Consider the following 101,590-nt stretch of genomic DNA (forward strand, 5'->3'; position numbering starts at 1 on the left):
AGGTCCAGTATATTGTAGTCTGGCATGCATCCAAGGACTGTAACAGCAGGTGGTTTTCCTCCTGTGCAAGTTCTGTTACTTTCCTCCTTCCCCTTTTATTCATGACAGAGCTGGGACTTACTGAGTTTTAACCACCTTAGACAATTTCTTCTGATCCTTTTTGTATGTGACAATTCTCTCATAAGAGCAGGGCCTGTTCCTGTGGAGGAATTGGGCTCCAGCCCAAAGTACTGTCTCTTTCCAGGAAATCTGTGCTTCAACAACATTCTCTGCTCCTGGCCACCACAGGTGGTCAGGGGTTCAGGAGACAAATCTCTTACATGGCTGCCACTGCTGGAAGCTGCTCTTCCTCCCCAGGCAGCTCTAGCTTAGAAGGAGAAGACTTGTTGCTGGAGTCCTGTCTTCAAACGCTGAGCGCAATGCAGTGCGGTGGCTGCCGTCAAGCTTATGCTGGCTGCTCGTGCTGTGGTGTGAGTTAGCAGCAGCATCGCAAGGCTGTGGTGCCAGGTCCCTTCACCTGTGTCAGCCCGTGGGTGATTTCCTCGGCGGGTGCATCTGGTGTCAGGTTTGCCCGCGGACAGCTGAGCTCCTGGAAACCTCCAGTGGCGCTGGAAAGATGGAGCTGCCCTGCTGCGGCAGGCCAGGCCCTGTGACAGGCCTGGCGCCTTCCACCCCAATGGGTTTGGGCTGGGGCCATCCAGTCCCACAGCCACCGGTGGGTGGCAGCTGCACAGAGGGAGAAAAATGCATTTTGAGTATTGCAAGGGAGAGCACGTAAATGTTAGTACTAAAGGTTGGGAAAAGGGCCTTAGAATAATTGCAGTGAATACAGGCACTTGGAAGCCACTAGGTGGCAGCTGGAAAGCAGGGAGGGCCTGCACGTGCAGGGACAGGGAGGCTGGGACTGCCCTGAAGAGCTGACTTGATGCAGGAGGCTACAGCCATGCCCAGCTACCTGCCCTCTGTAAAGCTGTGGTGGTCTAAAAGTGGGGATGGTGCTGCAGAGCTGTGCAGTGAGCAGCTCCGGGACACCGAACCAAGATGGAGGCCCGCCCAAGGTAATGTTGCTGCTGGTCATCTGGTGACTTGGGAGGTCACACTGGCTTTAGGACTTGAAATATTGATGTAATTACTGAATTAACCCTTAGCCTGCAAGTCTGGTATGTTCCACAATCCATCTGTTCGTATGCAAGTAAATAATATCTGACTAACTCTGGTCATGTTGCCTAGTGTATACTGCTATCATAACTGATCGCAACGCTTTCAGCTAATGCTTCTGGAGGCTCCCAAGGACTATTTCTGCTCTGCAAAAGCCTTCCCACTCTGAAAACGACCTGTATCCAGATAAGTGCAGGCACTTTTTTGTATGGCATGTGGCTAGGTTGCTGTAACTCCAGGAGCTCTTTCCTGTGCACACCTAAATTGCCTTCTTGATCTTCAGAGCTGCAGGTTCTTGGTCTTGTCCTCCAGAGGGGCTCCTTGTGCTTCCCTCTGCTAGCCACGAAGCACTGTGCTGAGACTTCTCAGCCTGCTACCAGCGGGCTGGTTGACGCCTTCTTCCTCCTGCCCTTCATCAGCAAGCTGTTTCCATTAATATGATAAGGCAAATGTTATTTTAATTATTTTAAAACAGTGCTATTTTAAATCTTTGTCCTTATGTGTGCAGTTGTGCATATGTTCAGTACAAGACCTGAGTAACAACCCCTCTTGGATGATCTCCAGTTACTAATAACGTGCCCCATTTTGGGGCACTCAGGTTTGAAGATATTTGGATTAAGTCAAATAAAAAATGTGAACTGATTTGTGTGGCAAATCGCAGAAATTGTAAGGATGGGTAAGTAAAGCCATCACTTTGATTCCCATCTGTTCTCAAATAGGGATACTGAAGTAGCACCACCCCTAAAACATGTCCACATATTGCAGAATCTGGGAACAACATACATGTTTTTAAATTATGTGGATATATGTTTATATTTGTTTTTCAAAGCTTTTTGTTTGTTTGTCTTTTTTTTTGTTCTTTTTTTTTTCTTTTTTTTCTGTAAGCCAGCTGCATAAGGTGGTTACCATTCATGAACATTGTGCTTTTGTACCTTTCAAGGTTACATGCATATCTGGGATATGTGTGGTGAAGCTGGGACTTACTGAAAGCAGCAGCCCCTGTCCAGGACTGCAGGGACAACATGGGGCTGTGGCTGCATTTAACCTTTTTATTTATTTTTTAAGTAATCAGACCAATCTGATCTGCTGGGGTTGAAGCTCTTTGGTCTTGGACATGTACGTGCTGACAGGTAATCACCGCTGTGTTCTGACAAATGGACACTTTTTCCAAACCAATGCTTTTTGGTACTTGGAGTACATCACTGAATCACTGAATGGCAGAGGTTGGAAGGGACCTCTGAAGATCACTCAGTCCAATCCCCCTGCTGAGCAGGATCACCTAGAACGCATTGTGCAGGATGGCATCCAGGTGGGTTTTGAATATCTCCAGAGAAGGAGATTTCACAACTCTCTGGGCAACAAAGTGCTAAATAGCAATGTAAACTACACCCAGAATGCTTTCAGGGGCAGAAGGCTACAAACTGCATATATTTACCAAAAAGTACCCGGATGCTGACTTTGGGCTTGTTTCTCTGTCACAATATCATTCTAGCTTTCTAGTGCTAGTCCAGGAAAACTGCTGAAACTATATTATTATTATTTAGATGCAACTCTATCTTTAAAAATAATTAGCTGTGAAAGAAGGAAAACTGACGTTTTTTTGTGACTTTGGAGGCATGGGACCATGCAGCAGGAGGCTGTGAGGTGTGTGCTTGGGGGAAGCCAGGGGGTGTAAGGCAGTAAACACAAGTGCCCTGCACACGTGGAACAGATCCAGCTGTTCAGGTCACTCCCTTTCGATGACAGAAACGTTCGATTGAGCCATGTTTCCTACAGGGATGTTGCATTACCTCTTGTAGCGGTTATTCACACAAACTTTAGTTTTGTTGATTTGCTGTTCTTTGTTTACCAGTTTATTTAGGCTTTATGTAACCATTCCCGAGATGGAGTCCCATAAAAGCACATAAAATAGTCAACGTGCCTTTCTATTCTTCTTGTCTAGGCATCTTACAGCTCAAATTAGTCTGGAGGGGAAAGGACTTGTAAGAGACCGGTTGTACTGTGGCTTGGCTCCTGTGACAGGCCAGAAATGTGATCCAGGAAGCTGAAACATCTTGGTTTTGGACCACGGCTTTGAATGTGCTTCTGGGCAGCGTGCAGCTTTGCCTATGGGATCAGGAATTCACAGTTCCCTTTGGTGAGCAATCTAAACAGGCCATGAGAATTAATCTCCCCTGTCTTGGCACTTCTGTGATGGTTCCTCATCTCCTGGACAGGATTCGATCCTTTCCTGGTGAATAATTTGGTGTTGCAAAAGATGCCTGCTTAAACCATACCTACGGTGTCCTGGAAGTGCTGATGATGAGGATCAGGAGCAGACCGTTTTCCAAGGGCCTTATTCCAAGGCGATGACCTAACCGCCGCACGAAGGGCAGCACGCAGAGATGAGGCATCTTCCTGGCAGTAATATAACAGGTCTGTAGCAGAATCGGGCCAAGGCTGCAAGACTTGGGATTAGTGCCTGTCCTCTGTGTGCAGGCTGCTCTGCACTTGTCCAGGCACTGGGAGCAGGATCCTGTGTCCCACCTGCAGCCTCTGTGGTCTCTGGGGTTCACTCTTTTGGACTCATCTTTAAAGAGGAGGAGAACAAAGCTGAATCACTGCATTCCTTAGGCCAGGCAGCTCGAACATCCTGAAGGGTTGCGTGCCTTCATCCAGAAGGGAAAAAGATTCCTCAAATTCTTGCAACCTCATCTTGGAGGTGCAAGGGCTTAAAGTGTGTGATGTGCTGTCTGACTGCATCCCAGCTGTTGGCGGTCCTCCTCCTGAGAACCAGGCTGGAGCTGGAAATTACCATGTCCTCTCCTTCAGTAGGAGTCACTGCTCTGTCACTGAACGAGTTTGCAGAAACCTGAATGTGATGAAACCCCTGTTAGGAAAGCTGTAGATGTGCACTTTATTTTGGTGATGCAACTGGCTGCCTCTTTGTGTAAGTTCTGTCACAGTTACACGCCAAATTCTGTACACTACATGAGAGCAAAGAAGCATTTGTTGAGCCACGGTAGTAACAGTAAGAAAACAGAACTTTTTTATTATTATTTTTATTTTTAACCTCTGATTTTTAAGGAAAAAAAATCTGCTTCTATGATGTGGCAAATCCACAGCAGGAGACACCTGGCTCGAGCAAGGTGCATAACAGGGGTCTGCTGAACAGCTACTGTTGTAATAACTTTCTTCAGGTGGCAAAGGCAAGGGAATTTTAGCCACCAACCTGAAGAGGTTAGCGAAGGGTGAAATTGCTATTGAGGAAGCACCTCCTGGGACCGTTGCATTGATTCACATCCCCGCTGGCCTTAGGTATCACAGTTTTGTAGATCCACTGGAAATTCCTGACAGAAAGCTGCAGAACTATTAATGGCATCTCCTCTGTGCTCCTCCTGTGCGTGTCCCTGTGCCAGGAAGGGCTGCTGGGTTCCTCTGCAGCTGTGAGTGGATGCTGTGGGCTGGGGGCTGTGCTTAAACAGCAGATCCCAGGCATCGCTTCCTACCCCGTGCATGTCTCTGGGCAGCGATACCTCTGCTGCTGGCACAAACGGGGAAGTAATGTGCTTCAGACAGTAGTGTTCTTCAGCCAAAAACAAGCTGGCAGTACTAGAAAACGGTTTGTTGTTCTCCTCCCACACTTTTCACATCTGGCACGCTTTTAGTTTGAGAGATTTGCACTGTTTAGGTGCCTGTGCCACGAGCACACTTTGTAGGAAAAAGTTGTCTGTGTGAAAGAAGAACGCAAAAGGACTGGATTATCCAGACGAGGTTTTCCAGCTGACCGACTAGCACATCGTGGCATTGCTTCTTGGCTGCTTGGAGAAAAAAAATCTGGACTTTTATTTGATCAGAATAATTAAATAAAGCAATCTATATTTCGTGTTGCATTACAGTCTGTTCTCACAAAGCAGGCTGGCAGCTTTTCTCTAATCCATTTCCCAGCGTATGGGTCAGATCTCTACACCTGGTTCTCTAGAGGTCATGTTAGCTCCCCTCTTGCCATTTCTCTGCAACAAGCATTATTCTGTGAAGCACAGTGGCTGCCATGCCTTCCAGAAAGTGATGCTGCTTTTCACATTTCCTCTCTTTAGGCGGGATTTAGCACATCACATCCTTGCCTGCTGCATGGCCGGGGCTCTGCCTCACTGCACGCCCAGATACATGGCTCTAGCACGGGGCTGGCTGGAGGTAACAACCTGCACCAAGCTCCTCAGAGCTGCTGTTGTTGGAGGATGCTCACTGAGAAGGAAAGTCTGACTTCGCTGCTTGTGTGAGACAGAGGTGTTAAGAAGATGCTTTCTGTGAACGGCCTGCATTTCCTCCCTCGGGGGGAAGGATGCTCTGGGGCGTACAGTGGCACGGGACCCAAGCCTCCCTGCCCTGCACCTGAGCTTGCCACAGGCTCCCTGTGTGACCTTGGGCACCCAGGGAGGTGAGGCTTCATTAATAACCTTTATAATAACCTTTGAGGCACTGGAATGAAAATGCTACAAGTAGAAGTGAAAAAAACAGTCTTTACCATGGAAATTAAAGTTTTCTGAGAAAAAAAAAAAAAAAAGAAAAAGATGGTAACAGTGTCTGGGCTGAATAAATGCTACACAGCCAGTGGCTGATCTTCCCAGTCCTTCCTCACCTGGGGTTATGCTGTACATTGGTCGCAGCTGTGAGTAGCAGGAGAGATGTGGGAAGAAATTGCTCCTGGGGATAACGTGTTCTGCAGGGCGTAGGGGGATTTATGAAGGTTACCAGGGTGCCTAACAGTGACTTCACCTAGTGCTACACATGTGTAAACCTTTGTGAACACAGAACATATGCTAATTACTTAACTCATTTTTAACCTTCTGTGTTCATTAATAGCACTGCACAAAATTTCCCTCCATGTTAGACTTTCAGAGAGTTTTTTGATCGTTTACCCAGAGACATGGGGAATTCCCCGCTGCCCCAAGCAGCGAGCTGCCGCCCCCGTGAGCATCTGCTGCTTCCACTGTGGGTGGCTGCCGGGGCCCCAAAATGGGACCCTCTGTTCCCCGGCCCCACACACGGTGCCGAGTGCTTGCGGAGCCCTGTGGTGACCCTAGACCCCTGGATGGACGGGGTGGCACCTTCCAATTACAGCCAAGTAAATGCAATACACTGAATAATATTTCAGAAGAAACACGTCTGCGATGTAAGGGAAGACACAGCCTCAGTGTTGACCTTTTGCTGGGGTTTTCTGTAATCCTGGCGTTTATTACAAGAATGGAGATTTTGTTCTGCAGTCTTTGTACTCCCACTGAAAATAGGGAATTGTTGGAGGGAAGCCGGACGTTTTCCAGAGGTATGCAGGAGAGCAAAGGAAAAAAGAAGGGCTGTGAGCAACAGAACTCATCCAATGCAGCTTCCTATGGATTTCTCTCTTGACTGATTCTTCTAACTGAAGAGCACTAAGACTTCTGAAGTGTTACTTCAGCGTATGCCTACACAGGTTCCTCTGCTTTCCCTTTCAGTCCCCTTCCTGAAGGTAATTCAGTGACACCTCGAAAGAGCTGACGTCTCACAGCAGGACTCAACATGTGTCTGAGGTGAACCTGTAGTCGTAGAGCCCCACTTTCTTGTAACTCAAATGAAGTATTTTATGAAACTTGATTACTTAAGGATCTTAATTACTTTTGTAACCTCTCTCCCTCTGCCAGGTTTAACTCAAATAAGCTAACAAGTTAAAAAGTTACGGGGCCAAGGACCCGCCCAGGGGAGGGAGGGGATGCCCACAGAGGCTAGGTGCTGGCTGTGCCTCCGCATTAAATCAGGCTGAAATGGAAACACTTGGTTTAGAGGTGCTGACAGAAGAGCAGAGATGATGTACAGGATGTGAAAGCAATGGGCTATGCTTGAAGAGAACTTGAATGCACAGGGCAACTTAGTTCGTTATCATCACTCCATGCTAATGAGCATCCAGGAGCTGACTCCAAATGAATGCTGTACTGTGAGTTATTTGCCATTTGGTCATTATTGCTCTTGGCTGGATATTGGCCGTTTCTGTGGCCTCCAAGGTCACCACTGGGCTCTACCACAAGTTCCTTCTCTGATGGCTGCCATCACAGGGGGTCCCTCATCCTGTTGAAAAGCAGGAGGCCCTGTCCGTTTACCTCCAGGCTGAGGAATGCTCTCTGGTTCTGGTAAACTCCTTTATTTCTCGGCAATTTCTGTAAAGTCAGAGAATACCCCTTCTTCAATCCCTGCATGTTCAGTGCTGATGGCTGCCAGGTGCTGCTCAGGGACTGCCCCGTGTGGCTGGGTGCCTCAGGTGTGCACCTCGGGAGCTGCCGAGGCCCCAGAGTAAGCACCTGGGAGGGCTGCAGGCAGCTTGGTGCTGGCTTGTCTGCTGAGGCTGCACCTCCGGGGTGGAGGAGAGCCTGCTTGGAGCCTGGGCTCGTGGATAGAAGAGCCGAGGGGGTCTGGTTTGGGCTGGCCAGGTTTGGGTGTCTCGGGACTGACACCATCCATAACCCACACCCTGGTACAGAGGGGCTGGGGCTCCCAGCAAGATCACAGCTGGAACCCCCAGTGGGGAGGGGGCAGCTGAACTGCTGAGGTTTCCAGAGCAACCTTTCAGCCAGGCTCAATGCTGGCCTCGCCGCCCCACCTGCAGCTCGGCTGGGTCAGGAGGAGCAGACCTTTCCCTTCCCATCCTGAGCAGTGCTTCGGTGTCACTGCTGCTGGGGCGTGGAGCAGCTTGCTCCATCTGCCCTGATAATAGATGCAGAAGGGCTGGGTTTCCAGGAGGATCACAGCTGAATCACCCAACAAAAACGGCTTGCAGCTCCTAGGCAATGTTGCTTTGCTGTTGCTTTTCCCTCTCCCTTTGCCATTTTCAGGCAGGAGCTGGCAATGGAGGCACAGAGCGGGGCTTGTAGGGAGGACAAGGGGCAGGCAATGAGGCTGAGCAGCCAGGCCACCTCACCCCGCTCTATGACAGCGAAACAAAGGCAAAAAAAAAAAAAAAAAAAAAAAAAAAAAAAAAAACAAACACCTGCCTCTCGGGCCTGGTCTCTTCTGGCGTTTCTTAGCCCCAGCGGCCTCCTGTTTGGGCAGCAAAGCCCAAAAAACCCCACAACCCTTTGCTGCATGACCTTGACACCCCCAAACCACAAAGCACCGCAGGCAACTGAGCACAGGAAGCGCAGGACCTGAAGGGGTGGGGGGTGCGAGCAGTGCCAGCCGCCCACAGCTTCCCCCAAGGGGCGTTGAGCTGCGAGGGCAGCACCTCAGGGCCCGGGACCGCCAGCAGCGTGACAGCCCTGACGCCGGAGGCAGCTGCGGGGCCTCCAGGCAAACCCTCGGCCCTGGGCTGGCACTGACCCTGCTGAAATGGGGCCGGAGCAGGGCTCCCAGCCACCAGCAGCCAGGGGCTGGAAGCAGGATGTGCTCCTTGTGGGCTCAGCGAGCCGGGACAGGAAGGCTTTACGTAGAACAGAGGTTTCTGGCCTCCATGGCTTGTAATGCCTCGCTCGGGCCCTGTGGCTGTTGACTCAGGAGGGAGGCACAAGGCCAGAACAAGCCGGGATGCGTTCACCGCGCTGCTGGCAGCCAGGACATCTGCTCCGGCCAAACGTCTCCACCATCTGCGCCCACGGACGCTCCCACTCGTGCTCACGTCAGGGAAACACCGAGCCCGACCCACAACCCTAGTGGTTTTCCACCCCGGTGCTGCCGTGTGCCGGCCCGGCCCTCCCAGCCGGCACCGGGCCCGAGCTGAAAGCCAGCTGGGGCTTCGCTGCCACAAGAAAGGTCACCAAGAGACAGGCTTTATGCTAAACTTCTTTAACCATCGTCATTACAACCATGTAAAACACAGCATTGAATACTATGTACAGTCTGTTGGGATTGGAGTAAAAAGGAATGATTGACTTTTCTTTTCCCCCCCAAAAAAAACTTCCTTACAAAAAAAAAAGAAAAAAAAAAAAAAAGCACAGACATAAAAATAGTTTTTCAGTAATAATTATAATACATTAGGAGGAGTCGGGGAGGAGGAAGCGTTCGACGCTGTAAACAAGACTAGCAATCCAAATGGAAGCTGATGGTCAGGGGCTGGCAAAGTGCACGCAGGAGACCCCCCCCCCCCGGCCTCCAGCGCGGAGGCTGCCGGGGAAGGACGGCCCCGGCCCGGCCCTGGGTGCTGCTGCTCAAAGTGCTCGGTCAGGGGACAAAACGCAGCCCCCGGGTTTTTTGGTGGCAGCCATCCCGGGGCTAGCAGGGCAGGGAGCTGGGAGCCCTTTCCTGAGTTTGCCGGCAGCCCCACTGGCTTCGCTACGGGCTCGGGGCTGCTTTGGGAGTCGGGGCGGGGGCGAGGCGTTGGCACCACTGCTGCTGAGCAGGCTGGGGAAGAGCTGCCTCAGGGCAAGTGAGCCAGGCTGAGCCGAGCAGGGGATGTTGTGGGGACGGCCGCTGCTTGCCCCCTACCCCAAAGGTCCCCGGACCCCGCTGGTGGCTGCCCCGTGGCTCAGGGATGGCTGGAGGACCCGCTGCGAGGCTCTGGTACAGCCGGGGGGCTCGGAGGGCAGGGAAACCCCGGTGCTTGGTGGCTTGTGCAGTGCTACCGCGCAGTGCCAGCTCCCTAAAATCAACTTTTCAATGTGAATACTGCAAAAGGACACAGACGTGCACCAGGGCATGCACACCGCTGGGCGAGGGCTGTCAGAAATGAGGGGCTCAGGCCTTACCTGCACATAAGCTCACCTCAGCGCGCTCTGAGGACAGAAAGCGGCCTGGGGCAGCCCTCAGCTGCTTCTCCTTACTTCTCTTGCAGCTGCAGAGGCCAGCAGGGTACGGCTCCTAGCAAAAGGCAATGGGTTCCTATCCTGAAATACTGCCCAGGTATTGTAACACAGAGTAGGCTTCACTGCGGCACAGTTACTGAAGAGCATACTCTAGCTTAAAACCAGTTCAAGCACCTTTACCCTAAAAGTGACCCGTGGTGTCTCAAAGCCCAAGCACGGAGCATTTGCACAGCACTTCTCTTCAAAGCGCCTCCTGGACGTCCCCTGAAGAGCTTACCCCTCCCAGCACCCCTGCCAGGCAGCTCCAGGCTCATCCCGGCCCCCAGAGCGAGGGCAGGGGGCTTTGGAGACTCAGCCGGGAAGCAGCTGCTCCTACCTGCTGGCACAAACACACACAGAAACCTGATAACCGCCCCCAGAGGAATTCAGGGGGTGTTTTCTGCTGGGCTTCCAGGCAGGCTTTGGCTCAGGCTATGTTCTCGAAGCAGCCGAAAGGATGAAAACCAGGCTGCGAGGGCTGCTGAGACTTGGAGGGAGCTCGTGCCCGGGTTTGCAGGCCAGCGGTCCCAGCTGCTGCCCAGAAGGTGGCATCTGCAGGATGCCTTCAGGAAAGCAGCAAAGAACAAAGCATGTTGGGACTCGAGTTCACTGCCTGCTGCCTTCCTCCAGCCTCCTTCTTGCCTGGAGGGGTGAGGCAGCTGCTGAGGGCTGCAAACACGAGTTTGGCCCCGTTCCTTTGTAGGGTTAGCGCCCACAGCCCCCTGGGCAGGGAAGAGCTGCTGGGGAAGAGGAGCTGGAGGCAAGGATCGTCTTGGATCCTGAGTGCTCACGGGGAAGGGGAGGGGATGGCCAGCCCACCAGGACTTCTCCCTGCATGAAGAGCAAGTGGGGATTCTGGAGCATCATCTCCCCCTCTCCATGCCCAGGTTTTCCTTCCTCAGGCAGCAGTTTCTGGCTAGCCTAAACCAGCAGGGCTGACCCGAGGTTTCTGGGCAATGTGCTCGCCCATCCTAACTTCTACACCATTTCCACCCTGAAGCTTCACCCGCTTGGAGCAGCAGCAGGCTCCAGCTCGGGCACTGTGCCGAGCCACCAGCGCACAGCTCCAGCGGCTCACCAGGTTGAGTGGGGCAGCAGCAGCCCGTTCCCCTTCAGCTGGTTTCAGGCAGCGAGCCTGCTCGCCGCCCCGGACCCGCGAGGGAAAGGCCATGCACGCCTGGCTCACCCCTCCCCGCTGGCCTTGCCCCCTCAAAAACTTCAACCAGAACGGCCCCACCTGGCACCCGCTGCCAGGGGCGCTGCTTGGAGCCCTCCAGGCCCAGGGGCTCACCTGCCCCAGCTGCCAACGCCTCCCCTCCAGGAGAACATTGGCGGGGAGAGGCGGACAGGGACCCTCGCCAGGAGCGGCGGGGAATTGCATAGACGGCCAGAGGGCTGCTGCCTCCCGCGGGTCTGGAAAAAAGAACTGAAGGTCTATTGCTACAGGAATAGAAACGCCGTCGGCCAGACGGATGGGGCAGCTGGGAGGACAGCCTCTCTTGCTGAGTATTTCGGACTCTGCTGCCTTGTGGCCACAGACCCACCGCTGGAGCTCAGGAGACAGGCAGAGAGCAACAAAGCACACGAGTTCACCTCCCTGCACATCCCGGGGCTCGGCAAGTTCCAACGAGCGACCCGAAATTAAAGCACTTCTGTCCATAGAGAAGAAACCACGGGTGCAAACCCAGACGGAGTTTGTTGGCGGCTCCTGGAGCTCCGGCTGCCCCGGGCTCTCGTACCGAAGCACGGCTCCACGGGCACCGCGGGACCGGTGCCGCTCCATCCCCTCTCATCACCTCCCCACGCGCCCCGCTAAAACGTCACCGATTTGGGCAGCTTTGCTGGGGGAGGAGAGGCTGAGCTGAAGCTGTTCTCGGAGAGGGATTTGGCAACCTGTGGGGATAATTTTGGTTTGGGGCTGAGGGGCGGCCGCGGCGCTTTCAGTGCATTGAATACTTTCGGGGCGCCCTCCTGGGCAGCTGCTGCCCCCAGGACAGAGGCGGCAGGAGGCAGCAGGGAGGTGGCAGCCAGGGGCCGGCCGGCCTCGGGCAAGGGCATTGCCACCTGCTTTCTGTTCCACAAGTCTTGCTCCGTGGCGTGGGCCACGTGCAGGGGAGTGGTGGTTTTTACCACGGCATAGGGGCTGTTCCCCTCGGCTCCCTGCTGGAAGGGGCGCCCCGGGGTCTCCGCCAAGAGGGGGGCGCTGCCGCCCGACTGCCTGTGCGGGGCTGGGCCCAGTCCTTCCGCTGCGCCCGTGCCCTGCTGCAGGCTGGCGAGCTCGCCTGTGGACGCAGACTTGGGTACCAGGCTCCTCGAGTCTGTCTGGGTCAGCAGCGCCGCTCCACACGGCTGCTCGGCCTCGGGGAAGTCCAGGTGCAGAGCCGGCGGCGGAGGAGGAAAGGCAGCCAGTGCCTCCTCTTCCTCCCCGCGCGGGGAAGACGCCTGCTCTACCTCTGGTGGGCCACACGCAGCAGGATTCGGCCGCCTCGGTGAGCTGTCTGCGTTGGAAAGCTGCTCGGCTGCCAAAGCCTCCCTGGCTGGCGCAGTCCCGGACGAGATGCTGGGGTCATGCAAGTCCACGGAGCCGTGCGGGGAGGGAGCAGGGCCGGGCGACTCGCACTGGGGCGGAGGCTGCGGGCCTCCGGGCCGTGCCGGTGAGGCAGCTCTGCTCCTGTGGCCGGCGGCGAGCAGCACCGGGCTCTCCTCATGCTCCCCCCGAGGTCTCCGGGGGTTGCCGTGCGAGGCAGGCTCTCCGCTCACCGCAGCGGCCTCCTGGCTGGCAGGGAAGGCCGGAGCCTCGCTTCTTGGCGGAGGAGGCTGCTGCTGCTGCACGTCCTCGGGAGCCTTCACCTCACCGTAGCACCGGGGGGGATGTAAGTGTCTGGCGGCCGCTTCGGTGGCGTCGCTGCCCAGCTGGTCGGGAGTCCTGGCGGCCACGGCGGTGCCGGTGGGTGTCCCTCCTGGAGGCCCTCTGTGGGGTGGAGGCTGCGTGGCCTCCCTGTCTGGAGGCCGCTCGCCCAGCAGCCCGTTCTGGCCGTTGGCCGCCGCGTTGGCCTTCACGGCCACCGGGTTGAGGGAGAGCTCCAGGCCCAGGGGTTTGCGTGGGAACTCCTCAGGCTTCGCTGCGTGGGAGGGAGGGGAGACAGGGGGAAGAATAAATGACGTAAAAGAGGGATTAAAATAAAATAGAAGTTGGAATCAAATATGTATATTAACATCAAATGAGAAATATTAAAAATAAAGCAATAAACAAAAATGGAAAAGCAATAAAAAGTAAAAAATAAAACAGTAAAAATGAAAAAAAAAAAAGCATTAAATAAATAGAGAGCCCCCCAGCAGTGTCCCGCTCACTGACAGCAGCACCAGGAGGAGCACACGGGGGAGGACCAGGGCTAGGGAGAAGGCAGCGGCCGGGCCGAGCTGCCGGCCACCCCTCTCCTGGAAGGTTGCAGCCCCTGGAGGCTGTGGGGAGATGGCAGCAAGGGGTTGAGGGGCTGGGGGCTCTGCCCACCTGGTGGGGGGAGGTCAAACTTCATCTTGCGCAGCTCGCTCATCGACACCTGCAGCTGCTCGATGACAGCATCGTCCTCGTACTGCAGCGACGCGGCGATCTTCTCCTGCAGAAACTCCCGCAGGTCTTCCAGCGTCATCTTCAGCAAGCGCTCTGCGGAAGGGCACAAACCCCAGCCGGGTGAGAGCAGTGGCGCACCCCGGGGCTCTGTTTTGGGAAGCAGAGCAAGCTGCTGTGCTCTGGTTTGCCTAGGTCAGAAGTGAAACCCATCCAGCCAGGGGTTGTGCTGCCCTTCCTGTGCTGGGGTCTGAAGGTGCTGGCCCCTCTCCTGCTGCTGCTCGGGGCTGCGTGTGCTGCCCCCCTCTCACCCACCTTCCTGGCGGTGAGAACAGCACAACGCAGGGGCTGGCAGGTGATGGGGGAGGCCAGGACACAAGTTTGGGGCCGTTTCTAGAAGTTCTCACCAATGCCTCTAGGAGGAGGAAAAGCTCCACAAGACAGACCCCGACCCAACAGCTGCCTCCACCCATGCCCGCAGGCAGCGCTGCCGACCCGACCCACGCTGTCTTTGCAAACCAAGTCGATGCTTTCAGATTTCTTTCGGGGCAGTATGTTCCTAATTCAACGGAAGGAAGGGCAGGGTGGCTGTCTGCAGAAGCAGACTGTCTGCAGTCTGACTGCCTGTCTGCAGGCCCACGAGTCCCCAGTTCGCAGTATCGGCACCTCTCTGTCCCAGTTTTAGGATCTCACAACCTCTCAGGGCTGCAAAGCAAGGCCTGGGGGTAGGTGGGAGCACTTTCTGACTTTCTAGAGACGCTGGTCAGCTCACCTCAAAGTCCAAAAGGTATCGACAGAAATGTCACTACCTTGACATTACGTATGAAAACCAGGTTTTGGTCATTTTAGAAGTGTATCACCCTTCGTTTGACAACTCGATTCCACAACAAATAAGCAATAGCCAAGCTCAGCGTGCCTGCTTGCTTCCAAAAGTGATTTTGACAGTTGGACAGCAAGCTCAGGACCACGCGTTATAATCTGCTTTCTTTTGGGTGCTCCACGCCCACGCAGACTGCTGACAAAACAAGTTCAGGGTGAGCCACCCCCAGCAGCCCTCGCCTGGGTTTTGCTGCCAAAACTCAAGCTTTCTGAAGGCGGCGACTGCGCAGGAAGACGCTCCAGCTGGAGACAAAAAACTGCCTTTGGATGGCAGCACTGGCTTGGGCTAACCTGAGCTGAGCACCAAACCCTGTCCCCGGGCTGGTGGCTACGTGGCAGCTCATCCCCGTGCTGCCCAAGGGGCTCGCCGCCTCCCCACCGTGCCGGGCACTTACTTTTGTGCAGCTTGAGAATGGTGTAGGCCATGGCCGTCAGCACCCGCTCTCCTTCCAGGATGTAGATGTCCCAAAGCCGCAGGGTGAGGGTGAAGGGCGTCTGTTCAAACACAAACAAACCCAGCCCGTTAGCACCAAGGCAGCAGCACTCGGCTACGGGACTGCAACGCTGAGCTTAGCAGCATGGCTACGTCCCCTCGCACCAAACATGCACCCCGGTGAGGCAGCTGGAACTCGTCTATAATGCAAAAATGTATTGTATCATCTAAGGTTTTGATTTAAAGTTAAACTTCCTGGCTTGTGATGGTTGGACTTAGTGACCTGGAAGGTCTCTTCTAACCTTGGTGATTCCGTGATTTTAAGAAACTCGGGTGGCTGCAGTTTGTACAGCTTTCAGCGACAAGAAAGGCAGAGCACATCCATGCCTGAGCTCAATCCCAGGAGGAAGAGACTGCCCTCTGTTTTATGTGAGACAGGGAAGCAGAAAATTGAGACTGTGGATGCACAGATACACTAAATATTGGCCAGCCTCCATCTCATGCTCACGTGTGCCAGCATAAGGCTGCCCCTAAAAATAAGGCAGTCTTGTCTTGGGTTTGCCAAATTAGCCTTGGACAAATCAGGGTAATTTTCTCATGCTTTCATATGTCTCCAGTGCACAGCCTGCTCATTTGTGTGTTACTGCTGCAGTGCAATTTGTTTGGGTTTGTGCCTCCAGCTCTTCTTCTCCATACACGTGTCCAGAGCCAAAGTGAGGTTAATTGCCTCTGCACGGCCACAGCAGCACCAGCGGGCAGGAGAAGCAGCTCCCAGCAGGCAGGAGAAGCAGCTCTCTGAGCCGGGAGGCTCCCAGCACTGCTGCAGGCCCAGCTCCCAGCTGCTATTTGCAGTGGGGCTGTCGGAGTTTGCTTGTCATCCACCAGGAATGACAGGCGGTTATTCTTAGCTTCTCCCTCGCTGAATTTCCTGCCTTATGGGAGCGTGCATAACATCCCACCTTATATATTATTAAAACCATCTTAAAATTATGATACTTCCTCCCCATTCGCTAGTAGAAAAACCAAGCGGGTTCAGCGTGCAAGCAGGTGGCAGAGAAGGACACAGCCTGCGGGGTCCTCACCCGGTCAATGAAACACTGCAGGAACCACTTGGTCGTGTAAATCCCCGTTGTCATCTGCTCCTTGTCCTAGGACGAGACAGCAAACAGAGACCCGTGTTTCAGCAGGCAGGCTGCGGGCAGCTCGAGCGATTTGCGGGGCTTGCTGGGGGTGGGCTGGCTGATTTACTGACGCTGGGGTCTGGGTGCAGGTTCTGGCTGTGGCTTGTCAGGCTTCTTGCCTCCCACACAAAGGCCCCTGCTTTAAATGGCAGCATTGAAGCCCCGCTCTGGTTCTTTATTCACTGAGTAAAGTCTGCAGCCAGGCTTCAGCCATGCCACAGCCGTGGGGAGGGACGTCTAAGAGAAGCTTTCCTGGCCTAATCCCCACCCCAGGGATTTACAGAAACCTCACAGGAACCAAACCCATGAGATTACCAGTTGTGTTTCCATAGCAATTCCCAGCCCAGCCTCTCAGAGCACCACAGAAACGAGGACCCCCAGGCATCCCACCCACAAATCCACACCTGCACAGCCAAGCCATTGCTCGCTCCCCGCTGCCCCCACCTAGTAACTCCACTTCCCCGGCAGCTACACCTTCTGCCAGGGCAGAGGCACTGGAGAGGGAGCTGTGCCTCTTGTCAAGTGTTAAAAAAAAACAAACAAAATCAGCTGTAGACAGCTGTTTGTTAGGGGGAAATGCTTTCTAGGACTGCTACAGAGCACGCAGGCAAATCACCAGCATGGACACCCCCGGCAAGAAAATAGTTGTCCCACCTTAGAGGGCGCACACTAGGCCAGGAAACCACCACTACTGGCACCGACTGACTACCGGAGTCCCTTAATGAAGGCATTTTTGTGCTTGCTGGCTAGGGTTTGAGTTACTCCCATCCTCCCCCCTCTACCCCCAGTGGCTATAATGAAGTGAAAACCTGTCCTGGCTCCGTGTCGCTGACACGGCCAGGGCTGGCTCACTCGCAGCACTAAGCAGGAGCTGTTTCAGACGATGGCAATATAAACGGCTTTTCCTGGAGCCCTGCCACCGAGCCCCCTGGGAGCATAAGAAACCTTCAGCAGTCTGGCCACTGAATACCGAATGTCTAAAGCAAACGCAAAGGGGGAGGAGAGGGGGGAAAAAAGGGAGCAGGTGTTGCCAAGCAGTCACCCAGCCGTTGGACCGCAGTCGACGCGTCCTGCAGACACCCCTCCAGCCACCAGATGGGTTCGTGCCAGCTGCTGGAGAAACACAGCTGGACACGGCGAGCCATGGAAACACGCAGCACATCTCACGCTGCTCCAGAATCGGGAGGGATTCTCCTGCCTTTCAAGCAGCAAAGCAGGGCAGGGAAGCGTTAAATGAAAGCACTCGGGGCTAATAACTGCTCAAGTAAAACTCCAGACATTCCAGCATTGCACTTTGGGCTTCGCAGCCGGTCTAGTAAGGCGGTGTTGGCCTCACTGCTGAGCCACGGCTCCTCCTGCTGCAGTCTCTAAGCCCTCCTGCCTGGCTCTGCTCAGGAAGCCTTCCAATTTTAGCAGTCCCTGCGCTAATGATAAACAGCAAGCAAACGACAGCCACTCCCCTGAGCAAGATTCCTGGGAAAAACAACTTAATAAACGCTTGCCTCTGTGTGGCTGAAGCAGCCATATAGTTAGAAATATGCTTAGTTGTGCGTGTATTTGGCAAAACATTACACTAATTGCTTTGGCATTAAAATGCAGCATTAGTATGGGAAGACTGATAACAAAGAGCTACCATGTGCTTCTTCAGCTTCGGGAACAGTTTGCTTAAAATCTGCTCATGGTGAGCTTGAAATCTCTGCAGCTTCGGGAACCCGGGAATGAAAAAACCTACAGGAGAAAAGACAAGAGGAAAAAATCAGAAGAGCTCTGGGAGCAAGCGGTCGCAGGGGCAGCCTGGTTTTGCAGACATGCATTCCCTGCGTGTCTGTGCCAGTGTGGGTACAACACCAGCTTGCAATCTGGAAGAAGATGCACTTGACAAGCCCACAGTGCATGCGTTATCAAACCTCCAGCAGGCTATCCAGCCCTGAAATCCCAGGATCACAGATAAAGCAGTGCTTTAGTAAAGAGCATAAAAGCAAGGCCAGACCCGGAGCAGGCTCTGTCGGGGCTCCTTCACAGAAGCCATCCAGAGTTATCAAACCGTAAGGGCTAGCCCTCCACTTCTAAAATAATCCTCTGCACAGATGACTTCTAACCACAAGTAAGATCAAAGGAACTTTCATGTGGTTGAAGAAAAATAATACAGCCCATTTGGTGGAATTGCATCTTCATAAAAATATAACGGCACGTAGCTCATGGCGTACAAAAACCAGCATTATGTGCTGCTCTTGGATGTGCTTCTATTAGGCTTTTTAAAAACTTGTAAGCTTAAGTTAATGGATTGCCAAGGGCAAGGCGCTTTGGAGGGAAGATATCGCCTCTGCAGCAGCGTTAATTACTGAGTATTAGAGGCTGGTGCTGATAAACCGCGTTCTTTGATGAACCTGTCTGCCTGGAGTGGAGTTCAGCTCTGTACTCTGTTCACGACGGCATGTAATTAAGCTTTACCTGCTTTAAAACGAGTACCTAAGGAGAAGCAAGGCTCTCCTGACCAAATTAAACAGCAGCCTCCAGCCTCCTCTCAGCAAGCCTCCAAAGGGAGAGTTGCTGCCTGCATCCCTCTCATCCTTACCATGCATTGCGTGCTTCTGGTTGGTCAGCAGCTGTGCCAGCGCCCAAAACGCGTCCTCTTCATTCAAGTACATCAGCAGGATGGCTGCGATCTGACTCATCCCTTGGCAGTAGCTCACCTCCTGCAAGAGCCAAGGGGGCACACGTGCTCGCACGCCACTTGCGGTTCTCTGTGCAACCCCGTCAGACCCCAGTGATTCTGTTGCTGGCAAAAAGGTGCACACGAGGACCCAGGGGATGGGGCAGCACAGATCCTGGTCCCCTCCGGACCCGTGCTGCTGATGCTGCTATGCCAGGACGGCTGGGAGCAGCTCAGGTTGCCTGTGCCTCCCAGTCCTATTTCAAGGTCTGTCCCGTTTCCAGGTCTTTACTGTTTATTCTCAAGTTTACAGTTCCCATATGTCTGCAGAGTCTGCCATATGGTCTACAGCGTCCCACCTGCAAGGCTTTAAAATCTCCAGGCGCCTCCACACGATGGTTAAAACCAGCACGCAAAGCACTTCTCCCTCTTTCTCCCAGTCTAAGTCAAGAGCCAAGCTCTGACCCGGGCCTTTGAAAAGCCTTTTGGGTTTGCATCATCTGCTGAACAGCACCTTCCAAATGTTTATGCAAGACTTTAACGATGCCAAAGAGCCAAAGCTCAGGGGTAGGTTAGCAGGCGACTGCTTCTGCAGTGGACTGGACCCAGCTCACCCCACTGCCACCAGCCTCACCGGAGCCTAGTGGTGATGAAAAGAAATGGGCTTGAGCAGCCACAAGCCAACCCCTTAGTGGTGCCCACAGCTATTTCTGGGAATATGGGAGGGGATGCCCAACAGCACGTGGCTCCAATGCTACCTGGGACTCCTTCAGCCATGGAAGTACTGAAGTAGTTAAAAATTAAATCAATCCGGTAAGCTTTTATCCAGTCATCAGCACAAGGGAAGGCAGGGGCTTTGTTCCTTTGACTGCCACCCTGAGTCACCTGTGCCTCCTGGGGTAGCTGTGACCCCCTGTGGATGGAGGCAGTGCATTCAGCAGCTAATTTAGGGCTGTTCTGCCTATTGCTAAAAGTGGCTGGTTTGCTGTAACAAACCAGCATTTTCAACAAGGATGCTACTCAGCACATGACAAGTCAGGAACATGATGGGCAGACGAGCCCTCTGCCAGGAGGACGGCTTGTGGAAAGCCAAAGAGCAATTCCTTGTTTTGTGCTGGCACTTGCTCAAACCAAACCTGTGAGGCATCACTTTACCGGGTGAAAACACAAACAAGGGAATGAAACAGCTGGGTGAAGAAACCTGGGCTTATTCTGCCTGTGAGCCTTGCAGCAGTCTGTACAAACCAGCAGTAGGACTCCAGCTGGGCTTGCCACTGCCTGACATATACACACCTGCCAGATATGTATATATACACGGATCAGGACAGTGCTTTGCACTTTAACTGGACTAACTTACTACTTACGGTGTTATAAACAGAGTACGCCGACAAGACGTGGAACAGAGCCTGTTGCCTGGGGAGAAAGAAGAAGGACACTAAAATGAACTGCCCACACAAACAGTGCTCAACACACCCGTTCATCGGGTTTGGAGCATCAGTGCTGGCTTTTTAGTCGTCTGGAAGCCACTGAGGCAGCAAGTGTTTTACAGCTGAACTCAATGCCTGCAGCCCAAGCCTCACCTCATGCCCGTGTTTTTTGGGCAGAGGTGGTTCTGCTCTCCTGTGAGCTGCTCCCAGCCCCAGGGCTGGAGGCCATCCCAGCCAGATCTCAACCCAGCCCCACTGCAGCCAACTTACCAATCCCCAAAGAGGTGTCTGAAGCCTCAAAAGCGGTACTCACTTCACTCCGTAGCGGTCCCGAAACATGATGTGGTTTCGGAAGGTGCGGTTAACGTCCAGATCTATCTGCTTGATTTCCGAGGACAAGCTCTTCGCTTGTTCTTTCATTTGCTGGAAGGGAGAGGGGCAGAGGAGAAGAAGGAGTCATGCCTCGTGTAAGCCCACCACCTCCCGCTGGGCGGGAGACGAAACATCTCCCCACAGCAGAAGCAGCAGCCTGTGAGGTGCAGGGGGGCCGCAGCGCAGTCCGGACAGCGAGCGGTGATCTGCAGGCTGGGGGTGAAGGGATGGGGAGCAGCAACCACAACAGGCCGCAAGCTCACCTCCTCACCGAGGCAGAGCAGAGGCGGCCGAGCACGATGTGTGTCCGCACAGCGGGACGAGGGCCAGTATGTCTTGCCCGTCCCAAGGGACCCCTGAGGCATGGAGCTGGCACACCCCGCTCGCCCACCGCCACGGCCTGTGGTGATCGCACCGCAGTCACCACCCCTGCTGCCACAGCAGCTGGGCCCACACCAGCCCTCGCTCGTCTTCAGACACACACGAGGAGTTTTCAGAGCTGAAAACCCTTACAATTAAATTCCACTGGGAAATTAGATTTACTGGGATTACTGGCGCCCAGCCTGGCACTCTCTCTTGGGGCTATAGCGAAGCACCAAGAGCTGTCGGTGCTGAAGGATGGGTGCACACCTGTAGCCAGCACATGGACACACGCGTGCCCACAGCACCAAGTCCCTGAGCTCTTCAGGGGTTTGGTCACAATAAAGTCCAAAGTATTAAGACTTTGGTTTGTCTGGGAAGTGATCCCTACTTCCCCTGCAGAAGAGAATCCCACTGGGTTTAAGGAGTTCGTCCTGAATCCCAGAAAGGCAGTTCTGGGGTACTGCCTTGTGCTGGAGCAATTGCAAGGCACTGGCAGAGTACAGAAGAGGAGCTGAACTCAAAACTAAGGATCCCCACATTCCCCCCACGCCAGCTTATCATTTAAAGCAGTGCCACCTGGAGAAAGGACTGAAGCCCAATTAAAAAAAATAAAATAAAGAAATTTGTACCAAAGCTAGGCCCACCCGAACCATCCGTACACTCAGGAGTCCCAAAATTGGGCAGATGGAACTTAAGGAAAAATTTCTTTGGCGTGAGGGTGGTCAAAACACTGCAACAGGCTTCCTGGCAAGGCAGTTGATGCCCCATTCCGGTCAGTGTCGAAGAAGCATCTGAGTAACAGCCTCATCGTTATGCTTTAACTTTTGGCTAGCCCTGATGTGGTCAGGCAGTTTGACTCTGTGATCTCTGAAGGTCCCTTCCAGCTGAACTACTCTGCTCTGCGGTGCTCCATGGGTAAAGCCACCACAGGGTCCCCTCACAGCCTGCGTTTTGCTCCAAGCAGGCAGGCGAGGACCATTTTGGTACTGCTACGCAAGCCTTTAGGTACTGCTTGTGATCACACCCTCCTTCTTCAACATCCCCAGGGTTAGCTGCGTGAAAACACTACATTTTGTGACTGCTTTCAGGCAGCCTGAGATCCCCCAGCAGGATAGGGGCAGCGGAGGTGAGCAGCAAGCCCAGGGTCGGATCCCCTCCTCACTGGGGACTGAAGGTAACAGAGCTGCAGGGACGCTTCATCACCCGCTCGGAAGCTCCTTTGGATGCTTCCCAGCCTGCCACAAGGGGCCTGCAGGTTGCTGCTCACCTCCCGAGGTGGCCACACCAGCGCTGGGGACACCACAGCTTGTTAGCAGCTGGAGGCTGGGCAAAGGAAATGTAAGTCTGACCTTGAAAGCAACTGTGTATGGAGGGATTCTTTTGAATTACTGCCTGAACAAGACAAGGCAGGGTAAGAAACATGACAAGAGAATGAGGATCTGATAAATGCTATCATTTCCCTGCTTTAAATCCTGAGCTCTCTGCATCCCCCCTTGGCAGGGTGCGCACCCTGGGCCACCTGAGTTCAGAGTTCCCTGCTGAAGACCCTCATTTTCCCCACTAAAAGAGCACAGAAATCTCTCAAAGCCTGAAAAGAAAAAAAGAAAAAGAAAACACACCACCTGTATTTTGATATTCTCTTCTTTGAGCCTCCCCAGACTTGGCTTGAAAAAGCACCACACCTGCCTGGGAAAGCAAGCGTGTGCCGAGCCGCATGTGCATGTGAGCAGAGCTTCTTGGGCACGGCTGCCAAACGCAAAACCCAGCTACACTGAGAGGACCCTGATGAAGAGACGGAGAGCACCCACAGCTCCAAGGGCAGCTCCTGGGCCAGCTGCTTCCTAAAACGTTGCACTGAGGGGATCTTTCCCAGAGCCACCTGCAGCCAGCAGGACTCTGCTCTCCCCCAGCAATGGGTCTGCCCCAAGGGGCAGCAGTTACTTCGAGGCCATTTGGGATTTTTTTGTGCCCCAGCTTATCCCCAGGGAGATACGGCAGCCTTGGGGCCAGCCCCTACAGGACAAGGGGCTGAGACTGACTCTTGGTTCCTTCTGAAAGCAAAATCTCTCTTCCAGGAGGTGCCCCTGACCCTCTTCTGGAGCAAATTAATGGAGAGCTAATTGCTGGCGGCAGGTGGCACCAAAGAGGAGGAGGATTAAGAAGAGCTTTTGGGGGGCTGAGTCCAGCAAAGCTTATTAACCCTGAAGCTCCTGCTTATGGCAGACCCCCCTCTGGAGCACAGATAAACACTCCTCGTGACTTTCATTTGTTTGCTTTGCTTCGCTGCCTGCACGGCACAGCTTCCCGGGAGGGAGCGTGATAAGAACCTGCACGCTGGGAGAGCTTCGTTATCCCTGCTTGGGGCAGCGATCCCAGCCCCTGCTCCCCGAGCCCCCTCACGTGGCTCCATCCCAGCAGCACATGGCTATGAACATCCCCGCTTGACTAGCTACGCCGAATTAGCATCGCCCTGCTTATTAAGGAGCCGTTTCAGAAATGCCCACAACCTGCTGGACGCAGCACATAACCTCCTGCCTCCAAAGAGCGGGACAGCCTGCTCCTCGCCCCGCACGCGGCTCTGTCACACTCGGGGCTCTGTCACAAGAAACTCTGCTGCTCGGCCGCCCGGCTGGTGGTGCTGGAGGTGGTGCAGATGCGAGCAGCCAGCCAGCAGGGTGCTGTGGGCTGGTAGGGGTGCGCGGAGCTGTGCTCGGGGTGTGCGCGGCCCCCCGGGGAGCCTGCTTGGCCTCTGAGCTATGCTCACACAAGCTACGTCGTGAAACAGGCGAGGAAAAGAAGCTAGGCAGCGTAAAGCAGCCTAGACATCTGGAGTGAAAAATAATTTAAAAAAAATACAGCAAGCCCCATTACTTGAATTGCTGTTCAACACACGCCACAGAAATCGTTTGATACCAAGAAATCCATAGAAAAGTCTGCAGCATGAAGAGCTCTGGGAGGAAGCAGTGCAAGTAGGACTTTGCTCCTATCTGCGGAGGAAACAATGGAAATTGATTTTTAATAGAAACTTTCCAGATAGCACTCCTGTGATGACGTCTGAAGATAAAAGGCGACACACACCAGCTGCTTCAACCCAGGCTGTTTCAGTTCTTCCTATGCACTTCCAGCTGCACAGCTAAGTCATAAACTGCTCAAAAATCCCCCACGGGCTTTAAGATCTGCTCTCGCTCCGCTGTAATTGGCTTTCTCGACTACTGCCCCTTCGCAGGCTGGTTCAAGGCTTCTGACCTTGCTGAAAGCTTCACAACGCCCCAAGTGAAGTTTTAAAGCACACCGAGGGGCCCAGGGCACCCACATCTGGCACCCACCTGCTTCAAGGTGCTCGTGGCCACTCCACGTCCCTCCTTTTAGCTCGAGGAGCCACCACAAGCAGCACCTTTGCTTTCTGTCCCCTCTCGTTCCCTGAAGATGCAGTAACATCTCCAGCAGCTTCGCCAGCCGCTTCCAGCAGAAGAGGTGGAAGCAGCACGCTGAGGAAAGCAGCCGGCCAACAGATCCCTGCCTGACGTACGCGAGGATAAAGAGTTTATCCCCCTTTTGTCCTCAGCCCTCGCTGATTTGAAGCCTTTCCTTTCCAGAGGTCTCAGCGGTTGCTGCAGGGACTCAGCCCCGCCACCACCGCACACCACCTCGCTGCCTGCGAGTGAGGATGTGGGGGCTGGGTTCCCCCACCCCAAAAAGCTTCCCGCTGGGAATCCTCGCGTCCCTCCCACCCATCACAGATGGAGACGGAGATACCCACGTCCACCGTGAATCCCAACCTGCTCCCGTTGCCTGTGCTGGAGCCGTACCTCGTATTTTCCTTCGTTCTCCTTCTTCATCTTCTCGACATCCAGCAGGAGTGACCAGACCTGGCCTCGCACCTGGAGCGGGATGCCCTTGTACACTCGCCGACACATCTGCCAGGAGGAAAACACGTGTGTGAGCGTGCTGCAGCCTCCTGGCACGGCGAGGCTGAGCAGCTTGGCTCTGCAAGCCTTCGGTCTGAGCTGGCACGGCTCTCACCCTGAGCGAGGTAACAACGTGTGCGCTATCTCTGGAGCAAGCATGGGGATCAGGGATGAACATCTGAGTGTTCCCCTCCTGCCTCCGTGTGTGCCTTTCATGCATTTCACAGATGCCTCTTCTTTTTCTTGCCATAAGGCCTCCTCTTTCTCTGAATAGACCATTAAATTTCAATGGGAAACAGAAAAAAAGAGCTTTTGTTCCATCCCTGACTTCTCCCATTAAAAGAACACTTTAAAAACAAAAAGCGCCTTACATCTGAACATTTTCCACGCTTTCATTCATCCCACCCTCAAAATGCCCTGCAGCTGCACTGCAAAGCCAACTGCAGCATCCCTCCCGGCTCCTGGGGCCGTGGGGGTGCTGCAGGATGCGCTGCGTGTGCCCAGGCTCCAGCCACAGGGGCTCACATTAGGATAGGATCATTTCCTTGGGGCTGGGGGACCCCATAGGACCAGGCGTGCTCACGCAGGCAGAGCACAGCAGGTCCACGTCCCACCAAGTGATCAGTTCGTGCCACCTGGTTTAAACCTATCCGACCCCCTCCAAAATCCCTCTGCTTTTTCCAGGAGGCTGGTGCAAGAGAAGGGCTGGGACTCAAGGGAAAGCATCGAGGCGGGCAACGTCCGCAGCAGGTTTTCTGGTCGTGGTCCTGCAGCTCTGCCTTCCCCTCCATCTGCTGCTGCCACCTTTCCTTCCTGGTGCATCTCGCACAACCAGCTGCTTCTCTTCTCACCTGAATTTTTAGCACAGGCCTGGGCACAAGGTTAAAGACTCGCAGCTCTGCTCTGTCGCTGCCTGCACTGTGGCATGATGCTCACTGAGTTAGGGGCTGGGCAAAGCTCTTGGCCCAAAGAGCTAGTGTGGGATGAGGCAGGAGGCCTCATTTATTTTTTTATATTTATTTCCGAAGCATTAGGAGAGATCAGCTGACAGTTGCCAAGGTAGAGCGAGATGCTCAGCTCGTGGGAAGAAAATTATTTTGTTTTGCATTCTCTGAAGTGGTATTGTTGTACTGTAACGAGCACAGCCCGCGCTGGCGTGTAGCAAATGTCTCTAATGATTTTCTCTGCATGAGAGTGCAGCAGGAGCAAGGGAGTTACCAAACATGCTGCCATCGAACCAAGCCGAAATGCCTCTCTGTCATTTATCCGAGGGCTTGCCTCCTCCCCCAGCCTCCAAAAGTGCAAGTGATAAAACCTCAGTGCCGTGAGTCACGCGGAGTAAAAATGAGCAATTTTCCTCCTTCGGGAGACTTGAAGGAAAACAGGGAAGTTCTCAGTAAAAGAGGCAATGGTGCGGGGAAGGAAGAGCAGGTGATGGGAACCCCACTCCATGGGAAAAATGAAGAACCCTCAAGGTCACCACCTCTTGGCTCTAATAAGCTGCTCAGTGCTTGCAGCTGGGGAAGGAGGGCCAGGACTGTGACCCATGCAGACAAACCCCAGCTCAGGAGGAGGAGCGAACACCTTGGTGCTTTCCAACTGGAGATGCTGGTGGCTGAAGCGATGGCTCAAGGTGGGCACGTACATTTACCACAACAGCCACCTCTGGGAAAGAGGAAAGTGCTGCCTGCCTTCACTTACGTCAGCATAAGAGGGAGGAAGCCAGGAGTCCTTGTGAGGAAACCCGACACAGAAGTCCTCCCTTAGGAAGTGCCTGGGCTTCCCCTTGCTGCCAGGGCAGACGGAGCTGCTGGAGAAAGGAAGGTGAGAGCCTGAACCCCCCAAACAGCTCAAAATACATAATGCAGCAGGGAAATATTCTTTTTTTTTTTTAGCAAGTCCTCTGGTGAACCCCAGAGCTGGAGCCTTCTACCACCCCGCTGGACACGCAGCAAGGACGATGCAGCTGTGATGGCCACGGCACAGAGGCTTGCCCGCTAGCACAAGCCCTTTCCTTCCCTGGGCTATTCCTGCTGGCAGCACTGCAGCGGGGACAAAACCTGACTGGGACAGCCCCTGCCGTGTCAAACGTCACCAGGCTGTCCCCAGCAGGAGCAGACTGCTCCCTCCTGGGGGTCTGTGCCTGTCCCTACAGAGCCCCGATTCATCCCAAGCCGCCCAGCAGCCCAGTGACCTTTAGTAGAGACAAGGCCACGCCTGCGTGCAGAGGGCGGCTTTGTCTAAAAACCTGACGTCTCTGGCCAAAGCCATCCCTCTCCCAAGGTCCTGCTCCCTGCAGCCTGCGCACGGTGCAGACAGAGGTCACGGCCTCCCCTCAGCTCTCAGTCCTGCGGGACCGATGCTTCTGGCTGAAATCCCGTTACTCCAGAGCTACAAGGAGCGAGTTATCCTGCTGTCGGAGCACACCCAGCACGGTCTTTTTTCCCCTAAACTGTGCTGCCTTAACTGTGCATGCTTATGTAGCACTATCAGGGCGTTTCCTAGCATCCTAAACCCAGTCATATAGGTTAAAAGAGCAGGGGAGGGGACACATCACCTGGTGCTGCGCCCTGAGTTAGACGATTTAATACTTTGTCACAGGTCTGGCACACATCAGCGCTGCAGGGCCACGTGCTCTTTGCATGCACTTGGGCATTTTCTCATCCTTTCCCTTGTGGCAGCCAGGAGACAGCACGTAGCGCCAGGGAAGGGCAGCGTGACATCAGCCTGACATCCGTGCTAGGAACAGCCCTGGTGTCACTGTTTGTGCTGACATCGAATCCCACTGCTATAAAGCGTGGCTGGAACAGCTCTGCAGACAGCTCTGACAGGGTGAGAAGCACCAGGAGCCCCAGGGCATCGCTTTAATTACGGCAATCCGAGTTGTTGCTCATCTCCGAACAGGTTATACCAGGAGTGATGTTAGGTGTAGCCGTGCCCCACTGGGCCAGGCCATAGAGCAGGGCTTCTCCTGCCTTGTTCCCTAGCATCTGCGGCAGCCACGGCAGGCAGCCAGTGGCCAGCAGCACACGGGGCCATGCTGACACGCTGCTCAGGGAGCAAAACCCAGGCGTGCAGCCTTCCCCAGCCTGCAGCCACTGCTGAACCAATGCCCCCAGGCTGGGGGACGCGGGACATGCCTGGGGAGGGCACTGCCTTCATGGATGGGTGTCAGAGATGGGGGAAGGACAGGTCCACCACGGCCCTTCTCTCCCAGAGAAAACCTGCAGGTCCTCTTGGGGCAGCTTTTGGTCCACCCAAGAGCAGTTCAGCAGCTCACACCCCTCCCAGCTGTGCAGCACATGTTTCACAACAGGCAAGCCGAGGCAAGGACCTGAGCCCCACGCAAGTGCTGAGAGATGCTGCAGCACACACCCGCCTGCACGAGGAGCCCAGAGCCCCTCTGCACAGGCTCTATCAAAAGGAAGATCAAATATAAGGCTCCTGGCGTCAGCAAGAGGTTTTTTTCCCTAAGACAACATCCGAGCCTTTATTAAAATAGCAGGCAGACGGCGTCTTGTGACACTTGGGCTTCTGTCACAGCAGTGAAGTGCTGAAAACAAACGTGAAGACGAACAGCCACGCAGCTGACAGGCTGACTGCTCAGGGAAGGAACAAGCCCAACCTGCTGCTCACTGCAAAAAGCAGATCAAGAGCTCATCGTGCCTCCTTAGCTAGGAAAAAATGCAAAGTGTTTGACAGGCATTGCTGTGCTCCCAGCAGCAGGTTCTCCTTTTTCTGCTGTCCTTCCCAGTCCATTTATGAGCTGCAGGCAGCCGTCAGCTCGTGGCAACACGCATCTCCAAGCGGCCTCTCTGCTCCCACAGTGCTGTAGCATCTCTCCTTCAAAAATAAGGATGCAAACAGCGTAGCAGTCCACACAAAGGACAGACAGGGATGAAAAAGCGGCCAGGTGAAGGATGCAACCTGATTATTTTTTTTTAAAAGCACTTCTTGTGCTTCCTAGGGTCTTGCTCCCTCCCACCTGGCACTGAGCACGGGGCTGTGCAGCAGCTTGAGGCACTCGCTGGTGGCTACCAGCAGCAGCACAGGGTGGCCTGCGAGCAGTGCCACCGGGCTGCCAGGACCATCAGCACCGAGTCAAAGCTCCTTTATGCTCCCTCCGTCCGCTGAGGGGGCTGACGCCGGCTGCCAGGGCAGCCAGGCTCGAGTCCTCCAGGGGACAATGCCTCTTCTGTGTCCAGGAGTCATGAACCATTTAGAGGCTGGTATTAATAATAACGTCATTTATTCCATGACAAGAGCTCTGCGGTTTTCTGACACAAAGACCTGCAAGAGGCCTGCTGGTAGATGGCTGTCAGGCACCTCGCGAGCTGAACACCAAAAGCCAAGAAGCAGCTGGGTGGTGAAAATCCTGCTCGGCTCCTGGGGCCTCACGTGGGACCCCCGTCCCTCGGGACACCCCAAAGCGTGCCATGCAGGCAGCATTTAGGAAACCATTTTTAATAACACTCATCTGAACAAGACCTCCCCTCTACCGGTAAACCAGCCAGCTCAAGGAAAGATTGGAAATTTTCAAGACTGATGGGTAGAACTAGGCAATATTTTCCAGTGATCTCTGGTTCCTCTCTCAACGTTTTGAGAGCCTGGTTCAAAGGCTGCACCACCACATCCCGCCTCGCACACGCTCTTCTTTTCCACCTCACCTTGTCACTGTTTCTGTATTTGCCCCATTTCTTCAGCATCTTCAGCCACTTGTCCACACGTTCGATTTCCTGCTGTTTTTGCTGGTGTGAGGGGGAAGAAGACAAGACAAATGTAAGAAAAAAAGTCCCAGAACATGCTTCCCGAAAGAATAAAACTTCATTCTCTTTAGTTTGAAATTTCTCACAGCTGAACTTTGCATTCAACTACATGTAAACACCTTTTGCTGGGGCCAGGAATAATCCAGAGGTGTTTGCAGGAGCTGGCAATTTCAACCCACGGTCATTAAAAATGCAGCGTGTAAACAAGGAGAGGCACAGGCTTGGCAGACAGAAAGCATTTCCAAGAGGAGCATCCCTCGACAACAAAATCCTTCTGGGTTCAGCGAGCCTTGGACCATTCTGCATCACCTCTGCCAGAAGGCAGGTGGACATGACATGCTTTAGTCCCAGCTAGCAGAGTCCCAACGGAGAAGCCAAACATCCATAAACCAGACCCCAAACCAGTCCCTCGGAGGCAAGGTATTTTATTAGATGAACCAAAGCAAAGAGCTGTTACTGGCCACAAAAGCCCGCTCACAACCCAAGCTCCCACCGACACCTCTGCTTTCCAGGTGAGCTTTAACCTCCTGCAGCTGTGGCACGGTGCCCAGGGAGGCTCGGCTCTGTCTCAGAATAAAATGGCTTTCTTTCTGCAAGCAGCCCCGTGTCCCTGCAGGAGGATGTGCTGCCAGCTCGGGGCACAGGAGGATGGAGCAGGGTTACCCGCAACCTCTGTGGTCTTCCCCCGTGCCTTCAGTCCCTTTCTAAGCTGCAGCCATTCAGTGCCATACCGCAGCCCAATTGAGGGAAGCTTTTCCCAGGAGGAAAAAATGTGCAAAATGTGCTTCAAAGTGTGAGATTTCACTGCAGCATGGAGGAAAAGAGGTGCCTGACACTACAAATAAAAGCTCCAACAAGCAGTCCTGGAGCTGCAGCACGCACAGTCCCCCCCCCCGCTTGTTGCACTCTCACTTGCACATTCGTTTCCCTAAAAGCAGGCTGACAAGGATCTGAGAACCACATCAGCAAAGCCGACAGCTCTCACCTTCTCCTCCAAGGCGGTGCGGGTCGGCAGCTCCTGCTCGCTGGAAAAGCAAGGGGTGACAAGGTTAGCCCGGGGGCAAGCAGGGCAAAGAGCACAGCATGCTGCGGGTCCCTCTGCAGGGAGCCACGCGGCTCCAGGGCTTGATGCCTGTCCTGCAGCTGCCCCTCTGGGCCACAGCCCGCCCAAGGCACCAGCCAAAACTCCGTGGGAGCTGCTGGGGGGATATCAAGCACGGATACTGCTGGAAACCCTGTGCACACTTGGGCATCCATTAAAAAAAGCAGGGGAATTTTGAACAGCAAGTGCTTTGAATCCCCCCTGCTGCAGCCAGAACAGACACTGCTCTTACTTTTGTTGTACATCTGAAAGAAAAGTCGCTCTTTAGATGTTCTCCCCAGCCAAATGGTGTGCATTTAATCCCTTTGTGCCCTGCTTAGAGCAAGGATTTCCTCAGGGAAGGAAGAATGATCAGATATCTCGTCTCTTCTCTTCCTACATGGCCTGCAGCAGCAGGGGCGAACACAGGATGATCTCCTTCAAACAAATGCCACAGGCCTCCAAGGAGGTGCGTGAGCAGCAGCCTGAAGCTCCTGATACCAGGTGATGGGAAACCACTCTTCCCCAAAGAGGACTGCAAGGAAAAGGACATCAGGACATCCTGACACCCCCTGCCTTTAAAAAAAATAATAAAAAAATACCTTTCCTACTGAGTGGTTATCTCAAAACCTTTTGTTCTGTTTCGCTCATGAAGGTCCCCATGAGCATTTTGAGGCAGTTTTGGAGGGCTCTGAACGTTGCCTTGCAGCAGACTCAAAGCAGCGTGTTTCCCCCCCAGGGTGGCTGAGGGAGGAGATGCCCCCAGCCTCTCCTCCGGCATCTGGGGCTGCTGGAGCCAAGGCACAGAGCAGCCCGGAGCCAGGGCACCCCGCAGGAGCAAGCGCTGGGAGGGCAGGAGAGGAGCGCAGGACTTACTGCAGGAACCCAAAGCGGTCGGTGACTTTGTAGAGCGTGAAGTCGGCATCTTCCCATGGGTCAATCTCGGCTCCCTCCTGCCTGCCCTGGGAGCAGAAGGGATGCCCGTGAGCCACCCCCAGCAGCAGGAATACCCCGGTGCCCACACCCCGCTCCCCCCAGCCCCAACGCGAGCACAGAGCAACAGGCCCGGAGACTAAAACCTGCTCTAAGGAGGGAAACACAACGCAAACATGAGAAAAATCTGCACCACTCAGCTTCATGGGGGTGTACCTCGGTGCTGATGGGCACGGGGCAGCCTGGTTTTAGGGGGCACCAAAGCACTGGAAGCCCAGCACCTTTCAAACTATGGCCTGAGCCAGAGGATGGGATCCACGAGGAAGTCTGGGGACAATGTGAGAGGGGATGTGCGGGCAGGGAGAGACTGGTTATGGTGGAGATGCTTTGGTCACCCCTGCTTGACCACCCGATTCAATAGCTGCAGCCTTATTGCTGGGGAAAAGGACGAGCTTGGTACCTTCTCATACTTGGCGACGATCTCTGCTTTTTCCTGGGTTATTAAAGTGTCTATGTCTTTCTTCATGTCAGAAGCTGTAAGGCAGAGGGAAAAAAAAAAAAGAGGGGAGATAAGTAAATGTGTACACAGCATGGGAAATATTTTAGGCAAGTGCTAATAAGAAAAAGCTTTGCTGACAACTTCAGCTTCCAGCCCTATCCCAAAGCTAAAATTAGGCTGAGATTGAAAACCCTCCGTACAAAGCATGCGTGGAGCTTGCATGCACCCAGCACGCCTGCCAGCTCCTCGCTCCGCACGGGGAGCAACTGAATTTGAGCAAGTGGGAGCTTTGTCTGCAAAGCCGGCTGGAGGATAAGCCGCTGCGCCTTTGTTCCAGGCGCACACGTGCCTGTAGGAAAGGCACCAAGCTTTTAAAATTTTTACAATGGAGATGTGGGAGCCAGCCGTGCTTACCGCAGAGCCCCCGTGCCACGCGGTCGCACGCCAGCTGGGATGAGAGCAAAACGCCCAGCTCTTGCCCTCAGCCCTGGGTGTGAAGCCACCAGAGCGGTAGGGGCATCTGAAGGCTGACTCAACATCAAAGGCAGCGCTAAAAGGAGAAATGTTTGCCTGTGCTGGGTGATGTGTGCACACGATAAACCGGCCTCTGGGCCATCAGCACCCACACACATCCCTACGAGAAGGGCAACGGGGCAGCGAGGTGAGCACAGAGCCCTCACCTGCTTTGTGATCGACGTGGGGCTCAGTCGTCAAACACATCTCCTTGTACAGGCCCACGGGAGCATCCTCCCGCTGACCAAAGCTGAGCCTGGAGGAGAATGCAAGAGCAGCTCCACCTCATCCTCCTCCTCTTGTAAGAGCTCGGGAGCTGCCCCACTGCACGCAGCGCCGTGAACGGCCCAGCCAAGACGGCCACGTCACCTCCCCGAGCAGGCAAGGTGCCAGAACGCTGCAAGCAATGCCACCCACACCTTCAGGCTCCAGGAGCTACCCTGTCCCCGGGCAGGGAGGAGGCAGCGGGGACACCCCCAGCCCACGGGGGACACCCCCAGCCCACGGAGCACGTTCCCAACCACTTTGTAACCAGGCAAACTCCAGCCAGCCCCGGAGCTTTCCATCTGCTGGTAGCTTCCCCGTGCTCCCCTTCCCGCAGCGCTCAGTTCTTATCCCTTATTATTATTTTTTTCAAGTGCTCCCCATGTTTCTGCCGTGAGGCGTGAACCCTGCTCGCAGCGGGGGGACAAGCAGCGGGCAGTCACGTCGCGTTACCGCCTGCGTGGCCACGTCTCCACAGGTCCCAGATGGGAAGTTTGCGTTTCAAGAGGAGGGAGGGAACTCAGCTCTAACGGGGTTTTACAAATTGCTCAGAGTTTGGCCATTTCTGAACGCATATGAGGACAAAACCTCTTCGAATAGTTTGTTAGAAATCCAGGCTGCTTCTGCCTGCTCCGAGGAGACTTTGCCTGCTGTAAAAAGATTTGGCAGGGCTGGGGAAAAAACTGTTAAGAGCCACCACAACCTTAAACTATTTCCCCCGCTGCCACACAATGAATCATCCAGTGATTTACCCAGAACATCTGAAAGCTGAACGGCTTTAATAACACAGTCCAGAGATCTCTCGTAGGGCTTGAAGCACGGAGCTTCATGTGGGATCTGTTATGGGAAAACAGCACATAGTGAATCCTAACCAGCTGCAGGGTCGGAAGAAAAGCCCTACCCACCTCATTTTTACTGAGCAGATCAGTTAAAAACATCCTTTTCTATTTGCCCACGTTAATTTGAGGACACCCAGGGACCAATGGACAGCATTGAGGCTGATGAGCAACGTTTGAATTGGCCACTCAATGTCAGAAGCGCTATAAGTAAGAGGGAAGGCAAGTAGGAAAGATTGCTGCTTTCTGAAATGAAGACAGACCAGCTCACCTCTACAACCCCAAAGCAAATCCCGCTTGTTCACTCTAAGCTGTCACTGCAAATGAGCAGGAACCCTGGAGCTGCCCTGACCTCCCCTGAGGAAGCACCTCAGTCCCCTCTGGGTGTAGGACTGAGCTGGCTGAGGCTCTTCAAAGAGCAAACTCTTTCAATTCGCAGCAGGAAGGGAATTTCCCCGTTATTCACTCCCCAGCCAGAACAGAGCAAGGACAAATACATTAAACTGCACGTTGTTCTACTCTTCGGAGCCACGGATCTTACTTAAATTGCTCCCCTGGCTTTTGCTTAATGCGTGTTAGTTGTGGCTTCGTTTTTTCACGACGCAAGGTCTGAGTGGCAGCCTCACTGTGTCCTCTAACATATCTTCATCTTCTCCTTCCTGTGGCTTTCTTCTGAGAAGTTTAATCAGAGGCAAATTTGCTTTCCTGACCCCTCCTTACATCATTTTCCAATTGTTATGAGGCTGAAGAAATGAGACCCTTCAGGTGCTGCTAAAAATACAAACCTTCTGCAGGCCGGAGGGAAAAATAAACTGTGTCAAATTAAACATGCAAGGTGTTTACGAAGTGGAAATTATTCTGTCTCTAACCTCATGCTGTAAGAGAATAACCAGAGGAAGAGCTACTTGGTGACAACGGAGGGTTCCCACAGCAGAAGAACGCAGCAAGACCACATTTCTTTTGTCCTCAGCCTACGTGAAAGCCTCCCAGGAGCCCCAGACTAATGCAAAGTAGCCCGTTTTGCATCTCCTGCCTGGAACACGCGTGCTGGTTCTTTCTGCTGCTCGACAACCCAAATTTAGAAGACAACTCCAAGGCAGACGAGAAGGTTGATGGCAACGGGGCAAGGCAGAGCTGTGCTCGCTTTTGCTTGGCTGCCCATTCGTGCAGCCAGCACAGGGGGTGCTGGTGGACAAGGCCAGCTGCCACCCCCCGAAATCTCCATGGAAGAGCCAGCAGTGACTGCTTCGTTTGAAGGAAACCAGAACAAACATAGAAAATGCCCTCACATCACAGAAATGGCACTGGGGTAAGAGCTGGCTGCCTGGCTCCAAACCCCAACCAACAACACAGGTTCAATCAGCTCCAGCCCGTACTTATCTCGCTTCTCCGCTCACATGCACCAGGCTTAGGACTTCTTTTTTTCCCCTAAATACACAACTCCAGTGGCTCTCTCCAGCTGCCCAGTTTTCTCCTGTGGGCACTGTATTTTCCTTTTATTTTTTATTTTTTTGGTGACAATCCCACATTGCGGAGCAGCCATGAACAGGAACGGTAAGAATGCATCAACAGTTTGGGTATTAGATGATTCTGCTGTGATACGAGCAACAAAGCCTCAAGCCACGGAATTTAACTAACAAACAGAGTTCCCAAGTAGTTCCTTTTAAAAATAATGAGTAGAAGAAAAAACCCACAGTCTGCCATCGCCCACAAAATGTGCAGCTCCCGGTTTACGCTTTAAGGGATGAAGAACTAACCCCAGTAACAGCAAGCAAAAAGGATGCTCCGTGAAAATGCGCGGTACTGCCTGCCCACACCGAATACCTACCTAGCCGTGAGCAAATGCAAACTCTTCACAAAACATCGAGGTTTTCCCTAGATGAGAACAACTTTCCTGATACTAATTCACCGTGTGGGATTTCAAGTGTTGGCAGCAGCATGAAGGCGTCAGCAAACATCCACGACTGTGTGCAAACACTCATCTTTAAGTCAAGTTTACTCCCTAAGAAGTCACAGATTTAATTATTATTTTTTTTTGTCCCATAAAATCGTTATCATACGTAACAGTAAATACTTAGGGAAAGTGGGGTACCTGAATCCATGCTCTGCATTCCTTGCCTTTAAAGTAGCCCTTGAACCTCCATGGCGCTGCTGTAGGGCAGCACCAAACAAACTGGCCTGAGGGAAGCTGGCTTTTAGGATAGCGAGCCCTGTCACCTCAGCTCTTGCTCTTCAGCCTCCCAGCAGCCAAACCCCTCCTGAGCCACAGCTACTGACTTTTCAGTTTTCTCTCAGCCTTCTTACAAGGAAAATACCAGCTTTTTACAGACGTGCAGATTTTAAACTGCTGTGCTGCACCAGTGCGGGCTGTGCTCACCGTTGCCCTCACCCTTCTGCTGGACAGTAGGTCTGTAATAACCTGGCATGAGGGCTTTTGAGGGAACATGCCAGTAAATCCCCTTTTCAGTAAGCACAGCATCACATTCTCACCGCTGGACCGGACTTGCGGATGTTCTGCAAAGCAATTTGCCAATATTTCATCCTGCAGGGAAGCAGCCACTCAGCGCGCTCGAGATTACAGCCTCTGTGTTTTGGTTTCTTCTCTGTCTGCGCTGCGCCCACCAGTTACAGCAAATTAAAGGCAAGCACGACACAGGCACGCAGCCAAATTGCAAAATCTCCAGGTCCCTCCCCAAGCGGAGCCATCCCAGCCGCCTGCACCCCTCCTCAGCACACCCCAGGGCAAAGCTCTCAGAGCCTCCACGTTTGCTGCAGCTGTTGCAGAAGTGCAATTCAGCGCTGCCCAGCTGCACCCGAGCCCATGAGGACGGGGATTTTAAGGCTGGCTGCCTCTCTGAGCAGCAAGACACTGATAACTATTGCCCTGAAGAAGAAATGAGTTTGGGTTAAAGGTGTGTTGGAGCCCTGAATGTGCCCAAATAACCTCTACAGACTGCCATACGGGGAAAAAACGTTGTGAATCAAGCAAGTGTTGCCACACTGTGCTTAAATAATGTGCTAGCTTGCATCAGACTGAAGCTACCGTGGAATAAAGTCACCAAGGTACATACTGGCGACCACATCCACCGCCATCGAAACTAAGCACGCCTCTGTTCCTGTTTCGCCTTCTATTTTAAAAGCACACTTTAGCTACTTTAAACCTTTAGCTGCCTCCGGTACGAGCCAGGCCCTGCCATTTCCCTGCGGGGAACGTGCCTAGAGGAGCTGAGCTCCAGCTGTTTGTCCCAGGACACCTCCCAGAGCTGAGCCCCCGGTGTCCCCAGGCCGCAATGCCCCGGGCACAGCGGCCACAAGCAGTGCTGGCACTCGAGTGCAGCCCTGCAGGGCTGCCCCACAGCCCTGTGGAGGAGCAGCTCAGAAGAAACAGGCTACAGAGCGCTACAAATCCCCCAGGAGGGTTTATTCAAGCCCACGGACAGACTCAGTGTGCTTCAGAGCACTCGCAGCCAGCTGTAGGCACAGAGGGGGCAAGCAGCAGGAGCCCACAGCTCTCCCTGGCTGGGGCGGCTCGGCACGCTCCGGGCTGCACCCTGACATCCTCACTTGGCAGGACCCAGGTCCCTCTCTCTGCTCAACAACTGATGGTGACAACAGCGGATGTCGAGCTGTAGGACCTCCAGTCACAGCCGCCTGGTGGTTTCGCTAGAGATTTCAACCCAAACAAACCGTCCCGGTCCCCTACCCATGGTTTTAGGCAGCCTCAGCCCCTGGCTTTGATACTCACTCCAAAAGTGGCGCTCGGCTACAGACGGGCTGCAGGAAAGGAAATCAGACCTCCACTGACAGAGTGAATAACAGCTTCAGGAATTAAATTGCTAGCAGGCAGAACGAACCAACATCCAGCAGATCCCATGTGCATGTTTATTTCCTTGACTACGACAAACCCAAGAGTACGCAGACGTGCTTTTTTGTCTTAAATAGCATAAGGAGCACTAAACCAGCTGAACTGCAGGGTTAATGTTTCAACTGTCCCAAGGGTCCTTGGAAATGACTACCTACAGATTTTGCATGGCAGACATGTTACAGAACAGGCGTGGCAACGTGACCCGGTGCCCAGCAGCACGCCCTTACCTGAGCCTGCTATCAGGTGCCGAGATGCATCCGTTCAGCCGGAGCTGTGCTCTCCCCTTCGGGCATCTAACCGGCCGCGAGCCTTCCTCACCCGGAGCCGACGTCTCCGCCGTGGGGCGCAACAAATCCCGGGGCACGCCGGGTCCCTGGGCCTGGCTCAGGCCCCCCGCTCACTGCAGCTCTGTCCTTGGCGGCCCCGCGGTGCCGCAGCTCAGCGCCAGCAGCTGGGAGAAGAGGCAGGCCGGGAGGCTCTCCACACGCGGGCTCGCTCTTCCCACGAAGTCACTACGAAGGAAGCAAGGAGTCGGTGAGCTTTCTGTCCCCGGCACTCCTCAGAGCCCACGATAATTTTGCACCAGCAGACAGGCTGCCTGAGGCACAGCCAGCAGAGGATGCTCTGTGCCCTACCCCGGGCCTGGAGAGCCGGGGCTGGCTGAGCTCCGTCCCAGCACGTTCAGTTTCTACCCAACACATCCAAGCAGCTAACAGCAATTCAAAAGACGGTGCCCAACGTGGAGCTGTCGTGACAGCCTCAAGAACTGGCATTCCTTCCAAATTTTAGCAGCGACAAAGGGAAAACAAAGACACAAAGGCTATCTGCCTGTGCTCTGCGACGTGTGGGCACGTGCACGTTGTGCAAGTGACTTTGAGGGCCGTGAGCACATCCCGTGGCTTTGGATGCCGAAGCCGAGCGGTGTTTCAGCTGGTGAGAAGCCTTCCCAGGACAAAGCTGATGTCCTGCAGCAGATCAGCCTACGGAGTCCTGCGGCCACAGCTCCAACATCGCCTCTGCTGCGCCAGGATGGTCTGGGGAGGGGATTTTCCTCTCTCAAACAAATTTTTAATTCTCACCTCAAGCAGCCCACAGAAGTAACGCCCTGGTTGCACAAGTGTGACAGGAGACTTGGCTCCAATGTGTGATGCTGCTGTTAGAAACAAGCGGGGAACCACGCGTGTGTGCCCGCCAGGGGAAGCACGGCTCAATTCCACCCTGAGAAACTGCTTCGGCAGCATGGTCCCACCCGGCCTCACCCCGGAGCACTCGTGATGCACTTTCCCTCCTGTTCCTGTGCCACCACCCCCCAGCACAGCGCCTCAGAGCCCCCAGGGGCAGAAGGCTTCCCACGTGTTCCTTGCTGAGGCGGACACCGTGAGCACTGAGTAACCTGTAGCACAGACTATGGTACCTATACGTTGTCCTTGAGTACCCCATAACATCCTTGCACTCATTGTAATGCAAATTGCTCACATTTTCCTCCGTCCCCCCAATTTACATCGGGTTTGCAAAGCACAATGGAAAGCTGTGGGCATGAGGACGACACTTTGCTGCAAGTATCACCAGACTACGGCACGCGGTGAGACGCAAACATACGGGCCAAGCCTTTTCCTTACAGAAACACTTAAAGGTGAGGCTGCGTTTCCACGCTATCCACCCCCCTCAGGGCTAACACCCTGCGTGGCAGCAAGTGCAACCTCAGCCTCCTCCCCACCGTCCTCCTCGTGCTCCCAGCACTTACGTTTCGCTCTCATTTTCAGGCAAATTCACCGTGGCGTGCCCTGGGGCTCAGGTGGAGGCTTTCTGACCTGGGCTGAGGCAGGAGGGGAGAAGCAGGGAGGAGAAGGAGGGCTGGTGAGGAGGCTCTGACAGCAGCTCCTCCCTGCTCGCACTACAGCAGAGCGGCTTCGGTGCTTCTGCAAAGAGCAACCACTGTGATGCCAAAAGCCACAGCTTCAGATGTGAGCTGAAGCCCTCAAGCAGAACTGCAGGTCTGCAAACAATTCCTCGGCAGCTTCTATTTTTAGACCTCACAGGGAATAAAAAAACAATTTTAAAACAACAAAAAAATCTAAACATTTGCTTTAGGCTCTTTCTGCTAGGAACTCATCTTCTGCAGACGACAATAAAGGAAGATGAATGAATTATGGTTTTTGTTGTTGTTGTTGTTAAGCTTCACTATTTAAATGATTTCTCCTTGACCTCACTAAAAAAAAAAAGAAAAGAAAAAAAAAAAAAAAGAGAGAAGTAAACTGGGAAGTGCAAAAGTCCACATGCTGCTTTGGGAATTGAAGACTTATTTTCTCTCTACTCCGCGTTCCCCCCTTCCTCCATTCCAGTGTCTATAAAAAGGCGAGAAAGACGGAAAAAAAAAACAAAACTCTTTTGGATGATGCACGGTGCTGGAAAGGAACAGGATAAACACAGAGTTCAAGAACTGACTCCTTCTGGTTGCTTCAGGCTGGAAGAGCAGCTTACATTTGTTTAGCAGCAAGCCACGGGAAGACACGGCGATGATCGCTCTCCACTCCGTTGTGGAGCAGGCAGGACAAACCCAAGCGCTGCTTCCAAGCACGGAAGCGTGGCTGGACCTCAGCAGCCAGCCAGGCAAACTCCAAAGGGAGATCCAGCACCGGGATAAAAACGACCCGGAGGCGGCTGCACTGCGAGTGCTGAGCGAGAATCCAGGCTGGGCGGCGAGACAACGCTTCAACCCCGCTGAACAGGGGAATAGTGGCCCTCAGATGCTCTGGGAAGGATCTGCCAGACCACAGGCTCGTCTGATGTGAAGGACAAGGGCCCGCGGCCTGGCCAACAGTTCAGATTTCCCCTTGGCACCACGAGAGCTGGAGAGGGTCCTTAGCGAGGGATACGGGAACAAGCAGCACACAGAAGCCAGTGACCGCGCTGCCAGCAGCCCGTGCTCTCCTTGGCACAGAGGGACCGTGAGACATGAACAAGGAAATAACAAACGTCCCATTATGTCGAGGCACTGGGACAAATAGGATAAATAGGTAGGAAATGAAAAATCCACTAACAGTGTGGTACAGCTCGCCTATGGAAAAGTCGCCCAAAATAGGCGCTGAGGCCGATGGTTCCTAAGTTGCAGTCAGCTCAGCTCAGTTACAGACAGACTGCGCCGACTGCGGGGGTCTCCCACCCCTTGCCAAAGCCCCTGGCTGCGCTCCGCTTTTAGGAGAAGTGGCTTGAGCTGTTACCGTGACCCAGACCAATGCCCGTGCCCCTAGGAAAATCAGGATTTTAAGTGAGGTTCTCCCAGTGCTGCCCTCATTTCTTCAAGCAGCCTAATGGGTTTGAGCAGGTGGCACAGCCTCCGAACCCATCTGTATGTGGCAGCCCGTGCCAGGACGCTCCGTGACCACGATGCTGCCAGTTCCTTGGACTTCCACCACCTTCAAACAGCATCTCCAGACACTAAAGTGCCAACTGTTGTTAACTTTCTACTACTGAAGCCCCAAGCAATCACACCAAGCAACAGAAAACCCCAGGGAAACAAGAAGTGTCTGATCCAGCACTGGGAAAACGCCTTCCCAAGCTCTACGATCTTTTACGACTTTGCAGTGCAGCATTGGGACACACAGCATTTTAAGGAGCACTAAAGCAATCTTTTTTTAATTACAACATAACCTTTCCCTTCCTTTCTGTTGATAATTCCTAAAATTACCCGAACTGAAAGCTCGCAGGAATTTCTGCTATTTTGTGCAAAAGCACCATTTCAGATAAACAAGAAAACGCAATGGTTATGTTCCCTTGGAGGAAAGCATCCACACAAGAAGCCTCCCCTCTTCCCTTTGTGGAAAACATGTTTATAAAATCCAACTGGAGGGGCAGACTCACGGCACACGCAGTACTAGCAGCAGCCTCGAGCTTACGAAACAGCGGGGATGGGGTAGGACATGCTGTTAGAGGCAGCTCACCAGCTTAGGAGTCGATGTAAAAATAAAGCCTTATTTTTTTTTATGGTGTTGAAATCAACATCTGGGTGATTTGGTCAGGGCTCCAAAGTACTACTTGTGATTCACAGGGCTGTTAGCACTTCACCAGGGTCGACACAGAGCGCAGGGCTGGCGCTAAAAATGGATCCGCTGAGCCCACGCAACGAGGGGCAGCCACGCGGCTCTGCAGCCACGGCAAAGGGAGGGCTGCTGATGTTCAGAAGTCAAAAACGTTACTGCAACATGAGTTAAATGCAACAAAACGGTGCTCGGGGGAGCGATGAGCAGGCATACAGGTGGGCTGGTAAGTGTGGAAGAGGATGCAAACTCCAGCCATAAGCAAAACCCCGCTGCGTGCACCGCAGGGCTCCAGCCTCAGGCGATCAGCAGCAGCTGAACCAGGGCTCCCCAAGCCAGGGGCTGAGGCCACAGCACCAAGCACAGCCCCATCGCTGCTCTGGGGTGCCACTGCTCCCTGGGTACTTCCTAATTATTTCCTAACTAGCTTTTAATCATCCTTGAAGGGCTCGGCAAAGGTGGTTCAGACCGCGCTGCTGCAGAGAGGTCTGCAGGGGACACTTGGTGGGGACAGGGACAACTGCAAGAGCCAGGGACTGACAGCACTCCGCTGGGCCAGGACGTGAGGGAGCACTCCCAGTGCTTGCTGGGGGACACTGAGCAGTGGTGGAGATTCATATGGGATTGGAGCAGCACATCCAAGCACCCTTTACAAGGATGAAATGCCCCAAACCTTACCTCCTTCCTACCCTACGCTTAGCAGCTGGACACGAGGATCTCTGTAGCTCCCTTCCAACCAAGCTATTCCATGTTCTGCATTTCTTCACCAATCCATGGCACACACAACCAAGCCACGACACAAGCCCCCCCCCCCCCACCCCCTACCTCTCCTCGCAGGCCATCCCAAGCCAGCAGGAACCAGCAGCTCAGGCTCGCCAGCCCGGCTTCTCCCCCATGCTTGGTTTTGAAACCTCCCGTGACGATCACAGCAGCGGGACGGGGCAGGAATTCACCCTGGTTTCTGGGGAAAGAGCCCTACCCATGAGCTCAGCGCCTGGTCCTGTGCCCAGCAGGAGGGGGGCCGAGGACAACCCGCAGGCAGGCATCCACGGGCAGAGCCGTCAGGAAGCACTGGGAATTTTGCCAGCACCTCGCCCAAGTTCCACAGCACCTGGGGACACAGCCGTTTCCCTGTCACTTCTGGCAATTTAGCTCCGTGGCGTTTCTATTAGAGAAAACTTAAAAATCTGGCCCACGGAAAACACGCAGGAATCCATAAGTTGTAAGACAGCAGCAGGGCCCTGCCCTGACAGCGTGAAGGAAGTGCAAGAAGCTCCCAGCACTGGCTAGGGCAAGGCTGTCCTGAAATTGCTTTTTGTTGCTTTTGTCCCGAATTGCAGTCTTTTTGTCCATGTGGTGTTCTCCCCTGGGAGCAAATGAAGCCAAATCAGGCATCACCTGGGGTTTCAAAAGGACAGCAAAAAGCAGACGCAGTCTGACTCGTCTGAAGATGTGTTCAGCTGAAGAAAAAGGAGTTGGGATCTGAACTTGACAAAGCACTTTAAAAATTAGTGCACCTAACATTCACCTGGGAGAAGCAACAGTTAGACGCTTCACTTAAAGCACGTCTGTTAACTTGGTTAATTGCTACAAAGAACCAGGATGACAATTTTCCACTGGAGTTTGGGGAATGGGCATCTTTATACTCCATGATCTGAACGTAGGAGAGCTGAACGCATCCTACCTGAAGAGCAGCTGGACTTGGCACTCTACACGATTGCTCTGAAAAGGCAAGTTGTCAAGAAACACGCAGCTGAGCACAGCGGGGGGGGTTCGGTAAGGAAAGGAGCAAAGAAATGGCTTTTATTCTTTCCTGAAGCAAAGAGTGGGGCAAATACAAAGAACAAGATGCGCACCAGAGTCAGAACATGACTGCAGGCCCTGAAATAACGCCTCAGAATAGAGAACCATGGAGATGGTGCATGTTATTTTTAACAAGCATCAAGTCACTAGCAGGAAGAACTTTTCCAGAGAGCGAATGGGAGCCTGGTTGCTTGTCGTCACCGCTGTCAGCCTGGCAGAGGAGCCCGCACAGCCCCTGAAGCACAGCCTCTGCAGCCTTGTCCTGGCTAAGTACAGGACAGGAGGAGCTCGTCTGCTTGCACCCAGCACCTTGACACCACGACTGCTCCCCAGCAGCAGCAAGCAAGCTAAATAAAACTCCTCGACTACACAAATCAGCTGTTGACAGGCCGGAGCAGCCTTCATTTTTCCTGTACCCACGTCAGCTTTTGCTCACATCAGGATCAAGGAAGGAAGCGCTCCAAAAAAGGTGTTAAACACTGGTTTCTTGTCGCTGTTTCATGCACAAACTTTCCCAATTCTTTGATCTCTACAAGATCAAAGTTCACTGTTGCAGACTGCTCTGCACCGCTGCCTATTTGTAGCAGTTGCGAGTGCCACGGGCTCTCACCCGTCCCCATGCGTGCCAGGCCTTGGATTCTCACCGCAGCTCCCTGCTCGCAGACGCCCCTGTCGCTCAGCCCAGGAGCAGAAATACCCCAAGCCCCAGCCGGGAGGGCACACAAGCACCAGGCCCAGCCCACGCCAGCCCAGCAGCACCGCAGGGGCCTCAGCCCAGAGCCACAGGGCTGCAGGAAGCTGCGTGGCAGCGTTCAGGCTTTGCACCTCCTGCCCCCATCCCACAGAGCATCCCAAAGCCCGTGCTCCACCCCGGCAGCCCCAGGAGTGCCCAGGAACCACTTGGCAGAGCACCATACGTGCAGGCACCTGTGGCAGCACAGCAGTGCAGGCAGCAGTGCGTTACTCAGCATGGTGATGAAAGCCACAGCACTTGTGCAACGCACAGGACAGCTTTTCCACCACTAGCCTGCAAAGCAGCCATGAGAGATGCTCACGTTTCAAACAACCAAAGGCAAACACCCTGCTTCAGCTCAGATTCTCTCTATTTCTACTCTTTTTCCTTCAGCACCTGCTTCTGACAGAAGCCCGGCTGCAGCTGAACACCAGCAGCGCCTTTCCCAAGTGCTGCTCCAGGCATCTTTTCCTTACAGGCATTACGCCCTGGATCCTGATCTCTGATCCTCTGTGCTCAATGTCTTTTGCAGCAGCGAAGCCTGTGATGCACTAAAGCTGTGACACGTTTCTCCCACTTCCTTCCATTGACAGAAAACAAAAGCACACGCTGTTGCTCAACACGAGCGCAAAAATATTTGCTTTTCCAGATTGTTTCTCCCCTCCCTCCTCGTTCGGTGAGGGCTGGCGGTAGAATCCCAGCCTGAATCCCCTCCCAGATAACAGCAGCCGTGGGGGATTTGGGACCAAGGTGGCTCTCGGCTGGTACAGCCCGTGCTGCCCGCCCATCCCAGCAGGACCACATGCACCATCAGGCACCAAACCCTCAGACTTGCTGCAAGAGACCATTTCCAGACATGATTCTGCCCACGCAAGGTCAGCTTCTCTGTTCTTTACCATGCGCTGTGCTTCCTTCCTGCCAGACCCCTTATCACCATACCTCGCCCCAAAACCACCAGGGTGAAGCCTCCGCTGCCGCTGGGCTTTTACTCAGCAACCATAGAAATGCACTGAGCCCACCGCGATGCTGCCAGCGAGCGATTCAGAATTAAACACGGGTGTCACATGAAAACTTAGGCCCTGGTGCCAAGCTTACAGCTCCCGAAAAAGCACTGAATGCATTAACACGCACAGTCACTTTTTATTTTTAATATATTTTTTTAAAGCAACCAGGGTATCATGTTTAAGGTCCCAAAACCCAGAAGGGCACCAGAAGTCTGAGTGTTACTGAGGACGTGAAACACTCAGATATCACAGCCCAAGCTAACACCTAGCGAAGACCTCGATCATACCTGCCCATGGTGTTGTCGCCCCAGCGAGCTGCAGAAAGCGCGCTTGGCGTGTTGGGGAGCAGCTACTCGGGTTTTTTTCCTGACTCAAGGCTGGACCAATGGCTGAGTGTGGTCTCAACACCTTCAGTGTGCTCTGCTGCCACTTCTAGCAGCTCTAAGCCCAGCTTCATGCACGCTTGTGGTCATTAAAAATGCACCGTGGCATGAAAGCACTTGTTGCAGACAAAAAAAAAAATGTCTTGGCTCGGGGAATGGTTTCTTAATTTAATTTACTGCCCATCAGCAGAAAATCCTCATCACTGATTTGGGCACTGAGAAAAAAGAAGATATAAGCAATTAACCTCTTAAACATCATCCTCATCCCTTCCCCAGGCTCAGCCTGAGGCAGACACAGCTCCAGCCCAACTGCTAGGTGCTACAGCCAGGAGGGACCCCGACCCAAAGCTGTGCAAGACAGTGCCATGACCGTCCTGTCCCCAAGAGACGGGATGCCAGCACGGAAAGTGAGCCTGCCACACTGACCTGAACCACTCGGCTGCACAGAGAAGGATGAAGCAGCCTATAGCAGTCAGCTGTAGACCAGAGCGTTGCAGACACCTGAAATTTAGATTGTCGTTCATTGCGCCCTACTTCCTCTAGGATTCTTACAGCACAGCAACTGCCAACACGCCGCTCCTCTGACCAGTACCTCGTACACTTCTTGTCCAAACTCAGCTTGTTGAGAAAGGCTGAGAGCTCACAAGTCAGAGCCTGAACTGCTTTTAAGAAGCAGGCAATGGCAATCTTACAATTGTTGCAGCCAACCCTCTGCCTTGAGAAAGGTCCCTTGAGAGCATCCAAGATGCACCCTATGCTAAAACCGTACCCTGTTCGACACCAAGAATCTAGCACCGGACACACACCCCTACCAGAAACAGGCTGCTACACCCTCTTCTCCCCCCAGCAACACGTCTTTGGCTGAAAAAAGCAACAACTACAAATACTTACAAGAAAATGTTACAAAAGGGTATGGAGAGAAGGTCATAACAAAACAACTTGAATAGCTGCGGCTAAAAATACCCAATCCCCACGCCCATTCTACACAGCAAATATTATCAGATGTTACTTCCCAATGTTAAAAACATGCTCGTTTCTTTGTTAATTAAGGCAGTATTGTGAACGCTGGATTTTCTTACCAGGGAACACAACAAAGGCACCTTAGAAAAAAAACAAACTTCTTTTGCTGCCTCTAAGATCTCATTTTCTATGCAATCTAATGGTAAGACACCATCTAAATCTGGCACCCGTAGATCTGTATTTTCACACAACCACAGCATGGCTGCGGTGGGAAGGGAGCTCTGGGCCCACCCAGAGCAGGGTGCCCAGGCGGCTTTTGGAGATCCCCAAGGAGCCCCCACAGCCTCTGGGCAGCCTGTGCCAGGCTCCAGCCCCCGCACACAGCCGTGCTGCCGGGGGTTTCCAGGGAACCTCTCATGTCCCACTTTGGGCCCGCTGCCTCTGGGTACCACTGACAGGAGCCTGGCTCCGTCCCCTCAGGTCCTGAGGGCCACCGATGACCCCCCCCGAGCGGCCTCGTCCCCATGCCAAGCAGGCCCAGCTCTCCCAGCCCCTCCTCACAGGAGGGGAGCTCCAGGCCCTTGGCCACCTGCGTTGGGCCATTTCCAGCAGAATCATCGGGTTGGAGAAAACCTCCAAGATCACCTGGTCCAACCATCCCCCTACCACCCATGTCACCCACTACACCATGTCCCCAAGCACCAGGCCCAACCTTTCCTTGAACACCCCCAGGGACGGTGACTCCACCACCTCCCTGGGCAACCCGCCCCAGTGCCTGACTGCTCTTTCTGAGCAGAAATGTCTGCTCACTGCCAACCTGAACCTCCCCTGGTGCAACTTGAGGCCGTTCCCTCTGGTCCTGTCAGTGGTTATCTGCGAGAAGAGGCCTCTCTCTCATACTGGAGGGCAGAGACCCGGGAGCCCAGAATTTTCTACGAACATGACCTAATGTTGCAAAATAACTTTCTAAAGACAGCAAAGCATCCTAGTCATCCATACTGAGGTGCAGAACACTTGTGCCACACAGATTTATTTTTATTATTATTTTTATAGCTCAGGGTATCGAGTTGGAGAAGATGGGAAGAAGATCACACTGACAGGCAGCAGTGCAGCGCAGGCACGGGTTCATGCGGGTTTGGAATCGGCTGACCAAGAGCCTGGGGCTGACAGGGCACTGGGAAACCTTCATTATGGGCAGACTGAACTGGTGGCTCAGCCTGCTGCCCCAAATATCCCCAGCCCTGAGGTGGCCACTCAGGTTTAGGGGACACCGAGAGCCACACGGCGCTCCTCTCCATGAGCGTTACCCCAGGAAGGTGTGGGTGGTGCCATGCCCACCAGGCACAGCGTGCTCACAGTGACAGGCATTTGTTAGCAAACGCTGCACGTGGCCCTCTGCAACTGCTCGTCAGCTCCACTTGTTTCACAGGGCCCTACGGTGCTATGCCTCAGATACACTGCCTGAATAACAAGCACTTTTTTCTGACACTTTAAGGAATATTTTTAACACCACAGCGTCAACCCTATCCCTTCAGAGCCGAGTAGTCCTGGCTGGTGGCTTTATCATACCCCCCACGCAGAAATCCCAGGGGCTCCGAGCACACCCCACCTGCACCCCAAAGGCCCTTTTGAAAACACATCTAGGCATCAATGCCAGAGCCGCTCAAAAGGCAGCACACACCGAAAAGCAGCACCTGCCATAGCAGAACAGACCAGGGAATGTAAAGACTACACTTAGTCCTTACAAAAAACAAAACAAGAAGCTATGTAAATCAGACTCTCAGGTTTGCAAAACTACCAGGGCGAGTAGAATAATTGTGATGCCAGCTGAGTGCATCACAAGTGGGAGTTCTGTACCATTCCAACACTGAAATGGTCTCTGGCTTGAAGAAATACCTGGGAATTCCTGCAGGCAGGTGAGGAGAAGTCTGTTCCACCATACAGCAATACTGAAACAAAGCCAGCACGCACAAGGATGCTTTTTCGTCCAGAGATGTAAATGAAGCCCAGTGGTAACCTCTGCCTGGAGGCCTTGTTTAGGTCAAGTTCTTACCTGTGAACATCACATGTACTGTGCAGAGGAAGGACAGAAAAGCAGCTTTAAAGGTAGGCACATGGAGGAAAGAAGCCACTTGTTTTGCAGAAGGATGAGAAACAAGTGATGGCAGAAAAAAAAACGGTAGTAACCTACTGCTAACCCTAACCCTTCACATTTCAAAACTCTCATTACAATGCCAAAAAAAATAAAGCTAAAAATCTGCCACCTTTGGTGTCCAACCTTGCCCGTTCCCTCTGCCCCAAGCCACACCGTGCACCCACGAGATGTCCACGCCTGCCTTCAAGCTGGGACACGTGGGTTTGCCTGCCCACTGCCACGTTTCCAGACAAGCACCTTGTTTCCCTGCTTTGGGACACGCATCTGTAAACCTGCCCTTTTTGCCTCAAGGCCAGCAAGGAGACACTCAGGAGCAGAGCCTGGGTGGCTGCTGCCCACAGCAGCCCAAGAGCACATTGAAGGACTAACCTGAAAAGCGGTGAGCAGTACAACCATGGCTAGGGTTTCACGGCCTTTAAAAGCTTCCTTCAGGAGATGTGCCAGCCAGAGACCAGGGTGAGATGAGAGCGACCCACACCACCTGCTGTAGGACCTCTTGGTGCTCAATTTAGGAGACGGGGACCCCGGTTCTGGTGCAGGACCCCACTCTCAGGCCACCCAGCAGGTCCACGGAGACGTCCTCGCAAGCATGCAGCTCCACGGCCGCTACCTCTTCCTCTGCGCAGGCAGCCCGGCCAGGCTTGGAGAACTTGCCCACATGATGTCATCACTGGGCTGGCGTCTAAATAAAGGAAGCTTTTTATAGGATTTCCCACTGACAGACCGAATCCGGTAAGCCCCGATAGCCAAGGCTTCGTCAGGCGGAAGGAAGGAAAAGGGAAAAACAATAACCGCCCCATCTCGGGGCCGGGGCAGGTGGGTGGCGTCTCGGGAAAGAAACCAAAACAAATCCAGATTTACTCCCCAGTACCTGCGTGTGGGAGAAGAGGCGCAGGTATGGATATATTAAGGGAGCTCTTCGTGGACTCTGCCTGTCAAAAAGCAGCTTGGCCTATTCCTGCACCGGCATGGGGAAAAGAAGGATGAAGATGAAAGAGAGAAAAGAACTAAGCTAAAAGTTTAAAGATGGGGGATAAAACATACTTTCACACGGAGAGGTTCTCCAGCTTCACATTCACGTGGCAGTTGCTGTGCTTCCTAAAAGCAAGCTGGGGTTCTCTGCTCACTCAGAGGCCCCCTGCTGCAAACACTTCAGTTTCACGTCACCAGCAAGCAGCACTTTCTGGAAGCTCTCAAAAAATACTAACGAAAGCAAAACCAGCCAGCAGTTCAGCCGAGTTTATGCAAGCGTGCGTGCCTTCCTCTTCTTCGTAGCTCTCCATCACCCCGGCAGCGCTGCGGAGCAGTTCCCCTTCCTCCCTCCGCTCCTCGCTGCATCTTCAGCCGGGCATCCACACCAGGAGCGTTGCGATAGCCAAGTGACTCATGCTGCAGCAATGTGGGTGGGAACGCTCCCATGCCCAGCTCCTAAGGACACAGCCTTTTATGGTGTTTTCAGAGTGGAAGTCGTGGCGGTTCGTAGCACTTCGCTTTTAGTCTTGCACCAGCCTCGGGGAGCAGAGCTCCCCGTGCTCCGGAACCAAAATGAGGAGCTTGTGCACGTTACAAGTCAGCCAGCAGTGGTCTCCACGGATTTCTCCACCTGCAGGATCATCCTACAGTCCTGCGGGACCATCGGAGGCTGCCACCTGCTCCACGTGGCAGCAGCACAGCTCCATCGGCAGGCTCTCGTCATGCAGCGAGCCATCATGCAGCCCCACTGAGCTCCAGAGCAGCACAAGGACACAAGTTATTCTGCGGATGCCTTAATTGCTGCAGCCCAATTTTTTTAAGGATTCATTCCCTGCGTCTATGTAGTTATGCCAGCCTCTGGCAGTGCACTAATGACCTCTTCTGCATCTCCGGTGACAAGCCACCGGACAAGAGGAAGCACACGCTGTGCCTACCCTCCTTGGGCTGCCAGCACATGGGAAGCAGACGGGACTGCCAGCAGCTGCCAAAGGCAACCAAGTCCCATCTGTCCTTCCCTCAGGGCGAGCTGTAACCGAGGACTGCAGCTCTACTTAGCCAGCACGTAGGAAATTAACTCCTTAGTCTTTGGGAGAAGCACCGCGGCAGAAGTGCTGCCCTCCAGGCCCAGGGACCACAGCATGCACAACTTGAACCTGGCAAGGTAACAAAGCCTGCTCCGCTGTGCTATTTCAAAGCTGGCAGTCACAGATTCAAAGAACATCCCAAGACATTACCCCACGTGGTTTGAAACAGGAGTCTAGTTGTAAACGTGCAGCAGGTCACTTTACAGGACAGCTCTCCGCTCTCCTTCTCACACGAAGCATTATCTGCTCTAGAAGAGAAGGGCACGAAAGTTTCTGCCTCTTCACGCATCCCCAGTCACAGCTCCCACGAGCAGCAGATTTTAGTCCTTTCACAGCTGTGAAATTCAAGAAGGAACTAAATTATAACCTTCGCATGCACAAAAACTCTAGAAGAAAAGCCATCAGGACTCCAGCCGTCAGCCCTCCTGACGCAAAGCGCTGGCATTAAAAATCTCTTTTCCCTCCTTAAATGCCAGGGAGCTGTGGGAGCAGTCAGCTTACCGGTGGGAGCAGATGAGCTGCAGGCCGCCCCGCAGGCGGATCTCAGCGCGGGCACGGCAGGGGGAAGGTGCAGGGGAACAGGGGCACGCTGCTGCGGAGTGAGGTCTCGGGTACCCCAGCCAAAGCGGAGGGGAAGCCTGGGGGAGGCACGCTCCAGCGAGTGTACAGCCAGCTGGCTACGTACCTTGGAGGCCGGCCAGGAAGGCAAAGCCTCTAAACAGCAGCAGAGCTCGCGACAAACCCCTCCAGCCTTACAGATGAGTTTAGAGAGCCTCGGCTGACTCGGCACGGCGCCCTCGGCTCGGCAACCCGCAGCATCGGCCGAGCGCGGCGCTGCGAAGTGCCCCGGCACCAGGCTGTGGGGCCGGCACGCAGCCCGCCCTCGCCCACGCGAGCAGTGCCCCTGGGATCCTCTGAACACGAGCACGTCTCTGCCCCTCGCTGCTCAAATCCGGGAGGCGTTTTTTGAACTCGCACATGGCCAGCAGACGCTGCCATTCGCAATGCTTCACGCCAGGGATGATTCCTCCTCCCGTAACCGAGTGAGCCATCCCGCAGCTGCTGCCTTTAACCCCTCCGAGGGGACGGACACGGCTCCCCAGATGGACCCAGCCAGGTTTTTTCCCCCCTCTCCAAGCAGATTAAATATGTTTCCAAGTTCAGGGAGTCTGCCTGTCGGCAGGTAATGGGTAGAGATTGCAGAATTAAGTTTCAATGAAAGGGTCACGTGGAAGGCTCCATCCTGCTCAGAGGAACACAATGAATTTCCTGCAGCCTTCGGTGGTTACCATTAAAAGCAGAGCCTTGCCACAGGGATCACATCGTGCCCAATTAGCGCCCCGGCCGACTTCTGAGCCCCGCAGAGCCAGCTCAGGCACAGCAAAGCAAAATGAGCTGCCTTGCCTCATTTCTCATGGAAATGCTAAGTACTCCTGGCAGGGGCTGTGTAAGAGGCAAGGCAAGCTGCTCGACTCTCGTTCCCCTTTATTTGGGCAGCCATTATCAAATTTGACTCTAAAAAACAAAATCAGCAAGAACAAATGCAGAACAGCAGTAAAGGAAGCAGCAAGCCAAAAGCTCTCTCATTCAAAACGGGCACATCCCAGACTGGTCTCAGGTCCAGGCGTCCCCCAGCAGGCAGGTGGCTCTGCCTTAACCCTTCTGCTCTCCGGGAGGCAGCCGTGCCCGTCACCCCCCCGGGAAGGTGCCACTGTGACACGGGCAGACCCCACGGCCCCGCTGAGCACTACACCTGCTTCTAGCATCATTTTGATGCTCTCACCCACGAACGAGCAAGCTTTCCAAGCCAGTGGGGTTCTCCGCAACCCTAAAAGCCTCAGACACCGATTCCTACAGAGCAAAACCCTTCCTTAACGCAGACACGGGGCTGGGACACACGGAGCGACCTTGGCTTTGGCGCATCCGGGCTTTCTGCTGGTTGCATCTCCAAAAGGAACAAACTTGGCCTCCTGTTACTTGCAGCACACTCCCGGACCCCCTGGCAGCCTTCCTCACCCTCCAAAACTCTTCCCTCCCCTGTGACGAGGCTGCGAGGCAGACGTGCCACTCCAGAGGGACTGCAGGAGCCCAGGCAGGGGCTTACCACGGCGGCTGGCTGGAGGACGCAGCCCTGGCTTCACTGAAATTAAGGGGAACGTTGTTAACGAACATACAGTGAAACTCAGGTTTTGACTGCTCTGCACAACAGGGAGAGCAAAGAGTGTTTGCTCAACAGGCTGAAGTTCTCTGAAACTCCCAGCCTGGCTCCTCAGGAGTTTGTGTTTCTTTTTTCCCTCCTCTCACGGGCCTGCAGACAGGAGGTGCAGGCAGCAGCCCCTGAGGCAACCTGCAGAGCCCCGTGGGATGGGAAGGAAGCTCTTCGTCAGCATCCCTGCTACACGAGGAGCGAGGCACAGGCCCGTGGCACAGTGAGTGCTTCAAGCAAGCTCCGCAGGGTGCGGGGATCAAGCGGAGAGAAGTGTCCTGCCACGGGCAGGCTGAACGGGCTGTTCCCTCCATCGTGCCTTTGCGGCCTCACAGCCTTCGCCTGGCACCACGCAGCCACCTCAGCCAGTGCTGGCAGTATTGGCCTCTGTCATTAATTACCAAGCGCCACTTGGCAATTAATCCCAGGAGCTCGCACGCCGAGTGAGCCCAGGCAGACTCACCTCATCCAGAGCCGCCAGCAGGCGGATCCACTCGGCTGCGGCCACTCTACAAATCATCGGGCGACTGGAAGCTTCAGAAACCTCGCCAAATAAATAAAACAACCCTCGGCAGGGCAGGTTCCCCCCGACAAGTAATTTTTCCCCCCCGTGGCACGCGGCACAGGGAGAGGCGGCGTGAGTCAGCCCGCCCTGGCAGCACGTCCAGCCAGGAAGGGCAGGACGCGTCGCCACGCCGGCACACGGGGAACACCCTCCAGACCACGCTGTTTGCCCTGGGGAAGCCAACGCAGGCCCGACACAAAGCCTGAGAGTGCATGTTAGCCTCAGAAGTCATCCCAAACAGGTCCCCTCTCCCCTCCCACTCCATCAATCCGGCCCAAATTGGGTCAGCTCCGAACAATAACTGAATGCCATCCATTTAAGCCTCTGATGCAGTGCTGACAATCCACGTCCTTTCATTCTCCTTCGCACTGCGAGTGCTGAAGATGCTTTTGTACAACCCCTGAAGTGCTCCATTTAAAAACCATGGTAACTAGGGCATTGCCTTCAGCTGCTCTTGAGAAAAAGCCATTCCCCTTTCCCCTTGACAGGCTCTTGGAAGGCTCGGGGGCAGGCAGAAAAGCATTGCCCGAGTCAGACCGCTCGACCACGGTGGCCAGCATCGGACTGCAGCTGGGCATCACTCACAAAGCGATGGGGGTGAGATCAGCCCCCAAAAAACCTGGGGGACACTCATCTCTGCAGCGTGACAGCGTGGCAGATGGAGACAGAGAACTCCTCCTGGGTCCTGCAGCTGAGGAACACCCAAACGTCCCACCCCGAGCCACCACACGTCTGACAGCCCAGCTGCAGCATTAGATAGGCAAATCATCCGACTTGCTCCGAAAACTGCAGTGCTGCTGCTACAAGAAGGGCAGAGTTTGTGTAAGTTGTTCTGATCCGGTATTTTAGCGCGACAAGCGGCTAAGCAGCCCTGTTATCTTTACGCTGCAGTAAAAGTTGAAGGGGTTTTGGTGGGGTTTTTCTTGCTAGCCACAGCTCTGAGGTGTTAGAAACGCTTCTGTGCTTCAGAATTTGGAAGCTTGTCTGCTGGCACCACTGTCCTCCTTTCTGAAATGGAAACGTTCAGACGTGTGGGCACAGAGATCGGATGGAAAGAACAGGGCCACTAAAAGAGGCCATTAAATGGGAAAAAGCGAAGTGAAGAGGCCCTCTCAAAAAAGGGACGTTTGTCTAAGATGGAAGGCCCGCTGTTTGTTTTCCTTTAAAAAGAAAAACATTCATAGCTCTGCGCTCATTAAAGAAGTCATACATGCCAGCAAGCCTAACGGCTTAAACATGACCTAAGCGCTGCACTCCCCCTCGTATGACATTTTAACAGCCTTTTTTCCAAATTCCACTACACACTGCTACGGAGCCACATTCCAAGATTTTAAAGGTTTTAAAAATAGAAGGGCTTTAATCCCAACGTCTGCAAAAATACCCTGCAAAAAAAAAAAATAAAAAAAATTGGAGAAGCATGAAAAACAAAGTCTATCCTGTTAGGTAGGCAGTGCCACAAACGATGCCCAGAAAGACGTTTTGTGCTTGTCTGAAGGAGCTGAGCCAGGTTCAGCCTGGCGCGATGCAGCACTGCTGCAGAGGACGCGGGGCACGCTCCCGCTTACACTCGGTGTGTTTTGAGCCCCTGCAAATTGATTTGGGGTCGGAATTTACACCCAGTTGATGGAGATGCAAGCTCGTTGGAAGAGGGGCAGTTTAACGCCTGGCCTTAAAGAAAAGCCTCGCAAATGGGGCAATTGAGGCATGTAACGCTTAGCCGATTCCCCACGTGATCAGATGAAATGAAGTCTCACCTCCTGAGCAGAGACATCACAGAATAGAAAGGCTCGGGGTGGAAGGGGCCTTGAAGGTCATCCAGTTCCAACCAGGATGCTACCCACTGGACCAGGCTGCCCACAGCCCCATCCAACCTGGCCTTGAACACCTCCAGGGCTGGGGCATCCACAGCTTCTGTGGGCAGCCTGTGCCAGGGCCTCACCACGCTCTGAGTGAAGGATTTCCTCCTAACATCTAACCTAAATCTACCCTCTTATTTAAGACTAAAGCATCGCTGAACACTGGAGCTTCCAGCAACCACAGGGCATTAGGCAGCAGCTCAGCCATGCCATAGAGCTCGCTGCACTAACCTGTGCTCCCAAACGCAGCGGCTGACAGCCCCACTGCACGCTGTGCCATCGCAGCCTAGCATCCAAAGCTGGTTACCAGTGCAGGCGAATTTTCTGCAGGGTGCTCACTGCAGCCAGCCTGGGGTTTCTGGAACATCGCTGCTCCATCCAGCTTTTCCATGGGCAGGGAAGCAAGGCATGGCTCCAGCACAAGAGGTGAGGGCTGAGCATTTCAGCTCCCAGTACCTGACCAGAGCAACTGCTGGGTTCTGGGTTTTTCCACTTCCAAGTAAATATATTTCTTCTGGCTAACAAAACATTGTCTTTCCTGAAACAGACTGTTGTGGTCAGAGAAGGGAAAAGGGTGACCTAAGGACAAGCTGATCAGTTAACTCTGAATTCCCTGAGTCTGCTGCTCCTGCCACCATCCAGCATTAATTTTCAGCAGAAGAAAACTTACAGAGGAAAACACAACTTGGGAAATTCTCACAACACAGTCTACTCCACAACAGCCCGTCAGAGGGACTGCAGTTATTTTCCTTGAAGATTTGTTTATGGAAGAGCTGCACGCTTTGAAGGCCGAACGCAGAAGTTCAGGTGAACCCCACGGTGATCCTAAAGCGTTAACCGTGCAGCTTGAGGGGACCGCGCTGAACACGCAGCATTCAGGGCTGGTTAGGAACCTGCTGCCAAAGGAAATAAACCTCTTCAATGCAGGGATTCACAGCTCCTTATACTGAGTGAGGAAAGATAACGTGGGCTTAGAGGTATCGAAGTGCCACTGGACAGGGCTGCACAGCCTGGCAGCTGCGTGAGGGTCTGCAGAAGCAGGTAGCAGCACGCTCCCATCTGGGGAGAAAGGCAAAGACTGAAGGCGTTCAGAGTTGGAGTTACTGCGCCCTCAGCTCTAAATACATGGGAATAACGTTAGAAAGGGTCTTACACTTCTGTAAGGAGCAAAGAAAAGGAGCCAGCATCACAAGGGGCTTGCCACTGCAACATGCCTACGGCAAGCAGGTACGGCAAGCAGGTGTGTTGCTTTTATAGTCTCAGGAAAAAATAACAATAAGGCATTGCCCTTCATGTGGACCTTACAAAAGAAAGCTTAAAAAAAATGAAAAAGCTCCTGACCCTGAAATCAGCCTAGCAGATCTCTACTCTGTTAGGGCTTTGAATGCAGAACTTTATGATGGGAATGCCCAGGCTGCCCCGACTTGCCAGCAGCAGCCGTCACTGACCCCCAGCACATCTCTTCAGCCTGACCACCAGGAGCACGTGGAGAAGCCCCAGCTCGCCCCCAGCTCTCACTGCACACGGGGAAGCCAGGAAGAGTTTGCTCACTGGCAAGTTTGTGAATGTTTCGGCAACTGCCTCCTCCTTCGAGCAAGCTGCCCAAAAGCTCCCCCGAAGCTGGGCCCCCTGCCACGTTCCCCGGCTGCCCTGGCTAATGAGATGGCTGTTTGCAAACAGGCGCTGACAGACACTCTGACAAGCAGCTCCGTACCACGCTCAGCACAACCACAGCTGCTCGCTGCTCCCAACCTGCGAGGAGACTCCTCTGTCCCCGCACCAAACCTGTGTGCACACTGCCGAGCCCTGTGAGTACCACTCCCCTTCCTTTTTTCCATGGCTCAAAGGCCTTTTTTAATCACGTCTTCACAGCTGGCTCAGAACACCACCGGGAGCATGGCCTGCTCCAAGATCAGACAGCAGGCTTCTGATTTTGGAGGTCCGGTGGATGATCTTTAAAACCTGACACCTGAGGTCTTTGGTCCATGCTCTCCACTCCCCCCTGAAGGGGAAGGACGGGGCCATGGCAAACCTCAACCTGAACAGCAAGGTTTTGGCTTTGCATTGGCACAAGGTTCTTCAAAGCACACGGAAGAGCGAAGAAAGCTCCTTCCATTTGCTGCAGGAGATGGAGAAATCTGAAGTGACCTTGGTTCAGCACTCACCTCTGCAGCAGGAAGCTCTGCTGTGGCACAGGGGCAGGAACAACACGGGGCATCCTCCAGGTGTTTACCGAGGCTTTTATGCTACTTGAGACCTTGAAATCAAAGCTCGGGCCTTCCTGAGACCACGTGTGCAGCAGCCCCAGAGATCAGTGGCTCAGGAGGCCTTTCCCGTGGTAGCCCCTGGTGCAAGGAGCGATGCTGCAAAGCCCTGTGCCTGTCCTCAAGAGGAGGAAACCTCCCAACCACTCTGCAGAGCTCGATCCAGGTGGGAGAGGAGGAAGATGCAGATGTTGGAAGATGGGCCGCAGCGAGCCAGGAGGGAAACTGATCTGCTAGCCAAGCAGAGAAGACAGAAGATGCTCCTAACCCCTACTCGTGCGCAACCTTTGGGCTGCTCCTGGGCTCCCCAGTGGTACTGTTGCACTGAGGGAGCTCACCAGGAGCAGCTGCACACCTTCAGCCAGAGGTTCCCCATCTCACAGCTGAGACCACCAAAGCTGCCTCCGCAAAGACTTAAAGACACAAAGAAGCCAGCAGAGCAAGGACAAGAGAAGAAAATGCCGTGCAACAACAGTCCTTTAGCTCTACTCAGCAGAGCTCACAGCACCCTGCTTTGCTTATTATTCCTGCAGTAACATCCCGTTGCTTTACCTGGTTCTAGTCTCAGGTAAGGCACAAATCCTGCGTGTGCAGTGAATCAAGCAAACTGTGAGGACGCATTATTTAGCTGTCTCGCTGCTTGCTGTGTTCTGCCCCAAGAAGCCCTCTGACAGGGCTTGGAGATGTACCTCTAGCTGCTGAAAACACCGAGCACTCCTCTGCTAGCGACTGAGATGTCTCAAACTGTACGGTTTCAGCGAAGAGCTCTCAAAAATAAACCACAAGGGCTATCGCAAAAGCAGGTTAGGCTTTCAACTTTGCAAGATGAACATAAAACCACCGGAAATACAACCTGCCCCGTCACCCAAAATGCCAGCACACTTCCCTAGACACATGCACCACCTCCGTATTTCACAGACACGGGCGTTGTGCTCACCTATCCCTAGACAACAACTTATCAACTCAGATAATGCTTGGTTTGCTCCTCCCCTCCCCCTTATCTTGTCCCAGATAAAGCCCCTATGTACATAGCCCACAGTACTATGGTAACTGTGGATCTTATCACTTAAATCATCTCAGCTCTAACCGGAGGCCCTTCTGGGTGACACCAGAGCTACATGCATGTTCCAGCATTTCTGTTCCTAGCGCCAGTCCACAGAAGACAGGGAAGGGGGAGAGCTTACAAGATCTCATTGGGAAGAGAAACCAAGGCACAGGGGAAACCAGTCACCCAGTTCCCACTCTATGCATCTCCAGTCCTCCCAGCAAGGCTCAGCACTGGGAAAACACAAGGCTTGGCACAGAAGTGGCGATTCGAGCCTACTCCCTCTGCCAGTTCCATCAAGCAAGAGCTCTCATTACCCACAGAAACTGGCACAGTTTTCTCTTTGCCTCCGAAGTCAACATTAAATAATGCCTCAGTGTGCACGGAGCAGGAACCTGTGGACAAGCAGAGAAAATCTTTGCTGAGGAAAGGCCAGAAACCCCCCGGAACTGTCCTCCCCATGCACCACAGTAAATAATTACGCTGCCAGAAAGTGCAGAGGATGACAGCTCTCCATACTTTCCCCCTCGGACAGCCCACAGGCATCCTGTGCATCCATTCACTTGGGTGCATTATTATCTCCATCTGGCAGCCCCAAGAAGACGACTCTTACATCGGGACCTCTGAGGTGGGTTTTGGGTGCAGTTGATTTTTAAGTCAGCTCTGGCAATTTGAAGAGATGGGGCTGCTTATTTTAACATCACACCTTTTGGAAAACCAAAGCAAGTTCGCGTGCAGCTTTCAGTGCTTTTAACCGAGGGGTTAAGTGGTGAGAGCAGCCAGCTTCTGTCCTCCTCTGGATGAACCACGGAGATCAGGCCGCTATCGAGCATCCCTCTCACTTCATTTCTAGCTGCAAAGACAGCAAAGGGCGTGCAGCTACGGCATGGAAAGACTGATGAACTGCCTAACGCTTCAGCGGGAGAGTAAATGCAAGAGGTGCAACAAAAACGGCTGCTGAGTAATAGACACGGGGTCATGTGGGCTGTTTCCAAATTCCTGCTCTTTAGTATATGTGTTCAACAACTCTTCTGGCAAGAGTCTCAATATGATGAAGCACAGACCATTTTTTTCAAGCAAGGCTGCAATTAACCTATTTTCCCTGCAATTAAGAGGTCAGTTCCAACCCCCTGCAAGGCCTTTGCCTAAAAGCAGACTCCAGAGCAGCCCAGTCAAGGCAGACAGTCTGTCATCACGAAATATTCAGCCGTGGGCATCATAAAAAAAGCCACCTATGTGCTGAGGCACGCAACTGAAGAGCCTGCAGGAGCCACTGGTTTCACGCAAAGCACGTTAGGAATGAAGAAGGATTGTTCACTGCTCGGCGAAAGGCAGTCAGATGGCACGTTATAAAAGTCCAACAAAAGGAGGAAATGCTTCTTCCGTGTGACACACGCTTGGGCTGGGACACGCTCTGCTGCTTCCATCGAGTTAGAGAAGCTGCCTGAGAAGTAACACGCAAACTGCAGGAGAACAGGGCCATCTGTCGCTGCGAAAGCCTCTCCACAACTCTCCCTCCTTCCCTGAGGATCCGCACTGGGTGTGCCTGGGCCAGTGCTGGCTGAGGTGGAGCTGGCTGGAGCCAGCGTGGAAGATCTTCCACGCTTGAGTCACCACGCACTGCGAGTACGGTGCCAGTGGAGAGAGCTTCGGGCTCCAGCCCTTCATCCTGGCGTGTTAGGTGAGCACCTCTGCAAGAGGAGCAGGCACGAAGGGATCACGGCCACTGCTAACCTCCACCTGCTCCTCCTCGGGCAGCAGACCTGAGGGGAAATGCTGTTTGCTGTGCTGCAGAGCCCCAGGCAGTGAGGGGCAGCATGTCCTGTCTTCTCCACAGCGTGTCACCCAACCACACACTGCAAGCATGCAAACGGGTGAGAACGAGCCCAGCAACCCTTCAAAGGCAGCTCAGGCTCCCAGTGATCCCCAGCGAGTTGTACAAGACCTACCCAGCATCCACAAGCACCCTGCTCACTGACAGCCAGTTCAGAAAGGCAGCTGCTCCCAGCCCGATGGGCCACGAGCTTCCCCTCTGCCTGCCCAGACAGCCCCGACACATCGACCGCTGCAATCAGACACTGCGACGTGCTTCACAAGCTCTTGGGCCAGCAGTCAGGACAAATCTCCAGGAAGGCAGGCCAGGATCACCTCCAAACCACAGCTTTTCCCCAGTAAACACTTACCAAAACCATTAATGGGTGGATGGTGCTGGAAGGCCATAAAAACTGATACACGCACAGGGAAAAGGAAGACAGCTCTGGGTCATGCTGCTGAAGAAAGCTTTTTAAAGCCATTTATTCCTGCAGTCGCCCTCTAGCATTGAAGCACCAAGACCTTGATGCTTGTTCCAAGCTGTTCCTCTATTCGACCAAGCAAGCATCCGAGGTGAGTGCCAGTGAGCCTGCCAGGACAGCTGCTGGGGAGTTTTTCCTTCAGCCCAAAACCTCTCCTCACTCCATCAAACCAGGAGGAGATGCTGCATCAGTAATAAGGAGCAGAGAGATCAGAGATCCTTCTCCCTGCGGCAAGCAGCCATCCAGAAGAGAACATCAGCAACAAAATCAATTTTCAGGTGGTGGGCTCTCTTCTTCTGGCACACTTATCCACTTCTTCAGAGAGGTAATCACCAGGGATTTGTCCTCCAAGGGATGTGACCTCAGCTGCTTTGCCAAGGCACTTTGCTTGCCTTCTGCCTCAGTGTCAGAAGTGTGCACGCAGAAAAGGAAGCACTGGCTCGTTGCTGTAGCTACTTTGCAACCGTGCTGACCAACTCTTCCTGTTTCTCTGCAGTCACCCTACACTTCCCACTCCCGGTGACTGCTTCAAGCATCCGGACGTGCTGTGAGCGGCCGGGGCTCTCCCACCAGGTTACTTGTTCCAGCACCTCCAGATACAAGGAGGCAGGTGATAAAATAATAATTTACTAAAACGTTATGAGGGTAAAAACATGGATGCTCTCACCAGTTGCTAGTTAATAAAAGCCTCTGAACTGAGGGGTGCGGACAGCACAGCCAGGAAAAAGCCTTGGTCAGGCACCTCTCACTCCACAAAGAGGCGAGGATTAAGTGGCACAGCACAAACCTCTGGGGCTGGCGGGGGGTTTCGGGGCAAAACCCTTTGCAGCTGCAGCACTTGTCTGGGGAGATGGGCACATGGGGCACAGCGGGCACCAGCAGCACCTTCCCTCCAGCACATCTGCTTTCTCAGGGACGGCAGCACCAGCTCCCCTGCACACTTCCAAAATCACCAACCAACCCTTTCTCTCTATATATACAACATATCCAAACAGTCCCAGGCTTGGCAAACCCATAAAGCAGTTCCCCTCAAGTCCTGTGTGAAGGCAGAGGTGAGGAAGAGCCGGGCTGCAGTGCTGGGAAGGCCTGTACCCAGCGCTGCCGGAAAGGCGCGCACAGATCCGTGTAACGCTTCAGGGCAGACAAATCCCTCCACTCACAACATTAAAACCAGGACATGCCATCAACAGGGCCTGTCCATTCACAGTCCCCGAGCTGTGAGGAAATGAGAGCTGACAGCAGCATCAATACAAGCAGCCTGTCCTCTCTGTTCACAAGACTCACACGCCAGCAGCACACCCCGCTGGCATTTCCTACCTGCTCTTTACATTTGGCACCAGCCTCTCGTCATGCAGCTAAAACGCTTACTCTCATGTCTTCTCCCACCTCGTACCAGCTTCCGGCAGCAAGAAGAGCACACAGGCCTCCTCCGCTGGTGTTATTTCTGGGTTACAGATGCTGGTACACAAACTATGTGCTATATCCAAAAAAAATGATTTTAACATTCACTGACCTTATTCGGCACCCGAAACAGGGGTGTAGGCGAAGGCTGGGACCAGGTTCCCTTCTTCCCTGCTGTACTTCTCATTGCACTGAAACTGAGCTGGGGAACAGAACTGAAGCTGCCCTGCAGAGGTTTCATCTACATGGGGCAAGAGCTGAAGTTTGCCTTCCTGCATCCCAGCTCAGCATCTTCTCCATCATCCCCCAGTCTGCTTTCGCCTAGGATTACACCACAGGAACGTCTGCATCACCTCTCAGATGGCTGTGCAGACTACAAACCTCCTGCCATCTCAAAATTGCACCTTTCTGGCCAAAGCAGCAAGCCTTTGGAGGTCTCTGATGAGTTGTTTTTTCCTCCCTCAACTCTATCGGTTCATCTGAATAGCAAGCACTTCCTTTGTTAGTTTTGGTTTCTGTTTTGTTCGGAGGTTATTTCTGTCTGCTGACTTTTTTTTGAGCTGCTCTTCACGAAAAAAAGCCCAGCTCCAGGCTGCAGTGTAACCTGTGCGTTAGGATGGCTGGCACACTGCTCTTTTTCATCTACTACTAACCGTTGCTTTTTTCCCCTTCAATTCCAGGCAAACAGCTCAGCCTCTAGGGAAAAGAGGCAGCAACTTCGCACATCTCAAGTCAAGCAGAGTGTTTAAGTGCAGAGGCTGCAAAACACACACCTGCGAGGCACGCAGACCCAGCCGGTGCCCTCCAACATCTGCTCTGCAGCCTGGGGAGCAGCTCCTCACCTCTCCTCTGCAGCAGGTAACCCAAAAAAAATCCTCTTGGAAGCTCAGATCCACCTCACTGCTGTTTTAATCCTGACCAAAATAAAGCTGAAAGAACAAAGCAGACATGCGGTTGTAGGCACAGTGTTTGGATTGAGATAAACATCCCTGCAGGTTACAGCCTGGATTATATTTGCCTTACATCTATTTTAGCCAGTCTGTGTTTGGTCGTCTATTGAGCACTACCAACAACGCAACCTCATCCTTCCTCAGCCTTGGGGACTGATGAAAACGCAGTCACCAGCCTTAATTCTGGCGTTGAACTGATACGATGACCAGCCACAACCACACCATGCGTGTGATTGTGCCCAGCTTCACCACTCCACATGGAAAACTTGAGGAGCCTTCGCAAGCCCCAAGTCCTACTCGCAAAATAACACTCGGCTGTGTGCAGAGTATGTTTCAGATTAGGCTTTGTTTTCTTTTAACGTTGTCAGCTCTCATCTTTGAGGCCAGATCAAGAGATTGCTTTGCAGTATTTTGCATGCATCTATTTTGATAAAACGCGGCAGTTGTATTGTTTGGTTTTCTCCCCTGGCCTCAGAGGAATCTCCTCCGCAACACTCACAGCTAAAGAATCAACGCCCGTTGGTCAAAAACAGAACCAGGCAGTCTGGCCAGCTGCACGCTTTGAATATCTTTTGTGGTTTTATACGGCAGAACTAAGAGAAATCAAGAAAATAATTGTTAGTTTCATAAATTGTAATTCTGGATTTTGAAGGAAAATAACATGCAACTGAAATTAATCAGAAGACTTGTATTTGGTAGAGTCACATCTCCCAGTTAAAAAGAAGAAGATGGCCCAATGTGAAGATCAACCCAACTCAAAACACGCATGAGCACAGTGATTTTTCAAGGTTAGTCCCACAGTTAGGACAGCCCTTCGTTGGCTATACGAACGGTTCTGAATAATGGCAATAGTTACGTCATCCAAGCACACAGGTAAAGCTTCACACTATGCATTCTGCACGTTGCTCGTACCATAGCAATGCACAAAGCACAAAAAAGGAGGAAAAGACACTGTCACTCAGAAATAATCTTAGGTATTCAGGGAACTGTCAATTAAAAGCTTTTCCAAAAAATTACAATTACCAGTTGACCTAATTCTAACCAGGGTTTGCAAGGAGCAGCACCTTCAACTTCCTACGTTACACCTTTGTGTTTTTAGGCACCTCTGATTACACCTTGCTGTGTGACACGGTCAAGTCCTTTGTTAAAGTATTCCTTCATTTAATCTACATATAAAGCCTTCTGAAGCGTGAACATCGGTATTTTTGGCTGGTAACTGAGAAAAAACAAAGAAACAGCTGCTTAGAGCAGCCTTAGAGAAGCAAGGTTAAATAAGGACAGAAAATGCACCTCTTCCTATGGAAATAAGTCATTACCGTGCTTAGAGCATTACTCCAGTTCAATGCAAGCAAGTACCACATCATCCTGAAGAAAAGTAATACTGCTCCGCACCTATCACCAAGCCTCCCAGAGGGCCTGACACGACCAAGTATGATTTTATGATTTGAAAGTGGTCAAGGGCTGAAAAATGAGGATTCAGCCTCCTGTGCTCTCAGCATGTAAACTAGGGCTGCCCTTCCGCAAGGCCTAGCCAAGGAAAAGCATCTCCAAAGGAAACCGGAAAGGTTTTAATTGCAATTAAAAGCACTCAGGTTTGCAGTTTTAAACACACATACTCAGAAAAAACACTCTGACATACGTTCATCTTGTGTAGTTTCTGTAAGGGCATCTTCATTACAGTGTGAAGGGTAGGTAGAAACTAATTAATTCAGCATGCGTTTGGCCTCCAGTTGCTTAATCAAAACATTTCTCTATGACCATTGAAGTAGTTAGATCACATGCAACCTGTTTTGACTAGGAGATGCGCCACTGGTTTCTCACATGTGGATTTTATTGCAAAATTCTGGTGATTTTATTCCAAAGTCCTGGAAAAAAAAAACACAACTGACTGAAAGGATAAATGAGAACAGTGACTTTAAAAAAGGTTAGTAATCACTACATGTGTGTCCCCCTGCTCCACATACCCTTTTAATGCCTTTTTTTATTTTTCCTATCTGAATGGGGAAGGAAACCTACAACAATAAAACATTTCACGTCTTTGTGAGGAACAGCACTACGAGGGCCATCTCACAGCAATACATCACCTAAAGAAAAGGAGAAAAAAAAAAACCACCAACCAACCCTTCCTTCACTGAAAAGAAACCACATTACTGGCCCTTTTGCTGCAGGCACTGAAACACTGTAAAAGCACTCGTGTGCCCAGCTCTGTGCTCTGGCACGCCGCAAAGAAAGATGAATTAAGGAGTCCCAAACCACCGGCGACTCCAGCGAGCACCGTTTTCCTGCACAGTGCTGGCTGCAGCCAGGGGCAGATCTGCTTCCACTTCGAACCAGAAGTGCACAGATACATTCCTGCACACGGGGAGCCCCAGCTCCAAGAGCACCCGTCCCGGTGCCACATGCTCCAGCCAACGCCGTGCACGCACAGTAGCCGATGAGCGCATCATCGTGGCCCGTCCTCGAGCCCTTCGCCCACTGGAGTCCTCCCACTGCCGGATCAGATGCCTAGCACCTAGCCAGCAAGACCAACATCCACAAGCAGACCAGGAACAAGCCACACATCCCAGGAGACACCACTGCTATGCCCCAAATACCACCTGCCTGGGCTGACAACCCAAAGCCTTTCCCCAGTATTCAGTCCTCAAAGTGGAGGGAGGAACCAGCCACCCAGACAAACAAATAATGCCCACTCGTTGGCTAAAAGATATCTACTTCAAGGAAATATCAGTGGGGAAAGCTGTTATTGCTGCTTCAATTAGGGGAGCAAGCCCAAGTCTTTGCACAGCCAGGAGACCACGTTCCAAACTAAGCAGGGGAGATCTGCAGATGGACATCGTGCTGACAGAGCCCGGCTTCTGAGATCAAAGTGGGTAAAAGAGATCAATATCCTCAGTGCCAAGCGACAGCAGGCCTAGGAAATGAATATGCTTACAAATCCTAGTAATAACCTGTTATTTCTGGAGAGAATTGCAGGGAGGGAGAAATAGTTGTTGGGCTGGAAGAGGAGGAACAGATGCTGTTTAGAAACCTGGAGCAGAGTTCATTACATTGTCAGAAACCTCAAGTTTCAACAAAAGTAAATTCCATCAAGCCTATGAAGTCCTCATCAGAGCTGAACTTAGCATGATCTTAAAGAAAACTGTCCAGAAAAACAAACTGAAAGCCCACAAGAATCATGCTTTCAGGAACTCAAACGTGAGCGCTACAGAACGGTTTTCCTGCCTGGAGCTTCAAACACAAGCCGTGCTGCAAGGGGAAGAATCGCTCCCATGTTTCTGCAAAGTGACTTCAAGGACTCCAAAAGCATTTAGGAAACTGCTTTGGTCAAAATAAAAAAAAAAAAAAAAGCTCATAAATTTAGAAGACAATGTGAACAATGCTGAGCTATTCAGGCAAAAATGAAAGCTGCTGTCGGGAGGGAAGGGGAAATGCCCACCACAATAGCTTTGGGAAACACTGCCCAAAACCCTCAGGAAAGAAAGAAAAATGAAAACATACTCTCAGAAATCCAGGATGGCCGGCGCTTAGAAGCAACACAAAGGAACTGCAGCAGCCGCATGCTAGGACTAAAGACCAAAAAAAAGAAAGCCACGGAGCTGGAGTCACCTATTCCAGCTGCCACAGGCCTGCTGTTCGCCCATTTTCATTCCTTTCAAGCCCTTTCTGCAAGGCCGGAGCTGTTTTTGCAACAGCTGGGGGAGAATTTCAACCCAGGGCAGGCTGCTGCTGCCTCCTGCGTGCTGCAGCTTGTGCAAGAGCAGGGCGTAGGGCTCTCAGCATCGCCCAGCGTCTCATTACTCAACTCTGCCAGGAGCCTCTGCTGTCGCAGCCGCCTCCTGTTTATAAAACCTGAGGCAGATACCTACGCACAGCGCTCCCCGTCCCCCCAGCTCCTTCTAAAGTAAAGGCGGGGAGATGGGAAGGCACCTCCGTGGGATAAACACAGGGCTGAGGAGGGGAAGAGCAGCCAAACATCTCTCCTTCCCATTCCCTATGGAAATACCATGCCTGCTGCTTCTTCTGCGGGTGCCTCGTTAAAAGGGCTTCCTTCGAGCCGCGGCTTAACGAGCAGCAAATAACCTCGGCAGATTTACACGCAGCCTGCTAAACGGCAGGGCCCGAAGCAGCACCTAGTCCCATTTCCATGCAAAGCACAGCTGGCCAGGCCTGAGGAACAGCTATCCCAGGAAAAAAATAAAAATCAATCACCATGGCCACTTGAGGGATGAGTGCACAGGGAAGTACCACCACCTCCTTGCATCGCTGCTCGATAACCGCAGACTACCCCAGGCACCGTCGTAGGGATTTTGCAGGGCTAGGTACCAACCAGTTCTCCTAGAAATCCCCCCCAAAGCCTTTTTGTCTCCACATTGCTGCTTCCACCAGCTTCCTCAGCCTCGTCTGCCTCCAGCTGGGCAGCACGGGGCAGGGCCCTCGCTCACCCGCTCGCAGGAACCTGGAGAGGGAAGCCCAGCCACAGTCACAACCTACCTCTGGCTCTCCTCAGTGTCTAAAAAGCCAGGAGAAATGCAAAACCAAAGCTCCTGTGAGGCCAGGGGAGCCGATACCGACTGTGCCATCCACAGCATCCCCGATCCCAACAGGCAGCTGTAACTTCAGCTTTGTAACTCACCAGCACACCAAACCCCAGTCCTCCAGCAATGCTATCGCTCTCCTTCCCTTGCCTTCAGCTACGGTAAGTCTTTCTGTATCTCAAAGACCTCAAAGTATTTCTTATTCTTTAACAATCCAGCAATTCCTTTGAGAGCTGCTTAGGATGAAAAAAAAAAAAAAAAAAACACACAAAAAAAAGCTTATCAGATGAGACCAGCAGGACTCTGAAGCAGAGCAGTGGCATTTGTCTAGAAGAAGTGGCACCACTCAGACATTATCAAGCAAGGAGCAGAGCAGAGCCAGCCCAGGTCTTAATGAAAGCTGTGTTTTTAATCTGAGGAAAACAAACAACTCGACTAAATTGAGACTCAGCCAAAGAGGAAAAAAGCAACACAATCCCTTATGAACTGATAAAACATCAGATAGCCTGTTGCATTTCTAGCTTCGAGAAGTAAAGAGGAAAAACAGAATATCCTTATTGTTCAGCTTCTCTCTACTTCTGGGACTTGGTTTTTGGCCGGAAGCCTGGTTTGTACCTGAGGGTAATGCAAAAAGGAACATAAAAACCCCAACCTGAATGACAACTGAAAAGCAGCCATCTGCGGGGGCGTTTCTCTTTCCAGACCAAACTTGGAATGAGAAGGGTTTTCCAAAGACTCAGCCAAGGAGAGAGAGACTTCAGGAAGAGCCTCAGTGGGATCCGACTGGAGAGCACGCTTCGTGCAAATATCAGGGCAAGGCATCATTCCCCTCACCCCCTCCCAGCAGCCCCCCTAGATGTCCATTTGCTGTTTTTTCATTATTTTTTAATGCAGCAAAAGCTGCCGGAAGCATGCTTTGCTTGGAAACTGAATGTGCAGGAAAGACCTGGCTAGTGCCATGCCTTTCACCTCAGGTCACCGAAATGCTGCCCATGAACCGGTCACTGTTACCACCTTCCTCGCATCCCATCTTACAGCTGTCAACCACCCTGGGGTGAGTAATTGCAGAGCAGAGCAGAGCAGGAGAGAACCTGAGTCAGCTCGTGGGAAAAGCAGCAATTTAGGCAACCAGCAAACTGCCTTCAGGGAGGGCTACACGAGGTCTTTGCATGTGAAAGCAAATTCAAACAGCCTCAAATTTGTGCTGTCATGGTTACAGCGGGCCGGGTAACCACAAACTGCTAAGTGCCCGCGAAGCAGACCTGCATGTCACAACTGCTCATCTGCTCTGAACGAAGGTCTCAAAAAGCCGTGACCTTGTGAAAGTGGCCTTTGCTGGCAGCAACCCAGATACAGCCTTCCCACTGCTGCAACCACACCTACAGACCTCGATCTCGACGTTTAGCCATATACACGGCTGCTCCTCGTGTGCCAGACGACGTGGGGCTAAAGGCTGCCACCCCAACAGAGCTCTGAAGCTGCTCAACACCCAGGAAATTTGGGGGAAAATAAACAATTCAGGCTACAGCAGATTGAGACTTGTCCATCCTCCAGTGCTCACAGTTCCTGATCCTCCTGGGAGCATGGAGATTTCCCTTCTGCTGGCTGCGAGACGACCATTTGACCCAAAAGAGACAAAGAGGTTTTACTTCCTAAAATTAAACCCTGCACTTGCCCCTGTCCCCAGGCACATCCTCCACGGGCAGGGAGCTCGCAGCCTCCCTTGGCACTCTGTTGGAGCCCGGACTACCTGCCTGAGGAGACGTGCCAGGACCCAAACTACTCACTAAGACAACATCGTGATGTGGAATTGAGCCGTGCAACTCCTTGCCACGAGGTGTTTGCTCCGCTCGCAGTTTTACGGGGTTTCAGAAGCAACAGGACGGGCTGGGGAAGAACCCCCAGCCACGGGCACCGTGCCCGGGCACACACGCTGCCTTGGGGTGTCAGCAGACCATGGTTTTCTGCAAGCTCCACAATCTCCCTCTCCTTGTCCTTCTAAGAAACAGGCTGCGAGACACAGGTAATTCAACAAAAAGAGCAACGCCACCAGCAGCGTAACTCTTCCAGCTCTGCCCAGCCATCAAGCCCTTGTAGGAGAAGGTGAGGATCAAACCACCAGCCTGAAAAAGGCAGATGTAGGTGGACAGGGGCTTGTTTTGTCGTTGTTTGGTTGTTTTTAGCTACTACTGAGCAGAATGAGGCTGCTCAGCCTTTATCCAGCTCTTCAGAGTAGCTCCACTACTGTTGCTGGAGGCAGGGCATTGCATTAGACGCAGTCAGTTCCAGATGTAGCTCTGGTTCAGCCCGCTACGGCTGTCTTCGCACTATCTGAAGCAGCAGATTAAAATGCATGCCCACATACTTCCAGCACAGCACAACAACATCAGCAGGAACTCGCTGATAGGAGAAATATTTTCCTAATAGAGTCCTCAAAGCTGGATGTGGACACCTCCTCCAAGCACTCAACCGCTGGAACAAAACCTGCTGTGCTTTCTGCCAGGGCTCAAAAGAAGAGCTGACCCAGGGATGCCCCGAGATTCCTGTTCATTTCGTAACAAGCCACTGTAAAAGGAAATTGAGCTGAATATTCACGTGCTTAAGGCCATTTAAAGTAGAGACTTACTTTCCGAATGTATAAGGGTTCTTCCAGCCTTCTGCGGGCAAGAGACAGGAAAAGAAATGCCTTTCAGGGAGAAAGCATTAATGAGAAAGGAGTTTCCCCTGAAATAATTAGCAGTATAAGGTAAAAAAACTAACAAACTTTCCCTAAGGAAAGGCTTCAAAATAATTAAACCTATATATCCAAAGCTCATTGCAGTCTACTAGATCTACTGTATTAGCTCTTTAATTGCTGCAGCTTTTCTGGAGCTCATGCAATGCAGAAAAAACACTCCCTAGGACCATTTTTATTTACCTCAGTATTTTGGTTAACCACAGGAACGAACTGACAAAGGAAACCTACATCCAGGAGGGCTCTGAGGGCACGGAGCTAGGCACCGCAGTGACACAGGGATCCGAACGGGGACACACGCATCCCTCCTCATCAGGCACTACGCTCTGCACCCCGTGCCAACAAGGAACGTCGGGAATACGTTTGCAGGAAACTAGGCAAAGCTGAGCAGCTAAAACAATCCTGATTTGCCAACTGGTACAGATGGTTTTCAACAGGAAGATAACAACATGTCTTAGGAAAAGAGAAGCCCTGCCAGGGAGAAGAGGGTCGCTTCGGTGCTTAATTTTTCCCAGTTTTCTCAGAAGGCTCAGCAGGAAAAGGAACAGAGTCCCCACCGCATGAATTCTTGTATCAGGTGAGGCTAGATTAATTCCCCAGAGAAGATTACTGCTCTAGGCAGTTAACGGGTGCTCTTACCTCAGTTCTCCTGGTGCTTTTCTCCCAGTGACTGAAAGAACTGAGAAGTTTCATCCCCAATTCCTTTACGAAGACGCAGCTCCATGCAGGCCATGCTGTTCAGCAGAGCAGAGAAGCAGCAAAGCACATCCCCTCAGACTGAGCACAGAATACAAATAACGTCCTCGTGCTGCTTCCCCTCTTTCTTCTGTTTTCTAAACACTCAGAAGAAAGTCAGCACTCAGACATCTCTCCCCATTTTCTTAATGGAACTGTAAGAAGCCTGCTGTGCAATTGTCTGCAAGAGGCTCTGGAAAATCAAAAAGGACAAAGCAAACCACAGGGGTTAACCTGCAGGGCAGCTACTTAAGTAGAAGCAGCAGAAAACAAATTTCTAGACACACACGTGGAGCTAAGTCTCATTTGTCAGAGGAGCAAGCATCAAAGGCTCTGCACAGAGCCATCCACCTCCTGCGCTGTGCTTGGGGGGCTCGGGCTTGTGGCGTTGCTGCTGATGGTAACAACGGTGACCCCGTAAAAGGAGCGGTGGAAACGTCAGGGAAGATGGAAGGACAAGCAAGAAGATCACCTCCAAAGGGCAGCTCTTCATGAGACAAGCTGGTTCAAGACCCAGAATGGTTACGGGCAGTTGGTCAAGCCAAGGAGGCACCTGAAGACAGTTTGTCCCGGGGCAGCCGCTGGGGAAGAGGGGACAGAGCTGCAGCAAGTGCCTGGGAAGTCCCACACACCTCTCCATCCATTCCAGTGACCGACAGGGGTACTGAAATATGGGGGTGAGGAAGCTTGTAGCATCCCCTATATCCATCCCTTACCTGCCCAGCTCCCAGCAATTCAATTATCCGATGCAACAAGTGCAAGGTGGTTCTCAGCTGTGATTGACCACCGTTCTGCTCTCACAACAGCATCTCAAGCTGTGTTTCCAAATCAGCATTTAGCTTTTTTGCTAGCTAATACATTTCCTCTCTCCCCCTCTCCCTCCCTTCCCCCATCCTATGTATTTGGTGAAATTGCTTCTTCTGCAAATCGCACCGCAAACACTGAACTTTTGCCAATTAGACAGGGAAAGCCTTGGCTAAAAATAAACCCAATTGCAGTAAAAAATAGACCCCTTTGCAGTAAAATAGGGGATTATGCATGCAAGCAGACCTGACAGGAGAGCACAGCCTCCAGATTTGCATGAGAATCTCATCAAGCTCAACAGATAGCATCTGCAGCTACATTAACTTGCCCCATATTGGAATAAAAAAAAAGAAGAAAAAAGAAAAAAAAGAGATAGGTGAGACTGAGGGAGGGGTAGGGTTGAGGGCACTGGGGTAAATCAAGTTTCCATCTGTTTTGCCAGCATTTCAGATCCTTCACACATGCACACACCCCAGCACGTCCGTGACTGGGCAGCAAAGAACAAAACTCCCCTTTGAAGAAGCCAGAGGAGCTCCCTGAAAACACAGTTCTCCCGCTCAGAAGTACCGAGCCTCCCAACACCCCACTCCTCTAGCAGGCCGGGCACTCAGAAAAGGATGCCAGGACGAGAAGGGCTCCAGCCAGCGCCTGCCTGTGCTCCCTGAGAACCCAGCAGCTCTTTATCCGTAGGAGAGGAAAAGGATGACAAACTGTTCCCTACAGGAGGCAAAACCCCATTACAGGAAATCCACCGCAATGTTTCAGGCGTGGAAGAAAACAACGTGTGCTTTTTGCCACCTGAGTCACCAGCAGTCTGGGGCACTGATTCAGCACCGCTTCCCTCCGAGGCAGACACACCTCAGGAGAGCAGCAAACAGGGACCGTGCTTACCTTCACTGCTCCCCGTCTCATTACGTTCCTGCCTTGCAATAGAGGTCTTCCGAGCTAGCACATAACCTTAAGAAATGGAAAGTGCGATGGAAATGCAAGCCCTGCTAACTGCCTCTGCCATCAGCTCAGAAGCAGGGAGCATGTCGTCTTCTTGCGCAGGGTGATAAACCCCAGGAAATACCCGGGATCAGGTAGGAACAGCTCCGCCCTAACTCCTACTCCTTCAGTGCCGCACCACCCAGACAATCCCAGCTGAACCAGGTATTCAAGAAAGATTGGTTCCCCTAATTAATCCACTTGCCTTTTTAGGGAGCAAGAAAGCTTCACACAGCCAATTAAGGATTATGTCCTCCTACGACCAACAGGGCGGCTTCAGACTGGCCAAGTGCAATGCTATTTTCAGAAGGGATCTGTCAGGGACGGACGTTTGGAAGAGAAGCTTTTTGTTTGTTTTGTTTTAACTTCAGGAGCACTTGTGGCAAGCTGAAGCTCGGTGTGCCAGGCCAACCTCTCCACGTTCAGCAATGCCCCTACAGCAGCATCCACCTACCTTAGACCTCCCCTGAGTGACCACAAATGGCAAAATATTCCACTTCAATGCCTCCGGCCAGCTGGGAGCACAATTGCAGTCACTAAAAAAGCAGCCCTGACAGTAATGCAGTAATTGAAATCCGTGGGCACGTGGGCCTGCTGCTAGCATAACGAGGGGCGATTACTGAAAGCATCTTGGCAACTGAAACCAGCTCAAGCAACCCACTCTCATTGCCAAACAGTTTCAGAGAGCACAGGTGAGCTTTTTCAGCTGAGCACTGATGCCTTGAAGCAACAAACACGCTGAATAACTCAAGCAAGAAGATGCACTGGGCAGCACCGGGCACAACTCCACTACTTCCGATAGCAATCGGCGGCTGAGCCGAGCAATAATTATCCAGGGAAGAATAAGCTGCTACAGGCTGCAACTAGAGACACATTAAGAAAGCAGCAGTGGACTTGCTCACGTATCAAGGCGAAAGCAGCAATCTGAGGTCCCACTGAGGATGGTGGGTGCACACACACTGAGATGGGTTTCATATTCAAAACACCTCGTATGTTCAAGCTCAGACAATCAGGTGGGGATTTTTTTTCCTGAAAGCAAACCCCAGCTCGCAGCCTCCTGGTGTCTGATGATGACACCATGCACTGCACAATGTGTGGGAGCAAAGACGGTCCAACCTCTAGCAACAAATGCAGCTCCTCCTGCTCGAAGCACGCTCCTGGCCCCACCTGAAGCACTGCTTCCCCACAAGTGAAGGCCAGGAGAAGCAGGAGGAGGTCTCTACTCTGGACTGAGGGCTGGATACGGCCTCCTACCCTGCAGCATCCTGCAGGCTGCCCACTCAGCACGTTTTCCAACCCTCTTCCCACAAGGCTGTCGGCTAAGCTAAGCGAAGACCTTACCTCCTGCATGGGTGTTTCCACATCTGCACAGAAAAAAAGTGTTCACTGCACAGCGTGACGTACCTGCTCAGAGCGTCAGCTTCCCTGAAGGCACCGACAGTGAGCCAGAGCACAAACCCCATTGGCATACAGGAACTGGCAAATCCTGCAAGCATGAGAGAGTGTTAATTAGTGACATTAATAAGATGTGGCTGGTGAAAGGAAAGGAGGCCAAGTCTACCTTAGGAGAGAGTGGCGGATGCTAGATCCCTGCACTGAGCATACTCCTGCCTAGTCCTTGCCCACAGCTGGGCTACCAGACACAAGATTTTAAGGGACTTATCCAAAATCACAGAAGGAAGCCAAGAAAAAAGGCAAGACTACCTGTCCCAAAACAAAGCCGTTCACCCAGCAAAGCCTCCCCAGCAGCCAATGCAGTGAAGTTAACGTCTAAGCAGGAGAGCAAACAACAGGCTGATGAACTGCATGAGTGGTCACCTGCTGAGCTCTCCTACCCCTTTGTGATGCTGAAGACCTGCGCTATAGCTCTTCTGCAATTCCTTCCACTTCCTAAAGCGGGTGAATCACGTCTGACATCAGCACCACACTGCTCGTTTCACTAATATTTATTCAACATGACGGTTTCATCATGTAAATGGTTTGCTATTTCCTCCCAATCACTTTATACAGCCTGCGTAGGTGAGTCACACCAACAGATAACTAGCAGCACGGAGCACAAGCAGGGACAGAAAGCTGCTCCAGCGGCTGTGGAAACACCCAGCTGGAGGTATTCAAAGTCCCCGCTGCATGCTGATGAAGAGACATCAAAAAGAGAGGTCTCCCTGGAAACCTTTCTAAGCAGCCATAAAGAGACGCTTGCCTGGCCGCACATCTAAAGCAGAGGTCACCACGTAGGGTAGCAGCAGTCGCACACAGGATGGTTTTACTCTTCCTGTTCTGTTCACGGAGCGGTTCGAGGACAGCAACGAGCAGAGTTGCTGAACAACCATCCTTCAGCACGTTTTAACTGAGAGGGGATTTGACAATGGGGAAGGTAAGGAAACAGGCACGGCAAAGCCCCGCAGGGACAGCGAGGGTGGGACAACTTCTCTGAGCAGCTCTTCAGTCAAAGCACCAAAACAGCAAGGGGGAAGCACCGAGGTTTTAACAAAAATGATCGGCCCAAGGATGTCTCACGTATTTCCTGCCGAACGGAGGACCTTGTTATAAAATGCAAGAAAACTTACTCATGCAGTGCATAGGTTTACCTTGGACTGAGAAAAAGACACTTTGTTTTCCCTAGTCTCTGCGTATGTCTCATGGACATCAGCTTTTGCCAACCAATATTTAAAAAAAAAAAAGAGAAAAATCATAATCCATTAACCCTCCCCCCATTTTTCCCTTTCTCCTTTCCCATTACAGAAGGACTGAAGTCATTTCTAAGGATGCAAACAATGCTGAAGACCACAAGACTACAGCACGGACGTCGGACGCAAGCCTCAAGCACAAATTTTCCATCGCTGTTTAAAATGCTCTCCCTGTTGCTTTACATTACTGCTCTAACCAGAACACGAGTTATTTACTCGTGTTATGTACCTCCAGGAGGATCTTTGTTGTTTTTCTTTTGAAGTTGCTAACTGAACCCCGTTCTGCACCGGAACATAAAATCTCTACAAAGACAGAAATAACACAACACAAATCCAACCTGGCCAATAATCTTCAGTGACAGCTTATTTATGCAGTACAGAAACACAATTTCCCCCCAGCGAGGAAATTCCTGCCTTAGCTTCACATGGCTTACATCTGAAAGGAACTGCAGGAGCTCTGTAGGGCTTCATCCGTGTCAGCATCAACCCGCTCCTGCACCGGGGCCCAGCCTGCTGCTCGGGAAGCAGCAGAGCTCCCGTGGATAAAACCATTGCTCCCTGCCTCCTCCTCCAGCTCCTTTCCTCTAACAGCTTTCTTGATGTGATTGCTGCTACTGGACAATGTTACAGAAACATGACTGCACAGTTCAAACTCATCTCCCACCAGTACTGCTGAGCAAGGCAAACAGAGATGCTTGTAGCTTCTCTAAGTGCTGCTGACTGCTGGATTTAATAAAACCCATATGCAGGTGGCCTGGCCTGCCTCCCCAAAGCAACCACAACTCTCAGACAAAGCATTTTGTCCCACAACAGCCAGATACACTGGAAACACAGCCTGGTGCCAAGGATTCAACCGCATGCTCTCTGTTCCCGAGCTCCCCTCTCAGCAAAGTCTCACAGGGTCCAGCAGCGCTGTTCCCCCAGGGCTGCTCTCCTCCAGATACAACCATGCTGTGGGCAACAAAGTTGGGCACAGGGGTGGAGGACTGAGCGACGTTGGGTGACTTACAAAGAGGAAGGGTTGAAGGGTTCAAGCAAAGCAATGGGGCAGAGAACCAGCATGGCTCTGCACAGTGGGAAGGATGGCAACAGCCCCGCGCCATTTGGCTGGCCTGGGTGATCTCAGCTGACCTTGGAGGTCTTTTCCAACCTGAATGATTTGATGATAAGCAACAAGAGAGGCAGCACTGGTCAAGAGAGCAGGCAAGGAACTGCGAGGCGATGCAGAGGCTGTAAGGGGTCTGCTAGTCCCCAGGGCTGACCCCGCAGCTTTGCTAATGCCCCTATCAAGAGCAGATACGCCAACCATAAAATACACACCACTTTTAAGTCTAAATAGGGGTTCAAGGTGTTTCCTGTCAACACTGAGAAATCATCAAGTTTTGTTTAAAAGGCTTACAATAATTTTCTTCCCCTCTCCTGCGGCCTGCTGGTGATGATCTTGCCATACCAGCATCTTCAAGCTCAAGCACACAGCTCTGGCCCCCAGCAGGCAACGACAAGGTTTAATTTCTGTGTGGTTTTCAACAGGAATGATGCTTGGTCCCCTTGATACAAGCACATATCACTAATTCCTCGGGTACAGCCAGCACACCAGAAGAGCTATCAAAAATACGCAGGCTCCCCAGCCTGCAGACCTTGCAAAGTCATTGTCAAGACAGTAACGTACAAGCAACGAGCACCTAAGACGACAGCTTTTCAGCCTGAGACAGGTCATAATAATGTTTATAACAAGTTGGGCAGGAAAATAAACCTACCCCTAGGCCTATGGCCAGAGGAGAACAGGATGGCAGGATCTGGCCTGCTCCCTCCCAGAGAGGCATCAGGCCCAGGTCTGCAGTGTATTTAAGCAGAGAAATACTCGGCTTGATACATTCAGAAAAAAAAATGTTTTATTTAAGAGCTCAAAGTCTTCCCAGAGGGATACCTCCCCTGGGTTAATTGGGAAGCTGAACGTTTTCAGCTGTTACTCTGCACGTACACGAAGCTGTCAGCAGTGCACCTCAAAGGGCTCTACCAACTTCAAAGCCTCTCAGAAATGTTAACATACACTGCAGCCCTTACCCGTCCTTTGCAGGGAGGGAAACCGAGGCAGACGTAGCACAAGCAAGTTAGCAATGAAATCACCACCTAATTTTCCAGCCAGATGCTCTACCGGAGCCATGTGGTTGCCCTCAGCAAAGTGGTGCTCATTCCCTCCGACACTGCCCCATTCTACAGGGCCTCCAGCTCTTCTAGACCAGCCTCATCCCTCTCCCAAAGTCTCACAGAATTATCAAGCTACCATCAAACGTGCTTTTTTTTTCCCCCATAGCTCCGATAAATCTGAAAAAGCAGGCCTTTCCTTATACGCAGCGACTGCCTGTGGTGTAGCCCCTGTGGCGACAGGAGGGCCCAGTGCTCGTGTTTCGCCTCATGCCTCTGGGGTGCAATTAACCCATCAACTTAGCTGATCCCAAACTATCTTCTGCTGCCAAAAAAGACAGTCCTGCCTTCTCCCTCCTCCCCCTTCTATGTGTCCCAGTCATCTCCTCCACGCTTGCGGTAGCAACCACGGCTTGTTTGATCCAACTGGAAGCCATCCCAGAAAGAAGAAAATGAGAGGGGAAGGAGCCTGATTTCTGGCAGGAGCACAGCTTGTGATCAGCTAAACTGATGGGAAGCACAGCCTCAGAAAGATGGCCCTGTGGTACAGCTGGAAGCCTAGGAGGGGCCTGCAAGCTAGGATGCAGCACTAGGAAGAAGTGCTCCAGAAGAAACCCTCTTGGTTTGTCTCTGCTCAGTGTTAGGCCACTCAAAACCACTTTAACAGCTCCATTCACTTCTGAACATGCCCAGATGCTCACTTTTCTAAAGACCCATCTGAAACAGCCAGGTGACGTGCTACCTGAGGTCTGCGAATTGGGCTGATGTGTCCTGACAGCCACACACTACAGCTACGTAAGCCTTGTGGCTTAACGAAGAACAGCCGGAGATTTTCTTTAAGAGATTTGTTGTTGTTGTTTTTGTTTTGATGTGCTTTGCCATAGCTGAAGGGTGTTCTCAAAAGGGTTTTTTTTGGAGGGGAAATGAGCAAGGCCAGGCGTATGCAAACGACCTAGCAGAAGTTCATAAGGAAAGCAGACAGCAGCATGCTGAAAATAAACCCGTGCAGCCCTTCTCAACGTCAAAGTACAAATCCATTTCCAGCCTGCCACAGCCCTAGGTAACAGGCTTGTCCCCAGGTCCCCTTGCACCCAGCCCTCTTTGCAGGGGCCACTGCCTGGACCATAGCTCTGAGGTTTAGGGTCCAAAAGCAGGTGATTTCACCTCAAAAAACAGCGAGAGCATGGTCAGCACCGAAGGGGTAAAAGCCACAAAGCATGAAGTGAGACAATACATGTACATCTCTAGACCCAGAAATGGCAGCACACCCAGAGATGCCATCTAAACACAACCACCGATCTCAGCAACAGTCCTACCTAGTTCCCCCCACCCCTAGACCTCAAGGACAGAGGAGGCAGAGTTCACGTCTCTTTTTTTGGGTGCTCGTTTTTCTTTTTCAAGTTTATGCAGCATTAGTCACACAAGCTCCTGACAGAGCCACCTCAGGGACTTGCAGGCCTCGCTTCTGAACCACGAGCGATCTCCTCTGCACTCTCACACCAAAACCACTAACACTGCCAGCACCAACAGAAGAGCACAGCTAAAACCCTTACATTCAAGCCTCACCCTTCACAGAAATACCCAGTGTTGCTCTGCCACGTTGTTTTTTTCTGCCCCTGTAAAAAGCATAAGGGTACTCAAATGTAGCTTCCACAGCATTAAAATCAGTTTAACAGCTAAGCATCTCTAACCACCCTGTTCTCAGATCTCCTGATAACTGACACCATGCACACCCCAGAAATATCCCAAAGCATCCTCAAGAAAACAGTGAGTTTTATTTTACTTATATATACAAAGCTCAAGCTTAGATCTTATCTCAACCTAAAAAAAAAAAAAAAAGACCAAACCCAACTGATTAATTCAGGCTGGTTTTAACACAGCAGGCCTTTCACAGTCAGTTGCAATGAGCTGACACCACAGCCCTCACGAGGCTAGGCAGGACTCTTGTGATGTTTTTGCTGGGGACCTTTCCACTGCCTGCACGCAGCCTCCCGGCAGCAAAGGCTGGGCATATCTCGGCTCCTCACCTTTTGGGAAGAAGAAGCTGCCCTGCCAGAAGGGACAGCCAGCACCTCCTGCCCTGTCTCCCAGACCTCTCTGTCCATCACACCTCGCCAGCCACCCCTGTGCTGGATGCAACACCCTGGCAGCAAAATAAATACGCTTATCTCGACAGCTCCCTGCAGCTTCACTGAATTAAATGTGCTCAACGATGGGTCCAACACCCATAGGAGCTGGCCACTGCAAGGAGCACGACCAGAGTCTGATAAGCAGCAGGACGATCCCTCCCTGTTGGCAGCTGCAGGTGTTTTATCATAAAACTGCAGCAAGAAGCTCCCCAGTTCGGACATTTCACGGAAGCCAGACAGCGGATAGTACCCTCAGCTCATGACCCGCACAGCCTGCTGTGCGATTTGTGCCATTTGAGGCAATCAAAGCGAAGATGTCATTAGGCTCTGTTAGCTCAACCTCTAGACATCGAGAGCAAACAGAGCGGGTTTGGAGTCTCCATAAGGCCAAGCGATGACACTGCCAGCACTAGCTCTTAGGGAGGGGGGTGATGGTGTGGGTCTTCAGAGGTGACTTAACAGAGGATGAGGGCCAGGAAGAGCCACCGAGCAAAGCAACACTTTGCAGAGCAGCTTTGAGCTACAGGATTCCCTGTGAAAACTGTGAGGCGAGCTAGGGAGCCAAGAAAATACTGACGCTTTGAAACAAATTCGGTAACTTTACCCAGTTAGCACTGTAATCAGCACAAATAAACACACGCAACACTTGTGACCTACTTATAACTTTATCACCCAGAGGAAATACGCTTGTTACATCCTCCCTGGTAAGTCACCCCCATTCAGGCAACGATGCTCTCATGGCCGGTTTTGACTTATGAAACCGAGGGGGAAGGGAAGACAGTAAGAACAAGACATCAGAGACTACGACAACAGTTTTCATAGAATTACAGAGCAGTTTGGGCTGGAAGGGACCTTAAAGCCCATCTAATTCCAACCCCCTATGGGCGAGACGGGCAGCTTGAGACAGATGCAACTTTGTTCCCCTCCACCCAAAGCAGCTATCAGCACTTCTATGATGAGTAGTGAAGGAAGCAGGGAAGGAGACTCTTGGAAAGCTCACTTTGGGAAAGGAAAATCACGCGACTAAATCAAAACGTGATCCAGATGGGTGAAACTTTGGAAGACTGACGGCTTGTACCTGAGCGCCCGGTAGCCCATCAGCACAGGGGCATCATGGTGATGGTATGAAGGTTTCCTCCATCCAGATGGCTTAGCAGCTGGCAAAAGGCCTGCAAAGCATGCCCTGAGCGATTCGCTGAGCGCAGGAATGCAGCTGCTGGGGGGAAAATTGGGCAGGATTTACGAACTGGTGTGGAGCGGCGAGACTCGATGAGGTCTCGCTGCTTTCCATCATCTAAAGCTGAACGGTTAAACAGTGCTGGCTCCCGCGCCTGATTTCCAGGATCCAAGCCACAAAAGGAGAGCTAAAAATACCCCAATTAACCATTCCTTTCCAACGTGGGACTTGCTGACGGTGCCGCCGGGGTGTTGTACGACTGCGGACAGGAAGATGCGGTCTGCAGAAAAAGGCAACTGGGAAAACACTTGGCCAGGACAGCAGTCTCTGAAGTCAAGGGTGGGCCATATGGCCAAAAAGCCTTGAGGAGCTTTGCTAGCAGCTCCTGCAGTTGTGGTGCGCAGTGCAGATGCACTTGGGAGCTTTTACCCCAGTCTCACACACGGTATCACTTTTGTGCTGTTTGCTCGGCACAGATTGAACACAGCGAGCTTGTTGTGGACACATCCCCTGCAAGCCAGCTCCCGCAGCAGCCGGTGGGCCAGCCCTGTGTCATCCTGCATGGCAGGAGTTAAAGCAGCAAACTTTCATTCATGGCACAACCTCTTACAGGCAGACTGCTGGGCTCTGAAAGGGGGCATGGCTCCAGACCTAAGGGTTTCTCCGCAGGCAGACCTAATTGCGATTTTTTCTTTTTACTGCCCAGTCTTTACGCTGACACCAACAGCTTAAAAAATATCAGCTGTGGGCAAGAGAGGGGCACGTCACTGACAGCAGCACAGTGTGCCCAAGCACAGGGTTTACCCAGGGTTTGCATTTCTCTGCTGGGCAGCGGGCTGCTGCTGCTGGAATCACCAGGCAGGCTGCCTCAGGCTCTGCTCCCGGCGAGGCGATGGGATGGGATGGGATGGCAGCCGTCCAGCCCCCATCTGCACGCCCTGCCCCGCTTCTCCGTCCTCCGGCAGGCGAGCCCGAGCCGTGACAAGAGCTGGGGAACAAAGGGAGCAAACACGAACCGTCCAGGGCAATCAATATCTTTCTAGGAACACCCAGGCCTCGTGCCAGCTCTCTTCCAATCCCATTTAGCTCTCCTGCAGCAGAGGATGAAGCCACACGCAGGCACGGCACGGGTAATAAAGCAAGGGAAGAGCGGCTAATTGGCAGGGCCGGAGCTCAAACGCTTGGTGCCGGGGCTGCCAGAGCAAACCCGCGGTCAAGGAGCGCACCTTGCCGCCAGGGCAAGCACCCGAGCCCCAGCAGCTTTTCCAAAAATGCCGTGTCAGACAGACAGCTCTCCTTCCAGGGCACCTCGACGCAGCAAGCAAGTCTACAGCAAAGCCCCACAGCATGTATTACGGCTTCAGCATCCCTGGGGACTGTGCTTTGCACTAAGGTGATGGAGATTTGTTGTTTTTTCCCCCTCTGCCACCTGCAATGGGACTTTTCTGTCCTTTGCAGAGAGAGAATGCAAGGGGAAAATGGAGATTCACCAGCACTTGAACAATTTTTGCCTGCATCAGTGCTACAGAGCGGTGGATTCTCGACCCAGTGGAAACCCAGCTGAGCCTCAACTCCTGCCTGATCCCCAGCTACGGAAACCCAAGTGCTCAGCAGTGCCAAAACAAGTAAAAGAAAGCAAGGGTAAGCTCGTTTGCAGGGTATAGATGTGCCCCAATGGCTGGGGCGGTGGGAGCTGGACTACTCTCTCCTGGAATTAAAATGCAGGAGAGGAAAGTGCAGGAATTACTCTGGCATGACCATGAAGGACTGAACAGGCTTCAAGTTTCAAAGTCGATCCTAACACACGCTCTCCGCTGCAATTCTGATCCTACAAAAAGCCAAAAGGTTTTGCCGGGAGAACTGATCCCACCGAACAACCCCATCATTAAACCACACAAGCAGCGAACGAGGGAATGACCACGGACGGGGCGGACACAGCCAGGTGAAGCAGTCCCATTGTGCCCCGCACTGCCACATGCACAGCAGGCAGGCAGCCTGCCCCGGGATGGGAAAAACATGTAATGCCACGGAGGAGAAACCTCACGTCTGAGGGCATCTACCCCAAACGCAGCCGAAATATTCCTCCAGCCCCGCAGAGCTGGCTAGAAGCCTTGCAGAAGCACGCAGGTGCGAGGCTGAAGGGATGGAGGGCAGGTGGGGTTTGCCAGCAGGAAATGCTCTCAGGCATCTCCTCGTTCCTGCGCATCCTAAAATAAGGAGAAAAACTTGGAGTTCCTGAAGGGATGTAGAAAAGAGGAGGGCACTGAAGAAAGGAAGGATGCAGTGCTCTTCAAGCTGGCGAGCACTCCTGGGAGAAGCACTTGGGATTTTAAAATAGCGACAAAAGGTGTGGAGCCGTCAGAAACACACTCCAAGGTAAGAAGTCGTGCTGCTGGGGGTGTGGCAGCCTGCCTGGGCAGTCGCTGCTGCTTGGGATTTTTGGAAGATAAATGTGCCTCGGGGAATGTGCTCGCTGGTCTTCCCTCAGCTGCACAGAACCAGAACGGAGCCCGCAACCACGACAATGAAAAACCAAAGCCAGGAGAGCATCTGAAGGGCTGAGCTCATGCTGCTCAGGCCCTTTAAAGGAAGACGCAGTGTTAGAAGGGAGGATTAAATTTAAACACTCAAGGAGTTTAGAGACAGCAACGCTCAGACAAGCTACTGAGAAAGCTCTGCAAGAGGCAAGGCCCACTGACAGACCACAACCTGTCCAGGAAGAGCAATAAATACCCAAAGAGCGTTTCTCGATCGTGATGCTGCCGCAGCCGGGCAGCGTTTCACCAGAACCGCACGAGGCTCGCTCAGAAAAGGAGCCCAGGAATCAGGCGCCTGGCACACCGCAGCACGAGCAGCTCCACGGCACTGCTCTGCTCCGGACACCAAAACCAGGAGCCAAACTGGGGAGGAAGAGAAGCGGCCGGGGCCGATGCCACCACGCAGGAGGGTCCCGACGCACTCGCCCATTTGGCCACTTTCTTCCCCCAAAAGCACCCCCGTTTTCCTAGCGCCCCACAGCCACCCCCAGCACGGGGCACCACATCCCGGCCACGTCCCCTGCGGTGCCCCCGAAGCTCTGCGCTTTTTTGGGGGATGCTTTTTTTTTTGGGGGGGGCACCTCTGCGAGCAAGCCGCACGCACCGAGCCCCCCCGCTGACCCCCGCCACCCGCAGGGACCGACCCCAGCGCTCCCCCCGGCCGCAACCCGGGCACCGCAGCCCGGTGGGGACCCCAAAACCCCCCCCGGGACCCCAAAAATCCCCCTGCGCCACCCGAGGACCGGAGGCGAGACCCCTCCGGGCACCGACGGAGGGATCCCGGGGGGATGATCCCCTGCGAGCCCTGCGCGACCCCGGGCACCGCCTCGCCTCGGGAACCCCCCCGCCCCCCCAGACCCTCCCGGTGCCCTGGACCCCCCCCCAATCCCTCCGCTCCTTACCGGGCGCGCGCTCCCGCTCCGGTCCCGCCACCGGCGCGCGCGCGCGCGCCCCGGCCCCTCGGCCCCGCCCCGCCGCGCCAAGCCCCGCCCCTTCCCCCTCCTCCTCCCGCGCAAGCCCCCGGCCCGTCTCCACGCGCGGGGCGCGATGGGAGCTGTAGTTCTGAAGGGGGGGGGTGAAGAGTCTCGCGAGAAGAGAGTAGAAGGGGTGCAGGCGGGCAGTGAGATGGGCAGGGGAATTAGCTCAAATGGTAGAGCGCTCGCTTAGCATGCGAGAGGTAGCGGGATCGATGCCCGCATTCTCCACTCCCTTTTTTATTTTCTTTTTTTTTTTTCTTTTTTTTTTTTCCTCCCTTTCCTCCACCTTATCCTGGGCCCGAGCTATCCCGAGGGGTCGGCTCTTGGCAGCTGCCAACTTGGGTTGGCTAAAGTCTGCCTCCGAAAAGAACAAAGCTGGGCGAGCTGCTCCTGTCGGAGTGCATGACACGCAGACATAGCGCTGCTTCACCACTGCTCCACACTGCAACTCCGGCCTTCGAAAATCCCGACCCCGCCACCCTTCATTTTAAGCAGCAAGGCCACGTCAATAGGACAACGCCTGGTAAAACGGGATTTGCTGCGACAGCACAAAGGACTGGATGGAAGGGAAGATGCGGCGCCTCTCACAAAGGGATTATTTGGCACAAATTGCCATGAATTCTCAGTGGAGAGAAACTTCTCCACCGCCAGAGGCAACCCACCAGCCCTTCCCAGCAAATGGCGATGGCAGCACGCAGCCTGGAGTCTGAAAAACAGATGAGCGTATGGAGTTTGTTCTTTTTTTTTTTTAACTTGAAAAAGTTTGTTCTCATCTTTTAAGGCTGATTTATACTCAGCCTTCAGAGCCCCAGACAAACCCATGAAATAACCAGCTGTCGCTGCCACAGCCTTCAAAGCTTGCACAAACCATTCAAGCATTCATATGCAGCAGGATTCAATGGGAAACCGCAATCCCTTGCAGTCTCCTGTTTCATCAGCTGCCACGCAGCCGACATGAGGGGGCTGCGTCACGAAGCACAGTTGTGTTCACGGCCTGGTGCTCTCGGTTTCCCCGCTAGCTGTGGGTAGCTCAGCTCGGTGACCACAGGCACCCAAATCCGCTCAGGCTGAGGCTGCACCGCCCTCTGCAGACAGGCAGGGCACAATCTGGCACCTTCATCGGAACAATTCCTCGGGCTGTAGTTTTTTCTGCACGCTCCTCCTTGCCCGGCATGGGCTAGTGGTGACCACAGTAGACGCAGGGACAACATATTGCACATAGACTCACAGAACTATTTCGTTATAATGATTCCCATCCCCACCCCCAAAATAAAGCCAGCACGAAACAAAGAGATCGGCTTTTCTTTTACAAGAACAAGATGACCACATCAGAGCAGCTAAAAATTCCTCTTAATGCATTTCTTGTGGGAATCTCTAATGAGCTGTGACGGTGCAGATCAGCCATATGTGTGCACACATGCGAGCTGGGGGGGGGTTGCCTGCATTTGCCGAGAAGCCCAGGGCTTGCTCGGCCACCTCGTGGCTCCCAGCCCCTTGCTTGCCAGTGGCATCTGTGTGTTGACCTCCCTTTTTTGTGTTTTGCTCCTGCGACATCAGCTAAGCCATGGTGTCAGATTCTCCACCCTGGCTCCGCAGATGCTGGGGCTGCTTTCACTTCCAAGAGCTGCATCAGCCTGCTGTCTCCAGAGGAACGACACGAGTTTTGCATTTCCTCCCCAACAAAGCCCTGCTTCACAAGCTCAAGGATCAAATGGCTTCCAGGCAGAAGGAAGGACAGCGGGACCGAGCATGGAAGTGCCAATGGATCGAGCAGGAATTAAAGCCGGGCTCCGAGGGCAACACATGGAGCTGTGCGTGTTCTTACAGCTCGCTGTTACGGCCACCACCACCGAGTTTACGTAAGGAGTTTGCTGGTAGGCCTCACACAGCCACGCTAGCAAAAGATCTGTCACTAGCCTGAAAATGTTAATGTCTTTAATTGCAATTAATTGCTTGCACAAGGGCATCGTGAGAGCAGGGAGGACAGAATGGCAAACAGCTAGAGGGAGAAAAGACAAAGCTTTTGGCTTATGCTAATGAGTCTAATCCTGAGACAATTTAAGCATCCTTCTAGATTGCTTGCTCTAGGGTTATGTGCATATGTTAATTTTAAAATGAAGCAAATGCGGAGACGCATCTCGACTTCCCCAGGCCGCGGGACACAAGGCTCCCTGGTACATCAGGAGGTGCAGCTGGGAGGCAAACACCTCCCAGAAAATGGGGGCAAACTTGAGTGACCTCAGAGAGGACATAAAGGAGAAGGAAAAACAGGCAGAGACCTGAATGAAGGTATCTCACTCACTGGGACTCCTCCGCTGCTGCAGAGGAAAGACATGCACATGCCTTTCTCTGTGTCCTGTCGATGTTCTCAGCCCCGTTGCACACCATTTCCCCTGGACTTGCATGTATTTGTGAGTAGGACAGCCGGGCCCTGCTTGCTGGGGAAAGGGCAATAGATTTTTCCCGAGATGCCTCTGGTTGTCCCCTCAGTGAGGGCAGCCAAAGGGACAAAGGGGAGGTAGAAGCCGATAACATCTTGGCCTGGCTGCCTGGACCGTAAATCCAGCTTTTTACCATCACAGACCAGTGTGGAGCGGGTGCTTCATCCAGGGTGGGAGGTCTGCTGAAAGTCCAGTCACACAAAACACTCTGAAACCTCAAAACCAGCGAGTGCTGAGGAGACAGGCAGAGACAGCAGTGAGCTGCTTTGTGAGGGGTGGTCATCCCTCACCACCTGCAGCATCCCTCCCCTCCTCCTGTCCAGTGGAGCACCGAGGCCACACACTAGTGCCATGCTCAAACCATGCTGGTTATGGAGGCTTTGGTGGGTTTGGGGTTTGGCCAGGGGGCACAGGAGTGCTCCAGCAACCCCTTTTTGTGGGTGACCTGTTCTTTCGTGGGAGGAAAGGGGAAGCAGTGCACCCTCTGGTGTTCGGCTCTCTCCTGGGCACTATGGAAGGAGAGTTTCAGCTCTTCAGGCTTCTGCTGCTTGGTTCCCATCTACCCCGGAGAAGGGTTGTAAAGGCAGCTGGGGGGAGAACAGCTAGCGTGGGCTGAGACCCCTTTCAGGGCAGCACCCCATGAGACCTTTGAAGACAAAGGGTTCCCCAACGTGGACACACTCAGCCCTGGAGACTGGGCTGTGAAGGCAAAAAGCCAAGAAACAACCCCAAAGCGGGGACGCCGCCTCGCTGCGCTGTTACCCCCCTCAGACAAGGCCATCCTGGCTGCGACACCCCCGGTGCAGCTGCTCTCCTCGTCCCTAAAAGAAGCCGATGACCCAAACTCACATGGCCAGGTGTGAAGCCTGGCTCTCGGCGCAGATGGCAGGACCGAGCAGCCCCCCGGGGGGAACAAAAGGCGCCTCACGGCCCCTGCTGCTCTTTTGGAGGGAAGAATGGAGCCTGCCTTCTGCCTCCGCCTCACTTGTGGGCTCGTGAAACATTAATTAATCTTTGTGCCAGCGAGGGGGAGAGCCTGCGGGGCTCTGGGAGGAGGAGGTAGAGGTCTGAGGGCTGGGATCCTGCCTGCTGGGGGTGCTGGGACCGCTTTTAGGGGGGGGCGCAGCACTGGCGGCGTGCCCTGCAGGCGCTCACAGGCTGGTGGGGAGCACCCAACACTGGGGGTAGCAGGATGCTGGGTGCTCCCGGGAGGAAAAACACGGTCAGAGCCCCACCGTGCCCTTCTCCCTCTAGCAGGCACCGTGTGTACAGCAGCAGAGGTTGCGTAGTAACTGCAGCAGGAAGGCGTCAGCTCTGCCCGCCACGCTCCCGCACACAGCCCAGCGGAGCGAGGTATGTGTCGGCCGCGGCAACGGGCCCCAAAACTCCCCAAACTTCCCCTTGCCAAAAAGGGGGAAGCGCGGGATTTTGGGGCCGCGCGTGGCGGACGCTGCTTTGTCGGGAGCGGCCGGTTGGGGTTAACTGGAGAAGTGAAGGGGAACGGGGTGTTTACTGCCAGAAGGAGCAGGGGGAGATGCTGAGATTTAAGGGGGCATGAGGGGGGACGGCGTAGAAACCCCTCAGCACCTCGCTGCCTTCCTCGGGAGGTCTGTGCGAGCTTTTACCCGGGGCTAAATGCATTTGGAAACAATAGCGGGCCGGGAGCCGGGGGAGGAAGCGAGCTGAGGGATGGCGAACGCCTCCCAGCCCCGCTCTGCGCTGGGTGGGATGTGCGGGAGAAGCCCACCGGGACCTGGCTGGGTGCGTGTGGCCGCTGGGGAAGGCGGCAGGGCTCCAGCCTTCATGCCTCCAGCCATGGGGCTCGGGAAGGGGCCTTCGTGCTGCCCCCAGCTCGTCCTGCTGGGAGGAAATAGGGGAGAACGCAGGGCCAGGGCGGGGGGAGGCACCCCACAGGGCTCCCCAGGGCAGCCGGGCAGCACACAGAGGGATGGGTGGTTTTGGGGGTCCCCCGTTTGAACGGCCCCAAAGGAGTCATGGGGGGAGCCCAAAGTGGGACGGCACTTTTTGGGGTCCTCTCGTCCCTTTTGGGACACGGCTTGTGGCGGCTTTTGGTCCTCTTGTCCCTTTTGGGACACCAATTTTGGTGCTCTCATCCCTATTGAGGTGCCACTCTTGGTCACTTCTGGCCTCTCACCCCTTTTGGGGTGATACTTTTGGCGACTTTTGGCCCTCTCGTCCCTTTTGGGACGCCACTTTTGATAACTTTTGGTCCTCTTGGCCCTTTTTGTGCCTTCCCTCACTGGGCTGTGCTCCTGTGGGCTCTGGCAGGGAAAAAGAGGGAGAAGAGAGATGGAAAAAGCGGTAAGAAACGGGGGGGGGGGGGGGGGGGGAGAAGGAGAAATAGGGACGGGGAAAGAATGGAGGAGGAAGGAAAAGGAGGCAGGGGGAGGAATGGGGGAGGAAGAAAGGAAATACGGGAAGGGGGGGAGAGAAAATGGCGGGGGGGCCGCGAGGGGCGGGGCGGGGCCGGGCGAGGCGGGCAGGGAAGGGGCGGGGCGAAGCGCGAAGGGGGCGTGGCAAGGCGGAAGGGGCCGGGCGGGAATCCGGAAAGGAGGCGTGGCCTAGAGGGGAAAGGGGGCGTGGCCAGCCCGAGGGGGCGTGGCGCGGCGGAGCGGAGCGGGCTGGGCGCAGCGCGCGGGCGGCGGCGGTAAGGGGCGGGCGGGGACGGGAGGGGGGCCCCAAAGCGCCCCAAAAGGTACCGAGAGTCATAGGGGGTGGGGGGGAGCCTGCTGGGACACCACAACATCAAATAATAATAATAATAATAACAACCCGGGAGGGAACTCGGGGGCGCTTGGTAAAACACCTAAAAAAAAAGAGTAATAATAATTTTTTGGGGGAACTCGGGGGGTGTTTGGCGGAATTCCTATAAAAGCAGGAGGTGAATAACGAGCCCCGCTCCTAGGGACCGGGCACGGGGCAGCCCCGCAGGGCAGGCGCTGCCGGGCATCGCCGCTGCCTCGCTGGCTTCTGGAGCTGCCCCATTCCGATGCGCTCACTCACCCAGCGCCTCGCTTTGGGGTTTTTTTAAGGCGTGCTCTGAGTCACGCTGCCAGCGCCGGGATGACCAAAGTGTGCTCCGTCACCTGGCTGCGGGACTGCAGGCTCGGCTCCTCGCCCAGCCGCTGGCCTCAGAGCATCCCCCATGTGGGTTGATCGCGGGGTGCTGCGTCCGGGGTGCTCCTGAAGCACAATTGGGGTGCAAAGCGAGGAGAAATCCCTCCTGCCCGGCTCTCTGTGCTTCGACTTGCCCACCCAGAGTGCCGAACCTGATGCACAGCCATTCATTCAGTGGTCAGGAAGAGCTGCCGAAACCCAGCACGTGTGAGCAGTTTTAGGGGCTGCCTCCTGAAGGCTGGGCTGCCCCGACACTGCTGCTCGCAGCAAGCTGCAGAGAGCACAGCCTGCCCACTTGGCGTGGTCTGACCTGTATCCAAGGACTGAATGGGTTTGAAGAGTGTTGCTGTGCTTGCTTCTTGGCCAGCGGCAGAAATAACAGCTTTTTTTTCCCTTTTCAGATCCTAGCTCAACTTCCAAAATGGACCTGGACATCCAGTGTGAGGAGATGGACCCGTCTCGATGGGCTGAGCTCCTGTCTACCATGAAATCCTGCAAAAGCATCAGGTAGTCACTAGCTGCATTCCATCTCCTCAGAGTAAGAGTTGCGTTTCTCTGCTGTGAGAAGAGGTACAAGGCACAGTGCATGTCAGTAGCAAGACTGAGCTGTACTATTGTTGACCCGTGACTTAAAAGAGGCATGGGAACAGAAATGATTTTACATATTTTTGCCCTGAAAGTTGATAAGATGAAAGTGCTCTTGCAAGGATTTATTTGGCCTAGAGAGGAGCATCCCTTGGTGTGAACTAACGCTGCCCTTGTACTACGGCATGCACACTCAGCCAGGTGATGTCTTCAGTGGTTTTCCACACATTTCACCACTGCTTTGGTAATTCTTGACAGTCGGATTCCTCAGGTGAGGGAAGGCAAATGTCCTTCATGCTCATTAAGTTTCATGCACACTGCCAAGTGACTGTTCCTTGGTTGTCATGCACGAGCCCCATGCAAACACCTCTTAATTCCACAGGCAGTCTCCAAAAGTACTCTCCTAGAGTACTGAGCAAGCTGCTTTGGGGGAACCGTGTTCCCCAGAGCAAGCAGGGGAATGGGATGAGGCTGTTCAGGAGATTTGCTTCCGCAGTCTTCCCCACAGGCCATACCTGAGACTGTGAGGTTCTTTGCAATGCCTTCCTTACCCCCTGCCTCTTCTGTCTCGCCCTCTGCCCGTCCTGCTCTGTCCCTGGCTCCCAGTCCATTCCTTAACTCTCCAGCCCGTTCAGCTCTGTCCTCCTCAACTGAGCAGCAGCAGATAAAACCCTGGCATCAGTGCACGAGGCCGCTGTCGTGCCGCAGCCTTGCTCCACGCTGAGAGAGGCTGTGAGGGCTGCGTGACTCACCCGTAGGAGGCTGGATCCCCCAGGGGCTGGGGAGCCTGGCTGCGGGCCTGGCTGGGCTAGTTGCAGTGCAGAACCAGTCTGGCAGCCCATGAGCCGGCCTCTGGCTAAACGTGGCTTCAGATGTGGGTAGTTTTCTGCTAGTGAAGGCCAGATGAAAGCACATTGTCCTCCGGCTGCAGCCCTGCCGAGGGGGGCATGACATGTGGCTGCGCAGCGTGGAGGAAGCCTGGGGCTTGGGAAGCTGCCGTCAGCCCCTCGTGTGCCACAGCCCCGCAGGCAGAGAGTGTCTTCTGCCCCATAGAAGCAGAGGTCTGGGCCACGTGTTGCACAACGAGCCACACACAGCCTTCTGGAGGTGTCCCAGGGCCCAAGGAGGCGTAGGTTGGCCGCTTTGCTTTCCTGGGGAGCGCTTCAGCCAGGGAGACCCTGAGGGCTAACAGACCCCACCTCCTTCTCTTTCAGGCTGGACGACTGCAATCTCTCCAGCAGCAACTGCAAGGACCTCTCCTCTGTCATCAACACGAACCCCTCCCTCACCGAGCTGAAGCTGAACAACAACGAGCTGGGAGATGCAGGCATTGAGTACCTGTGCAAAGGGCTGCTGACGCCCAGCTGTAGCCTGCAGAAGTTATGGTAAGGCCATGCTGATTGCCTTGCTCTGATGGACTTGCAGAGTGCTGTAGGTGAAGTCCCAAGGCAAACTAGTATGTGATTGTAAGAGCAGAGCTGTGCTGGTGCACCCCAGCTGCTACCTAGGTCAGATGATTGGAATACTACAGGATTTCTTACTTAGCTAGCATATTTGCTGTAAGACTCCAGATTATCCATCTGTCTTCCAGCACAAAGGGGAGGACAGGTAGAGTTTTCCCAGCCAAGCTAAGGGTTTACAGAGACCTTCTTTAGTGTATGTGCCGTTAGGACACACCTGACATGCTCAGAAATGTGTTTTTCAGAGTACTCTCCTGCCAGTTATCAGCATGGGGTTTAACAGTCCCATCCATTTTGCTTGCTTCTTTCTCTGGGAACCGAGCAAAAGGGTGTTCCTGTGAGCATTGGTGTTCCTTGGCATTGCAGGAGCTGTCAGTCTTTCTGCACCCCACCAAACTGGCTCTGCCACAAGCCCTGTGTTGTCAGTTGGGCAGGGGCTGGATGTGGGGCTTGGCTCAAGCCAGCAGTTTTTGCAGAGGCACCAGCAGCATACCATGGCATTAAAAGACTTCCCCTAGCAAGCCCTACAGCCCAACCACGCTGCAGGAGCTTTAGTCAAAGCCAGCAGTTGCTGCCTTTGCTCTTTAGTGACCCTCAATGAGGTGCTGCCTCCTCTGTCCAGGAGCTCTTCTGCAGAGAACTGGAGTTCTGCAGCTCCTGAGGTGCAACTGGCACCTTCCTGATGCTACCTCGTACAAATTGTTTCCTTTTTACACCAGATAGGCCTGCTTCAAAGTCACTGTGCCCCCTGCAATGAGGAGTCATTGGCAAATAGAGAGAGAGTAGGCTGAAACTAATCAAGCAGCAGTTCTCAGATGGGATTCTAAGCGTAACTGCTATGCTGTACTAGGAGACTGACTCCAGAGAGCTTTGGTCCTGAGCTCCAAACTCTACAGGGCCCCAAGAAATAGCATGGATTAGGTTGCATCAGTTCTGTAAGAACATGATTGTTCAATTTTTCCCTAAGATGCCTTACCAGAATCCCAAAAGAGCAACCAAATCCGAGCCAAAGTTAGCACCACTATGCACAACACTTCTCCATTACAAGGGTGTCGCCCAGTAGCTCAAAACACCCTGTAGAAATAGCAGCCTGGTTCCTATACAGCTTCTCCTCACCGGAGCACTGAAGGATGAGCTTCATAGATCCTTCTTGAAGCATACAGTAAAACTCCTGAATGATAAATCCAAGGGTTTAAGACAAGTTAGATGAGACTGTTACTTTTAGCTACTCTAGATGACATTTCCAGGGGAATAAGAAATCGTAAGATGTGCTTTCTCTCACAGATTAACCTTATTATTATTAAAACACTGCTATAAAGCAGCTGTGGTACTGCTTAATGTAGGGTGGATCCTTCTGCTACATGAGCAATTAGACCAAAGGGAACCTAGGAGTTCACGCTCACGTTACAGGTACAATATTAGCTGGTACAATATTTTGGCAGACCTTAAAATAACAGCACTTACCTGGATGTACTGCTTTCGAGAGAGCTGCACCCTGGAGGTGCCACAGTATCCTTCCTGTGCCCAAACCCCAGCTGCTGCACTTCTCCCAGAAGAGCCCCAGGGTAATTCTGGGGATGCATTTATCTCACCTGAGCTGCCTCTCTCCTTTAGGCTGCAGAACTGCAACCTGACGAGCGCCAGCTGTGAGACTCTCCGCTCCGTCCTCAGCGCACAGCCGTCACTGACAGAGCTGCACGTGGGTGACAACAAGCTGGGAACTGCCGGGGTGAAGGTGCTGTGCCAGGGGCTGATGAACCCCAACTGTAAGCTGCAGAAGCTGCAGTAAGTAGTCCCTGGGCGTTTTGGTCATCAGGCAGTTTGCATAGGTCTTGAACTTGAGACAAACAGGAGTTTTGTTGCCAGCTGTGGATTTCTTCCTGTTTTATCTGAACCTGATTGTGTGGGAGCGGGTCTTGAGGGTTTGTCAGAGCTGGGTGCCTGTTCCCGTAGGCTTTATTCAGCTCATTTGGCAGCGTCCTGTTAATGTAAGATGCCTCTGACTCCCAGGAGAAGGCTGATTCTGCTGCACCTGGTCCTTGCTTTGCCTCTGAGTTGGACCCAGGTCTCTTTGCAGTCTCCAGCTCCTCTCGGGAAGGCTTGGTGGCGAGGCTGCGTGATGTGCCGCAATTCAAAGCTGAGGCAGCCTGTGTGTTGCTTCAGTGGGGGAACTAGAGTAAAGTTGGGGTGGGGGGCTAGTCTTGTTTGGTTTCCCTGCGGTCTCAGTTTAAGAAATAACATGCTGCAAGAACTAGTGGCTGCAGTCTGCTTATGGTCCTCTCTCCTTCGTGCATTGCCTCGTCTCAACTCGTAGATCCCACTGGCACATTTTCTGCCTCGATGTGTCTGTTGGTAGCAGGACGTGGTGGAGACACTTTTTTTTGCCTGGGTTTCTTTTCTCCTTGCAGGCTGGAGTATTGTGAACTGACGGCTGATATTGTGGAAGCTCTCAATGCTGCTCTGCAAACCAAGCCCACCCTGAAGGAGCTCAGCCTGAGCAACAACACGCTGGGAGATACAGCTGTAAAGCAGCTGTGCCGGGGGCTGGTGGAGGCAAGCTGCAACTTAGAGTTACTACAGTAAGGAAGAGCTGGTCACCTCTAGCTGAAAATAACCCTGCTGCTATTCCTACCATGCACAAAAGAAGGAAAAACTCTTGTCAAGAATGCTTGAAATTTAGGCCAGGATTTTGCTGGCTCAGATTTCCAGAAATGTGGAAACTAAAAGCACATATGTTTTTTTTTAACTATCATGTGATTCTAAGTTCACTCCCATGTCTATTGGTGTGGCGTGAACACGTACCCCAGGTTAAATTTGCAATTACAAGGAGTGGCTGCTCATCAGTGTCTGCGAGTGAAAGAGCAACAGCCTTCAGAGGCTCTAGTTCTTACCCCTGAGTTACCAGCTGGCTGACCATATTTATTCAGATCCAGATTTTCTTCAAGAAAGAGATGTTGAATTTGTCCTCTTGTTGGTACAGCCTCTGAAAGGGAGGGTTCAAGGTAGAAGCACAATTGTTTTAACTTGCCCATGTGCTTCAGCACAACCTGGCTGGAGGAGCACCCAGCTGCTAAGTCACTGCTACGTAGATCTAGGGAGCCAGCTCCAGCTGTGCAGAGGCTTCAGGGCTCTGCAGCAGCCAGCAGTCCCTTTGCCTTCATTCCCCGTGTCCCAGTTTGGTTTGTGGCTGCTGGGGACTCACGGTGTCATACGTCCAAAAGTTCCTCTTCAAAAAGACAGTCGATATAAGGGTGACTGTCCAAACAGGGCGTGGAGGATCATACCTCATGCAGCAGGTTTGGAGCAGCAATTCAAACTGTGCTTTTTTTTCCTGCAGCCTGGAAAACTGCGGAATAACCAGTGACAGCTGTCGGGACATCAGCGCGGTGCTGAGCAACAAGTCATCGCTGATAGATCTGTCTGTGGGGGATAACAAGATCGGGGACTCCGGCCTGGCTCTGCTGTGCCAAGGACTGCTGCATCCAAACTGCAGAATCCAGAAGCTGTGGTAAGGGTAGAGAGGGTTTGCTCAAATCCCTCTTGCGGCCTCTGAGCTACCTAGGTTGTATGGTTGGTCTGCTCCAAAGTGGAAAGCTTCTCAGTTACACCCCCTAGTGAAACAAGAATGTCTCTACTGCAAGTTAGTTGCTTCACAAAACCTGGGGAAGGACGCCATGAAGGAGCAAGGCTGCGCTGAAATCACTTAGACCAAATTCTGGGGAGAGGGTGAATGAGAATTTGTGATGACTTTGTCTTTTCCTCCTCGTGGGATGTCTGTCTACCAGAAACGAGTGTTCGTATTCCCTTTCTGTTACAAACAACGTTCAGTGCAAAGGGTGGAAAGTAGAGAGAAAGCTCTGTGGTACGATACATGGACAAGTTTTGTAAAGGACTGAAGGGAATGAGATGCTGTAACCAGAAGTTCAGAGTACTAACAGAGAACTGTGTTTTCTAATCTAAGTCATTCTTGGGGGGGAAATAATATTTGGTTCTTCCCTGCAGGTTATGGGACTGCGATCTCACAAGCGCTAGCTGTAAAGATCTCTCCAGAGTCCTCAGTACAAAAGAGACCCTCCTAGAGGTCAGCCTGATAGACAATAACCTGAGAGACTCAGGAATGGAGATGCTGTGTCAGGCGCTCAAGGATCCCAAAGCTAACCTCCAGGAGCTATGGTAAGCTGCTGTGAGGCTTCACGTACCCGATACTTTTTTGGAGACCTAACTAAAGAGAGATGTAGGTGAAAAAATACAAAATAAATCCTCAGTTGTGATGGTTCCACAAGTGAAGAGTATAATTGCTTATTGGAAGGACTGGATAAAAGTCAGCACCAAAACCTGTGGTGCCGACTTTACAATCTCAATCTAACCAGAGAAAGTTTGGATGACAAAACCATTCCCAGCATTCTCACTGCTGACAGCATTACATTACATTACAGGTTGGGGTGCTCTGCTATTGCATGGCCTGGAGGGGGAAACTGTTCTTTCACATAAAACTGTAACAGGCAGCTCTTCAGCTTTTCTACGTCACAAGTTCAGCTCCTACACATCAGTGGGGTTCTTGCCTTACCTCAGTGGCATGGGAATTGGTGCAGTGCCCCAGGAGTGCATGGTGGAGCTGAGAGAGCAGCATGCTTTTCTGAACAGGAGTCTGTTCCTGTGCTTCTGTCTGTCCTAGATACATACTCTGAGACAAACAACCCAAATATAAATGGTGGGAGAGGTGCTGCTCTGAAAGGATTGGCAGACAGGGGTGTGGAGAGAAGTTCAGTGGTTGTGGGAAGGCTTCAGTTTCTCTTTTCTCACTCTGCAGGCTCCTCTGAAGTAAACGTGAGGTGAACAGTGCTTGATGCTCTCTAGATCCCTGGAGTTCTCACGTCATTTTTCCTTTGCAGGGTTAGAGAATGCGGGCTCACAACTGCATGCTGCAAGGCAGTCAGCTCTGTTCTCAGCGTGAACAAACACTTGAAAGTGCTGCACATTGGTGAGAACAAGCTGGGAGATGCAGGTGTTGAACTCCTGTGTGAAGGGCTGCTGCACCCCAACTGCAACATCCACTCCCTATGGTAAGGGGCACTGTCGTGGTTTAACCCGGCTGGCAGCTAACCACCACGCAGCCGTTCGCTCACCCTCCCCCTCCCTCTCTGGGACGGGGGAGAGAAATGGAAAGTGAAGCCCGTGAGTTGAGATAAAGACAGTTTAATAAGACAGGAAAATAATAATAACAAAATAATAATAACAATAATAATAACAATGTTACAATGGTGATAATAGGAAAGTAATAATAATATGTACAAACAAGTGATGCACAATGCAATTGCTCACCACCCGCTGACCGATGCCCAGCTTAACCCCGAGCAGTCCGGCCCCCTCCCCCGGCTAGCCACCCCTATATATTGTTTAGCATGACGTCAGATGGCATGGAATACCCCTTTGGCTAGTTCGGGTCACCTGTCCTGGGTCTGTCCCCTCCCAGCTCTTACTGCACCCCCAGCCTGCCTGTTGGCAGGACAGAGCAAAAGTCTGAGTTGTCCTTGGCTTGGTATAAGCACTGCTCTGCAACAATTAAAACATCGGGGTGTTATCAGCACTCTTCTCATGCTAAGCCAAAACACAGCATTCCACCAGCTACTAGGAAGAAAATTAATTCTGTTCTAACTGAAACCAGGACAGGCACCCTCACAAGTCATCTCCTCTTTTGTTGTGTTACCTGTTTGTTTTTTTTTTTTGTTTGCGTGGGGGCCGAAATTCCCACTCTGCTGTGCTCTCTCCTCTCCCTTCAGGCTGGGCAACTGCGATCTCACCGCAGCCTGCTGTGCCACGCTCGCCACCCTCATGGTTGCCAAGCCGTGCCTTACGGAGCTGGACCTGAGCTACAACACTCTGGAGGATGAAGGCGTGAGGAAGCTCTGCGAAGCCGTGAGGAATCCCAACTGCAAGCTGCAGCAGTTGATGTGAGTGATGTTTCTGGTCTTGCTTGCGTTCCCCTTGCAAACAGCAAGCTCCAGCCAGGGGAACCGGTCCTCCTGGTGACCCCAGGGGGCGTGAAGCACCAGCTGCTTGTTGCAAAGCCCTCCCTGACCCTTCTGAGCGGTGTGACCATAATGGCTTAATCCACTTTGGTCCCTGAGGCCCGAGGAAGAGGAGATGGTGGTGCTATGGTGGGAATAACATGGTCCAGTTCTGTAAGACCCATAACGGGTTGTTGGGGCAGACTGCCCAACCTAGATGGGGCCCTTTCTGTTGTTATGTGGTCTTCTCATAACAGCAATTTGTGGCTCTTCCTGCTCTCTTACCTTAATGGGAGGATGCTTGCTAAACCAGCTTGCCTTCTTGTTTTGGTGCAGTTTATATGACATTTTCTGGAGTTCTGAAGTGGATGATGAACTAAGAGCCCTGGAAGAGTCCAAGCCTGAAGTGAAGATCATTTCATGAGCGGTGACTGCCTACAGAGCAAAGTCAAAGCAGTGTCCTCTTCTTAATCTGAACTTTTCGTACATAAAGCCAATTAATTTAATATAGAATGTGCTTTTACCAAAAAACACTTGTGGATTCCCTGAGTGGGGTGTCCAGGTAGCTGATAAGCCTTCCGTGCAGCGCTGAGGCTCATGAAAGCGTTGTACATTTTCACTGCAGCATCGTTATCCTTGAAGTAAACAATTACTGGGCATCTGCTAGAAGTGGGTCTGTACCCTTTAGGAGCTCCTTAATCCTGTAATCCCTCCTAACGCATTAGTCGGGCTCTAGAAGAGAGCTCCTTCCCAAAGGCAAGGGAAGAACTACCTACTGTATTATCACTGGGTGGTGCCTTTGCCAGGTCTCTGGAGAAAGCTCTCCAAAACAACAGCAAAACAACAACCAAGCCACATAAGAAATGTGGTTTTTAATCTAAAAGTCAGCTCTCCACTGCCTTTCTGTAGAGGAGTTGTTGGAAAAGCAGTGATGACCAGGCTACTAGAGGAAAAAGAAACGAGTGGCTGTTCAGCTGCTTAACCTCAAGAATTGGCACCCCTTGAAAAGTGATTTTTCCCACAAACAAAAGATGCTGTACATTTCTGCTGGTATGGGAAAAGATTAAATGGTTTGGTATGTTTGCTCTGGCAAGAGTGGTTTTACAGGAATTTTATTAAAATCTGTTTGCAAATAATTAAATGCTTCGTTTTTCTACTTATAAAAAGAAAAATAAGATACAACCCATAGCTTGAATCTGTATATTTCTTCTTTAATGCCAATCCATCACTCTGAACTACTCTGCTACTTGTAATTTGTTTCTTGTTTGCTTTTGGTTACGTTCCTAGCTGAAGCCTGTCACGAGAACTTAGTCAAGCCCCTAGGAAGGCTGCAAGCCTAGAAAACATATCCCTTGTTTCAGAGGTTACTGGCTGGGGCTACTCGCCCCAGTTGGAACTGTAATAAACCTTCTTGCAAGGGAAAATAAATCTGATGCACACTTAAAATGCTACAATGCAACAGAAGAAAGAATGTAGTTTAAAAAATGCAGGTGAGAAGCCTGGTGTTGCCCTGGGCTAACCCTGCAGAAAGCATGCAAAAGAAATAAATTATCCTGTTTGCTCACATCTCTCTCCATGCAGCAGTCGGTTAGTGTGGCGTGCCTGTGATGCTCACATACTCATCTCATAGAGGCTGTAACTGGCTGTTCTTGGGCTGAGGTAAATCATTGATCTGAGCATGCTTTCAACAAAGGAGAGCATTTGACTGAGCAGAGTTCCTCCACACTTCTCTTGATGCTGCCCCAAATGCTAAAAACTTCCCTTTTTCTATAATTACTTGGTTTCCATCAAGGGCAGAACGGTTGGACCTCGGGTACCCTTTTACCAGCAGCTCGCAAATACTGGCTTTCTCTTTTATTATGTTATGAAGGTTAATAATAAAATAGAAGATTGAGAAATCCAGGTAGAACTTTCAGTTCATGGCAGACAGCTCAATGCCATTGCAAATTTTGTGCAGCCCAGGGTTATAATACACATAGCAGGCTAATTTACGCATAAACAAGCTGCCGTGCACCATCTCTCTGCACTGCGTGTAACCCCACAAGCGTGTTTCCAAACACTGACATCTTGACACTTTAAGCAAACCCTTTAAAAAAAAACATGGCTCTTGAGATCAAATAGATTCAGGAGCAGAGAACTTGAGTCTAGAGCTCTTATATTCTTTCACAGGTTTGTATTTTACATCTCAGTAGTGGCAACAGTTGTTTAGTTTGTGTTAAAATGTTGGGTTTCTGCTAGTAGTTTAGGACTCTGCAACAACCTTTTGCTCACTGCATCATATGATCTAAAGCGGGGAGGTCACGGTGTTCCAGCTCCGTTGCCAGAAGCAGTTAAGTGAACATTATTGGCCTCACAGGCAGGTTATACCCCAGCTAAACCTGCTGCTTGCTTTGGAAGAGCGTCGTTTCACTGCTGGCCTGGCAACCCGGGCTGCAGGAGCTTTTAAGGGAAGGGGATGGAGCACAGCAGGGCCCCAGGTGCCCCCTCTGAACAACACGGATGCTAACAGCAATTTTGGCTCTCCTGAGCTTCTCCTCTACTAGGATAGTCTGAGAGGTAGTTTTATGTCCCGCCCTACCTCACTGGGGACCATCACACCCCAAGAAACAAAAGGTGTTGGGACAGACCTTCTGCAAAGCCAGCTTTCCCTACCCTAACTTCTTGACCTGATATGCATTGTTTTTGCCTTGTTTCACACTTCATTTAGATGCTTAGTTGAGACCCTAATTACGCTTTGCAGATGATGCACAGGGTACAAAAGCACTCCCCAGGCCATGCTGTAATTGGCTGGGAAGAATTGCCTGCCTGCCATCACTTTGAGGTGTGCCGTGGCTAATTGAGCTCCTCGTAGCCAGGTTTGATGCCTCAGCTCATCTCTAATGTGCAGCAAACACAAAACAAGGAGCGAGACTGCGCTCGGGGATCACCAGAATAGAAAGCATCAAGGAGTTCACTCCTCAGCACCTCCCACGAGGAGAAAGGGCTACTTTGTTCAGCCCTTACAGCAGAGGGGAGATGCTGCTGTCTTCACAGCAGACTCCCAGGGGATTCATTCCCCCCTTCCCTGCCACAGCTTGCAAAGCAAATCTAAAGTAGACATGCTGCAAGCAAGGATGCAGCCACATCTCCTAACTGCAGGGATCAAAGATAGCTGTAATCCCAATGGGGTGGGCTAGTGGCTGCTAACACATGCTCTGGGGGAAGAAATCTGGCTGGATTTGGGTGACTGGATGGACAGAGCAGAGTTCCCGACGGGAAAGACCAAACAGGACTGATCAAGCCCTCAAATCCAGATGGGACAAGGAATGAGAACCAGGTG

General features: G+C 52.8%; 2 protein-coding genes across 5 annotated transcripts; one reads left to right on the forward strand and one right to left on the reverse strand.

Moving 5' to 3' along the window:
* Nucleotides 1–8,957: 8,957 nt before the first annotated feature.
* On the reverse strand, nt 8,958–84,620 carry LOC311209626 (uncharacterized protein). 2 transcript variants are annotated; one of them, XM_084287086.1, is made up of 16 exons: nt 84,565–84,620; nt 74,392–74,473; nt 37,707–37,991; nt 31,963–32,036; nt 31,446–31,531; nt 30,474–30,513; nt 29,390–29,470; nt 24,624–24,731; nt 20,393–20,502; nt 20,017–20,065; nt 18,575–18,695; nt 17,633–17,727; nt 15,901–15,966; nt 14,781–14,880; nt 13,450–13,602; nt 8,958–13,060 (listed from the first exon to the last, which is right to left on the reverse strand). In XM_084287086.1, exons 4-16 carry the CDS (start codon nt 32,026–32,028, stop codon nt 11,751–11,753), a joined length of 2,385 nt encoding a protein of 794 aa, XP_084143212.1. In that variant the 5' UTR covers nt 32,029–32,036; nt 37,707–37,991; nt 74,392–74,473; nt 84,565–84,620; the 3' UTR covers nt 8,958–11,750. The 2 variants fall into 2 exon arrangements, with proteins under 2 accessions (XP_084143212.1, XP_084143211.1); XM_084287085.1 differs by lacking the exons at nt 74,392–74,473; nt 84,565–84,620 and adding an exon at nt 48,924–49,144.
* Nucleotides 84,621–88,284: 3,664 nt separating this feature from the next.
* On the forward strand, nt 88,285–99,431 carry RNH1 (ribonuclease/angiogenin inhibitor 1). Of its 3 annotated transcripts, none has more exons than XM_084287137.1 (10): nt 88,285–88,433; nt 90,620–90,725; nt 92,018–92,188; nt 93,878–94,048; nt 94,672–94,842; nt 95,601–95,771; nt 96,266–96,436; nt 97,156–97,326; nt 98,044–98,214; nt 98,608–99,431. In XM_084287137.1, exons 2-10 carry the CDS (start codon nt 90,640–90,642, stop codon nt 98,693–98,695), a joined length of 1,371 nt encoding a protein of 456 aa, XP_084143263.1. In that variant the 5' UTR covers nt 88,285–88,433; nt 90,620–90,639; the 3' UTR covers nt 98,696–99,431. The 3 variants fall into 3 exon arrangements, with proteins under 3 accessions (XP_084143263.1, XP_084143265.1, XP_084143264.1); XM_084287139.1 differs by lacking the exon at nt 88,285–88,433 and adding an exon at nt 88,667–88,687; XM_084287138.1 differs by lacking the exon at nt 88,285–88,433 and adding an exon at nt 89,714–89,748.
* Nucleotides 99,432–101,590: the final 2,159 nt, after the last annotated feature.

Source organism: Netta rufina, assembly GCF_964035555.1.
Source record: "Netta rufina genome assembly, chromosome: 5".
Classification (NCBI taxonomy): Eukaryota; Metazoa; Chordata; class Aves; order Anseriformes; family Anatidae; genus Netta; species Netta rufina.

Bases quoted from the DNA above. Each gene is read 5' to 3' on its own strand.
- LOC311209626 (XM_084287086.1), bottom strand. From the start codon at position 32,028: ATGAAGAAAGACATAGACACTTTAATAACCCAGGAAAAAGCAGAGATC. The intron at 20,066-20,392 runs GTGAGTACCGCT...CTTTCTCCCCAG, and splicing joins CGGGACCGCTACGGAGTGAA to GCAACAGGCTCTGTTCCACG. The intron at 18,696-20,016 runs GTAAGTAGTAAG...TGGCTCTTGCAG, and splicing joins CGTACTCTGTTTATAACACC to GAGGTGAGCTACTGCCAAGG.
- RNH1 (XM_084287137.1), top strand. From the start codon at position 90,640: ATGGACCTGGACATCCAGTGTGAGGAGATGGACCCGTCTCGATGGGCT. The intron at 90,726-92,017 runs GTAGTCACTAGC...CTTCTCTTTCAG, and splicing joins AAATCCTGCAAAAGCATCAG to GCTGGACGACTGCAATCTCT. The intron at 94,843-95,600 runs GTAAGGAAGAGC...TTTTTCCTGCAG, and splicing joins TGCAACTTAGAGTTACTACA to CCTGGAAAACTGCGGAATAA.